At 36.4% G+C, this 144,179-nt stretch overlaps 1 protein-coding gene across 2 annotated transcripts; it reads right to left on the reverse strand.

Moving 5' to 3' along the window:
- Nucleotides 1-18,379: 18,379 nt before the first annotated feature.
- Nucleotides 18,380-100,689, reverse strand: LOC149541206 (peroxisomal membrane protein 11-5-like). Of its 2 annotated transcripts, none has more exons than XM_089802214.1 (8): nt 100,385-100,689; nt 66,202-66,411; nt 65,568-65,642; nt 65,376-65,450; nt 19,298-19,378; nt 19,093-19,182; nt 18,759-18,932; nt 18,380-18,633 (listed from the first exon to the last, which is right to left on the reverse strand). In XM_089802214.1, the coding sequence occupies exons 2-8, from the start codon at nt 66,391-66,393 to the stop codon at nt 18,598-18,600; spliced, it is 723 nt and encodes a 240-aa protein (XP_089658340.1). In that variant the 5' UTR covers nt 66,394-66,411; nt 100,385-100,689; the 3' UTR covers nt 18,380-18,597. The 2 variants fall into 2 exon arrangements, with proteins under 2 accessions (XP_089658340.1, XP_089658341.1); XM_089802215.1 differs by having other exon boundaries at nt 66,202-66,441.
- Between the last annotated feature and the right edge of the window lie 43,490 nt (nt 100,690-144,179).

Raw genomic sequence — 144,179 nt, forward strand, 5'->3', positions numbered from 1 at the left:
ACAATACTTGAATCATAGATAGTGGAGCATCTCAGCACATCACCGGCTTTAAAGACAAATTTGAAACCTTCTCTAAACAAGCCTCAGAAAAAGGTACCATTTGAGATAACTCTACTTATCCTATTAGAGGAATTGGTTCCTATTCATTACAACTAAAATCAGGAATTACACTACAACTCAAAAATATTTTATATGTGCCAGGAATCGAGAGAAACGTAGTCTTTATTTTTGGTCTTGCTAATCAAGGATTCATAATTACATTTCAAAAAGACAAAGTTATATCTTGACCCAAGAACTCTAATATTAAGAAATCCATTTCCATTGGTTTATAGATGGAAGTCTTTATAAACTTCGTGATAATAAGAATCTAAACCTAACTCTTAGTCATGAAACTTCAAATTCCACTGAAATTTGGCATAGAAGGCTAGTTCACCTTCACCATCGAGCATTATCATTTATAGGAAAAATTGTAAAAGGTTTACCTAATCTAAAATATGATCATTTAAGTATTTGCAAAGGATGTGCTTTAGATAAGAATACTAAGCAATCCTTCCCTAAAAGTGATCATAAATCCAAATCCATTCTTGAACTAATTCACACAGATCTTTGTGGTCCTATGTCAATACCCTCACTTAATGGGTACCTCTACTATATAATTTTTATTGATGATTATTCTAGAAGAACTTGGATCTATTTTCTGAAATAAAAGGAATCAACTGAAGTCTTATCCAAATTCAAAGAATTCAAAACCTTAGTTGAAAACCAATCAGGACAAAAGATTAAAACCCTAAGATCAAATAATGGGGGTGAATACATATCTGATATTTTTAAGAACTTCTGCATTACTATTGGGATTAAGAGGGAGTTTTTTGTACCTTATAATCCTCAACAGAATGGAACTTTTGAATGGAAAATAGGTCTATAGTCAAATCAGATAGAGCAATGTTGCACAATCAAAATCTTCATTATTCATTTTGGGTTGAAGCATCTAACACAACAGTCTACATTCAAAATCGATGCCCACACTCAGTATTAGAGAACATCACTCTAGAGGAAATATTCACAGGCATTAAACCTAACCTAAGCCACCTAAGAATATTTGGATGTCCAATTTATATCCAAATACCAAAATAGAAAAGAACAAAATTAGAACCTTCCAGAAAGAAGGGAATATTTATTGGATATAGTGAAACCATGAAAGGATATAGGATCTTCATTCCAAGTCAAAGCACAATTGAAATTAGAAAAGATGTGAAATTTGAAGGAGACACAGCTTTTAAAATTTCCAAAAACATTGATGAATCTATTACAGAATCTATTTCTGAAGAAGATCAACCTATGGAAATTGAGAGGGAGAATGATTCTAAACCTTCATCTATGTCTAATCATAGAGATTTTGAAAACATTAATAATATTAAAAAGAGACCTCTTTGGGCTAGAAAAATGATAGAAGAAAATCAGGTTAAACTAGATGAAGTAATTCAAGAAAGCAAAAGGACTAGAAATCAATCATGTTATTTTGCATTGTTAACTAAACTTATAAAATTAGAACCTTCTAATGTTGAAGAAGCACTTTCAAATAAGTCTTGGAAAGAAGAAATGATTGAAGAATATAACTCTATATTAAAAAATGATGTATGGGATGTTGTACCAAGGCCAAAAAATAAATCAGTCATTTTTTCCAAATGGTTGTTCAAAATTAAACATGCATTTGATGGCAGCATTGAAAAATAAAAAGCCATATTTTTAGCTCGAGGGTTCTCTTAGAAAGAAGGTATTGATTATGAAGAGACATTTGCTCCAGTTGCCAGGTATACTTCAATCAAAACCATCTTAGCAATTGCAACATCCAAAGGATGGAAGGTACATCAGATGGATGTCAAAATAGTGTTTCTCAATGATAAGATTGAAGAAGTCTATATTGAAAAACTAGAAGGACTCAATACTTATGAAAACAAAAATCATGTTTGTAAATTAAAGAAAGTACTTTATGGACTCAAATAGGCTCCCAGAGCTTGGTATGAAAGAATAGACAACCACCTATTGAAGTTAGGATATTCCAAAAGTGAAGCTGATCCTAATTTATATTTCAAAACTTATGGTGATGATATGATTATCCTTGTATTATATGTTGATGATTTGATAATAACAAGTGAGGAACATCTCATAAATAAATGCAAACAAGAGCTCACAACAAAATTTGAAATGAAAGACTTAGGGCTACTTCACTACTTTCTAGGATTAGAAGTTTGACAACAAGACAACTGCATTATTCTGAATTAGGGAAAATATATAATTGACATTTTAACAAAATTTGGAGTGATGGCATGTAAATCAGCAGCTACTCCTATGGAAGTAAATCTACACAAATTGAAAGATGATATGAAAAAATATGAACCTGCAGATCCTACTTACTACAAACATATTATTGGATCCCTAATGTATTTGGTGAATACTCATCCTAATATATGCTATGCTACTCATGCCTTGAGTTAGTTTATGTGTGCACCAAAGAAGATACATTTACATGCAGCTAAATAAATTTTGAGATACCTAAAGGGCACTATTGGAATGGGAATCAAATATGATAAAGTCAACATTGAACTTATTGGATATTCAAATTCTGATTGAGCTAGTAGCTCTATTGAACGAGAGAGTACTTCAGGATATTTCTTTAGTATAGGATCTGAGATGGTTTCTTGGTCCAATCGAAAACAAACTTTAGTTGCATTAAGTTCCACCGAAGCTGAATACATTGCATCTTCCTTGGGTGCTAGAGAAGTAGTATGGCTACGGAACTTGTTATCAGACTTATTTAAAAGACCTTTGAAGCCCACTGTAATTTATTATGATGATCAAAGTTGCATTAAACTTTCATCAAATCTAGTATTTCACAATCACTCCAAACATATTAAAATTTTGTTTCATTACATTAGAGACATGGTGAATCGAGGATTCATTCAACTAGAATATATATTTACAAATGAGAAAATGGTTGATATCTTTACCAAGCCTCTTGCTAAAGTGAAGTTGAAATACTTCAGAGAAAAACTTGGTATGATTAATTTGTAATATTGAAATTTAAACTAAATTTTTAATTCATGTGAGTTTATGCTTCTATTTTGATTACTTAGTAGCATCTGATATATAATGAAACGTGAAAATATTTCATGGACATATTTATTCAAAAGGAAATTATTTACAAGGTGACGATCTTGTAAATAATAGACCTGGTATCATGGACATCTCTAGACATTGCTTAAGTGCAAGTAGAGATCATGAACATCAAATTTTTCATGGACATCTCTATACATTGCTTCAAGCAATTAGAGATCATGAAATATCATGTTATTACTATGGACATCTCTAGACATTACTTCAGGTAATTAGAGATCATAGATAATAAATTTAGGTTACCATCATGGACATCTCTAGACATTGCTTAAGTGCAAGTAGAGATCATGGGTAAAAAAAATTCATGGACATCTCTAGACACTGCCTAAGTGCAATTAGAGATCATGAAATTTTATCGCTATTGACATTTGTAGACATTGCTTAAGTGCAAGTAGAGATCATAGGAAATATTTTATTTTGCTTCAAATAACTAAGAGATTCTAATATACATTGTGTTGATAACATAATGATTTTTTTATTTGATTTCATTGATTACTTGCAGCACTCTAATGATGTATTACCTCTCCCTTTCTAAAGAGGAAGTGTTGATGTTTTAGCATCAGTAGAAGTAAAACATTGTTTATCTGATATACTAATATGTGCTTATAGATGAATTGTTACTACTGATTATCATACCTACATATATGTAATATATATATACTTATGTATATGTGGCTATGAATGTGTATTGTATGATCAATAGTAGTTAACTAATCTACTGTTATCAGGTTCCATATTGTTATCGGTAAATATGTTATTATCGGGCCTCATGCTATTATCGAGCTTCTTGCCTAAGCACCTTATGATTTGTTTTGTTTTAACTAAGACATGCCTCCAAAGAGGCATGACACTACGTGATCAAAGGCCACATAGAGTCACGACTCTTCAGAGTCATGGCTTTCCATATTGTATATATGTGTCGTACAAATCACAGAGAATGGACATCTATAATTGGCATCTCCAAAACCTATGACTTGTCAAATTACATTGTTTACTATAATATAGTTTGTAGAATAAATCATATTCATCTGTCTCTTCTATTCATCCATGATCTGAAGACAGGAAGAAGGCTGATCGTGAGCAACCTGCAGAGCACTGGTGTAGAACACATATTCAGCATAACAATTATTCAAGTAAGAACATTCTCTGTTATCATTATCATTGTAACTGTTTTGTCTATCAAAGATTCATAGTTTTAACAGTTGTAACCTTTAATAAATAATTAACTCTTCACACGTAGAAAATTCACTCGTTTGTCACCCTTTCCAATCATCATTAAATGAGTGCCACTTCACCTTTTTTGGATAGTGCTTAGCAATGATTTGTCACCACATGCCTATTGATGGTTCTCTTTATTTTTAAGGACAATGAACTCTAAACCATGAAATAAGAGTTTGAAAGTTCAATTTCATCTACTAGAATATCTTGGAATGAGATGCTCAAAGGAATAACATATTGTATCTTTTAATTCCCCTAGCAAACTGTGAACTCTAAACTTGAACCATAAAATAGAAGGTTTGAAGTTCAACTTTGATAGAGAGTGTCCACATGCTTAACTGTTAAACGAGAGTTTCACACTCTACATTTAATGAAGACTCAAAAGATATGCAATCATAAACTTTGAATATAGTGGTTCATTGGTTCAACTTTGATGTTAAGGATTAACATAACTGCATTAGGAAAAAGACCAATGAGCTAAACATGATGCATAGACAATGTTGAACATTGAACTTTGAACCCTTGAGGTTCATGTCCAAGGTTCGATGGCTTGAAGGGATGAACTTAAAATTTTAAAAAAACTCAAATTTTGAAAACAAAACCATGGGTAACATATATAATTTATTCATTATATATTTGTTTATTATTTTTTCCATTACATCAATTGTTTTGTGCTTTACAACTTCTATTATTCCAACTCTCCCTCTTTTTATCTTTCTCGAGTTAGCAACTTTATTTATTTTCATTGTGACTTTTTTATGCTTATCCTAATAATTGATCACGAAGTGTAGCTCGAAACATTGATGCAAAAAATAAAATAAATAAGGATAAAATAACAACACTATCATATCTAGGAATTCTTAATGGTGCTTATAACCTAATGTGTCGATGATAAGAAATGAATTTATATTTTGGAAGCATAATTTTGATACATTTATGTTAATTACTTTATGATCATTTGTTCTTGTATGTTTTGTTGATTTATATTTTTATGTTGTCTTTCTACTTTCTTTTTTAATCAAGTATTGAGCGGAAAAGAAAAAAGTTAATAGAGAAAATTTTGATTTTCATCTAGGAAAATATATTATGATATTTTCTTGTTGTTATCCAATTAGGGATTTGAGAATCAGAAGATAATAATATATTTTTAGTTGCATTGTAAAAATGGTTATTTGAAAGGAATGTTATATTTCTCACGTACAAATAATTAGTTTAAATTTCTTAAATATAATAAGTGCTATTCAATTATAATTGTATCTTCTAAATCATATTGACCACTCTTTGATATAATTGAGATTGATTACAAGGTTGTCCTGATTCAATGTCAACTATCATTTTGTAGAGAAGTCTCTTAGGATTTATTATCAATGTATTTTTCATAGGTAATGTTTGGTAAATGATAAACCAAGACTTGAATAATAGATTCTTCTAGAGAACAATATATTATTTTCTTATTGCTAGATGTCAAATAGCTCTGAGGTAGTGATTATTGATCATTTTTAATACAAGAAGAAATGTGGCCTTAAGTGTTCCATTAGAACAAAAACTATGAAATAGAACTTAAAATTGTGGATTAGTTATTTTAATGGTTCATGGGTTTGCAAAATAAAATTAAGATATGTATAGTTTAATTTTTTGAAAATATATTCTAGTAATATAAAATTACAATAGAGTGCAAATTTATTTCAAATGTTAACTATAAAAAATTATATAAATTACCTCATGTCCTCATATTGTTCAATTTTCCTATGTATTTTTATTGAAATTGTGTGGTTTGAAAATGTGAAGCATGGATATAAAGCCTAAGTTCATCACATAAACACACACTACATAATAGAGAGGAGGAATTCAAGGGGATAAGTCCTTTCACTCCCAATTCCAAAGAGATAGATCTAGAAAGATTAGTGCTACTCAAACAAGAAAGGAGCACTAATGTGAACTAGGTATAGGAAGAAGGGCAAAGATAACCAAATCCTTGAAAACCTTGGATGAGATAATAAGATAGAGTTAGATATAAGTAAAAATATTGAAAGGAAAAGGAAGGTAGAAGACACACCTCCTAAACTTGATTTTATGCTTGTTGTACTGATCAAAATGGATGAGTATCATCATATCTAGGCTTAAGAATGTGCCACAAACAAAATCCAAAAGTCATTCGACAGTCTATCAATGGTAAATTGAATCATCAAGCTCGATCCTATCACTATTGGATCATCAGGGTCGATCTAATGGACCTTGATGGAATGAGTGTGATATTGATTCTAATTCCATAGTGTTTTGTAACCTATTCATCAATATGATATTCGCAACCTACAATAAAGAAGGGTTTTTGTTGTTGATAGGGGGTTTTCCTTGGTCAATCCCTACTTCAGGAATTAACCTTGAATTGAAATAATTTAAATAGTATAGAATGTATAGTACATGTACAAATTCACCATACAATAGTAGGATCTCTTGAATCGAATGCAATTTTCTTACTTCACCAATTGATTTGGACCAAGAAGATGAAGATGGATGGACGTGGAATATGCAAAAAAGGATCTTGAAGAAGATGTTTCTAGATAAATTCCTTCAATGGATTGAATACTTTAATCCTTGATCTTCAATGGAGGAATTGTTTGCAAGATGATTGAAGGCTTGAAGACTTGAAAACTTGAATGCTTGATAGATAGAGTGCTTGAACTTGTGAGTGCTTGATCATAGAACTCTTAGATATAAGAGAAATAGATAAAATAGAAGGGCTTATAAAGGGTTTAGATTTGACTAGCTTCAACAAGCCAAACTTCCTAGAAATTAACACCCTAAAGTTATCCATACACGTGACCTAAATAGAGAAACCAAAATAGGGCCCAACTAGGGATGTACTACATCCCTAATTGGCCCATCATGGGCACACTACACCCTTGATTGGTCAAGGGCTCATTATGTCCTTGACAATTAGGGCTTAGAACCTCTAAGATCCCTCTAGGATCCCAAAATAGGTCCTAGATCCTATAACTTTGGCACAAAGTTCAAGGTGTAGTTATTTTAGTGTGAAGAGCATATTCTGAGTGACAAAATGAAGGGAAGGGAGGACCTAGGAGAATATATCCTACCTCTAGATTAACGCCTTAAAAATAAGATCTTTAAAGAGCATCTATTAGATTTCACTCCAATTCTACCTAGGAGAAAGGATGGAAAAGGAAAGAAAGAAGATGAAGCACAAAGAGATTGATGATCTCTCATTAAATAGGTGCTAAACCTTCATTAAATTGGAAAGCTTCCAATTTAAGACGATATAGAAATGTATAAAGAAAGTTATATTTTACATCAAGTCATTTCACAATGTTTTTAAAGAGCATTGTTGGATATTAATAACAACAAACTTTTCCTTGCACTATAGAAAATGGTTCACAAAATTTTGGATGAATACATACCTATTTTGTAGACATGGAACTTATGTGATTTTTTTCATTAAGTTTTATTCAATGAGAATTGATATTTTTTTCTACCACACTAAAAAAGTCCTTATTCAACTTAGAATCACTAAATCAACTCATGTCAACTTAGAAGCATCAATGAAAGTACAAGACTTACCACTTGCAATTCCAACACTAAATGTCACTTTTCCAATTTAAACATGTATCATCATCTTGAGAACATTGTAGTCTTTCCATTAGAACATGGCCTCATTAACATTCTATTGAAGAATACATTAGAAGCAAAAGGTTTTAAAATACAAAAAAGTAAAGACTTAAAACATAGTTTCATTAATAGGGGGCTCTAGGAGTTCACTTCTTTTGAACTTTACGCAAGAACTCTACTCAATAATGGGAGGGATGATCTTACAAGGTTTGGACCCCTCTTGTGAAGTTCTCCATGCTCTTCAAACTTTCCTTCTAAATCTTCCCAAGCAAATCAATCAAAACCACCCTTTTACTAAGGTTTCTTAATGTGTTTTCTCAACACCTCCAAAAATGTAGACATGACTCAATCAAGAGTGTATTAACTCTAAACAACCCATTGCACACTTTACTTAACTCAACTTGATAGTTTCTTGAACTCAACGTTTATTGCAAAATCAAGCAAAACATACTAGTAGGACTAAGAACCAATTAGGCCTCTATTTTTAGTTTTTGAAGCTTTACTCAAAGTTCGATCAAATAAACCCTAAAAAAATGTTCATCTCAGATATCCTTTTGGGAGACCTCATGGATTTTCTAGGTCTTACATTTACAACCTATGTATAATGCCCTAGTTGAGTTTTGGGCCTATTTTGCTTGTACAAGGTGAAGCATTGAGGTTTCTTGCAATAAGGTGGAAACAATGATTCAATAGAAAGTCTCAAATAGACACATAGTTTCTCCTAAATGATGCCAAAATTTTCCAATCATTTATTTTCTCAAACCAATCTAGTCCTACAAATTAGACGGGCACATTGTCTACTCGCCTAGGGCTTGAGTGCAAAAATCACCAAAGCGGCTTCTCTGCAAACTCCCAACATACGTATCCCCTACTTTATTGTGGTCAATGTTCATTAGGTTTCCATGGTGAAATTACAAGTTTGGGGCAATTTGTATTGAAACCATGGAACTGCTAGAGATTATGTAGTTACAGTCTGAATTTTATTGAATACACCAAAACTTTAAAATAAATAAAACTATTGTACATAAATGAAGGTCCAATATAAATATAATTGACAAGAATAACCATAACCTCTATTCAATATATTAACTACAAGTTTCTTGAGTTGCAAGAAAAACTATATGAGAATTATAAAATGTGTCACTTAGTTCAATATTGCAAATTGTGAAAAATAGCTTCCAACCTCTATCCAATCAATCTAGGAGCCCTATATATGATTCCTAGTTGTGTTTTAATTGATAGGAACCCTACATAACTAATTTTCATCGAAATTTAAAAAGTTGCAATTTCTTGCATAATGTAACATTTGTAAAGTTGCAAAGTTGCATCCAACTTCTAGACATCTTGCCACATTTCACTTCCATTTAGTCTAGAATAATGTATGATGACCTCTTGACTCTTCTGAACACCTAATTGACTCATTCTACCCTTTCCAAATCCATATAGGCTAAATGCATATTTGAACAACAATGACAACTTTTAGGTCCCGACTGACCAAATCACAAAAAAAATTACCATAATCGACTCAAACATACTAATGGGCTTATCATCCACCCTTATTACATCCATAATCCCATTCAAGGGATTTCAAACCAAAATTGAGGGTTCCAACACTAAACCCTAGGTGCCCCTACACCATTCTCCCAAAGTGAAAAGAGCTCAAGTCATAGGAGGTGATGAGAGTGAATGATCAATAGCTAAACTTTTGAAGTCATACTCTTTGACCCATGTAGCTTTTGCAAATGGTAAACCTTTCCATTTTATCAAATGTTCCATGTAGACTTGGTGTTTGGTCTTCTTAGCAACTCTATAACCCTATATCCTTTTAGCCTTTAGTGGAATTTGATTAGGTACTTGGTGCAACTCAAGCACAATGTCTTCAACAATAGGTATCACTATACCATCCACTAGAGGACCCTTATAGGGTATCAAATCTTTTGTGTTGAAGATTGGGGACAAAGATATGCTTGTGAGCATGTCTAACTTATATGCATTATTGCCATACTTTTTAAAAATTCTTCAAGGGCCAATTCTTATCATTTTTAATTTACTATGGGGTTCCTTAGGTAATATTTCTATGTTCATTACAAGGTCTCCAAATTGGAACTAGATACCCTTCTTTTTCATGTCCACCCTATCTTTGATCTTTTGAGTATTTTCAATCAATGTTTGCTTAACTTGTTCATGGACTTATTGCATAACAAGTGCAAATTCCTCTACATATCCACTTCTTTTTTCTAAACCTATGAGATCTATGAGCTCCATTACGCCCTTGGGATGCATTCTATATACCACTTCAAATGGGATCTTGTCTTTGTTCATATTCATTGTGTCATTATAGGCAAGCTCTTCTTGATGAATCACTTGATCCAATGATTGTCCATACTCTTTTTTTAGGCATCTTAGAAGGTTTCCTAGGGTTATGTTTACCACATCAGTTTGCCCATCTATTTGAGGATGGTATGCAAACCCAAAAGACAAGTTAGTTCCTAAACTTTTCCATAAGGTTTTCCAAAGATGTCCAACAAATGTGGAGTCCATGTCTAATACTATGCTAAGAGGTAAATCATGAATTCTTAGGCCTCCTTGAAGAATAGGTTGGCAATCAGAGAGGCATCATTTATTACTTTGCATGGGATGAAATGGGTCATTTTACTAAACCTATTTTCCACAACATAAATACTATCACATCCATTTTTTGGTTTTAGTAAAGCTAGCTACAACACCCATGCTGACACATTCTTGTGACCTATTAGGAATGGGTAAGTGTAGATAAAGCCCTACATTTGTAGATTTCCCCTTCTTTTTTAGCAAATGGTGCAACTGTCAACATATCTTTTGATATCACTTTGCATCCTAGGCCAACAATAGTATCTTTGCACTATCTCCAAATTTTTATTGAGACCAAACTGTGCCCCCAAACTACCATTGTGATTTTCTCGAATCAAGTTCTCTCTCGCAGACCCTCTATGTACATATAATTGTCCACCTCTATATAGTAAGTCATTCTACAATGTATGATATGAATAGTCACTACAAAAATTATTCTCAAAAGCTTCACTATACCTTGTATTCCTTAGAAAACTCTTCATCCTTATATGATTCCTTGAAGTTGTCAACCCCAATGCTCTTCACTAGATTTCTTGGGTAGTCAATACCCTACTACTTAAGGCATCAACAACCTTATTGGTCTGCCCCTTTGTATGCTTGATACTAAAGGTATACGTCTGCAAGTACTCCACCCATTTCGTGTGTCTATGATTAAGCTCATCTTGTGAATTGACAAAGCTAAGTGTGTAGTTCTCTATGTAGACTACAAAATCCTTGGGTGATAGATAGTGGCTCCATTTTCTTAGGGATTGCACTAAGGCACATAATTCTAATTCATATGATGGATACCTCCTTTTTGTATCATTGAGATTTTCACTAAAGAAATATATTGGTTTGCCTATGTGGCTTAGGACTACTCCTACTACAACATTGCTAGCATCACACTCTATTGTAAATAATTTGTCAAAGCTTGGGAAAACTAATATTGGTTAGGTGGCTACCTTATGCTTCAATGTTTCAAAATCTTTATTAGAAGCCTCTGTCCACTAATTTTTTGTCTTCATGCCCACTATTGTTGTCCAAAATATCTCACTAAAATTCCTAATGAACTTTCTATAGAATTGAGCCAATCCATGAAAGCTTCTTACCTCACTTATAGACTTGGGAAGGGGCTAGTTCAAGATTGCCTCTACCTTATAAGGATCCATCTTCAAGTTACCTTTGGAAACACAAAACTAAGGTACATAGCTCCTACTTCATAAACTCACACTTATCAAGGTTAATTATTATTTTTTCCTTGTGCAACTTTCTGAATACAATCTCCAAGTGCCTAAGCTGATCCTTTTTAGTCTTGCTAAAAGTCAATATATCATCTGAGTATACTAAATCCTTTAGGAACTCATTCATGAACCTCATAGTACTATGAGCATTTGTCATCCCAAATGACATGACAAGGCATTCATAAAGTCCCTATGTGGTTTTGAATGTTGTTTTCCACTCATCTCCCTCAATCCAAATTTGATGGTAGCCACTTTTGATATCAATCTTGGTAAAGTATTGTGCACCTCTTAAGAAGTCCATAAGGTCTTTCATCCTAGGTATTGGAAACTTGTATTGGATAGTTATCTTATTAATTTCCCTTGAATCAGTATATAACCTCCATGTACCCCTCTTCTTGGGTGGTAAGACTATGGGAACTACACAAGGACTTGTGTTTTTTTTCCTAATCAATCCACTATCTAATAATTATTGCACTTGCCTAGCCACTTCTTCATTTTGTTGCAGTTTCTTCTTATATGTTTCTTTATTTGGCAAGGAATCCCCTAGTATGAAATCAATTTCATGACTAATCTCTCTCTGTAGTGGCAAAGTACTTGGTGCTCCATCATTTATTATGTCATTTAACTTGTTTAACAAAGTGCTTATTTATGTAGGGATCCATGTTTTCTTCTTATCTCCCTTCTCTTCCTTGGGTTTCAAAACTAGGGCAAGTCCTACCCAATCCCCTTTCTTTAAGTTGTTCATGAACTCTCTCTTCTACTAGTAATACACTAGGACCGTAGGTTTCACTTCCTCTACATCTTGGAAAGACTGAATCTTATATGTGACACCATCTTTTTAAAAAGAGTATGAATTCTTTTCCCTATCATGAAGTGCCTTTATGTTAAATTGCCAAGGTCTACCCAAGAGTAGATGGCAAGCATCCATGGGTAACACATCGCAAAGAACCTTGTCCTTATATCCCCCTGTGGTAACTCAACCCATTCTTGTTCATTAACTAACACATGTTAGCCTTTATTTAACCAAGGCATCTAGTATGGGTTATTGTGAGGCATTCTACTTGATTTCAACTTCTTAAATGCTTCCTTGAATATTTATTATCAATAGAACGAGAGTCTATAACTACTTTACATTCCTTGCATGCTATTTTGCAGTTGATTATGAATAAGGACCTTCTTTGGGTTGCCTCATCCTTAATTAGTCCTTTAAGAAGTATCCTCCTCACCAATCTTGTTCTCTAGAAAATCCAACTTTTCTTTAAGCAACCTATTCTCTTCTTGTTCTTACACCTTCTTGGAAAGCTTTGCATTGGTCACTCTACTAGTTTCACCAACTTATTTTGCAATTGATATGAAACTTTATATTTGCCGAAATCTTTAGGCTCAGATACCACTATGATAGGGCTCTAGAAGTCTGGTTTTTTTTAATCTACTCAATAATGTGAGGGATAGTCTTACAAGGTTTGGACTCCTCTTGTGAAGTTATCCATGGTTTACAAACTCTCCTCCTAAAGCCTCCCAAGAAAATCAATCAAAACCGCCCTTTTATCAAGGTTTGCTCGATGTGTTGACTCAACACCTCCAAAATTGCAGGCATGACTCAACTTGATAGTTTGTTGAATGCAAAATCAAGAGAAACAGACCTAGTAGGAATGAACCCCAATTAGACCTTTTTTTTCAGTTTTTGAAGCTTTACTCAAAGCTTTTCCAAATGATACCTAAAACAAATGTTTGTCTTGGATACCCCTAAGGCTTCAGTGCAAAAATCACCAAAGTGACTTCCTTGAAAACTCCCAACTACAACATATTGTAAATACCCCCTACTTTCTTTTCCACAATGGTTTTTAGGTTTCTATGGTGAAATTCCAAGTCAGAGGCAATTTTGTATTCAAACCCTAGAACTGCTAAAGATTGTACAGTTACGGTCTTAATTTTGTTGAATGCACCAAAACTTTAAAACAAAGAAAACTACTATACAAAAATGAAGGTCTAATGAAAATCTAACTAAAAACAATCATTATAACCTCTAGTCAATCCATTAACTACAAGTTTCTCGAGTTGCATGAAAAACTGAGTAAGAAATGCAAAGCCTGCCACTTAGTTCAATATTGCAAACTGTGAAAACTTACTTCCAACCTCTGTCCAATTGATCTAGGAGCCTTACATATGCTTCCTACTCATGTTCCAACTAAAAGAAAGCCTCCATAACTGATTTTGCACTGAGATGCAAAAAGTTGTACTTTCTTGCACAATGCAACATTGATAAAGTTGCAATGTTGTAATGCAACTTTTGCAATGTTGCAATGTAACTTTTGCAAGTTGCATGCAACTTCTAGACATCTTGCCACATTTCACTTCCATTGGGTCCAAAATGGTATCTAGTGAGCTCTTGACTCTTCCTAACACCTAATTGGCCCAATCTACCCTTGTTAACTCCATGTAGGGTATATGCACATTTGAACAACACTAACAACTTTTAGGTCCTAATTGACCAAATCACAACAAAATGTCACCATACTTGACTCAAACATACTAATGGGCTTATTATCTACCCTCATTGCATCCATAATCCTATTCAAGGGTTTCCAAACCAAAAGTGAGGGTTCCAACACTAAACCTTACGTGATCATGCATCGTTCACTAATGCTTCGTCAACAATATATTGAAAATGTGTTCTCTTAGTGTCAATAATAATTACAGCTATGTATCTAATTACATAGTTATTTTCACTTGTGAAGAATTACTTCAGTTTGGTACTTGATATGAATTTATAATCTCAGTGTACATAAGATACGGTTCAATTGTACTTGGATGCATTAAAATTAATATACAACCATAACCAATCCTGCCATAAATAATTCTAGAAGTAATTTCAAATTTTGTAATGCAAATAGTTATTTCTAGCATTATCTTTGATGCACAAGGTCACTAGTTTTATTAGTAGTGATAGTTATCTTAATATTATCATTAATACATTAGTAAAGAATGTCACTATCTTTGTTTGCATTCATAACTATTGGCTTGTCACATCAGTCATACAACTTCATTGGTGCATGTACAAGTTTTGTTTAAGTTTCCATGGTACACCTTATGCCCTTTGTCAACACTCAAGTTTGAAGCATTACACTTTTCTAGATTTTTTAGGACTAACTTCCCCTAATTCCTTAGTTTTTGGTTCAAATTAACAATCTCTTCCAAAGTTACTCTAGAGGGTTGATTTGCAGCATGAGTGCTACTTTTATGTCCTCATTTTTATTTAGAGTTGATATCTTAGGCTTGGTTTCTAAGATCTTCATTGCCGCCTCAACACCATAATTCTTGGGAGAGGAATTTCACCTTCCTCTCGAGAGCCTTGGTAGTTAACTCTTTCCTTCTCATTCAATTCTTTCTGCACCCTAGGGACAAGTAATGTTATTATCTCCAAAAGAACACCAAAGAGAGTAAAGTCCTCCAACTCACTAGAAGTTTGTTCCTTTTGCACTTATTCCCCAAAGCTTGATGGGGAAGAGCACCTTCCCTCAATTTAGGTTCATTGGGAGCTGGAACTTTGCAATCCATAATAACATGACCTTGTTTAGAGCATCTCTGGAAGTTGAGGATAGCATTTCCAATGACTAAGGCTTGGGTCAACTCCCCCTTTTAGACTTTTGTGTAATAAATATGGAAGGGACTTATTAATAACCACATTGACGTAGAAGAGAGCAAACATTAACCTTTGTTTTCCCATTGTGATTGCATCTGCAGTAACATATTGGCTAAAGGAGTTACCAACCTAGTGGAAGATCTTTTCATCACAAAATTCAAATGGGAGGCCAAGCATCCGAACCCAAAAATGGATCCATTATGTTGATTGTTCAACATATGTGGAAGCCCCTGTGGTGATTCGGCAGGCAACAAGTGCGCTAGGCATAGACAAGACAGAAATCAATCTTCTATTTTCTTTTTATTCTCAGAGATTCTGAAAACAAGTGCACTATGCATAGACAAGACAGAAATCAATATTCTATTTTCTTTGCATTCTCAGAGATTCTGAAATATGCAATGTATGTGTATGTTGTTGAAGTATTGAACCGTTGGTTGGATCCTTGTGTCTAGGAGGGAAAAAGGGTGAGTTTGTTGGAAACCAGTGCTTCCTCTGCATCAGACAATTTGGCACAAATTTTGTGATCAGACCTTGAAGACGATGTGACACATTCATTTATGATTTCAAAGTAACAAGAGTTCAATAAATGTATAAACAGTCATTTATTCCATTCTTGGAACATTTTATAAACATTTTTGTATATAAAGAAAAATTACAAATAAGGTTTCATCAAAATTTCGACAAAAATTAGTCATCGACTTTCCGAACAAATATTGTACATACAATGAGCTTTTTCATCGCAGGTAAATTATTCTCGTCAGAGGTCTGACAGACATGTGCCTTAGAATTCCTACAAAGGCAGCGACATTTTGATGTCTTTTATTTTTTATGAAACTTTCATCAGACAACGACGGAAGCAACGTAAAGCTTCCCAATGTTTCGTCGAATCTCAAACATCATTGCAAACATCATTCGTCAGAAATGCACCAAAATGTGTTAGTGGATGTGCCGCCTCCTTCGGCTCTCACCGCGCTCTTTACTACGATTGTTTTCTCCTTACTACAATTCTTTTCTCCATAGCTTCGGTGGATCTGTTGACATCAATTCTCTCTATTGTCCTCTTCTCACAAGGCAATGAAACGTTGTGTCAATAGCCTTGGTAGGCGGCACATCAACCGTCCACCACGGGACACATCGCAGGAACCTTCTCCTGTGTCGCTTCCCTTCGGATGTGAGTTTCAATCGATGCTTGCAATATGTTTTGCAAAGTCTATCAGCATTACTCTTTCACCTTCAAACAACTCTTCGAACATGTCTTCATCTTCTTGATTACCACTCGTACCCTCGTATCATTCAGCGGTTGGTCCATTATTTTACTCTCGCCATGTCTAGATTCTTATAAGCAACGGAACCAAAATGTTTGCCCCATAGGACAAAGTTTATGACATACGATAATGGAAGCAAATGTAATAGAACAAATATAATATAGAGAACTCATATCTGCATTTCCATTAATCTCAGCAATGTTTTACAATGTATCAGAACAACACTAACAATTCTTCTCTTTCACCCCGACCACCATAATATGAAGGTATATAAATGTGTCGAGGAGGTGCGGGTGTCAGCCATCATCATCTGTCGCCCAACTACCTAGCCCTCGACAATAATAACAAACATTAATTGCACTGGTTCCTGACAACAACATAGGTATACATCAACCTTGAACCCGGCTCTTCTACCACACTAATGTTTTTATAAAACACTTCAATAATTATCATGATTTATGATAATGTTTTGTCATTGCTTGCATAATTTGACTTTGATTTTGACAAATACCTCTCACTAAATATTTGGAAAATGCTATGAAAAAGATTAGATTGTATAGGTTCGGCAAGAATTACATGTTTTGCACGTTTTCAACAACCTTCATCACATTAATCTCCGTTATTCCTTCTATAAACAGTGTAATTGAGGTACTTTATTATGTACAACAATTGTATCTTTCACGAAAATCAAACTTCATCTGTACTTCAATTAATCATAATTCTGTTATGGCAGCTCCCTAGCAAGCCGTTTTCACATATTTAAGATTGCTGTCGAAACATACATGCAATTAACAAAGAGCCATTTTATACATGCCATCATGTAATTCTTGTGAAGCATCTGATATGATAGACCACCACGAACCCTTTTTCTGGTAAGTACAATAATCCTTTTATACTAAACTATATTTCTCTCCATCTTCCCTCCCATGCCTCTCACGCTCACAGAGAAAATAAAATGCCCAACTTGAATTAATACATATCCACTTCCACCACTTTATGAATGCATTTCCAAAATTTGTTATATACATGACTTACCTCACGGTCCTATTACCATCCCAACATTGAACATCCATGAAGAACATTTCATTTGGGTTGTGCAAAGATAATGCCAATGGAAATTCCCTGTAATTTCCAATTTCCTAGCCTTTAACTAACAATAAAAACTAGGCATTAATACCAAGTAAAAGCCTTATATTCAACATATTTCTCATGAAATGTATGGATAAATCAGCCTGTATTTCCATGGGACAGACAAGATTCTTCAACTTCCGAGACATGTCAAGATTTCTTATGAACAGAGTAGGCTATTTTTCTCATCTCAGAACTGCCCTTATAAAGTAATTCAATGGTGGAAGGACAAAGATGCTCTTCAAAATCAGCCATTTATTCTGCATTAAAGAATTCACATAGGAATTGAGTTCTAGAATAAGATAAAACATCATTAATGAAGCCAATAAGTGAGGATGTCTTTCAATTTTGATGCATTGCGTTGCTTTATATTCTTTGGTGAAAAGCTACATATAAAAAGGATGGCTAAGAGATACTGAAACGTAGACAATTCCTAATCATGCACTGATTAGTTAAATAAGAAAACAAATCCATGGTGGTTACATTGACAATCCATAGCACAGAAAAAAACTCAATGTCATTTTATTACATAAGAACTAGTAAATTTTTATGTCATTTTATTACATAAGAACTTGTACATTTTTAGCGTAGGTTTATAAAACCAATTAGCTATGTCTCAATTAGCCATTCAATACATTAACCCAAACAGCCCGCCTACAGTCTATCAAACTATGACAAATTCCCCCAAATCCATGATTCCTCACAGTACTTTCTTTTAGGTCGTCTTTGCCTTTGCTGGTGAAGGCAGTAACTGCAAAAGAAAAGCCAGCTATCAGATAACTGAGCAGCACGAAATGCAACTGTCTATAATGTTCATGAGACTTACAAAAATAGCCAAACATCTTTCCAATATAATAATGTTGTAGGACTCACTACCTGATAGCAAGAGATGAGAGAAGAAATAAATCCAAAGCCTCCTGTTACACGTGGTGTGACTTTCTTGGGTGCCAACTGAAGCAGACCAATTGCAACAATTATATCTATAGAAGCTTTTGCCAGACTTAACTTCCTGGCATTTGACTGCTTCAGCTGTAAAAGACGCTCTTCTTCCTGCATACCAACGGACCATAGAGTAAAATACATATTGAATTTACTTCTCTCACATGCCACCATTTATTTCTCAACTAACTTAAATTACTGATCAAACAAGAAGAGAATCTAGATGTGTTATCTTCAACATTTCTTCAGAATAATTGTTTTAAATGCTTACCAGTTTAGTTTCTTCACCAGTATTTTTTGCTTTCTTTAGCTCTTTCTCCAGCTTTCTTATAGCTACATTCAGACGACTAATCTCTGAAGTCTGGTAAACTCTTGACAAACCAGAATTTAAATCAAATCACTTACTTCCAAATAGATTTATAAGAATAGAAAGAAATGATGGAAGAATCCAAAGCTTAGTACTTGAAATAACCAACCTCTACCAATGTAGTACAAACATTTGCACCAAAGAAACAATAGAAAGCAACCTTTGAAATCAAATCAGTTCGCTCCTTGTTCTGGAAAGGAAAAAAGGTAACATTAGGACTGAAACATGGGAAAAAAATAATCTATACTAACTATCAATTATGTGTAATAAATTTTGTAGGTAGGCATATCAAAAATCATACGTGCTGCCTCTTCCAACTAAGACAATTTTGGGGAGACATTAAATTGTACTTGATGATATCAGTAATACAGGATATTACATATGCATGAGACATTGATGATTGGCTCAAAGGTGTAATTTAGACACAAACAAAAACAATACCATTTACATGGTTGACATTCCATCCCTATCCAGGTACAATTAATCCTCATTTTCTTTTTTCCTTTTCTGAATATGCAAACATATACACACTTGACTAAAGGGTTTTGCCCCTAGATAGAATCATTTTTCAAATCAAATGATAATTACTTTTCTGTGTTATGGTAAATCGATGTTGCATAGTTATATAAAACAAAGGAGACAAAGGCAATGTTTCTAAAACAAACAATCTTGAACTGAAGACAAAAAAGGCAGCTTCATAAACTAACCAAGATGACCATAAAAAAAAACATTACAATATTTTAATAGCCTCCCTTAATGGCCATCGTCTTACCAACCCTACAGAAGACAATTTGCAGGTCTTTTGGTCACAAATGCATAGAAGGCTACCTCCTTCTCTTCAAACATTCTGCAAAATAAGAACACTTCTGAGACCCTCCCTCATTCTGCAAAACTTCTAGAAATGACCAAGATACCCAAAAGCTTGTCAACCTAAATGTAGGGAAACAAAGGTATCACTCCCTATAGCCAGAGATACCAAGATCAACTTCTCAAACTGAAACCACAAAAAAAATCATCAACCCCTTGTGCAAACCGTTGCCCTAGCAACTCTAGGTGTGACCCAGAGCAGCTGCAAGATACTATGATTCGCCAAATACTTTTGCAAATAAGTACTATGATTCAAAATAGACTGAAAGAAGCCACAATTTGTGAAAAAACCGCAAGAGCTTCAAATGATATATTTGTTTTTGGGGGAAATATCAAAAGACCCTAAGACTAGCAACACCAATCATGACACACTTTTGCATACGTTCAAACCCTAGGTTCGGAAAAACCAATTGTCATTACAAAATGACCTCTGGAAAGGTGTTGATCTAGATGAAAATTAAACATGGGTGTTGCCACAAATTGCAGAAAATGCATCGCATCAAAACCTAAGTTACCGATGTGTCTAGGAATAGGGAGGATGCGGATGCGGATGCATTCTGGTGCATGGATGCGGTAGGGTGTGCGAGAGATCCTACCAAGAATCACACCTTTCTCCTGCAGATGCGCACGGGGTGCTTGGGAGAGCATCAGTTGAGCATCCGAGCGCATCCTATGAGCATCCGGATGATTTGAGCGGCCAATCACTTGAGTGACTTATTAAAACATGTGTTTAATAGGTTTTTTTATTATATTTTTTCTCCTATTTGCCTCACAACCCTAAAACAGCCCTAAAAGAGGCCATTCATTGCCCATTCTTCCCATTTTGTTTGCAGCTGGGCTCTCTTCTCATTTGGTCTCCATTGTGGCCTTTTGAAAGCAAGGTCATTAGTTTTGAAGAGGATCATTCGTAGGGTGTCTATTGAGCTTCCACAAAGGACGATTAATCATCTAAGGTAAGCATTTGATCCATTTCATGAGCTTTTTTAGTGACTTTTTTAAGATCTTCATGAATTTTTCAAGTTTTGGAAGAATTTTTTCAAGATTTCTCTTCTTTTTTTGAAGAAATGAAGGAGTGTAGGCATCTTTTTTTAGTATTTTTGTATTGTGTATTTGCACTTGTATGTTTCATGTTCATAGTTTTTTAAAACATTTCTAAGTTATTTTTTTCTATTTTCTTATTAGATTCATAGTTTTTATTGTGCAATAATGACCATTACTTGTAGTCAAAGTTCAGCAGTAGGGCAAGTTGAACGAAGTGATAACTTCAATATTGATGTGGCATCTCCATTATGGAGACACACCACAAGATCATCAAAGGTTTCTAGGGGTGGGTCATACATTTAGAAATGCAATATATGTCATAGTAAACCATTCAACAACTCATATTCTTGGGTCAAAGCTCATTTTATGGGCCATTTTGGTAAAGGAATAGCATTGTGCAAGGGAAGTAAAGATGGAAAAAAGGTTGAGTGATGTACAGTTAGCTGGATTCATAAAAGAACAAGAGGTTGCTGATTGTTTAGTGAGCAAATCAAAAAAGAGTTCGTACAAATCTTCATCTACAAAGAGCAAAATGAATGTGCCCACCGATCATGTTGCATCCTCTAAACATCCATTCTTGGAAGTGGGAGAGGAGGTTGATGAAGTAGAAGTTATTACCCGCAAAAAAGGTCCGTTGGATAAAGCATTCAAAATGGAGGCAAGAGAGATTGTTGATGAAGCAATTGCACGCCAATGGTCTTCCTTTCAATTTGGTAAGATCGCCATATTGGAAGGAAATGGTTGAAGCCATCCTTAGAGCACCAGTTGATTACATTAGCCCCGAGTTTGAAAAGGTGCGTACTACTCTTTTGCAAAAAGAAAATATTTCTATAGACAAAGCTCTTCAACCAATTATGACATCTTGGAAAACTTCCGGCATAACTATTTTGTCTAATGGATGGAAAGACACAAGAAATCGACCATTGACAATGTTTTTGAGGGCTATTGATTGTGAAGGACAAGTTAAGGATTCACAATTCATTTCTAGAATTCCCATTGAGGCAATAGAAATGGAGGGTAGTGAGAATGTCATCCAGGTGGTTACAGATAATGCCATGAATTGTAGGGGTGCAGGTGCTTTGGTTGAGTCTAGATACGACCATATTTTTTGGACAACATGCACTGTACACTCTTTCAACTTGGTCATGCAACAAATTGGCACCCAAATAGATTAGGTGAAGCAAATATATCAAGAGGGAGAGGAGATACAAATGTTTGTGACAAACCACCACATGTCGCAATCTATATTCAGGTCATTCTCAAAGTTGGAGTTGTTGAAGGTAGATTTAAAATTGTAATTACTTAGTTTCATTTATTTATTTATTTTGAATAAGTTTTAAATTCATGTTCAATTATCAAATTATTTCTTGTTTATAACTTTGTTTTATATTTGATGTCATGTTGTCAACTTGCTTATAGGTTGCTGAGACTAGATTTGCATCTCATACTGTTGTTCTAAAACGATTCCTGAATGTGCGATCAGTATTGGGCCAAATGGCTATTTGTAACCAATGGGATATATGGAAGGCTTCGAATTCAGAGAGAGCCTTGAAGGTCAAGGGTAAGATCTTGGATGAGCATTGGTGGGCTCATGTGCAATTTGTATTGGATTTCACTGAGCCTATCATGACTATGTTGCACTTTGCTGATACAAATGTACCTTGCTTGGGGAATGTGTACAATGGCATGGACACCATGGTAGAAAAGGTAGAGCTTTCCATATAAGCACATGAGACTAACCCCACAAAATGTGAAGCCTTGTACAAAAATGTGGAGAATATCATTCATCATCGTTGGGAGAGGATGACTACCCCATTGCACCTCCTTGCATGTGCCTTAACTCCAAGGTACTATATCCAGGAAATACTTGCTATGCTGGATAGAATTGCACCGTATACAGATGAAGAAGTTGTTATTGGGTGCTACACTGCATTTGCAAGACTCTTCCCAGATGGTGAAATGCACAAAAAGGTGACGCTAGAATTTGACTTATTTGCTTCAAGATCAAAACTTACTCCATATGCAATAAAGGACCAAAATGACATATAGGAGATATCACATGGTGGTACATGTATGGTCAACCATTCAAGCATCTACAACCTCTTGCAATCAAGATCCTCTCACAAGTAAGTTTTCATTTATTTGTTTATTTAGCAATTGTATTCTACACTTTAATGTTTAACATTCTCTAATTTGTTTTTCATTTGCATGTTTCATTTTAAATTTTTATGAACACTATTCAAGTTGCAAGTTCTTCTGCTGCTGAACGGAATTGGAGTACATACTCCTATATCCATTCAGTGAAGCGCAACCGGTTGGGCTCAAAAAAAGATGAGGACTTGGTTTATAAACATACCAACTTGCATGTTTTGTCACGTAAGGAGGATGGATACAAGGAAGGGTCAACCAAGCTTTGGGATGTAGCCCTTGAATGTGCAAACTTGGATGCAACACTTTAGGATCTTACTATGATGACAAATGATGATGTTGATAATATCATAGCACGTGCATCTAGCACAATTGGAAACATGCATGGTTCAAATGAACTTGCAAGTGTTGTAATAGAAGAAGATGATGAGAATGTGGATTTTTTTGAGAATCCTTATGATTCTGATTCACTGAATGTGATTTGTGAATCTTGGGCCTTAACTCTTGATTGATCAACATTGAACCATGAACTATGTTTTGATTTTGTAATTCAAATTGCATTGGAATCTTGACCTTGAGTAATTTACTAATTAGACATTACTATTATTTCAATTTGATTATGATAATGATTCAATGAATAGTTTATTTTTGTATATTTCTTGTATTTCTTTGCATACATAAATTATAGTTGACAACATTACACACACACACACACACACACACACACACACACATATATAATGTCCCCATTTTCGTTAGTATCAGAGTTTCAAGGATTAGCCTATTATTGTGATCCTCGTAGGCTAATTATTGTGGGTAGAGGGTCTTCTGAGGCAGTGGCTTGGCTTGAGAGAGTCTTCTCCATAATTTAGTAAGCTACAGGTTGGTCTTCGTTTGGCTCAAATTGGACTTCATTTGAGCTTAGTTTTGTGTACTTACTATTTGTGGTAAGTTGGTGTTGATTGAGATGGACCTTTTCTATTTCTGGAAAGTGCATTTGGTCACATGGAAAAATAATAGGTATGACTCTTATTTCAGACAGCATATTTAAATGATGAGTATTTTGGGAGTTATTATACTTTTAGCGGCCAAATTATTATTAAATAATTAAATGGCTTATTATAAAGTTATAATTTAACTTTATAATTTCACTTAAGTTGAAGGATGAGTTATCATTGGAAAGAGTCATTTATTAATTAGTTAAGCCAAGTCAAGTGAAAGAATCTAAGGGAAGCTTCTAATTAATGTTGTGTGATAAAGCTTCTTGAGTGAAGTTACATTTTGGCAACAAAAGAGAATCTGGAGGTTATAAATACAAGCACATTTGTTGAGAAAAACATGCTAGGATATTTTATTTGCTTTTGATGCCTTTGTGGCTTTTTTTGAGTTCTGATACTTTGTGGCCCTTGCTGAAGTATAAGGATTGAGTCTGAGAAGTTCTTGGCAATTGTGCTGAAGTATACAATTGGCCAACATCTCCTATTGTATTTGTTGTAGCTAAGGAGAATAATCTTGATTATTATATACTTATTGAAGCATCTGGCTAAGGGTTTGGAGTTTTAGAATTGAGCATTGATCCTACAGCTGAGGTATTGTGGATCAATTTCTTAAGGTTTGCATCTTCCATTTTCGTCATTACTGTTATGTGGAAGAAAGTGTGTGAAATTCTTAGATGTAATTTGATTCAATGCTGATATAAATTGAATTGAGAGATAAATATGGAGTAGTTCAGTTTTTTTTAAGTTAAATGGCAGGGTAAATCAAATGCAAATCTATCATTGCCATTGAATTGAGCTTGGTCATCATCAGTGTTGTTCAAAAATGGCCTAATCTTGGTGAATGTGATTTAGTCAGCCTTGGAGTTCTTCTCAGTTGCATTGGCATTGTATGCTAAATGTTATGACGTAATGTCAAAAGTCAGAAATATTAGTGTTTGTTAGAGCTATAGCTAGGCAAGGTTATATATATATATATGCACCCAAACGCATCCAAAATCCCAAAGAACAAAAATATGTGCATCCACACATCAGCACCCCACACCTGCATCAACATTAGAAACATCGGTAACTTAGATCAAAACCAAGAAAGGAAGCTCACGGCAAATATGACGTTCTAAACAAATGGAATGAACCCCATAGGCTCTACGAACTGAGTGAAAATGGTACCAGGAGAAGGGTTTTTTACCTAAATAGAACTCAAAATCTCCCAAACGCACGACCACAGGACAAAAATACCACAAACCTAGAATGATGAGTGAGTTGCAGACAAGACACGATCTCAAAAGAGAGAGGTTGAGGCCAGCATGCAAAGGAGAAAACCCTTGATTTGGGAATCGCACACGCTGGAAGATAGGACTGATGCAGGACTGAAAACAGAGATCCCACAGAAATCAAAAATCCCAGATGAAAAATACTTCAAGTCTGCAAACAAAATTAGGTTTAAGATTTCTCAAATTTCAGAAAACCAAAAGCCCGTGGATTTTTTATTAAAAACTTCACCAAAAACAAGAGGACATGAATTTTATTTTAAAAAACTTGCCAAATTCTAAAATACCCCATACATTGGCTCTAATACTATGTTATGGTAAATCAATATTGTATTGTTATACTAAACAGAGGAGAGAAGGCTCTTTAGATAGATTTACAAAGACAATGTTTCCAAAGTAAATAATCATGAATTGAAAACAGAAAAGAAAACTTCCTACGCTAACAAAGATAAACATTAAAAGTTTACAGCCATAGTAGCACTACAGAAAAGTGAAATAGTATTGCTTTGTCAGGATTTAAATAATGTTAAGATGAATTCAATATAATTTACTAAAAACTTTGACTACTAACATTAAATATGAACAATTTGCATCATAAAAGATGGGTTGTGCAGATTGACTTGCCACTGAATACACACTTGATTCCCAAAAAATGATGTTAAAAATGGACTCCTAAAACAACAAAGAGAAAAACTGTTGGAAGATATTACATCTTTAATTATAAGGTTAGTGGAGTTTTAAATTAATAAATAATTAGCTCAGAAGTTGCACTCAAATAGTTTGGTTGACATTTTATAAGCCATTGAATTGTAATGTGAATTCATCCATTAATATCCCGGTCAGATTTATTCATTAAATATTTCAGTTTTAAGTCTTCCACAAATGGTTTGATCACATTTAATCTATATTGGCTCTATTTTTTCAATTTTTGTACTAAAGCCATTTAATCTCTGTGCTGTGGTAGCATTGTGCCATCAAGATTTGCAGTGAAGAAATTGTATGAGGTGTAATCACAAGCCGAAGTCTGGAAAGACATTCAAATATGCAATGGAAGAGTACAGCTTTTGGTAGTAGAATGTGAAAGGAGAGAAGAAAATAAATACCATCGTTATTTGTTGCAATGTTAAAGTCTGGTATTTAAATCACTTTCCAAATAGGTATTCAAATCATGTTTAAACCCTCTGTTCAAACACAGTTTGGTGAAGTTTTTTCACTACACACTTTGAAGAAGAATGCTGTGTGAATAATTGTGATTTAGAGAAAAGCATAAGAGAGGCAAGTTGATAGGATATGCCACATAGATTCACTAGAAAGCAAGTTGTTTTCATCTTTCAATATTTAACATTCCCATTTTATTTCTTGCCGACACCATCTGTTTATTACGATTATAGAAAGGTTCTATTATTACTTAATGGTTATCTATTGTCAATATTAGAATGTTTCTAATATTAGTTACTCTGCAGTTATATGTTAGTTTCTTTATCTTTCTTTTAGCTAGAATAAAATGTTTCTATTCTAGAAAGGTTCTATTATTAGTTAATGGTTATCTATTGTCAATATTAGAATGTTTCTAATATTAGTTAGTCTGTAGTTATATGTTAGCTTCTTTATCTTTCTTTTAGCTAGAATAAAATGTTTCTATTATTTACAATCGTTTTATTCTTTTGTATATATTGACCTCTCGGTCTCTGTTAATATCAAGCAAATATTTACCAATTACTTCATAATATGGTATCAAAGCCACTTCTTTAATTTTTTTCGAAAATTATAATTTTTTTTTGAAATTATCAAACCCTAATTTCAAAATTATTTTTCGGAAATATTTGCATTGAACTAGGGTTTATCTGAGAATATTGACCATCAATATTCATGTTTTTTTTGGGCCATTTTTTAAAAAACGTGATTGTTTTTTGGGCATTTCTGTCCTTTTTTTTGCACATGTAGGGCTGCGAGCGACACCAACGGTTTCTTAAAATCCTCAATAACAGATTCGCACCTAGAAACTGTTTTTCGCTGCATATTCACTATTGATTTCAAGCTTTTTTTTCAGCCCATGACATTTCTATTTGAAACCCTAATTTTGGGGCTTGAATTTTTTTCTGATCACAAGTTCTTGACGGGTTTTTAGAGAGCTCAACTAGGTTGTCGTCAACTTTTTCTAGGTGCCTTAATTTTTCAGCCAGCGGATCCGTAAACCAATAACATATTCTTTCTAGGTTTTTTGAGCTCTTCTAGGTACCCCTTCAATTTTTTTGGGTCTTCCATTTTTTTGCCTCAAAGTACATGCCTTCACAGATTTTCACGCTTTTTCATTGAAAAACGTGCTATGGCATCTCTAACTAATACTTTGCTCCAAAGCAATTCAAAATTCAATGGTTGGAATTATGGCACTTGCAAGCAAAGCATAATAGAAATTTTTGAATATCAAAATATTGATCAAATTGTTCTACAGCGCCCGACTGCCCCTGGTACTGATCAGGATACATAGGATCTGAATAATTAGGAGGCGGTGGAATTCTCAAATTATCCGTAGCTAATGATCAGCTCTCTCAAATTCCATCCAACAAGACAGCTACCAAGATATGGGCACATCTCAAGAATCTACATGAGACTTCTGAAAAAAGAAGAGCTTTCTTTTTTAAGAACACTCTATTTTCTGTTATCATGGATGAGAGAACATTGCTTCACGCTCACCTGAATAGGATTTAGGAAATCCATGATCAGTTGCTTGCCATTGGTCGCAAGATGGAGGAAGAGGACATTGTAGTCCTATGAGCATTTTATCGAGACTCTCAACATCACTTTTTTTGGTGTTAATCTGAAATTCATAGATCTCTGCACACTCCTGCTTCAACAAGATCGATGGATACAACAGTTCAGTAGCAATTCCAGCTCCACTTCCACAAAGCAAGTCTTTGCTACTAGCTTTCAAAAGGATAAAGGCAAGTTTCAACAGTCTTAGCAAAAATCCTCTGCTCCAGATTCAGAAGGCTCTTGAAACAAGAACATTCAATGCAACTATTGCCACAAGTTTGGTCACATGAATGTTGAATGTCGAAAATGCTTAGCTGCCCAATCTAAGCAATCAAGTGCGCAACCCAAAGAGAATAGTGCAAATCACGCTAAGCAAACAAAATCTTCCTTTTACGCCTTCATGGCTAAAAGACCTGCATATCATGTGAAGTTGTTTGCCTGGTACATTGATTCAATTGCCTCTCGTCATTTCACCTACGACAAAGACTGGTTCACTGACTACCAACCTTGTTCAGATTCTTTTATTGTTGGTGGTAGAGAAGAGTATATCGTTGTTGGCAAAGGCAACATTCAAATTCAGTCTGCTGGGAGGAATCTCGTTTTCCTCAATGTGTACTACATTCTAGGGATGGAACTACATCTTCTCTCAATCAATCAGTTGTTGCAACATTCTCCAGAGTTGGATGTCACCTTTAGTTCACATTAGTGTATTATCATTGATAAGGCGACTCGGTCTACTGTTGCAGTAGGTCTCGAGGATCATGGTCTTTTCCAACTTACTAATTCTAGTAATTCTCAGGACTTAGCTATGGCTGCTCGTTGGTCTTCTGTTAGCACACTTTGGCATCAACAATATGGGCACTTAAATGTGCATTATCTCTCTAAGCTTGCTCCGGAAGTGCTTGTCCTCGGTTTGCCAAAGATTTAGACTCAGCAACATGGAGTTTGTGATGCATGTCAGGTTGGGAAGCAACATTGCACACCTTTCACCAGTGGCAATTTACGACGAGCTTCTCAGGTACTTCAACGTGTTCATGCTGACATTTGCGGCCCTATGGCCACTCCTACTATTCTTGGGTCCAAGTATTTTTTTGTTTGTTGATGATTCAGTAGAAAAATGCAGGTATATTTTCTTTGAAGGAAATCAGATGCATTTCCCATCTTCCAGAAGTTTAAACCTTTGGATGAAAGAGTGGAAAATCTATTATTACTCTTAGGTCAAACAATGGGGGGGGGGGGGATTTTGTTCTAATAAATTCTCTAGCTTCTTGGATACTCATGGCATCAAACGCCAGTTAACCACACCCCACACACCACAACAGAACAATGTAGTTGAACATCAAAACAAAAAAAAATCACTGGGATGGTTCGTTCCATGCTTGAACAAAAACATGTTCCAAAGAAGTTCCGGGGGGAAGTAGTTAAAACTACAGTTTATTTTTTGAACCAGTCACCCATAGTAGCAGTCAAAGGTAAGACTCCGGAAGAGGCCTGGTCCGGTCGCAAGCCCAAAAACAAACAACTGAAAGTTTTTGGCTCCCTCGCTTTTGTTTGGATCCCTGATGTGTCACACACCAAGTTGGATGCCAAAAGTCGGAAAATCATGCTTGTTGGATACAATAATCTTCACAAATCTTACCGCTTAATCGACACTGAGACATCTTGTCTCCTATACAGTGATGATGTAGTCTTAGATGAGTAGCGAGGACCATTCAAGCTTGTTTCTCCTACTCCTAATCCAACAGACCAGCCTATTAAGGCTCATGATTTGGGAGTTAGGCTTCCATTAGGTCCACCTTACGAGAGGGCTCCAGTAGCTCCTGCAGCTCTAGTTATACTAGTGATCCCTGTACAGACACCTCAAGCTAGGATCACCTAGATTTATAAATGCTTCACCTAAGTTTGATCCAGATTCTTCAAACGAGGAACCTAATCATAGAGCATCTCTTGATACTAATGTTGGTCATTCTCCTCTCCGGCCTTAGTGGTGGGCTAAAACACTTGTTGATCTTCGTGATGATGAGCTCATTGATGGGAGAACTGCTAAGAAAAAGAGAAAACCTAAAGAGTTTGTTAACTTTGCTCTCATAGTCAACATCTACAATGTGTTTGAACCTCAAACATATTCCGAAGCTAAATGAATTCCAAAGTGGGAATAGGCCATGACATCTGAACACCAGAGCCTACTGAAGAATAACAACTGGGTTCTTTCTGATCTTCCACCAGAGAAGAAACCCACTGGTTGCAAATTGGTTTAAAAATCAAATACAAATCTAATGGTACTTTGGATAAGTACAAAGCTCGTTTAGTTGCAAAGGGCTTTTTTCAGCGTCACGACATTGATTATGAGATCTTTGCTCCTATTGCAAAGATGAGCACAATCAGATTAGTCCTAGCCATGGCCGCACAGTTTGGCTGAAAGTTCCATCAGATGGATGTCAATAGTGTTTTTTTGAATAGTGATCTCCACAAAAAGGTCTACATGGCGCAACCTCTTGGTTTCAAGGTTGTTGGTAAAGACCATTAGGTTCCCAGATTGGTGAAAGCTCTCTATGGCTTGAAGCAAGCCCTTAGGGCATGGTACATGAAAATTTATAAGTACCTCAGTGACCAAGGCTTCCAGAGGAGTTCTTTAGACTCAAATTTGTACATCAAGACTACTGACAGTGACATCATCCTTCTGGTTATTTATGTGGATGATTTGATCATCACTGACAGTTCGGCACCTTTGACTTAGGAAATCAAACAGAGTTTATGCCAATCTTTTGATATGAGTGACCTTGGGCTCATGCACTATTGCCTAGGTGTTGAGGTTTGGCAACAGTCTTCTGGTATATTCATCTCTTAGTCCAAATATGTCAAGGCTTTGTTAGACAAATTCCATATGCAGGAGCGCAAGCCTGCATCTACACCCATGTAGAAAGGTCTCAAGTTATCATTGAAGTCTAATTCTCCTCTCGTTGATGATACTACATACAGGCAACTAGTAGGCAGTCTCATCTACCTCTTTGCTACTAGGTCTAATATCAACTTCGCAATCAACTACATCTCATGTTTTATGACAGCTCCTAAGGCTGATTATTGGATGGCAGCAAAGCGTGTGCTTCGTTATGTGAAGGGCACTACAAATTTTGGACTTCTTTACACTCGAAGTTCTAATCCTAGACTCAGTGAGTTCACAGTTTCAGATTGGGTAGGCTCTGTTAATGATAAAATGTCAACTTTTGGATGTGTTCAATTGGGGATCCGATGTCGTCACATGGACAACTAGGAAGCCACAGGCAATTTCTCCCTCCTCTACAAAGGCCGAATACAGAGGGACAGTCAAGGCAAGTTGTGAAGTTGTTTGGCTTTGTCAAATGCCTGGGGATATGCAAATGTCACCAGTAGGACTGACCACTTTGTTTGTTGATAATGAAGACGTTATCAAATTAGCATAGAATCTAGTCTTCCATGAATGAACCAAGCATGTGGATGTTCATTGTCGCTACATACAACAGCTGGTTGAAGACAAGACAATAGACTTGCAGTATGTTCCTACGACGGATCAGACTGCAAACATTCTCACCAAGCCTCTTGGTCCTGATAAGTTTGTTAAATTCAAAGGACAGCTCAGTGTTGTGGATAGATTAACCATTAAGAGAGGGTATTACGATAATAGATAAGCTTCTATTATTAGTTACTGGTTATCTATTTGTAATCTATTGTAAATATTAGAATGTTTCTAATATTAATTAGTTTGTAAATATTTGTTAGCTTTCTTTTAGTTAGAATATAATGTTTCTATCCTTTACAATCATTTCCTACGGAAACATCGTTTTATTCTTTTGTATATATTGACCTCTCGATCTTTGTTAATATCAAGCAAATATTTATCAATTACTTTGTAATATTGTTGAATATTGGCATCAAGTTTGGAGAACTTCTAAGGAAAGTGATTCTGAAAGGAGTTGAGGGTGTTTATAAAATGCAATGTAACTTGTGTATGTTTTATCATAGGCAAGAAATTTGTTATCAACTCTTAGTGTTCATTCTTGCATTCCACTTCATCATGATATATTACTATTGCAGCAGTTATTTGAGCTTATGATTATTTATCATGCCATGCAGTAGTTATTAAGTCTTTTTTGAATCTTTCTTTTGAGACCAAGTAGAATTGCATTATGAATACCATTGAAAGGAGCTAAAGGTTAAAGTGGGATGAATAGTTTTGATATAGACGAGATATATGTAGTAGAGGTTTTTCAAGGGCAGTGTTAAAGGATGAAAACTGAAATTTCACAAGGGTAAACAAGTATGCTGTTAAACAATTTATGAGTTTTTTTAAACTACTGTAAGTTGGTTTCAACAAGGTGTAAAAAGAGGATTTTGCACTCAAGGCTTATGTAGGAGTTCCTCATCCATATGATAAGACAAAGTGAATGATCATCTCAAATACATTAAAGCCTTATATTGTAACATCTACATTATTGGTTAAATCCGACATACCTATTTTAATGTTACCTTATGCTATGCTTGGCCTCCTAGGGCATACCAGATAAGGCCTACCAAGATTCGCATGCAATGTCAAATGGACAGCACATAAAGAAGATCATATTAGAGGTCGGAGGCATGGCAAGCAGGAAGGAAGATACTTGTTGTCACAAGCTAGCTTCTTGCTCAAGGATGATTCATTGCATGAGAAGTGCCTTCGCTATTTGTGCCCCTTCAAGGAGCAAGGGAGGGAGCTAGGCTTTTCTTTTTTGGTGTACTTCATTTATCTAAATTGCTTGAGGTTTTGTACAACTAACAAGGGATTTTTCCCACAACAGTGACTCTTGGATGAATTGTTCTCTCTGGTGCACCATTGAGGAGGTATAGATTAAATGTGGACTTTTAGAGAAAAGTTGTTCTCATTGTGCAAGGAAGATGTAAACACTTATGTTCTCTCATCTTGTGCAGAGGTTAGCAAGTTCTACAGTCAGGAGACTTGCTGATGGAGTCAATCTGGTGTTTCCTGGGTGGGCAAGAAGGATTGTTTGAGGCACTTCATCAATGTCTCCAGAGGGTTGTTGTGATCAACTCTCAACTCTTAAAGTGTTCAAGCAAAGTGCGTACAGGCATACCTGAGCTGAATTGACAGGCCCAAGGCAAGACCTTGGACAAATCTAGGGAAAACCCTAGATTTGTCTAATCGAGGACGAAGGGGCAAAAAGTATCATTTTTGAATTGAAGAAAAGACCCTGGCTAACATAAATTCTCAGTCTCAAACGAGGATGAAGGGCATGATGTTTCTACATAGCACTTGCATGTGCAGCCAGTGGGAGTGCCACTACCACTTGTGGTTCTAATCATGGTAGCATCACATTCCATTTATTTGTGATTGATCCCAGTGATCACCACTCCCTCATTTGTTGTGTCATTTCCTTAACTTTTCAAATAGTAGTTTTGAGCTTACTTTGCATGTATACCTTTTATTTTTTGTTTAGGGTTCAAGGCCAGAGTACTTTTTTCATAGTGAAAAAATAGGTCCAGAGCAATGAATATAAAAACAGACTCAATATATTTACATAGTTACACCACCTTGGAGGACGGGGGGACGACGGAACAGGCGAACAAGTTTCTGGGACGGGGGGACAGAGGGGCCTTAATTTGGGGATGGTGGGGGGACAATGGGGGGACGGTGGCGAGGGATAGGAGGGGCTGTGTATATATATACATATGTTACTTTAAGTGGTAGTTATGAAAAGATGTATTGCAATATAAGATATAAAGATGTAAAAGAGTAAATACTTGAACATTGGATGGAATTGGAACATCGAACATTGAACAGAAATAGTTAAATCAGCAAATAATCAACATTGGGACGTCCCCCACCTCAACGGAGGTGGCAGAATTTGGTGGCGCTGTTGGGATGGGGGGACAGAGTCCCCAAGTCCCCGATGCATCCAAGTCTCTAGGACGTGGCGCAAAAAGGGGGGGACACGTTTCGTGTGTTACTATGTATATTTATCAATAGCCTTCTCATTCTGTAAATGAAACCATCCATTACCTTAGGATGCCTGAAAAGATTAATTAGAAGAATTGGCATTGTTAGTGAATATGAAATCAATCACTGCTGCATGTTAATGATGTATATGGTTACAAGTTTTATTTGAAAAAGTCAGTGCTAATGATAACATCCCAAGGAAGTGCGAGTTAAGCTTATAAATCTTTTATGATCGTCACTACAACCAAGAACTTTGTTCAAATTCCTTGAAAGAACTTTTTGCAAATATGCCCTACCCATCTATGGCTACAAATGATGAAAAGAGTTAATATGAAATGGCTAATTAAAACCACAGTAGCACAATCTCAAATTTATACAGCCAATATATACATCAACACAGGTAACAACTCTTAATGAAATGAAGTAATAGGATGCACAGAAAAACTTATAATGTCTTCAGCCTTGATAGAGGTACTTCTGTCTGGTTTGTATGCCACTACACAACATGCACAAGCCAAGTTCAAAGACCCCAAACAATCTGAAAATTTCAGCAATTGACAGAAAAGGTACATTCATGTCAACTACTTAAACTTAAGAACAAATTAATGGGTTTTTTTTTCCGGAATGGAAATTTATGAGTCTCACTAAGTCCCCATATGACTTGGCAACTAAGAGAATGTTACTTGAGAACATGTCAACAAAAAGAGTTAGTGGGGTCAAATAATAGACAATCACAGTTCATTTAGTGATGTCGTGAACTCAATCCTGAACCCAATAAAAGCTTAGGACATTGCTCAACATGATTCTATATATATTGTTACGAATTGTCACTTTCATACCAAGAGATTGGATTTGCATCTAAGATTTCTATTTTGTAGTTTCCACTTTTTTAATGTTTTCTGAAAGCCTGCAAATATAGCTCAAACAAGTATCTGAACCAATTTACACACACTTACAAATATTTGGTTCCTTAGAAGCAATAGACTTAAGAGAAACAACTCAGAAATTACTACTAGAAGCCAACCAGTGGTAGACCAAGATTCATCAGTTAAAATTCCATATTAAACATCATTTCGGGGATTTGATACTGTCCCCAAGTTTATTAAGTGGATTAATTAAATTTACTAATTAAGTTGTCCAAAATTAATGTTGTTACTTCAGGATGACTTTGATTGATTACATGAATTATAAAATAAAGTGAAAATAATAAAATAAGTCACCTTATTAAAGTTGGCCTAACCTTCTAGTTGTTTCCCAGAACTCTTTATGGAGAGGTTTGCTCGGTGAAGTAAGGCATCGTCAAAAAGTTGGATTTCATTATTACTTTTGCCAGAGACTTGGGAGCTGAAGGAAGCTCACAGTTTCAGTGGAGGCTACTCACCCTAATCTGCTGTTGGAAATATCAGTTCTGATATTTCACACTGTGCTTAAAAAGAATTCCAATTTTGTTAAGTCTCTAGAAGAGGCAAAATTGCAAAGGTTGACTATTTTATACCTGCCACAAAATTTAATATTAGCCATAATTGTATGCTAGAATAGGTTGGCTTAACTTCTAGTTCTGAGAAATAATATAATTTATTATCCTGTGTTGGCCACTCCTTCAATAGCGGCACTTTATTACGTCAATGCAAGATTTTTAATTATTTGGACCAGTGATAATATAGGAGAGTTGTGATTATATTATGAACTATGGGGTATATTTGGCATGACGAAAGTAAAATAAAGGTAGCATTGCCATTGGAAATTAAGGAGAGTAAATATGTTTGAATCGGTTATTTTATTTGGCTTGTTACCATCATGAGCTGAAGCTTGACTGAGGATGCACAGAATGTTTTAGTGTGGGACTCTACTCCAACTTAGGACTCTTAATTAATAAATTGGAGTTATCAGCTATAATCCTATTTCACATGGAGAGGCTTGAAGGTTCCCAGTATGTGAGCATATATTTGCTCGAGGTAAATAGCATTATCAATCACTCAAGTTGAACAATATGGTGAATGCCTTTAATTTGGCATTGGAATAAAAACAAACATACTGAGGCAAATCAACTGATATATTGTGCACTTTCTCATAGGGATTTTGATTTTAATTTTAATACATAGTTTATGCCAGCACCATCAAGTATCACCATTGCCTGTCATAGCATTTCATCAGTCCAAGGAAGATAAACATTCCAATATCAAAGAACTTTATGAAATGATCGCATAAACCAAATGTATCCGAATCCTCCATCACTGCCATTGTTGGAACTTTCCCTATCATGCAGCCCTTTTGCAACGTGTCTACACAAGACACAAAGTTTCACTCATTGATATTTTGGCCGACAGTTTGATATCTAATATGATGTAGTCAAAATGTTTACTGTACTGGATAAAGAAATCAACCGATACAGATAATAGATAAGAACAGCAGAACTCTTTGTATTATTCCCATATGCCAAAGACATTATATTATGCTTATGATGATGATTACAATGATCTCGAAGGGTGTATAAATACTTTCCTAAGAACCTTCCCGAAGGGGTCCATCGGCTACATAACAAGAACCTTCCCGAAGGGACCCGTCGGCTACATAACAAGAACCTTCTCGAAGGGACCCATCGGCTGATACACAATTTCTACCGACGACATACATCCTATCAGCTACACAATATTTACCTACCACATCATCCCCCCAAAAAGAAAAAGTCGTCGCCGAACGACAATTACAAAACATCTGAGACAATTAACAAACAAAATACATTAACTGACTAACTACAACAAGATAAATCTACTTCTGTCACATCACTCACGCTCATCCCATGCCTGCACCAAATTGGTCTTCAAACCACGTTGCATCTGTAGCCTCTGCTAACACAATAGTATCTCCTTAGCTGACCTTGATAGCCACCCGTGTCGCTTTCTCTGTTTCCAACTCCTGGGTACCCTAAGCCAAGTGTCACTGTACTGCCTCCAACTGGATGATCAGCTCCTCCCGAGCTCTCTATGCATCCACCAAGATAGCTTCACATCCAACACCTGCTCCAAGTGTGATGGGAACACGACCCAAGAACAGAATGGACACAACAGAAAAAGGAAAATTGTATTAACTGAAAAATAAGCTAGTACATTCAGTACAGAGAAAATAAACTTCAAAACATGCCCTAAGGGCTTACAATAGCATAAATGTGGAGATAATTTCTCCTTTCAGTACCTCTGCTCAAACTCCACTCCGAACTGCCTTTTACAATGCCAGGAATCTCCTTAAATAGACCCCGGAGGGTTAAGGACTAGGAATACATTCTAGAAAGTGCTAGTAGGCATCCACCGACCAAATAGAAGGCTCCAGAAGCTGCGTTAGAAGTCAGCGCAAATCTAGAAGAATCCAGAAACGGTAATCGAACTTCCGGGAGGCATAACTTTTGAACCATAACTCCGATTGACGAACCGTTTACATTTCTGGAAAGCTCTCGAAGCGCTCTATAGCCCTATGGACCAGCTTCGCTCGTCCCCCATTTTTCGGCCCTTTTCGAGGTCATTTAATGCCCCTAACTTGACTTTGAAGCATTCTTACGAGGTCTCCAAAAATCGAAAAACTGCAATAACTTTCAAACCGTGGGGCCTTTTGACCGGATTCTTTTTTTGGAATGTTCTAAATCACAATTACATTCATCTGGCCAATTCACACCTTCTAGTTTACCAAAATGATGGCCCAATTACATGCTCCTATTTTTTCGGGATTTTCTAGCACACTGATAGTGGAACTGTGAGAGTTGGAACCTTTATTTGACCCAAATGGGTGTCCAAAAATGAAAACACATGAAATAGAAACTAAGTCTAAGTACATTTTTTTCGGTGACACAGGATTGCCCTTATACCTCTAGATGCTCCTGCATCAAACACCCAGGGTAGATTGAAAAGTGACCCTGTCACTTTATGAATGGTAGAGGAAATCCCAAATGGGAAACCTCAGCTGCTGAAATCCAAGTTGAGTCCTCGATCGGTCGTCCTTTCCATTTGACCAAATACTCTTCATACTGCCTGTTTCTGGTACTCCTACCCACACAATGATCTAGAATGTCTTCTATCTCCTCCTTCTTAGAAGCAGGAATTGGACATGGCTCTAACACCAGCTCCTCATCTGCACCATCATCATGATACTCTGTTAAATTTGCAATGTTGAAAATAGGAGAAATGTGAATACCATCTGGCAGCTCCACCTCATATGCATTTCCTGAGTCATGTTTCTTCAGAATTTTGCAGGGGCCAAATTTCTTCATTTTCAGCTTGTTGTAAGTACCGGCTGGAGATCTTTCTTTTCGTAAGTGCACCATGAGTAGATCCCCTACTTGGAATTCCTTATGTCTTCTCCTTTGATCAGCCCTAGCTTTATACTCTTGATTCATCTTGGTAATGTGTGCCTGAACCTCCTCATGTAGACGCTTGATATGTTCAGCAAATTCTTCCGCTTCAGCACTTGTCCTCCCCCCTTGCTCTATCTTCCTCAATTCTGGTGCAGTCCTTGGGCTATTCCCATATACAATTTGGAATGGTGATTTTCTAGTACTCCTATTTATAGAGTTATTGTAAGCAAACTCTGCTTGTGGTAGAATTAAATCCCATCTCTTGGGTTTATCCCCAACTAAACATCTCAGCAAATTGCCCAAACTTCTGTTTACCACTTTTGTTTGGCCGTCAATTTGTGGGTGATGTGTGGAACTGAATTTCAAGTCTGTTCTCAACTTTTTCCACAATGTCCTCCAGAAATACCCCACAAATTTAGTATCTCTGTCAGAAACTATACTCCTTGGAAGTCCATGTAGTCTTACCACCTCTTTGAAAAACAAGTCTGCAATATGGACAGCATCATGAGTTTTGTGGCATGGAATGAAATGTGCCATTTTGGAAAACCTATCAACCACCACGAATACTGAGTCATTACCCCTTTGTGTCCTTGGCAATCCAAGAACAAAATCCATACTTATGTCCTCCCATGGCCTTGATGGAACAGGCAATGGCTGATATAGGCCAGTATTGTGACTAAACCCCTTGGCAACTTGACAAACCTGGCAACTCTGTACAAACTTCTTCACATCCTGTGAAATTTGAGGCCAAAAATAATGTTCTCTAAGAATGGCAATGGTCTTATCTCGACTAAAATGTCCTGCCATCCCTCCACTGTATTTCTCCTTAATCAAATTTTCCCTCATGGAACTCCTTGGAATGCACAATTGACTACCCTTGAACAACATGCCATCCTGAATCAAATAGTCTAACCACTTGGTTCTATCTACAGCAACAAGTTCTTTACAAGCTTTCCATGCTTCAGCAAAATCAGAATCCTCGGGGTACAAATTCTTGAGTTCATCAAACCCAACTACTTCAACCTGCATTATTGTAAGCAACAATTGTCTCCTACTTAGTGCATCTGCAACCCTGTTAGATTTTCCACTTCTGTGCTTCAACACAAATGTATAACTCTAAAGAATTCTACCCACTTCATATGCCTCTGATTCAATTTACCTTGGCTATTTAGGTACTGTAATGCCTGATGATCAGTATACAAAACAAATTCCTTTGGCAATAAATAATGCCTCCATTTCTTTAAGGCCTGAACTATTGCATAGAATTCTTGATCATAAACAGAATACTTCTTCTTTGCATCATTCAATTTTTCACTAAAATATGCAATAGGCTTACCTTCTTGGCTTAATACAGCCCCAATAGCGCTGCCACTGGCATCACAATCCACCTGGAAAACCTTTCTAAAATCTGGAAGTGCCAACACAGGTTGTTTTGTTACCTTCTTCTTTAGCAATTCAAAACTTCTCGCAGCTGCTGCAGTCCATTTGAACTCTTTTCTATCCCCTCTTATTGTATCAGTTACGGGTGCACATATGCCACTGAAATTCTTAATAAACTTCTTGTAAAAACTAACAAGACCATGAAATGATCTTACCTCAGTAGCAGACCTTGGAGTAGGCCATTCCAAGATGGCTTTTACCTTCTCTGGATCCATTTTGAGACCTTCGGGTGATATAACAAACCCCAAATAGACTAACTACCTTTTTGCAAAGATACACTTCTTCAGATTAATTAACAGTTTCTCGTCCCTTAGCCTTTCAAGGACACTACAAATATGCAGTAAATATTCTTCCAAAGTCTTGCTGAAAATTAAAATATCATCCAAATAGACAATAACAAATTTTTCCAAGAACTTCTTAAGTACCTCATTCATGAGCCGCATGAAGGTGCTTGGGGCGTTCGTCAATCCAAAGGGCATGACTAACCACTCATAAAGACCCTCCTTGGTCTTGAAGGCTGTTTTCCACTCATCTCCTTCTCGAATCCGTATCTGATGATAGCCACTCTTGAGATCTATCTTTGTGAAGTACTGAGCTCCACTCAAGCAGTCCATAAGATCATCCATCCTTGGCAAAGGAAACCGGTACTTGATGGTTATCCTATTTATAGCTCGAGAATCTGTACACATCCTCCACTCTCCATCCTTCTTTGGTGCGAGTACTGCAGGTACTGCACATGGACTCAGGCTCTCTCGAATCAAGCCCTTCCTCAACAGCTCCTGAACTTGTCTATTTAGCTCCTCTGTTTCAGTACGAGTCATCCTGTGAGCAGCCTTGTTAGGCAAACTAGCTCCTGGAATTAGATCTATCTGATGACTGATTTGCCTTACTGGTGGCAATCCATCTGGAACATTATCAGAGATAATATCTCCAAACTCCCCTAGTAAATCTGAAACTTCAAGTGGTATTTCACTACTACCTTCTTTATCTTTCCTAAGAATCAAAGCATAGCACATATGCTGATGTTTCATGCCATCTAAAAACTTCCTTTCATCAACAAGACTGTTAGAAGTTGTAATCTTTCCTTGGTGTGTTTATAAACCAAGATTAGATCTCCTTTCTTTATTGTTGTAATATATTAGGATATAAGCCAAGGTATCCTAATATATTTCTTTTTTGTCCTTTTTCCACTACATCTTATTTTGTCATCTAGTGGAATATGTGAGGATAAATATGTATTGTAATTTCTAATTTTAGATTATTCCTCCTTAAGAGGAATCTCACACGTGGCCTCACACACATATGAATGGTGGCATTCATAGACATGGGAGTTACATTCTAACTCCTCTCTATCATCTCTATTTAAGAGATGACCCTCTTCTCTCATTTAACAATGAGGTTTCTTCCTCTTCTCAATTATTGTATGAGCATTGCTCTTTATCTCTCTCTCTCTCTCTTCTTAGGCTTTTCATGCCTCATTCATAATGTCACAAGGGGTTTTCTTTGTTTTCCCCTTTCCAAATATCTTGTCTCATGGTGTTGGAGCTTGAAGCTTTCTATCTCCTATTTTATGGTAATATCTTTTCATGCATTTACTCACTTAGATTTTTTCCTGGTATTGCTTATTTACAGATTTCTCTTTCCATTTCTAACATGGTATCAGAGCCATTTAATCTTTGTTTTGAGTGTTGCATGAAGGTACGATTCGAAGGAGACTCTTCAGAGAGATTTCACTAATTTCTTCTTTAATCTTCTTAAGTTGGAAGAGATTAATTTTTTTTGGATTTGGCTGGTTTACTGCCAAACCCGATTAACTTCTGTTTGCTCTAATTTGTGCAAGTTAATTCTTATTTTCTATGAGTTTTCATCTAACCCCCTTTGGAAAGCTTGCCGCCAAAGGATTTTCCTTATTAGAAACTCTTTGCTCTTTTGATATCTGTCTTGCCTATCCTCCCTTCTTTTTTTTTGTATGAGGATGGCATTTGTCGTTGCAGAATTTTTTAAAATTTCTCATGGCTTCTTAGATTGCCATGTTCTCCAACCGAAGCTTTTCGTTATCCTGCATGAGTAGAGAGTTTTTCATGTCGCTCGTGCTGAGATTTCATCTGGGTTCTCTAATTCTAGAATCAGAATGTAATCTAGCAGGGGGCAAGACCCATTTGCTTACTCAAAAGCTGCCTTTGCTTCTCATCTAGACGATGGCACTCTTTGAAAAGCGCTTCCATCTCCTAAATCTGCTAAGGAGTATGTTTGTGGTAACGCTTCCTTTTGGGATGGTTGTTATCTTCCTGTTCTTCACCTAATCCATTCCCTTCCATGTTATCTCTGCCAGATTTGCTCTATTATTCTTCATCTTTCTGCCTCCCAAGCAGAGACTCTCCACCGCTGCTCCCAACTTGTCTCCTTTCCCTTCCAAGCTGCTTGTCAACGTCAAAGAGAGCTTGGGTGTGGAGTTATACATATTCATGTTCATGTTCATATTACTCCTATATCGTATCCGAAGAGAAGCCATGCAACTCCAACAATGTGCCCAACAGTGAGATCAAAGTGTTCGGCACAAATTAATTTGACTATGGTAGTTTGTGATTTGATTAAAGTGAAGACTATCGTATACACAAATGTAAATTACTTAAACTTGGGATTGTGTGAAATGCTCATTCTAAGCTCATGGTCTAAAGTAATTCTCTTCCCTGCGATACGCTTTTTCTGAATTCGGTCCAATAGTTTTTGTTAGAGTTTTAACAAAGATCTGCATCCCACTAATTTGAACTGTTTTGGTTGTCCTTTTGTGGCCCAATTTGCCATCTCGCATTCTTACTCTGCTGTAGACATCTCTTGCCACACTGGAAGATTCTCTGATAAGGTAGGCAAACTGTTTGACATAATAGCTCAGAGAAACCCAGTAGAGGGTACTCAACTTCCGTATCACTGTGCAAATGAGTATGTAATTGATCGCACCTTCATGATACAAGTGCTGATTAGTCTTTTTCATCTGGGCACGGGCCACCGGGATCTAACGTTGCGGACGGAAACAGATTTGGCGACCCTGTGTCCCGCTTCCGACCTCAACTCCAATTTGTTGGCATCATTTGCAGGGTGTGTTTGGCCTGTTTCGAGATGAAGGCACTGCACCCACAAGCTACTTCCCATCGTTAGGGTAGCTGATGTGGCTCCCATAGGTCTGTTTCTCCATCCTCTTACTTTACCTATTACACAAGGCTTCGCATTTCCCGATATCTTCTGACTTCTGGGAAGTCTGATTTCTTGCCCTGGGATCAAACTCCTCATTCTCAACCACAAGGTTACGAATTTCTATTGCAGAGATGGTTATTCCAGCTTATCGTGCATTTCTAGGTCGGTTTCAACATTACCTATTTTTTCCTTGTCGTTGAGACAATCTCTGCGTGCTTCTGAAACTGTCATAATGTCTTTTAGGCTTGAAGAAATGCCTGCAACTCAAGCCCAAGGTCGGCTGTGTTTTTCTCAAGCATCTGCCGCTGCGGTTGAATTAAAATCTCATTACCTATCTAGATTGCATTGCCTCACATTTGAGTTTTTTAAATCATATAAGTTTTCTCTATATTTAGATTCAGATTGTAACATTTTCTTGTCTTTTCATGCAAGTTTCTTTTTCAAAGACATGCAAGATTCTTTTTCTATTTTTGAGCTCTTGACAAAGGCATCATTTGCTTTTATTATTGCCTTTTGTCAACCTATTTTTGGCATGTAATCATTCATTGTCAGACAAGTGCCATATTTTACTTTAAATCTCTCTTACTCCTTTACGTGATTTTAAGTAAAAAAGGAGAAGTTAAGGATTTTTTGAGAAGTAAATATCCTCATTTATAATAATTCAGGAGGATTCTTGTTTTAATGGTGGGTCCATCCTTTATACCTTCACAAAATGAATTAAGTACTCATGTTTACCCTCAATGGAGTTTTATACCTAATATCTATATTTAGTTGATCTTCCTTAAATCATTTTACTTAATCGGATTATGAGTAATCTTACACATTTGCCTTCATTTTGATATTTTGATGTGCCCATAGTTGCACTTTTATGCTTCTATAGCATCATTCTATGCCCATGTTGGCACTTTATGGTTTTATACCATTGATATACATGATTTATATGATATTTGTTTTGAGTTGCATAGGGAGCTTAATATTTTTTCAAGGTTAACTATGTAGGTCCCCTCAGTATAACTGATACATAGTTGCCTTATCTGGCCCATGGAGTATTCCTCCATCCTATATTGGTATGCACTCATTTTATATGGAGTTTCCCTCCATTTGATCCTATCTGTTCCATTTTGATAGGATAATATTTTTATGGAGTTTCCCTCCATGTTGTTCCATTTTTGTTCCTCAATGAAGAGGATGTTATTATTGGAGTTTCCCCTCCAAATTCAGATAATTTGATCCAATTTATGTTGTTATATCCTCATAATCCATTCTTTTGATTATCTTAACAAATCATGATAATTCTACTTTGATCAGCATGTCTCTCTTTTTACTTTATTTTCATATATTAATGTGATAATGATCTGCATACCTTATTGCTTAGATCATGAGTCATGCATGTTATGGATTGATCACCCATTAACTTGCAGTGGGATGATTCATTAAGTGGACTGTCTATATCCACATGATTGATGCAATGTTGATGCACGTATCATTAGTTGGCCTTGTCTGTGGTCATTTGTGCATTAGTATAATATACTTTTCATGAGAGTATTGATCAAGCTTTTTACTCAATTTGTCCTTGTTGACAATCTTTGAGCATATACTTTATCTTGATATCAGGTTATCTCCATTGTTTTGTGGTAACATGTTTTACTCATTGTTTCTCTATGAGAGTTTTATTATCCTTATTCAAAAGGATTTCGAATTTGCATATATGATGGCATTCTACTTGTGGATATTTGTCTTGTTGTTCTTTTTTTTCAGGTGATCCATCAAGGAACCTTCTCAAGATGTGTCTATGCTTCCACTTGATCACATTCAAAGGACTCATGTACTTCTCTTGGATCTACAAATGTTCCATATGGCTTGAAGACAATCAAATTACTTCATATTGAAGATTAAGTTGCAGATTTTTGTAAATTATGGGTTTAATACCCTTTGATGTAATTACCCCAAGTAAAGATTAAAGGGGGGTGTTAGAAGTTGTAATCTTTCCTTGGTGTGTTTATAAACCAAGATTAGATCTCCTTTCTTTATTGTTGTAATATATTAGGATATAAGCCAAGGTATCCTAATATATTTCTTTTTTGTCCTTTTTCCACTACATCTTATTTTGTCATCTAGTGGAATATGTGAGGATAAATATGTATTGTAATTTCTAATTTTAGATTATTCCTCCTTAAGAGGAATCTCACACTTGGTCTCACACACATATGAATGGTGGCATTCATAGACATGGGAGTTACATTCTAACTCCTCTCTCTCATCTCTATTTAAGAGATGACCCTCTTCTCTCATTTAACAATGAGGTTTCTTCCTCTTCTCAATTATTGTATGAGCATTGCCCTTTATCTCTCTCTCTCTCTTCTTAGGCTTTTCATGCCTCATTCATAATGTCACAAGGGGTTTTCTTTGCTTTCCCCTTTCCAAATATCTTGTCTCATGGTGTTGGAGCTTGAAGCTTTCTATCTCCTATTTTATGGTAATATCTTTTCATGCATTTACTCACTTAGATTCTTTCCTGGTATTGCTTATTTACAGATTTCTCTTTCCATTTCTAACAAAGACAAATCCTAGCACTGCTACATACCTTTTCACCTTCCTTTTTCATGAGCTTCAATTTGTGGCGAACTCCATCCTTTGTCAGAGAGTATGTGTTTGCATGTCTATCAAACTGCCATGGTCTACCCAACAATAGATGGCAAACATCCATCGGAATAACATCACAAAGAACTTCATCATGGTAACTCCCAATTTTGAATTTTACTAAACATTGTTCACTTACCAGGACCTTATGATCATCTTTTACCCAAGCAATCCGATAGGGCTGGGGATGTTTCTCCCTCTTGAGCTTCAACTTAGAGACCATCTCTTCTGATACCAAGTTATCAGTGCTACCACCATCAATGATCACGTCACAACATTTATCCTCACACTTACATCTGGTACGAAACAAACTCCTCCGTTGTCCTGGTTCAATCTCACCACTTAATTGGACTCTTTCATTTACCAAGGTCTCTCCTCTTTCTGCATCCTCTGAATGTGATGATTGTGCATCTTCATCCACATGAGCAACCCTAGCTTGGCCCTCAACTCTCCTATCTATCCTTCCTTGTCGTTGAGGGCATTCAAAGGCATGATGACCTTCTTCATTGCAATGGAAACAGGTACCACGGAATCCTCCTCTTCCTTGTCCACGTCCTCTACCTCTTCCTCTCTGATTTCCAAAGTCTTGATCATGGGAGCGGTTGAAACCCTCATTCCTCTGGTTCCTGCTAGTACCCACATCTTCATTTTTCTTTTGGGTTTCATTGCGGCCTCTAGATGATCTACCGCTTCCCCTTCTTCCTTGACCGTGCCCTCTTTGTCTTCCTTCAAACCTTTTATTCAGCTTCTCTTCAACTCGTAGGGCAAACTGGTATGCCTATTCAACGCTGGTCATTCTTACCAAACTTAATTCCTCCTGGATGCTAGGTCGCAACCCACTGATATAACGAGCAACCTTCTCCTTATTTGCTTCTGCATGCCCCGCCCTAATCAAGAGTCGGTGAAATTCCTCTGTATATTCTTGGACTGATCTTCCTGCTTGCTTTAACCCATGCATCTTCTTAAACAAATCAAGCTCGTAGTCCACAGGAATGAACTGCTTTTTCAATTTGTCCACCATGCGATCCCATCTTGTGATCTTCTCCTTTCCTCTTCTGTTTCTTTCCAATTGAACCTCTTGCCACCAGATTTTGGCATGGCCTTTCAATTTGGCCTTTGCAAACTTAACCCTATCTGGGTCCCTGATATCCTCATACTCAAAGTATTCTTCCAGTTCATTGATCCAATCGATCAACTCATCTGGTTTCAGATTTCCTGAAAATACACCCACTTCAATTGTGGGTCTTTTCCCAAACTTAGTAATGGCCCTAAAAAGCCTTTCCTCTGCATGATTCAGAACTTCCCCGTCAAATTCCCCTTCTGGTCCCATTTCTTCTTCTTCATTGTCATCCTCACTGTCGTCACCTGCGACAACATTTGCTCCTCTACGGAGCTCCTCTTGCAATGCCTGTACCTGCCTTTGGAGGGCTCTAACCTCCTCAGGATTAATAGCTCTGGCCCTTCCGCCATGCTCTCTTCGTGGAGGCATCTTCTAACTCGAACCCACAACCACACAGTCCTGGTGCAAACTGCCTCACAGTCGGCGCTCTGTCTACACACTCAGGAAAACCGGCTCTGATACCACTTGATGGGAACACGACCCAAGAATAGAATGGACACAACAGAAAAAGGGAAATTGTATTAACTGAAAAATAAGCTAGTACATTCAGTACAGAGAAAATAAACTTCAAAACATGCCCTAAGGGTTTACAATAGCATAAATGTGGAGATAATTTCTCCTTTCAGTACCTCCTCTCAAACTCCACTCAGAACTGCCTTTTACAATGCCAGGAATCTCCTTAAATAGACCCCGGAGGGTTAAGGACTAGGAATACATTCTAGAAGGTGCTAGTAGGCATCCACCGACCAAATAGAAAGCTCCAAAAGCTGCGTTAGAAGTCGGCGCAAATCTAGAAGAATCCAGAAACGGTAACCGAACTTCCGAGAGGCATAACTTTTGAACCGTAACTCCAATTGACGAACCGTTTACATTTTCGGAAAGCTCTCGAAGCGCTCTATAGCCCTATGGACCAACTTCGCTCGTCCCCCATTTTTCGGCCCTTTTCGAGGTCATTTAATGCCCCTAACTTGACTTTGAAGCATTCTTAGGAGGTCTCCAAAACCCGAAAAACTGCAATAACTTTCAAACCGTGGGGCCTTTTGACCGAATTCTTTTTTTGGAATGTTCTAAATCACAATTACATTCATCTGGCCAATTCACACCTTCTAGTTTACCAAAATGATGGCCCAATTACATTCTCCTATTTTTTCGGGATTTTCTAGCACACTGATAGTGGAATTGTGAGAGTTGGAACCTTTATTTGACCCAAATGGGTGTCCAAAAATGAAAACACATGAAACAGAAACTAAGTACATTTTTTTGGGTGACACAGGATTGCCCTTATACCTCTGGATGCTCCTGCATCAAAGTGCCTCTGGTACACAGAAACTCCATCCTTGCAGCAACTCTAGGTCTCATCAACTAGTCACACTTCCCACAACTGATAATCGCAATGACTGGGGGTCTAGGGGGCATCACCCCTAGTGGGGTCGAGGGGCAGTGGCCCCACGGGGTTGGCACGCTCGCGATATAGGGCGGGGTCGAGGGGCAATGCCCCTCGCCACCAAGACCAATCAGCACTCCGAAACCCACAGAAAACTACATGGAACACACTATTTTTGTGATTTTCTGCTGATCCCACACTATTTCTGGCAACTGTTGATGTTTTCCCTTCCCTTAGGCATCGTCCGTGATGTATTTTGAAGTGTTTCAATCTATTGTCGATTTTTTTTTTTTTTAGAAAATCTCCTACTAACCTTCTTTTGTATCTTGTCAAGGGCGAATTATCACAATAAACTTCCTTCCCATCAAAGAATTCCAATCGGTTGAAGAGCCCCCGACGATTTCCAGACGAATGAAACATACAGGAACCTGGCACTTGCCATGCGGTGACCTTCAGTAGAAATTCATACAGTGCTTGAAAAGGAGTCGTACGGTGCTTGAATAAACAGGTAATACTGTACGAACAATATAAAATTTTGGAAGACAAATCCAAATGGTGCCTAAAAAAAACCTCCAAATGCATACAAACTGTATGGCGATGATCAAGTACTTTATTCACCAAATCCGTACGGCAAATTGGATTCTATAAATCCTTATGGCAAACTGGGAACTTAAACTTCTAAATCCGTACTAAAGCACATAGGCAACTTATCTTTCAAAATCTATATTGCAACTATTTTAACCTTTCAGAATCCGTACGACAACAATATCCATTAATTCTTCATAATCCGTACATTTTCAAGCATATAACTAAAATCTCACAATCCGTATGCCAAGTTCTATGTTGGAAATCCGTAGAGTAAATTCTATTCAACAAATCCGTACATTGACAAACTTAAAACAAATCCGTACGGTGGCAACATGCAGTGTCCTTCAAAATCCGTACAGTAGAAACCTCAATAACCTCCAACCCAAATCCGTACGGCAAATCCATATGCAGTTACATGCAAGAGCCGTACTGCAAAATCCAGATGCCAGAATGGGGAACCCGTACATCAACTAGGATTTAATCTGCAACTTTCAAATCTGTACTACAAGCTTTGTTAAAGAAATCCGTACACCAGGTCTGGAAAGCAAATCTGTACGCCGATATGGCCAACACCTCCTTACTACAATCCATACTGAAAATCCATATGATGGGCAAACTTGTTTACAACTCCGTATAGTGCATCCCTCTTTAATTGTTCGTATGGTACTATGCAATTTCTTATGTTGAACTCTGCCGTACGGTGAACAGAGTTTTAATAAAGCCGTATGGTGACTTTCCTTTTTTTTCCCTTTTTTTTTATCAACTCTATCCTTACTTATCTTACATATGTACAATATTTACATATATACAGTATTTACAGTCGTTCTTTTCTCAGTTGTTCGTCCACAGAGGTGCGTTATTTCTTTCATGGTAGACATTCAACTTCGACCTATTCACTGCGTCGGCCAGTTCTTTTCTATCTAGCATCCATAGTTTTATTGCTCCGTTATCACCCACTACCCAAATCTAGTACAGCCCGAGCCATTTCACTTGAAACTTGCCTAGTTTGATCTCGTTCTGTCCGTCATACGTCAACACCAACTGTTCCGATAGGAACTTGTTCAATTTCAAGTGTCTATCATGCCATGCTTTGCGCCTGTTCTGTGTCACCTCCGTTGCCCCTTGTGCTTGCAATCGTCACTCATCAAGTTTATTTAAAGTACATGATCTCTCCATCCGATTTTCCATATCACCCAGTTTGTTCTCGAAACTCGATACCATGGACTCTGTCAGCTGCCCCTTCTTGCCATCAATAACACCTCCACTCCGTATTGTTGCAACTTTTATTAAACCCTTCCACTTTGTTTCCTGTGCAGACCATATGATGTGTCTTCCATGCTGCCAACACCTTTCTGTTATATCTGTGGTTCAATGTAACATTTTCTTTTTGCACAGTCGTACGGTGGGATATTTTATTTTTCTGGGTTCGTACTATATGTTCTTTCCCTCAACTTCAGCCGTAACCGCCTATCCTTTCTTCGCTTCTCTGTATTCCTTCGGACATTCATTTTCCTCTTCTTTCTCACCTTCGTACACCCTTAACATATTACAGCTCGGAAAGAGTTCGTAGTCCTCTATCTGCCAGTGGTAAAGACCGTTGACAAAATCCAAATCGTCATCTGCTTCCAACTGCAAGACTCCCTCCTTATCTAGTTCCATACGCTACCTCCCTTCATCCTCTCCTTCGGAATCTGATGACAGAGCTTTTTCCCCTACCATTGCGTGTGCAGATCAATAATGAATTTCCTCCCTTTGCTTTCCAATGTTAATGTATTTTTCTTCCAGTCATGCTTGGCCTTCGCTTGCACGAGCCATCCACGGCCTAGAATAGCATCGTACCCTCTCCTCTTCAACGGGATGACGACGAAGTCAAGCAGGAACGGTTGTGTTCCAATTGTCACGGGTTGCGCTGTCAGGACTCCCAATGGTTTCATTTTGTGCTGGTCCACTATTAGCAACTGGAATGTAGGTGGCCACAATGCCAGCTGCCCTAACCTCTTCCAGGTATCCTTTGGTAACACATTGACACCGGACCCTTCATCCATAATCGTCTCTGTCAGAACAGTCCCCAGAGTCCCCATCTCGACGATTGTCGGATGCTGTCCGGATGAGAGGGCTAACAACATTGGGTCCGCTGCACTTGCTCTGCTTTCCTTCTCCCTTCGGTCCGCTGTACTTGCTCTGCTTTCCTTCTCCCTTCGGTCCGCTGTACTTGCTCCACTTTCCTGCTCCCTTCTTTGTTCTCTTGGTAGTTTAGTAGCTGGAGCGATGTTTGTGAGTGCCGAACGGAGTTGAGGCATAGTAAGCAGAAGCTCATTTATTTTGATAGGTACCTTGGTTTGTAATATTTGTCGTACAGTGTTTTGTTTTGCGCAGTTCCGTGCAGAGGTACCAGTAGTGTCCTTCAGGTGTGCTTTCTCTGCCTGCGCTGCTTTCTTGATCTCTGCCCACGCTTCCTCCAGTCTGTTTTTTTCTTCCATCGGGTCAAGGTACACTTTCGCTTGCTTCCATGTGATGGCCAAAACCTCCTCTTCGCCCATCCCGACAGTGATCAAATTAACTCCCGACTTTGGGCACTTAATATCTTCATTATCATTGGGTCCGCACCATCTACATAACAATTTCGGTGTGTTTGCCATTGTAGAGTCTCGGGAGAAGTGGCCCCACAAATTGCATGCGCGGCATTGAACTATCGGCCGACCATTCGCATCGTACTGAATTCGGCTCCTGCTGTCATTATTGTTGTTGCTATTGTTGTTGTTTTGTCCTCGCTGATTATTTCTGTATCCTCCCGACGTGGCAACCTCCGTACTGGTGTTCCCACTCCCTCCTGACACGAAAGCCTCTTGTGTCAGGAACACTTGCTGATGACCTCGTGTTTTCAGATTGAACGGGCATTCCTTTGTGGAATGTCCCATGATCTAGCAAATCTCGCAAAATTAGTCCTTCAAACACAATCCCTTTGTATGACCTTTCTTGCACTCGGTGCAACATAGCTCATTTCCCTTGGTCTCCTTCTGCATCTTCTTGAATTCTTTCATCATCCGAATCATATCCTTTTGTAGGGCGCGGACCTTCTTGCTGTACTTTTTGTCATCACTGCTCTCCTCTTCTAAAGATGCGTTGTCATCTGAATCATACGAACTACTCTTCTTCTTCGTCTTCTGCTCACTTTCCAAGTTCATTGCTCGGTTGCACGCTTCAGTGTATGACGATGGCAGTTTGATCTTCATCTTCTTCCGCAACTTCGGGTGCAGGCCTTCAATGAACCATCTTTTTTGCAGTCCATTAGCCAGCTTATTCTCCATTTTATTTATCAAATCTTTTAATTTCCTTGCGTAGACTCGGACCGTTTCATTTTTCCCTTGTTTTGTATTGTATATCTCCTCTACAATTTCGTTGTCGTCGTGCAACAGTTGAAATTCGGTAGTAAACTCCTTAAGGTTGTCCCAAGTGGTTAATTTCTGGGGATTTGTATCGGTGAACCAATCAATTGCAACACCACGTAGGGTGGCTGGAAACTACCGGACCCACTCGTTTGTATCTGTTATGTCATTTGCCCTCCAAATTGTTTCGCATGTTTTACAATGACGGATCGGATCGGCTACTCCATCACCATCGAATTTTGGCAACTTTTCCTTTGGTCTTGCCATTACTATTCGAAGTTGAGGGTTTTGTTGTGTACCTGCGTTGTTTTGCACTCTCGCGCTGTTTTGGACTCTCGCATTGTTCTGTACACCTACGCTACTCCCAACAGTCGTGCTATTTGGTGAAGGGTTTTTGTCAACTGAAGCTGTCCGTTTTGAAAGTATATCTCGAACGAAGAGTTCACTCCACGCTTGTGCTCCCTCGGCACTCCGAGCCGTGCGAGTCAATCGCCTTCCGTTTGGATTCTTTTCCCTCAGCGTATGCAAGTTCAGAAACTCCTCCCTTGCTTCTTCCACCAAATCCAGCCGCTGTCAAGTCTCCTCCAACAATTCTTCAGTGCTACGATGTCCGTTGGTAATTTGTTGAAACCTCCATGTTCGGCCTATTGTGCCAAAATTAAATTTTCTTGCGTTGTGCGTAATTCATCATTTTCCTTAGCTTATTCTTATTCTTGTTGAGCTGATTCGGTATTTAGTCTTCATCCGTACGCCTTCATACCAGGTCCATCAGGCAACGGCACCAAATGTTTACCATACTGGGTAAAGAAATCAACGCATACAGATAATAGATAAGAACAGCAGAACTCCTTGTATTATTTGTTACAAGATTCAAGAAAAGTTGGCAGATTAACGGATTTCCGGATGATTGATTGATTAACAGAGGAGAAACAGGTTGACAGTGCAGAGGTTGAATGATCTTGTCTTTGTTTATTACAACCTTCGTCTTAGGATTAGACAGATTTTGGGCGCTGACTCCTCTCCGATCATTCTAGAGGAGATTGATCCAGAATCAGAGTGGCTCACAGAGACCGTGGACCCAGTCTTCACTGAGGAAGACCGCGCGTGGGTTGACCAGGTGGATGTAGAGGCTGAGGTTGTGGCTAAGGCAGAGGAGGCAGCAAGAGCACGTTCAGGCATTGGTAGACGCACACACGCACGCACAGACGCAGGCCCTAGCGACGTTATTCATGAGCCCATTGCCCATGTAGGGGACATGGCTCGGCGGTCCTCTAGGACCTACCTTACACGCCTTTCTCATAGGCAAACTGGATACTCAGAGGCTGAGGTTGAGGCTGCAACAGAGCTAGAGGATGATGATGAGGATGATGAGGCTTGAGCTGGAGCCTTGTTTTTATATTTTGTTTACACTGTATAGATATTGATAGTGATACTGAATCACTGATAGACATGTTTCAAACTTTCATGGATCTTCATCTTAGATTTATACATACATTTATGATTTGATGTCTTATAGATCTTCATGATTTCATCTTACTGATTCTATGATTTGAATCATTATGATCATTTGATTTTTATTTACTTCAGCTAGCATACAATTTACATTTTAGTACATAATGATAACATAGTTACGTATGTGATGGATTTTATGTTTCATGTTTATGTATGTTAGATTCTATTTGATGATGTTATAGTGTTTTTAAGTTATATTCAATAAAGGGTGCATGAAATAAGTCTTAAATTGTTAAAATCTTTACATTTAAAGGGTTTTTTCAAATTTGCCGATTCATCGCCGATTCACCGGCGATTCACCCCCGATTCACGATTTGATTCAGCCGTGCCGATTCCGATTCACGTTACTATGATGAAAACTGTGAAAATCTGTGAAGGCGAGTTCTTCGAGGCAAAAATACGGAAGACCCAAAAGAATCAAAGAATGACCCAGAAGAGAGCTCGAAAAACCTAGAAGGAATCTACTATCATTTTTTGGATCTGCTGGCTTGAAAATTGAGGCACAAAAATCGAGGCACCTAGAAAAAACGGACGACAACCCGGTTGAGCTCTCGAAAAACCCACCAAGAATTTGCAAACAAAATATTTTTTCGACCCCAAAAATTAGGGTTTCGAAAAAAATGGCCCTAGCTGAAAAAAGCTTGAAAAAACTTCAGATTTCTTGATAAAAAATGGCAGATTTTTCTTCAAGGATCGATGTGCATGGACGAATGGGGCTAGAGTGTGCTGAACAAACACAAGCAAACCCGAGTTCGGGAATTTCTCTAGGCCGAAAACCCTAAGCGGGTTTTAGAGAAATTCAACAGAAAAAATTTTAAAAAAATTTAAACAAATAATTTCACGAAGAAATTATAAATTTTTTCGAAAAAATTTAAGTAATAGCTCTGATACCATGTTACAAGATTCAAGAAAAGTTGGCAGATTAACGGATTTCCGGATGATTGATTGATTAACAAAGGAACAAATGTGTTCCTTATAAAGAATTACAAGGACGTTGTTTCTAAAAGAAACAACGTAGACTGAAGACCGAATTAGAAACAAAACTAGAGACAGGATAGGAAACATTCCTATCTGGACTGAAGAAAAAAGAGACGGGATAGGAAACATTCCTATTTAGACTGAAAGACGGACTACAGACAAGTAGTTGACTATTATAGAAAGTATAAGATATTATCTTAATATTATTCCCATATGCCAGAGACATTATATTATGCTTATGATGATGATTACAATGATCCCGAAGGGTGTATAAATACTTTCCTAAGAACCTTCTCGAAAGGGTCCGTCGGCTACATAACAAGAACCGTCCCAAAGGGACCCGTCGGCTGATACACAATTTCTACCGATGACATATCCTATCGGCTACACAATATTTACCTACAACAATACAAGTCAGAGGTATTGTAAGGTTACTGTTTGTCTCACAAACATATGAACTTGGACTGATTTGGGATCTGAAGTATTCCCTTTTAGCATGAAAGCCATAGCTGTCTTGGAGTTTATGATCTCAAATATTCGTTCCTGGACATGATCAAGATGAATGTGGGTCTACAAACAAAGGCATGCATTCCTTTCTCTTGGAGTTGCTACTAGGTCAATGACTGGTTTAATTGCTGCAGAAATATCTTGCTGATTGATTTCTCCTTCACTCAGGAAGTGTGACTGGAAAGGCATTCTGTTGGTTAATCAAAAGTCTAAACATTCTCCTGAGCATAGTATTCTAATAGAAATTGACTCTATACCTTGGTGGAAGAAGCAATTCTCTAAGCACTTTCTTTTGCCTCTACTGAAAGATTACCATCAATACTCCCTTACCTACCCTACTAAGTTTGTGTAAAGTTTCTGCGGACTGATATAATGCCTTTCTCTACTTGCTGAAGATGATCTTGTATATATCAGACCTGTATAAGAAGTGTTATCTGGAGTATAATAATTATTCTGCAAAATGTTTTATACTTGCTAGAAATCGGATAGGGCAGTAATGCTAAAGGAGCAGACCATATAATTTTTGTGTGTCCTTTATCCATATTATTAACCCTTATTTATAAGGCAATCAAAAGGCATGTCCTTAGAAAGGACATGACTCTTACCAAGTCGGCCCTCTATAAACTCTCATTATCTTGCCAAGATCGGCGTCTAAAGGAGATTATGATTAGTTAGTAAATGTACTAACTATACTATGCCAAATAGAACATAAAAAGTGCCCCATTAAAGACGCCGATTAGGTCATATAAATAATGTATTTAAGAGACCGATCCTTTCTAAGGATCTCCATACTTTACTAGATCTGATGATCTGTAATTCAGACCAGTTATGATTATCAAAGTTATATGGAATTAACACTCTCAACTTGATAATCATACTAAGAGATAAAATATCTAGCACCATAAATTAAGATGAATAAGCATAGATTGATACTCTATATCTATTTGAATGCTCTAAGCACGTGGTATCATTGAACAAATGATACTATGTCATATTACTATACTTGTGATATGACTTATCACTTATACTAGTGATAGCAATATTGCATGGAATGCAACATACAGGATAAAATCCGAAGAATGATTAAATTCTTCCTTTATCCAAGTTGTGACTCGTAAGTACTGGCCTATATCACAATATGATCCTAAGTTAAAATCTACCAAGTCACAGTATAAAATCCGGAGAATGATTAAATTCTTTCTTTATCCAAATTGTGACTCATAGGCATAGAAATCTCTATATCACAATGATTAAATTCTTCCTTTATCCAAATTGTGACTCATAGGCATAGAAATCTCTATATCACAATGTGATCTTGAACTCATCCAGATCTGACAGCAGTTCTCTACTATTCAGTACATTATCTAAGAGATCGTCATCTCTCATAATATCTTTTTATACAAGTGTTCATTATCTCAGAGATCGTCACCTCTTAAATAATGAATACAAATGGTGGAGCCCATAACAGTCAATAGCCTGACAATAACAATTTTAACTCAAAATTATTTCATTAATAATTAAATAATACAAATGTATTACAATTCAACCATACCAAGTCTAAATGTATTACAATTCAACCATACCAAGTCTTTTCCTAAACTGATATATCTTCACGAGAGAGAGAGGTTTGATAAGAATATCTGTTGTCTGATATACAGTGCAAATGTATTCTAATTTTACAATATTCCTATCTACCATATCTCTTACATAATGGTAAGGAATTTCAATATGCTTGGACCTGTCATGAAAAACTGGGTTCACAGAAAGCTTGATGGAACTCTGATTATCACAATGAATAATAGTAGGATTCATGGGTTGACCAAATAATCCCACAAATAACTTTCTAAGCCAAATTGCCTCCCAAGAGGCCATTGTTGCGGCAATGTATTCATCTTTTGTGGAACTCTGTGCTATTGATCCCTACTTTCTGCATATCTAAGATATCATCGTTGAGCCTAAACTGAAACAACATCCTGAAGTGTTTTTCCTATCAATAACACTTCCAGCCCAATCTGAGTCTGTGTACCCATGTAAGTCCAAGTCAACTTTCTCATACTTGAGCCCAAAGTTAAGAGTGCCTTGTAAGTATCTCATGATGTGTTTGACTGCAACTAGGTGAATCTCCTTTGGTTCACACATAAACTGACTTAAAGCATTAACAGCATAGCAAATATCAGGTCTTGTGTTTACCAAGTACATAAGAGACCCAATCATCTGTCTGTAAAGAGTAGAATCTATGGAGGGTGATTTCACTGCTGCTTCCTTAAGTTTATGTAGATTAATATCCATAAGAGAAGACATAGGTCTGCAGTTCCACATTCCAAATCTCTTCAAGACGTCTAATGTGTACTTTCCTTGATTAAGTATGATGTTGTCAAAGTTTTGCCATACTTCCAGTCCTAGGAAGTAATGAAGGAGTCCTAAATCTTTCATTTCAAATTCTTTGATTAGATCTTTCTTGCATTGATCTATAAGATAATCATCACTTTTTATTAGCAAATCATCAACATATAGTATCAAAATTATCATATCATCTTTATCCTTTTTATAATAGAGATTTGGATCAGCTTCATTCTTGGAGAATCCTAAACTGAAGAGATACTTATCAATTCTTCCATACCAAGCCCTTGGAGCCTGTTTATGCCCATAGAGAGCTTTCTTGAGCCTGCAAACAAAGACTTTAAGGTTATGAGTTTCAAATCCTTCAGGTTGTTCCAAATATACCTCTACTGTAATTTTTCCATTCAGAAATGTTGTTTTCAAATCAATTTAATGTACTTTACATCCCTTTGATGCTGCAATAGCTAGGACTGCCCTTACAGAGGTGTATTTGGCAACTGGAGCAAAGGTTTCTTCATAATCAATTCCCTTCTTCTGAGAGAATCCCCTGGCTACAAGTCTAGCTTGATATTTTTCAATGCTATCGTTAGCAACATGCTTAATTTTAAATATCCACTTAGAAGAAACAACAGATTTTCCTTCAGGCCTTGGAACAATTTCCCAAACATCATTCTCAATAATGGATTGGTATTCTTTCGTCATAACATCCTTCCAAGCTATATGTTTAATAGCATCTGAAACATTGGTTGGTTTTGATTTAGATAAATCACTCATGTTTGTTGCATAACTAGAAAATCTTTTGGGTCTCTTGCTTTCTCTGAAGGTTCCAGATGGTGCAGCGAAGTCTTGTGCTTCCTCTACAATCTTAATAGCCCAAAATGGTCTTTTCGTAGGATTTTGAGTTTCCTCAAGATTAAGATTTTGAATTTCATCTTCAATTTCTTCAATGTTCTCCCTCTGGAACTCAGATTCATGGTTTTCTTCAGAACTAGGTATATGTGTAGGATCTTCAGAACTAAGGGTTCTTTTGAATGCTAAATCTTCTTCAAATTTGTAATGTCCCCATTGATTGCTAGCATCTAAATTTCAAGGATTAGCCTAATATTGGATCCTCGTAGACTAATGAGGATGGTTAGAGGATCTTTTGAGGACTGATTCATCTCCAACATTTAGCAATTTATGGTTATGGCCTTCATTCGATGTCTTTTGGACTCCATTTGCCATACTTATAGTAAGTCAGGGGTAATAGAGATGGACCCTTTCTATTTTTAGAAAGTGTATTTGGTCACATGGGGAATTATGAGGAGAAATTCCTATTTTAGACAGCATGGCAATCAAACAAGTATTTCAAGAGATATTAAAGTTCAAGTGACTCAAGTGATTTATTTAAATATTTTAATGCTATAAAGTCAGTTAAGTGACTAAAAGACAAAATTGGCTTTTAATCCCACATTGCCTAGTTGTTTGTGTCTTCCCTCATATTGAGGTTATAAAAGCGTGGAGCTACATTGGGATTAACACCACAAATGTATGTTATCCTAAAATCCTAAAGGTTGCTTAAATGTGACTAGATATTTCCTAAAGACGAAACCCCTTAAGGAAAATAGTGAGGCTGGATGCAAACCTAGTTCTCACACTGCACTTTCAGAACTAAGAGTTGAATTGATGCATTGATTTATAGGAAGTTGAAGCTCCACATCTGGTAGAAGAATAGATGATTGAAATCTGCAAAGTGATTTGGTGCAAGAGCACCTATTCATTGGATGTCTTGCGGATAAATTCATATTTTACATTGTCTCTAATATGGTTTCAATATTACGTAAGGTCCTAAACACCATTTGGAGTTCATTCAAATTATTTTGTAAGGCTATAAAAGCCATTAAAATCATAGACCTACAAGGTCCTAAAAAATGTCAAGTATGGTAAAACCACTCAAATGTATAAAAATAGAGTGGAAATAGTTTAATTGGAGTCTTACATTCATATTTATAATATTTTAAAGGTTTAGGGAAAGTTTTAAGTCATTTGGATAACAATTGTAAAAGTTGTTCAAAAGTTGCCAAAATTGTAATGACAACTTTTACAACTCGGTGACAACTTTTCAAAAGTTGGTTTAAAGAAGTTAACGGGCAGTTATAGGTTAGTTGGAGAGTTTAATGTGCTTCCAAATTATATATTTTTGGTCTTCAAATATGAAATTGTAAGTGGGAGTAAGTTGAAGAAGTTGGCGGAAGGATTTGGAATGGAAGAAAACTTATTTTGATGTTGTATATTTAAGTTTTCTGGTTATTTTTCCGTCCAATTTCACAAATGTTTCGGTGGATGCGAACTCATTGTAAATGGTACAAACCTAAAACTTATATTTTCAGAAAGGTATAGGAGTTAGCTTTGATTTGGTTTTGGTTTGGATTATTTTCATTACGTTTAGAAGAAGTTATGGCCGTTTTAGTGAACAGTTTTGAGGAAATTGCAATAACTTTTATGTCCTTTCTTGGATTTAACTATAACTTGGAAAAAATGTTGGTAACTCACTGTTATTGAGTCTCACAAAAAGGATTGGTTTCATTCTTTCATTTATGGAAGTTATTAATGATTGATTAAGGGTTTTAAGTTCCACCCTTGTTGAGAAATTTGTATTAATAGATGCAACATTATTGCATTCATTTCAATGGTTGAAAAAGATTATAAATGTGAATCCATACCTAAGAATTGAGTGCGATAATGTATCTGAAGTATTTGGATTTATTTTATGTACCCATTACTTGGTGCTTTCTTTGTAATCCAAGCCTAATTAGGCCTATTAGGTCTATGAACATAGTAAGGATTAAGGAGTGTTGGAGTAGAGTTGATTCTATAACTTTGAAATTTTGTGGAAGGCCCATAAAGCACACTTTTGTTGTGCTCTCTGCATCATGATTGGGCACATGCAAGTTATTATCTAGCAGATTTCAATGCGTTGGACGACAAACAAGGTTGGTAGTCATTTCCGTAGCAGAAGAGGAGTCCCTGATGTAAGTATCATTACCATTGTTGCAGTTAAGTCTTATTAGTGTTGTCCTAGCATCAAACAATAGCTAGACGACAGCCTAGAATCTCTTCATAGTGAACATAGCCCGTGAATACCTTCACTCTAGCAGTGACAGACATGAGTTAACAGCATGAGTTGTACGCAGGGACTAGACATGATTGCAAGACGTCTAAGTATCTCCACAGTGGTTCACGGACAGTTACACGAAACTCCACTCCTCCAATCAACGACAGTCTGCAACCTCCTACAGAACATAGGCTATAAAGGCAAATGATAACAGTGAGACCATGTCAAGCAGGCTGGGAATGATCATAGGAGACCCTTTGGTGTCCTAACAACGTCTTCCTAAAGCAGAAACATAAGTATCACTTTTCCCAACAACACGAGTTTGTTTACCGTACAAGTAAAGAAGTCAACACATTCAGAAAATAATAGCAGAATAGCAGAATTATATTCGCAATAGTAGATGAATCATGCTTTACAATGATCCCAGACGGGATATAAATACTACTGCCGAACCTTCCCGAAGGAGTCCGTCGGCTACAATTATTCTATCCGTTACAAACTATTTACCGCCGGACCGTCGGCTACAGAATACCGAAACACCGCCGGACCGTCGGCTACAGAAACATCGCCGGACCGTCGGCTATAGAATACAAAATACCGCCGGAACCATCCAGTCGGCTAACAGAGTTCTCTCTCTCTTCAAGCAGCACGAGTGTCCCCTCACCAGCAAACGACATCATTTAATTGTTTAAGTACAGATTACCAATTATCTGCTATTATACCAGGTTCCATTATCACTTGTTATGTCTGTAAATTTGTGTTAGTAATGCAAACATAAGTTAGTATATTGGAATACATTCAATGATTACTCTTCCATGATTCAAATTAGATAAAATGTTGTATGAGATCTGTTGTAGAGGAGAATAATATAAATTCAGTACTGTTATTTCCTGAGTTTTCATATTGTTTGGCAAATCACTTTAGTCATATTACTATATTTCCTTCAGCCGAACTGTCTTACAACAGTATCCAAGCTTAAGTCTCGGGTTACGTACCAACTATTTGGCAAAATTCCTATAGCCCAAACTTGAATTCTTGATCAAAATAAGCAAGGATCATTACAAAATTATACATCCCTACTAAGTTCAATTTTTTTCTGACCAAGTATAAAAAACTCTATATGCCTTAGATGTAACACTATACCCGACAAAAATACCTTTCATCCCAAAGGGTTCTAACTTAGTTCTCTTTTCCTTTGGAACATGTATGTATATTGGGCACCCAAATATCCTAAGATGGCTTATATTTGGTTTAACTTTAGAAAAGACTTCTTCAAGAGTTTTATCTCTAAGATGGGAGTGAGGACTTTTGTTTTGAATATGGATAGTAGTACAAGAGGCTTCTGCCCAAAGATAATATTCTACATTTTGATCAAATATCATAGCTCTTGTTGCTTCTATAGTTGTTTTATTCTTCCTTTCTGCTAGCCTATTTTGTTGTGGGTTATAAGGAACAGTATACTCCCTCTTTATTCCTGCTTCTTTACAAAAATCTTTAAACAAGTCTGAAGTATACTGCCCTCTATTATCAATCCTAAGAGTTTTAATTTTGTATACTGATAAGTTTTCAGTTAAGATTTTGAATTTTTTAAATCTCTTAAAGATTTCTTCTGATTCTTTACATTTTAAAAAGTAAATCCATGTTTTCCTAGAGAAATCCTCTATAAAAAGTATATAGTACCAGAATCCTCCAAGAGAAGGAACAGACATAGGTCCACATAAATCTGAGTGGACTAATTCCAAAACATTGTTAGTTTTTCTAGTGCTATCATGAAATGGACTTTTGGTGTTCTTACCCAGAGCACATCCTTTGCATACGCTTGAATGATCTTTATTCAACTTAGGTAAACCAATAACCATCTTCTCCATAGTTGATAAGGCTTTTAAGTTTAGATGTCCTAACCTTCTATGCCACATTTCGTTTATCTCAGCAGCTTCATGAATTAAGGCTTGAATAGGTTCTATGTTTAATTCATACAAGTATCCCTTTCTTTGACCAATCAAATTTGATTTCTTAAATGAAGGGTTCTTAGACCAAGTCATCACTTTACCCTCCATGAATGCAACATTATGTCCATCATCTTCAAATGTTGTAATAGAGATTAGATTCCTCTATATTCTTGGTACACAGAGTACTCTTTTGAGATGGAGAGAAAGTCCTGACTTTAATTTCAAGGTGCAGTTCCCAATTCCTTTGACTGAATGATTGGAATTATCACCTATGGTAACTACGCCATTAATTTCTTCTGATATTGAGTCTAGTACTTCTTTGTATCTTGTAATGTGTCAAGATGATCCACTATCAATTACCCATGATGTGTTTAATACTTCATTTGATAGTGCAGAACACAATACACATTTCTCAGAATCATAGTTTTCTTCTTTCCTACTAACGTTTGTATAATTTACTTGTTGCTTTGTATTCTCATGGCAATTAGATCTATAGTGCCAAAAAAATTCACATTTGAAGCATTTTATTTTAGATAAATCTTTCTTAAGTTTGTCATTTCTTTTATTACCCTTTTTTTTGAAGTGTTTCTTCTTACCTTTATAGATACTTGTGTTGAGAACATGAAGTTCTTCATCTTCAGTTTTCAATTTTCCTCCTTTCTTAAGTTTCCTAGATTCTTCTTGAAGCAATCTCCTTTAAGTCTATTAAAGCCTAACAGATTGTCTCTGGCACTTACTCCTTGAGAGAATGTTTCCCATGAAACTGGTAACCCATCTATAGCTATAAGTGTTAGCTCTTTATCTTCAATTATGGTCCCTATACTTGCAAGTTCATCTCTTAGACTAGCCACCCTTAGGAAGTATGAATTCATAGATTCTCATTTCTTTATCTGTATATGATTTAGTTGCCTTTTTAGTGCAAGGGTTCTAGTTGCATTGTTAACCTCATATGCATTTAATAATGCACTCATCATATTAAATGTTATCTGATGTTTCATTAGCATAGGTACTATTTCATTTTTAACTCCATTTAATATGATTTGCATGGCTTTCCTATTTCCTTTAATCCAGATAGTTTTATGAGAATCAGCATTAGGTCGCTTGGATTCTTTATCAACAAACTGTATTACATCATTGTCTTCAAGAATCATCATAATTTTGAATTTCCAAGCAACGAAGTGTTCTTTTCCATCAAAACTATCTTCGGGTCTGATTGTGCTAGCCATTGAAGGTAGGAGGAGTTGCTAGATATTTTAAATCTGATTGTCAATTTGCAGAGCCTAAGTTCGACTACTACAGCTCTGATACCATGTAAAGTTTCTGCAAATTCTGAACAACCAGACTAATATAATGCCTTTCTCTACTTGCTCAAGATGATCTTGAATATATCAGACCTGTAAAAGAATTGTTATCTGGAGTATAATAATTATTCTGCAAAATGTTTTATACTTGCTAGAGATCGGATAGGGCAGTAATGCTAAAGAAGCAAACCATATAATTTTCGTGTGTCCTATATCCACATTATTACTTATTTATAAGGCAATCAAGAGGCATGTCCTTAGAAAGGATATGACTCTTACTAAGTCGGCCCTCTATAAACTCTCATTATCTTGCCAAGATCGGCGTTTAAAGGAGATTATGATTAGATAGTAAATGTACTAACTATACTATGCAAAATAGAACATAAAAAGTGCCCCATTAAAGACACCGATTAGGTCATATAAATAATGTATTTAAGAGACCGATCCTTTCTAAGGATCTCCATACTTTACTAGATCTAATGATCTGTAATTCAGATCAGTCATGATTATCAGAGTTATATGGAATTAACACTCCCTCTTAACTTGATAATCATACTGAGAGATAAAATATGTAGCACTATAAATTAAGATGAATAAGCATAGATTGATACTCTATATCTATCTGAATGTTCTAAGCACATGGTATCATTGCCTTGGATTTAAAAGGGTCGTCCTACCCCTTCCTTTACGAGATCAGCGTAAACTTTGTGTGTACTCATTCTACTCCCACCAATAAAGCCTTTAGACATCAGTTGGAACAGGACAAAATCATGATTGAGTGAGAAAAGGAATTAGCCAGCTTTTAATTTTTTCGGGGTTTTCCATTCAGCATGAAGACCTTCATCTTGGTCAGTTATGGTTGATCTCACTGTGATTTATGGTGTTGGACTTGAAATCTCTTATTGTTGATTATTTTTATTTTAGGTAGTCAATGTCAGATGAACCCACATCATGCATAGGAATAAACATGGATGTGCCAAAAGCACTAAACATTCACTGTTAGGATCAACGATTGAACAGGCTGCCCGCTTTACTTTCATAGTAAATTCCAGTTGTGGACTACCACTCTTGAATGGAATAAGAAGAAAAGACAGAAGCTTAGTACAGGGCCCTGACAATTCCAGCAGAAAAATTATCCTTGAGACACAACTAAATCAAACAAGTCCATAATTTGTGATACATTCCTATAGGGCATGTTTCACTGACCTCATCCATCAATATGATATGGTGTTCCAAATGCTCAAAACTGAAAGAAACATCCTCAAACTATCATGTTAAAAACCATCTAGTGCTGATAATAGCTGATAAAAGTAATTATTCATTAATAGTTGAAACCACCAAGCGATGCTACTTTCTGAATAATCACATACCTTGTAGATGCCAGTCCTTCCAGCCCAAACAATTTGATCCAAGAACAAAAAGGTTCCCAACAAAGCATTTTTTGACTGCAGATAGAAACACATTAAAATGTTTAGACTGCTCACAATTCACAGACTCCTGATTTTCTGCAGAAAAACTGCAAACCAAACCCAGCAAAAGATCATTGGCACATAATTGCATACCTTCCCGAGAAGTATAATAGGAAGAGGAGTTGATTTTGGAGATGGAGAAAGAAGAGCATGCAATTCATTGACATACTACAAGAATGGAATAGTGTTAATTCATCTTCTGAAAATCAAATCTTGATAACATATAGAGGAAAAACAAAAATGATTGGCATGATTAAAGATAACACAAATACTCTTAAAGGATGCACACTACATAAGCTATATGATTAAATTCTCTAAAATATAAATATGTCCTCAATGATATAGATGAAGAAAGCATATGTTCTACACATTAATGACTGAATCAAGTCACTCTCCATGCTTACAAAGTAGGTGACTTGGATCAACAGAATGCAATCTAAAAGCATTGCTAGTGGCAATAATATGGCACTTCTGCATGTACAAAATAATGCAGGGAAATTACATCTATATTTAATTGCAGAATCCTCCTTTAGTGTCAAATCCATTATCCAATGAGAAAAAGACACCCAAATACATCCATTTTTGTTAATGCCTAACAATATTGTATAAGACAAAGCAAGCATTTTTGTGAAATGCAATGATCACATAATGTAAGGGAAAGATGATAAATGGTTCAAAGGAAGGAGCACTCCTTCCTTGACCTTGATGCAAATGTTTTGAAATTCACCTTCAAAAGTCGAAAAACTTTCCTTGCCAGGCTTGTTGTTTTGTCAACATTTTGTGCAGGACCAGGCTCACCGTTGCTGATAAACTTAGAACCATATTGAATAGCCCTACAAATCTTGTCTCTTGCTTCAGCTTTGTTCAAATACAACACTAGCAATGCTAGTTCTGCTCTGGTTGTATCAAGAGTAGTCATGGTCGTTTTGTTTAAGACCTAAATCGCAGTTGCACACCAAAATGTGACCTAGAGAAGAAATGCACAACAATAACTTAATATAAGTTTGTTTAACAGTTAACTCCTAAAAGTCAATATTTAAATGCATATATACCTATTTAAAAGGATAAGTGACCTTGTATCGTATAAGGACAAGACATGGGTATATTTTTTCTCTAAAACAAAAGCATAGTTTGAGAATATAAAAAACATAGTTGAGAATATAGAAAACATATATTTATAGAGCTAACCTATAGGTCACGAACACGACAATGGATAAGACAACATGCTAACTACTCAAGTTACAAGAGAGGAAGGATAACAACGGGGAAAGGTAGAACTGTTTGGATCTTAGCATCTTAAATACTAAATAGAATAACTAATATAAAATTGCAAAAAATACAAAGATGGGAAAAAAGAACTACAAGAATCTCAACACAAACAGAATTGTCAATACTACTAGAAAATGCATGTCTACGTAGCATATTGAAAAAGGAGCATACATGAAATCTAAATTCTTATGTCTAGAGGCACAAGCCCACAACAATAATATCAACCAACAATAGATAATTGTATTAGCGAGCAAGTCAGCACAAAATCTTAAAAACAGACAGAAAATGAAATATAACACAATCAAATAAGTGATATCAAATAGTATCAATCCCATGGCCATCCAAACTCATCCAAGGCTCTCATCAAATTATTTCACTTCCAAGGTGTTCATCTAAAGCTGAAGTACAAGACATTGTGGTACGGAAATGCAAATCACATACCATCTATACTTTAGAGGTGGCAATTCTCTTAACATCCACCACCAAACATCAGCCATGGTTACAAAAGAGACAATATAATAAATATACCAAGTTCGGTATTTATGCAGTGCAATGCTGATGATAAATACAAGGCCAGAAAATAATAGAGTGCATTGATCCTATTTGTCCTTTATTAATATTACCTGAGAACAACAAATCAATGACATTTAAATTAAATAAAGAAGGTTCAGGGTATCAAAATTGTTAAAAAATTCACTATGCAATATATATGACTATTTCACTATTGTAATACACCAATCAACAGGAAAAAAGATGTTGCCTCCAATTAGCATTTTGTACAAAATGCCACCTCTGTTAACAAAAAAATCAATCCCCCTACACTGCTCATGTCAGCATATCGTTTGTCATAAATAAAGGATACTTTCTTTAAAGTCTACCATATGCAATATGGGGGGATAAATGTAGGAGCCAAACCAGAGGTCCCAAAGTGGTCAAGAAACTTTGCTAGCATTAGACTTGGAGAATCAGTTAAAAAGAACCGTCTAACTAGAGATATGCATACCAGTGCCTTAATCTTATCAATTTCTTTCTCGAAAAGGCATATTGATACTGAATCATATATTTGAGACAGGAAACTCACTGTTCCAACATCTCCCATCTCTAATCAAGTAATGGCTTTTGAGCTCTGTGAAACACAAACAAGTGGATATGGATACCTAGCACTTCGACATAAATCATAAAGCATTCATGACTAGTGACATTTGTAAATATAACTTGTGACTAGTGCTATCTGTAAATATGACTCGTGACTATTGTCATTTGTAAATATGAAACAATCTTGAAATCTCTGTCAGAAAGGATGCAGATCAAACATCTGGAGAACCATTCATTACAATAGATGATCTTAGAAATTTAAGTCTGCACCATCTGCATTAAAAATCACACTTGAAGTAACGAGCTCAAATCTATAACTTTCATTAAAAGAAAACAATGATTCTCACAATTGCATCAAGTAGTTGTTTGGATACTTTCGAAATGAAGCTTAGGACAGATTAATTTTGATGGGGACACAACCCAAGAACAGAATGGACACAACAGAAAAGGGAAATTATATTAACTGAAAAAATAAGCTAGTACAAATAGTACAGAGAAAATAAACTTCAGAACATGCACTAAGGGCTTACAATAGCATAAATCTAGAGAATATTACTCCTTTTAGCACCTCCTCTCAAACTCCACTCCGAACTGCCTTTTACAATGCCAGAAATCTCCTTAAATAGACCTCGGAGGGTTAAGGACTAGGAGTACATTCTAGAAAGTGCTAGTAGGCATCCACCAACGAAATAGAAGGTTCCGAAAGCTGCGTTAGAAGTCGGTGCAAATCTAGAAGAATCCAGAAATGGTAACCGAACTTCCGGGAGGCATAACTTTTGAACCGTAGCTCCGATTGACGAACCGGAAAGCTCTCGAAGCGCTCTATAGCCCTATGGACAAGCTTCGCTCGTCCCCCATTTTTTGACCCTTTTTGAGGTCATTTAATGCCCCAAACCTGACTTTGAAGCATTCTTAGGAGGTCTCCAAAACCCGAAAAACTGCAATAACTTTCAAACCGTGGGGCCTATTGACCTGATTCTTTTTCTGGAATGCTCTAAATCATGATTACATTCATCTGGCCAATTCACACCTTCTAGTTTACCGAAATGATGGCCCAAATACATGCTCCTATTTTTTTGGGATTTTCAAACGCACTGATAGTTGAACTATGAGAGTTGGAACCTTTATTTGAGCCAAATGGGTATCCAAAAATGTAAAGACATGAAACAGAAACTAAGTCTAAGTACATTTTTTTGGGTGACACAGGATTGCCCTTATACCTCTGGATGCTCCTGCATCAAATTTTCACCTACAAATGAAAAATAGTAAAGCATTCTCTTTGCATAGTAAAGGTTGCAAACAAAATTACTTAAAAGAAGGGCCATCGGTTAGCATAACCAAAGAAGTAGATAATGGGAAGCGTTAACTTGTCAGCTCTCAATATTTCCTAGGTGAATAACAAACAAAAGAAGACAGCTTCTACAAACAAAATAACAGTAATCAGAATAATTTTTTTATGTTCATGTCATACCATTTCATATGGCATGCTCGCCGAACTTTAAAGAAATGTTCAATGATGTGATATATGTCAGCCCTTCATTTGTTCAACCAAAAAAACATCAGCTATGCACCACCCTCCTTGATAGAGAATATTTCAAGGTAAGCATGTTGAAGGAAGATATGAGACAATCTTGGATAAAGTATGGATGTTCCATCATCTGGATAGGTGAACTGATATCAAAATCGGCCACTCATCAACATTATTCTCACAAGTTCAATTGGCTTTTATTTTCCTAGAGTTATTGATTGTTCAGGAAAGGCAAGGATGTAACCTTCCAATTTCTAATTTTGAAAGATAACATAAAAGAGTTTGAAGCCTCTAATTTTTTTACAACTAGTGACCAATTCAGTCTGTGTGTAAGTTGAATGTGATAGTTTGATTGCACCACAAAAGCTATGCAAGGTGAAATCACATGTCCACTAAAGATGGATCACCCTACAAAGTACAAAAGTCCATCCATTATAAGTGGCTACAATAATAACATGACAAATCTACATAAAGAGGAAATGCTCTACCAGCTCCTATGCAATTCCCTAAGTAAGCTTAAGTAAACTGTAATTAGGAGCTAAGTGACAAACAACCAAGGTAAAAGGGAGAAAATCACATGAACTAAAATTCTCCTCCAAAAGAGAAAAAAACAAACAAATCATGATGCATTAAGGACTCAGGAGTCCAGGAACCCTCAACGGCTGCATACATCATGTATATACAATCAACTATCCCCATATGTAATGTCCCCTTTCTAAAATAAGAATTAATAATGTATTGAAATACAAATAAATAAGTAAATAATAAAATATAATTATGATAACAATATAAAGAATTAATAATAATAAAATTAAATATAAAAATAATAAGAAAGACAAAAGTAAAAAATATATAATATAATATTAAGATAAATTATTAATATTATAATATATCATTAATATAATAATATTAATAAACTTGCCGGATTGACATGGCTTAAGCATTGATACATTATTTTTAATAATGATAACCATCGATCCTTGCAAGTTAAACTCCTTGCCTACTAAATTAGGGAAATCTGGTTCGTCTTGGATAAATGCCATCAGAACTCTACGTTATCTCTGGAGACAAAACAGATGTGTCCTTTTGGAAATGGTCGGATATGTAGATAAATTCCTTTTTCCTCCATGGACCAGATAAAATGCAAGAAAGAATAAGAAAAATATCACAGAGAGTCCCAGATATCTGAGGAGTAAGTATTTTATACACCAACTCATCAAAGACTTTAAAATTACATCGGGGTAAAGGTCCATGTATTCTAGATTGAGCTTTCAACTTCATCTCCTGTTATTCATAGACAGCAATCATCCAGTCATCAATCCATATAAACCCAGTAAGCAATCAGAATCAAACAATCAGCAATCAGAAATCATTCCTACATGGATTTTCAGTCCATATTGCTGTCAGGTCGTCTCTTTCCGCTAAAGACAAGATCATCAGGGGAAAAGATCATCAAACCCAAACAGGCACACTAACGAAGGAGGATTGATGGGTTGGGATCACATACTAACTTCAGCGGAAGAACAATTTGAGCATATCTTTTGCCAGAAGAAGTCCAGATCATCATCGTGGAAGTCAACTTACCTGTTTATCCCCTTGCGGCAATCAAGCAACTAAATTAGAGTGTGTCAGGAACACCACTAGGTTAGACCCAGTAATATTGCCCAGTCTTCTTGAGGATCTACTTGATGCACATTGCACATCCCTCATCTGATCTTGGACAGTAAGCACAGTATTTGACATTCTAGCTCAATTCAGATAAACTGTCATATACTGGACACTATTCTTAGATACTTGTAACTGTGATATGCCCAGCTTCATCAGGCAGTAAAGGTCAATCTTCCGTATCAGGCTTCAGATTTGTAGCAACACATCACAAATCAGAAGCCTTACAAGGTATCATTGGTTAGAGGCAATTCAAAATCAGTCATCACAGATCCCCATGCATGGTGAGTTGTCAAACCTGGACATTCTGAAATAAACCATTCTTCAAACAGAGCAAAGCTATATCCACTAACGCAGAGATACACCATGAGGAGACTCGGTAATATTTTATACTGTCCCACTATTAGAAACATTGGTGATGTTCCCTGAATTCTGAAATATACATTGTCTATCACTGTGTTTCTTTGTATTTACAGTGCATGATGCAATACAAGCTTTTCCGTATTTTGGGGACGTTACAAGTGGTGTCAGCGAAAGTTCCTGCCAGCCTGAGGGGAACAAGAAAAATATATACTAGATTCAATTCCTCCGACCAGCAGTAAACAGAGAGGAAGGTGAGTTAAAGGAGTTTTAGGATATAAGAGAGCAAAGATAGAAATTGATTTGGAGAGCCACAGAAGACAGAGATATCAATAGGAAGAACACAATATGAATTGAAGAATAAACAAATAACGGTCATTATTATAATCTGCAACCTTTGATCTGAGTATCTCTAAATGTATACACAGCATGGGAGAAAAAGTCTCCTCATATGATTTCTTACCTATCACTGGAAATTACAGTAATAGATCTTATCATTGCAGCCAAAAAATATCAAGGAAAAGAGAACCTGATAACTATAACGAATTGGGATAGTGGATCGAATAGAAAGGGAAGAGAAAAAGTATGGGCAGCAGTCATAAGAAATGATAAAGAACAACTGTATTGATCAACAATATTGGATAGCTAAGTCCTGCAGCGGACTGGACCATTCTACATCATACAAAGGCAAGGGATAAGACCTGTGGTGGAATGGACCATGCTACATCATGTAAAGGCAAGGAATAAGACCTGCAACGGAATGGGCATGAATTACATTGTACAAAGGCAAGGGATAAGTCTTGAGGTGGAATGGGCCACACTACATCATACAAAAGCAAGGGATAAATCTTGAGGTGGAATGGGCCATGCTACAACATACAAAGGCAAGGGTCCTGTAGTGGAATGGGCATGAACTACATCATACAAAGTCACTAGATAAGGCCTACAGTGGAATGAACTATGCTACACCATACCAAGGCACTAGATAAGGCCTGCAGTGGAATGGGCATGGGTTACATCACCCAAAGAAACTATTTCTGCAGAGTAGTCACGCCAAGAGATGTATCTTGTCCTGTGGATTGATTACTTTAAGAGATGGTTCTAGTCCCGGTTGGATTCCTACCTCTTGTGGACCAACTAAACTATGTATACATATATTTCTGTCTACTCTAAGCTCGCATGTGTATGTTTTTTGTCTGCATATATTCATGTGTCTACTCTGTCTATGCTTCGTGTCTTTATGCATTAATGTGTATACTCTGTGTATGCTTTGTGTCTTCATCCATCCAAGTGTATACTTTATTTCCATTTTGTTTGATTATTGTTTGACTTTATAGTTTACAATCTTAGAAGTCTAGAATATGAGAGTAAACTAGAATAATCAAAAGATGTGAATCAATCCGCAATCAATTTCACATCAAAGCTATTGGATTCAAAATTGTAGCATGAGACAAAGCACAAACATTAAAAAATTCATACAAAACTTGACATTGCTTGAGGACAAGCAATTTTGAAGAAGGGTGGACTGTAATGTCCCCTTTCCATAAAGAATTAATAATAATTAAATTAACTATAAAAATGATGGTAAATAAACAAGTAAAAATAATGTAATATAATATAATATAATGATATATTAATATAATAAAAAATCTTTGCATAATAATATTAATATACTTACTGAATTGATATGGCTGTTCTAATAATAATGACCATCAATCCTTACAAGTTAATCTCCTTGTCAACTAAATTAGGGACATCTGGTTTGTCTTAGATAAATGTCGTCAGTATGGAGAGACATGATATCTGGAGACAAAACAGATGTGTCTACTAGGGATGGCAGGATATATAGATGCATTCCCTTCTCTACCATGGACCAGAAAGACTGGAGAAAGAACAAGAAAAATATCAAAGAAAGTTGCAGATATTTGAGGCATCGACCACCCTTAATAAGTACTTTGTACACCAACTCAGCAAAGACTTAAAAATTACATCAAAGGAGAAAACATGTATTCTGTATTAAGGTTTCAATGAGATCATATGTTATTCATAAATGGAAATCATCCAATCATCAATCCATGCCAAGCATCATTCCTACATAGATTTTCCGTTCAAGCATCATTCCTACATAGATTTTCAGTTCATACTGTTGTCAGATCATCTCTTTCCTCTAAAGACAAGATCATCAGAGGAAAAGATCATCAAACCCAAACAGGCAAGCTAATGAAGGAGGATTAATGGGTTGCGATCACATACAAGCTTTAGTGGAAGAACAATTCGAGAATATCTCGTGCCAGAAGAATTCCAGATCATCATTGTGGAAGTCAACATGCCTGATTATCCGTTATGGCGATCAAGAAACTAAATTCGAGTGTGTCAGGAACACCACTAAGTTACACCCAGTAATATTGCCCAGTCTTATTCAGGGTCTACTTGCTACACATCGCACATCACTGATCTGATCTTGCATGGCAAGCACAGTATTTGACATTCTAGCTCGATTCAGATAAACGCTCATGTACTGGATGTTATTCTTTGATACTTGTAACTCTGATATACCAATCTTCATCAGGCAGTAAAGGTCAATCTCCCTTATCAAATTTCAGACTTGTAGCAACACATCACATCGGAAGACTTGCAAGGTATCATTGGTTAGAGGCAACTCAATTCAGTCATTGCAGATCCCCATACCTGGCGAGTTGTCATACCTGGACATTTTGAAATAAAGTTTAAACCATTCTTCAGACAGGGCTATATCCATCTTTGTGATTCCCTATGCAGAGATACATCGTAAGAAGACCCAGTGATATTTTATATTGTCCTGCTGTTATGAACATTGGTGATGTTCTCTAAATTCTGAAATATACATTGTCTGTCACTGTGTTTCTTTGTATTTATTGTGCCTAATGCATTGCAAAAAATTTCCATATTTTGGGGACATTACACCATAGGAAGGAAAGGAGAAAAAATAACACCCCATAATGAAAAATGTTCTACAAAAATGGTGTCTGCTTAAAGGCAAAACATAGTCCGATGACCACAAACAACATTTCTACCCTAGGAAGAAGATAAACCAAGTACAAGTGCAGGAATGGTTCCCATTTTGGAGTGGAATCAAGAAGTGGAACCCGAATAAAGGATGATGATGACATCTCTGAAATTTGCTTGTATGTTGTCATCTCCTTGGATGATGAAGATGCTACAAACCAATCAGGAACATACCCAATCATAGTAGAAGGTAACAAACAAGGAACCAATGGAAACGGATTTTGAAAAAGCTCCAAAGACAAAGATGAAGTGATGACATTGGTGCCACAACTATCATAAAAAAGGAGAGATGCCTCTGAAAACTAAATGGGAGTGTAAAAGCTTGAAGAAGCCATTACATAATGATGCAGCAAGAATCTGAGGGTATTCCAACTGGAGGTAATCTGGATCCCTGCAAATAACCACACAGCGGAAACACAACAACAATGCAACATCTTATCCCAATTCTCAAGACTTTATTCAGAAAATAACTGTTTACATGCAATATGCCCGGCTGTAAGGCCTTTTGGGCTAGGGCCAAATACAATAGCAATTACAAAACAAACAGTTCTGCAAGATCCCTCAAGATCCAACTCAATCCTAATCCCAACTAGTCCATATCCACACTCTAGTAGAAAACCCCAATGAAATCTCAACTTGTGCTCACAAGCCCACTAAGCATTCTTCTGGTTTACCAAGCCTCGGTTACTAGCCCTTCTCAAAATTTGCTCCTACACTTCATCCTCTTCTCCAAGCTGGATGACTCCACAATATGACTTAAGACTCCACAAAACACCCCTACTTATACCCAACTAAGGCACAAGTTGGCCTAGCCCATTACAAATTAAAAAGAACCCTTACATTAAATGTCCATGCAAGCCACAAGTCGGCTGCAACACAAATTAAATACTTATACAAAAATTAGATGCCAAAAGTCAGCTCATAGACAACTTGGGCACCACAGAGACCAAGACTAAACCGAGTGTTAGAAACCACCACCGAGCATCAGCATTCCACCAAGCATAACCAAACTCCATCATTGACCGAGCCAACTCAGGCAACACCACTATCGAGTCACAGTGCAAACCGAGCCACATATATGTCGAGTGCCACCTTCACGGACCAAGTCCCTTCACTAACCCAACAACTTGGGCAACACTACTGTCGAGCTCCCAGTGTAAACCGAGCTTACGATATCTGTCGAGTGCCCCAAGCATTGATGAACGCCTTCATTAACTGAGTCACTCGATTAACACAGCAACCTTGAACAACTCAATATCAATCGAGTACCACCTCTTTATTGATCGAGCTTACGGTATCTGTCGAGTGCCCCAAGCATCAATGAATGCCTTCATTAACTGAGTCACTCGATTAACACAACAACCTTGAACAACTTGACCGAGTACCACCTCTTTACTGACCAAGTCCTCCAACTCCAAAGCCAGAATACCCCAACATGCAAAATTTAAAGCCAAACAAGGATGCTTCTACATTAGACTACCCAGGTTCGAAAAGATGTTCTTAATAGCTGGAAGAACATCTTTTGGGATTCAGCACATAAATCCCAAATTGGTTCTTCACATACAAATCCTCAAAGTCCTCAACTTGTACACTCTTTCCCTTGATCTTCTGCTTTTTCACATCCATCCTCGGTGTTCCACGGGTCTGCCTTCCACATTCATCACTATCCCTCTCAAAATCCTTCAGCTCAACTCGGTTGCCAATACTCAAGTTCCTCCTACCGAGTTCTTCATTCTACAAAGGGATCAGGGAATGTTTCCTGCCACCTTTCACAATTGTAATCACATTCTTGACACAATCATGCACAGCCCTACAATCATACTACCAAGGTATACCAAGCAACAAATGACAATTGTTCATGTCCACAATATCACACAACACTTGATCCTTATACTACTCAATCTGGAAATCAAAAAGGCATTGCTCCCTCACTTCCAAAGCATGCTCACCCTACAACTAGCCAATCCTATAAGGACGTCTTACTCTCTTCAAACCAAGTTTCTGAACCATCTCTTCGGCAACAAGGTTATTTGTACTACCACCATCCACAATCACCTTGCAGACTTTACCACCAGACTTCCAACAAGTCTTGAACAAATTAGTCCTCTGACAAGATTCCAGTTTCCTCTGACCAATCAATACTCACCAAACTAGCAAACTCTCTCCTTGCTCCTGTTCACTAGTAGGGTTTTCAGCCTCATTCACAATAGCAGTTCTTCTATCACCAGCCTTAGGACATTCATAAAATCTATGTCCTTCTTCTCCACATTTGTAGCAAATACCTTTAAACTCACCTCTACCTGTCCTTCTCTTCTGATCAACAGGTTTTGGTTCATCTTTAGCACTCGATTTAGCTTTTATCGAGCTATCCTGCTTCTCCTTCCCTCTAGAATTGCCTTAATTTTTCAACTTATCTTCTGCCTTTAAGGCAAACTGATCAACATCCTCAACCGAATCAATCTTCAACATGTCAACCTCATCTTGGATATTGAATCTCAAACCATTAATGTACCGAGCTACCTTCTCCTTTGACAATTCTCTATGCCCAGACCAAATAGTCAACTTGTAGAAGTCCTCGGTATAATCTTTCACAAACATATCTTTCTGTTTCAAATTCCGCAACCTCTTGAACAACTCAAGTTCATAATCAATAGCAATGAACTTAGCCTTCAACTTCCATCTAGTGATCTTCATTTCACCTTCCTCCTCTCTGTCTCTTTGCAGTTCCTTCCACCAAAGAGAAAAATGTCCTTTTAGCTTAGTTTGTGCCAACCTTACTTTGAGTGGATCCTATATATCCTCAAGCTAAAAGTAGTCTTCCAATTCACCAATCCAATCAATCAGGTCTTTAGGATTCAAAGTACCCAAGAAATTAGAAACCTCCATCTTATGCTTCAACTTTAGCTGAGATCTAGGCCTAGCAAACTAACCAGCCCTATTTCCCATAGGTCTCTCCACATAATTGGTTATGTCCTCACCACTTGATCTAGCAACTTCAAAGTCTTCAGCAACCTCCTCATAACCATCTTTAGTACTCACATGTCAAGGTACGCCACCTATAGCACTTATGATCTCAGCAATCATGTCACTCTTGATCAACACCATCTCAGATCTGAATTCCGTTTTAATCTTCTCTTAGATCCTTTCTTGCACAGCATGACTAAGATCATAAATCGCCCTAGGGTCCAGTCTTCTTGGAGGCATCTTCCAAGATCCTTTGCAAACCCAAGGCAATAAATCCACAAATCCAGAAGATCAATCAACTCCACAAGATCAACCTTCAATTCCAACCTTCACCCAACTCCTAGTGCAAACTGCCTCAACTTCAATGCTCGGTCTACACACTCAGGAACAACTGAGCTCTGATTCCACCTGATGTAGCAAGATTTCGCGGGTACCTCAACTGGAGGTAATCTGGATCCCTACAAATAAACACACAGAAACACAACAACAATGCAAGATCTGATCTCAATTCTCAAGATTTTATTCAAAAAATAACTATTTACATGCAATATGCCCGGTTGTAAGGCCTTTCGGGTTAGGGCCAAATACAATAGCAATTACAAAACAAATAGTTTTGCAAGATCCCTCAAGATCCAACTCAATCCTAATTCCAAATCCACACTTTGGTAGAAAACCCCAAGGAAATCTCAACTTGTGCCTGCAAGACAACCAAGCAATCTCCTGGTTTACCAAGCCTCAACTACTAGCCCTTCTCAAAATTTGCTCCTACACTTCATATTCTTCTCCAAGCTGGATGACTATTCAATATGACTTAAGACTACACAAAACACCCCTACTTATACCCAACTAAGCCACAAGTTGGCCTAGCCCATTACAAATTAAAATAAACCCTTATATTAAATGCCCATGCAAGCCACAAGTTGGCTGCAACACAAATTAAATACCTATACACAAATTAAATGCCAAAAATTAAATGCCAAAAGTCGGTTCACAGACAACTCGGGCACCACATAGACCAAGACCAAACCAAGTGTCAAAAACCACCACCGAGCATAAGCATTCCACCAAGTATAACCGAGCTCCATCATTGATCGATCCAACTCAGGCAACACTACTACCGAGTCCTAGTGCAAATCGAGCCACAATATAAGCCAAGTGCCACCTTCACAGACCGAGTCCCTTCGCTGATCGAGCAACTCAGTCAACACTACTGTCAAGCTCTCAGTGTAAACCAAGCTTACAGTATATGTCGAGTGCCCCAAGCATTGTTGAATGCCTTCATTAACCAACTCACCCGATTAACACAGCAACCATGAACAACTTAGTATCGACCGAGTACCACCTCCTTACTAACCAAGTCCTCCAACTCCAAAGCTAGAATACCCCACGATGCACGATTTCCAGCCAACTAAGGATGTTCCTACACCATAAGCATGATAAAATTGAACTGTGAGATGCAACAAACCAAATGAAGGAGACTCATGAATTTCAATCTCTAAAGACAATGTAGAAGAAACTTCAACTATGATGAAATTGTCATCAAAGAGAAGAGAAAACCCCTCAAATGTGTCTCCCAAATCTGAAATGTGAGACTCCACAAACAATGAACCAATGTCTGTCAAATAGGGATTTTGTTTAGGAAGACAAATAGTTATCTCTTGCAATAACTTAGTGGAATCACTAACAAAAGATGAATGTGTGATCTCAACTCGAGAAGTATGAGTTACAAGTGGAGTCTCTAGATCATCATATTTCTCAGGCGTTTTGTCATATTCAATCTCCTCTAAGGTATCATCCACAAAAGAAATATTGTCAACATCATCAAGCGGAAGGAGGCAGTCTAAAGCAATATCATCTAGGAATGGTGGAACATGTGGATCTCCAAAATGCTCCCAAATATTGGTCCAAATTGTACACGGGCATTGAATGCCTCTAAACTTAGGGTAGATGCCATGAAAGAGACACGAACTGATGTTGAAACCAATCAAACCTATGATATAATCACTCTTATTTCCCCAATTTGGACGATTTTGACTATCAAGAGGGTTAGAACCTTTCGAGCACAATGGTAGGGCCCAATTTGACCCAGAGTGCTCCAAAATTGGAGATCGCGCCTGCAACTAATATACAACCTCCACCTTCAAACAGTTGTAGATATGGCCTCTAGGGTTGGGTTTGAGGGTAACAAAAAGCGATTTTGACCAAAAACAACCTTCTAAATCCAACGGATTAACGGTGAACTCAAATCTAACCCAATAAGCTCCAATTTTGCTCCACAACCCAAAGCCACAAAAACAAAAACCCTACAATACACCAAAATACTTTCCAATAGCAAACCAACGGCACTCTATGGGCTTTGATGCCATCTAAGCTTTGGCTATGGAGATAGCCGCCAAGATCTAGAGGCAATAGAAAGCACACTAGCAAGAGAGAATGAACATGACAAGATAAATTGTATTCCTATCAATAATGCCATACAAGGAATCAATTGCTATAGAATATTACATAGGAGATCCCTTAGTTATATAGCAAAGGTGAGTACAAAGGAGTGAATGATACGATGACAAGTGTCATTATTACATGATAACCAACAAGAAAAGATACTACAATAAGACCAAAAAAATGTGGATCACCCACGTAAGGTAGAGTCACATGTTCACTAAAGATGGATCACTCTCCAAAGTAGAAAAATCCATCCATCATAACTGTATATGATAATAAGATGAAAAGTCCACACAAAGTAAAAAAAGCTCCAACTACTCCTATGCAATTTCCTAAGTAAAATTAAAGTGTAATTAGGACCTAGGTGACACATAACCAAGGTAAAATGCCTTAACTATATCAATAATGCAAATATGTCAGTTCCTTCATGAGCCTATAGTGCAAGTGATTAGATATGCTAAGACTAACTCTCCTAGCCTTGGAGAGATTTATGAGGGCCAAGCAAGCAAGAAATTCATAGCACAGACCTTCTTTGGCATTATAAGAAGAGTATCTTAGGCCAATTGCTACACAATGGTAGAACACTATAAGTACCTTACTTCATATGTAAGTCATTGCTCTCAATCCCAAATAGTATGCAGCAAGGCTTGAGAGAGTGCATCCATGTCATAATGAAGAGTTAAAGAAGGCTTCATTAAGGCCCTTGAGAAAATGTATATTGAAGAAGGATGTGCTTTACTTCCCACATAGTGCTCGCATTTGTCAATCTCCGTGGTCCAACCTTTAGCAAATTGGAGGTGAGATCAGATAGAGCTACACTAGCTCAAACCAACTCTATTAGATGGTAGACACAGCATGGCAAGGACACACTATGGAAACCATTGCTCTCAATCCCAAATTGTATGCAGCAAGGCTTGAGAGAGTGCATCCATGTTATAATGAAGAGTTGAAGAAGGCTTCATTAAGGCTCTTGAGAAAATGTTTATTGAAGAAGGATGTGCTTTACTTCCCACATTGTGCTCACATTTGTCAATCTCCATGGTCCAACCTTGAGCAAATTGGAGGTGAGATTGGATACAGCTACACTAGCTTAGACCAACTCTATTAGATGGTAGACACAGCATGGCAAGGATACATTGAATTTGAGTTCAGTTATCATTTGCCTTCTTTCACAAGTTGCCAAGTCCTCTACTATGAAAAAGGAATTGGTCCATAAATAGTTTCATTTGTTAAGAGGAACAACCTTACTTCTAGACAATCATAAAAGTTGGTGGTTGTACACAGTGTTTTACAACTACAAGATCAACGGAAACCTACGTACTGTCAAACTCAAGCCTTATGTTGGGATGTTGATCCCAAAGATGCTATACATATCGATGAAGAGGAGACACAACTAAGTGATTGGTTAGGGTTACAAGGCAACCCATTATTCAAGCAACCTCTCAAACTCAAACTCTAATTTTGATTCAAACCACTCATTGCACTTATTGATTAGGGACAAACATATATTTTCTATGTTTTTGTCATTTATAGTTGAAACATAGAGCCTTTCGGCATTTTGTTATAATTTTTATATGATATGTATGCACATTTGAATTTTCTTGATTTGTTTGTCAATTCTTATGTGAAATCTCAATTCAAGTTTAATGGTATGTATTAAGCTTCTACAATGTCTATGATGAATGCTTTATTAATTTTGTGATATCAATAATTGAAATTCTCTGTATCTCAAAAAAAAAAATCCCTATTATTTAATGGTCATCCCTTCTTGTCATCCCCTGAAAGATGGCCAAAGGTACCCACACCTAAAACCCATCTAATCCCTTGTCATCCTTGTCCCCAAAAATTTGGGGAAGCATATATTATACTTCATTGTTATAAAGCCAATTTCCAATATTTGGCATCCCCTTTGGATTGAGATCAAACCTTCAACATGTGATGTGTTCATCTCTTTTCAGGACATTTTTCACATGTGCTCAATATTATTCTTGAACACATCCCAATGCATGTTCTTGTCAATAATGATCATCTCAGTCAAATGGTTGATGGAAAAACCAATCAACTAGTTTGCTAACTCCTTATAACAATGTTGTATGGAATAAAAATCAAGTCTGCCTATCCTTGGTCATTTATTTCTAGAAAATTTATTAGTTTTTAGTAGGAGATTCTTTAATTTTGTATTACATTTACAATTATCATAAAGTTGCCTTCTATCCAAATGTCGTAATGTGTTCATGTTGGACTAACCAACAACATTCCCCTTCGGGATTTGTGACATGGTTTAACAGCTTCCTATGTTCTATAAGTCTAGTGGTGATATTCGACATTGACAGGTCGATCTTTTGATGTAACGACAACCCTAGCTTATAACAAGTGGCATCAAAGCTTGGTCAGAGATTCAAATTTCCTCAGGTAATGTTTAGGGGGGGATTGTTGGACTAATCCAAGGTTCCCCTTTAGAATCTGTGACATGGCTTAACCGCCTCCTATGTTCTATGTCTAGTGGTTGTATAAGGCATTGACAAGCCAATCTTTTAATGTAAGGCCAAAATCAGATGCAAGATATTTAAAGGACTAATCAGATATTGAGATATCAATACAATCAATTTTGGTATTGCATCAAATACTCATTGTATAGATTAACTATCATTATTGAGCAGTGAGCTCCCATTATAATTCAACTCGTAACAGGGTTGAGACCTCTAATAAGGTCTAGTCCTCTCACAAGGACTAATGTACTAAATGTATGTAATAACTCCTAATATGATCAAAACTCCTAACAAAGAACTTTCAGGTTGTGGGTACCATCCTTGCCAAGGTTTTCCCTTAGCCAGGGTTTTCTCGAAAACAAATCATGGTGTTATGAGTTTCTCATTGTTATGTACTTTACTTTTCAAATTGTTATTTGTGGATGCATATGGTTAAATTTCAAAATATATAGTTAGTGTAGAAATGTTGCAATATTGATTCAACCCCCCTAGTATTGCCTATTTCTAACAATTATTATCAAAGCTTGGTCACAGGTTTGAATCTCCTCAGCTAACACTGAGGGGAGGATTGTTTGATGAAGGTACGCTCTGATACCACTTGATGAAGGGCCACACCACCCTTACCAACTCATAACAAAGAATGCAACAATATGGAGGCAAGAGAGATAAAATGCTTCCCAAGAAATTTTATTATACTTGAAAACCCTTACAACACCCACAAGATGATATCATAGGTATGACTTCTTCAAAAAGAAGTTTACAAATTCTTCAACGTAAGAGAAATCCCAAATAAGAGTCTTCACACCAAGAGCTTCACTAAGAACTTCTACTTGAAGAGCTACACCTTTAGAGCTTTCCCACCTTGAAGTCTTCACACCTTCAAGCTTGATTAGAAATGCTCATATGCATTGCTTAAATAGGCACTTACCAATTTATCCACAACCTTCTAGAATTCTACCTACACAATATCCACAACCTTCTACAATATCCACAACTTTCTAGAATTCCACTTAAATACAACTAAGCACCACCACGTGGCCCAATTAGAAAATTACATTTCCTTTATGGATCACAACAAATATTAAATGCATGATTTAAGGAACTTTCCAAAAGCTTCTAAGATTCACCTACACACCTCAATTAATAGAATGACAACTATTTTTCTTATTTTTCTATTTGTGCCACCTATGCACCTTGAAAATAGAAATTTCTCTTTTCTCCCCTTTTTCCATTTTCTATTTTTTTAATTATTTCTCCTCTAATTTTCGTTACTTTCTCTCTCCTCCAAATTTTTTTTTTTGTTTTTTTTTTTTTTTAATTTTACATTCAACATGCCACCCCCTTTATTTTGGAAGCAAGATGCTCCTGCATCATTGTTGGACTAACTGCCAACGTTCCCCTTCAGGATTCATGACATGGTTTAACTGTCTCCTATGTTCTATAAGTCTAGTGGTTGTATCGGGCATTGACAAGTCGATATTTTGATGTAACGACAACCCTAGCTTGTTTACATTCACAAAACCTTTAGCCTAGCAAATGTCTCTACAATTTGATTACATAATATGCATCAAGTAGCAAATTTTTTAAAAGCATTGCCATTAAGTTTCTATATTCATTTTGGGTAATGCATCCCACCACAAAGGCCCAAGGTTACCTCACAAAGCTCTATCGAATTTCATGTTGAGCAAACTACATAAGAGGGAAGGCATTTGATTCTTGTGTTATCAACCTTCTTTGCAATTAATTTTGCATTCCCTTGTGGGGGAGATTTAATTAATTTATGTTTTCTCACACATTTTTCATCACATTTTGTTGAAGAATTGGTTTTATTCTTGACATGGCAGCTTCACTCATAGATTTTTTAATTTTCTTTAAGGTTTTCCCCATTAAAAGAGCATATTTTGAGAAGGTTCTTCAAATCCTCTCCTTCAAAATGGATCATACCATTAAAATACTTTTTATCTATATGCTCTTAAAACACCATTTATTCCTGATCCTCAACCAACTTTTGAATCATTCGCTCGTGTTGTTTGGAAGGCACCTAACCAACTTAATTCTCCACAAATTCAATTCTAGAGTTAGTTAGCAAAGGTACAATTTAAAAAGAGATGATTTGTTGTTTCTTTTGTTTTGCTAAAAATGAGGCACCACAAAGGGCACTTTATGCCAATGGTTTTTAGTATATCTCTTATCAAAATATCCTTATTAATTGCATGAATGCCCTTGCTCTCAACAAGAAAAAACTTCTTGTAGATATATTGATCAATCAAGGTCTATGTCAAGCTACGAGAAAAATTCTACATTTAACTCTTAGTAAATAGTTACTCAATTTTGGCAACAATACATTTGGTTCAATCGTCCTTTTCACTGATGAAGAGTTCCCTTGTCTTGTGTTCCTCTTTTCGCTCATTCCTTTGGATATTTGAAAGTTGTGGCTGACCCATGTTTTTCCACCATTATTCTCCCCAAGCTTGATTACCATATTTTTAAATGTAATTGCATGATTTTTATTCCCAAGCCTTGGTGAGAATCTCCTTGCTACCTACAAGCTCTTGGTTTTTTGCTAAAGGATGATATCCACTCCATGAATTATCACAAAATTTAAAAAAATTCCCAAGTGAAATGATTTGTTATTAGCAATTTGCATTGTAGCATGAGATTTTGTATGTGCAAAACCCTAGAGTGGGTTGGTTATTGTGAGGATTCATATAGAATTTTTTGTAAAATTTGGCTTCATTTAGGAGGGTGGGCTGTCATAGAAACTCTATATTAAAGTTTCCCTAGGAGCAACGTTTTCATTATCAATAGTTTACAAATCCTTACCCCAAAATGTCCATCCAACCAATGGATTTCCTTTTGTCATCAAATCCTTGTCACTAAAAAGAAAATTACACTTTTCAAACATTTGTTAGTGTCCTGTAAAGCGTATGCATGACATCATGTATATTAGGATGGCCAAAATGATCGCCTTAATTGTTTTGTGGTGCTTCTCGCGAGGGTAAGGCATTTTCCTTTCCATTATTTTTCTTTAGGATTCCAATGTATATTCCTACCCAGAAGTTAGTATGGTACCATCAACAAATTAATCACCTCCATCCCCCCAATAGACCCACTACTGACTTATCTTCCCAACAGCTCAGCCCAAATGACAAAAAGGGAGAGAAAGGATCTTCCTGTAAGATGTCCCTTGTAGATTCAACGAAGCAAATTGAGCTACCACTGACCAAGACAAAATATTTAAGGCTCAAGCTTCGTTCCTACCAATTTTGTTGAAACCAAACTTGTTAGAAATTAGTAACATGAATCTTCAACAAGCTCAATTGTATGCTTTACTTAGACTCAATTTTTAATCTAGAAGAGACTATGGAGCATATGGTTTCATGGGCCATGACTATTCCATCAAAATGATCAATCTCTCCAAGGTGAAATGATTATGTTCCTCCACTATCATCATAGGACGTGATAACTTAAGCTTGTCTGTGATTAATTTGAAGATGATTTTGCTCGTGGTATTGCAAAATAGATAGGATTAAAGCCTCCAATCACTACCATGTTTAATTTTTTGGGTAATGTAATTTTGGTTGAATCCAATTCCAATGTAATCTTTCTAGATTTTATTGAATCCTCTACAACCTTCCATATGCCTTACTCAACAATAATCTGACACTTGTGGAAGAAAGTTGTCGGGAAACCATCGAGGCCCAAATACCTACCCAATAGGACTTGAGGAAAACCAATTCACCTACTCCTCTATCATGGGGCCATCAAAATGTTGTATTGTCATCTAATATTAGATGAGGTATGTGTTAAAGTAACTAAGATCGTTTCTTCAAATGTATAATCATGGCCATTGTGATTGATGATCTCCAAATGCAGATTTGGATCTCATATATATGAGAGAAAGAGACATGTCTCTTCAAGAGACATGAAGAGACATGTCTCTATAGTTGATCACCATTTAGTTAATAAATATGTATAACTCACCTTTGAACATATATATAATATTAATATATTAACCATACATGTAATATAATATTATATCATTATATTATTATATAATAATATATAATGCATAATATATATTATATATTATATTACATATAGAATATATATATTATATATATAGGATACTTATCTTAAGGATAATTTATCATCAATGAGGGAGCTCTGATAAAATTAATCCAGCAAAGGCTACAACAAAGTCATGTCCCGTAGAGACGTGTGGTGGTGAAACAATTACATTCAAGAACTTCATAAAACAATAGTCTCTTATGATCATAAGAGCCCAATTAGTTAAGTAATTTATGAATACATAGGTGTCTATACACACACACACACACACACTTATCAATAATATGAGACATAAAACAATGTTCATATAAACCATGAATACAAATACTCAATGTAATGAGTCTATCACTTTGACTAACGCTATACTTCAACACTCCCTCTTAGCAAGGGAGAAGTGACAAAAAACATTTTATGAGATATTAGTATCAAGGATATCTATACACAACATATTCTCTGATTTAACACTCTGAAATAGTGACTTGTCAAATAACTACAATCACAATGTTATAAACACTATCATAACATATATTATGATCTCTAATTATCCGAAACAATATCTAGAGTAATCATAATGCATTCATTATCAATGATCTCTATTTGTCCAAAACAATATCTAGAAACTTCATGATAACCGGCTTATCATTTGTAAGATCGTCATCTTACAAAGATTACCTTCTATCTATTCGTTATCATGGTGTCTGACAAAATTTGGCCCAAAGAACCATGATAACAGGTCTACCATTTATAAGATCGTCATCTTATAATGGTTACCTTTTGTTTATATATGTCAATGAAAGATCGTCACCTTTCATTACATATCATATGTGAAATAGTAACCACCATTAACCTAGTCATAGGGTGGTACAAAGGGTTTTCAACTCATATTTCTCTCTCATAGAGGAAAGCGCATTATAAAGAATTTCTCTTAGAACTTCTCCTCATAGAGAAGATATCATCCACAAAGGATCGCATCTCAAAATTTCTCCCTCAAAACATCAATCTGGGGAAGTCAGGTCCTCTTGTTACTTGCTCAGAAACTCTCTTTACCCAAGGACGCCTGTCGAACTCATCACTCCCTCATAATATAAGTAGTAGGCACATCGCAGTCACCCACATGTATTTCTAGACTCCCTCTAAGTATAAATTTTCTAAGCTCCTACATTGCCTTTGAAGAAGTGTCATACTCACTCTTAATGTAGAAGAATCTCATAATCTCAATCATCATACTCCCTCTTAATGTAGACAAATCTCATAATCTCAATCATCAAAGATGAGAGTCTTATTTTATCCATCTTGATCATCAGGGTCTTTGGAGTTACTATCATTAGGTTGAGTCTGCCCAATATCTGGTAGCATGTGTAAAGTACCAACTTTCTTTTCCTCTAAGAACATTCTCAGACATAAAGGAAAAGATAACGGCAAATAACCCTTATAGTGTATAGAATTACAAATAAGAGAGAGACTACAAATTACATAAATGCAAAAGATAAGAATACTTATCTGCACATGAGGATTCAGAAATTGTCTTCTTAGATTATTTGAGAATAGAACATCTCCCTTTAATGAAGGTTCAAGTGGGAATGTAATATTGACTATTATTCCCCCCACAATATAGCATTCCCACTCATTCTTATATTGTTTTGTATCAAATATGATAACTTCTTTCTAAGTTCCAACTTCCTCTTTTAATCCATTGAAAATCCAAACATTCATTTAGCTTAATAATAGAAGAAAATATGTCCTTCCATTTTCTTAAACTCATACATGATTCTTAATCTCCCTCTTTTTCTTGCAAGTACATACTTAGAGAAAAGATCAAGGTAGATAACTCTTGGTTGTATAAATAAGAATGTCAACATGAATGTTAGCAATTTAACTCATGTCCATTACTAACATGATTATAATCTCTTTATTTTGATAATAGAATTAAGATAACACAATACTTAATTTCTATATATATGACTTTCCCTTAGATAACATGTTCTCCTATAAATTCAATTATATTTAAATTTAATTTCATTTATATTTCAATAACAATATTAGTACATCACATTAATACTAATAACTTATATTATTTAATGTATTTATACATAATAAAACATAATATAAATTATAAAATATCATTAAGATATTCTCTTTATGGATTCTAATTTATATAAAGAATAGACAATTTTAATACTCAATGATAATAATTACATATCTCATATACATTAAATCATAAAACAAAATGCCTAATACTATTCTAGACATTTTCTTGAATTTTAGACAATTCATTCTACTATTCAATATTTAAACATACTTATACTATGATTCATAACATCAAGTAAATAACATTCCTTGGAAAAAAAAATATATTATTCTCATGAATTTTCATATAAATAATAATAATATATCTCATACTCTTACCTCCACTTACCTTCGTGGTGGGGCCCCTTTTAATGCCTTGGCGAAGTGCTCAGACCCGTTGATAATAATAAGGAATGCACTATTTACATGTTTCTCAAACTTTATTTTCCGCAGTGATGATGTTTGAGTCCTTTAATTTCTATCTTTATTCAAACTATATTCATCAAATATCATTGTTTCTCTATGCTATTGTGAATCTATTTTGAATTACTATTTATCATCTGCCTCAAATGGATATCCATGTGTCTTGTCTTAATATCCTCCTTTAGTGTTAGGAAATCTTGCTTATGAGTGTATCTCAGCCGAGTATAAATTAACTGTTGGTTAGGTGTATGTAGTGCCCATAGCTCTCTATCGTTGATGTTGCATTTAGCTCTCGCTTGCGAGGACCTTTGTCTAAATAACCAATCTTCAACATGTTTTCTACCACATATCGTTGAAGATGTTGAGGATGCTATATGTCATGTGTGGTCAACAATTCACACCACAAGAGAAACTCATGGCACCAACTGTCTACACCAAGGATGGTGACCGGGTGGGAGAAATAGGAGAGGAGAGGAAAGGCCCCTGCAGAATACTAGTGAACAATTTGTGCAAGAGTCAAGATGACGTTTGAACAGACTTGAGCTGAGGGTAGCACGCTAATGGGCTAGAACCAGGAGACCGAGTGGTCATAAAAATGATTTCCCCAACCACAGAAGCCCTAATCCTATCTGCAGACTACGCAGAGGGATTTACGGAAGCATGCATGGAGAAGTCGCTTCTTCTCAACCATATGCGCTCAACCTCCATTAGGTATTTCAATCTATTCTCTCACACAGATGAATGAACCTCTCTCATACATTTTGTAGATAACCCGCATTACCAACGCATCTCCATGAATTAATAATGATATTATCTGCTAGTGAAGGATTTAATACCAGTTGCCAATTTTTATATATGATTCTGCTTTATATGTGTCTTCATCTCTACTTATTTGTCACTTCCAATGAGGATGTAATGCCTGCGCCAATCAATCTAACACTTCTCCTTTCATTGGAATTTTATTTGTGTTTTGGCTTGCTGCGTACGTATCTTGTTGTCACTTTTGAACACTAGTATGTGGTTTGTGGTCCATGCCACTCTTATCCTTATTTCCCTATCAATCTCTAACCTTCAATCTATGTTTGAACTTCTCTGCCTTACTATCAATGTATTTATAGAACTAACCACTGTGACGTGTATAAGAAATCTGAATTGTGTTTTGCTCTAGCGTTATGTGTATTTGGGAACTTTAATGTCATTTGTGTACATTCAGGGCATCACATTGTCTTATTACCGTTGACTTGAAAAACTCTTGTATAAATGAATTTTATTGTTTCCATGACCAACATCATTGAATCTTCAGCAATATACAGTAACTGTTGAAGCATTGACCAAGGTATAACATGGCCAACGATATACACATTCAATATGCAAAATATTATATTACAATTGATCTTTGATACATTTGCAGTTGTCTCTAATACCATGTTAAAGTAACTAAGATCGTTTTTGCAAATGTATAATCATGGCCATCGTGATTGATAATCTCCAAATGCAGATTTGGATCTCATAAATATGAGAGGAGGAATGTAACATCCAGTTTTCCCAGGTCTAAATTAACATCTAACATACTCAAAGAATACAGTTATTACTTCATTTCATAGGAAGACAATTATATCATTCATGTTCATGTGAATAAGATTTATCGTTAAAAATCAAATAGACAAAATTTCTTAACTAAAACTTGAATTACCATCAAATGAAATTACTACAGAAATTAAAAACCACATACCTCGGAAAACTGAGATCAAATCAAACTAGGGATGCTTCACTGCATCAATTAGGGCATCATTTTCCATCGGTTCATTTAGGGCTTCTAGTACCGCTAGATCACTTAGGGCTTCCGCTACCATGGATTCAATTAGGGCTTCCAATACCACTGATTCAAATAGGGCTTCCAATACCACGAATTCAATTTAAGGCTTTTGATACCACTGTATCAATTAGGGTTCCAATCCTCTCTCAAATCAATTAGGGCTTTAGATTCCTTTCACTCTGATTACTTAACTGTGACAGTAGCTCAAGATTAGAACATATACTTATATTTGATATTCATATAAATGAAAAACAATCCATAAAATCTATCTCTTGCATCTAGGTGAAATGATGAAATAACTCAATTATTCTTACCTTCTTACATATTAACCATAAAAGTGATAATACCTATTTCTAGCAACCAATTGAATGTATGACTTATCTTTGTCCGATGCACATCCGGTAACTTATGGAGAGGTGTAACATTATCAAGGGCTTAACCACCCAACTTCGGACCAAATCTTATCCCCACACGATCTCTAACGAGAAAGGCCCTCCCTACCTGGAATAGACAGGGGTCCTCTTGCCATCCACTGGGCATCCTGATATTTAACACACCGTATGACTTGACAGCAAGAGATTACAACAACAGGGTCATGCATGAGCTATTAATAGTTCATTATTCAAATTTGATTTCTTGATTTTGGTTTGCAGGTTAAATCTACACCTCTTCACCTTTCTTTGGCCTCTCTGCCAGGTGAATTCCTTGGTGTTCCTCATGATTTTGATTTGATTACACACCTCTTCATCATTATTATGGCTTCATTGCCAGGGGATTTCCTCGATGTCAATATATTCTAATCTCATGCCTGGTAATATGTTAAAGCTTTGCAAACTTATGGATTCATTCCAATAATCATGATTACCTCAATTTTAATGAGTTGTTTAATTGGTGTGAACTCAGGAATCATTTTATTAATTGAAAATCATAAAAACTTCACATTTCAGCAGATAGCTTAATGGATTCTCTATAAATTCGATCTTAACCAACTGAGGAAAACATGTCGAATCAGATTGAGAAAGTTGAAATAAATAATGGATGGAAAATACATATGCATAAATATTGTTTTATACTACTCAATTGAAACCCTGTCCTTTAGATCCAGAATTGAATATTCTCGTGAATAATCAAGTGTAAAAACAAGAACAAGACATTGGAAAATCTAAAGCAGGCAGTCGTATAACTTCAGCAACCAATGCAATTTATCAATCATAAGATCTACATCATTGCTTGTTGTTATTTAACTCAACAACATCTGAATTATTGTTTACAATTATTGTCTATAACAACAGTATACGGATCATTTCTCTATGGTTCTCAGAACAAAGCAATCATTTAATCTTGAATCATCAAAACCTTAAATCAGTAAAGTGAACCACAAAATCAAACCCAGAATTCAAGTATTCTCACGGATATTCAAATTTAAATCAAAGAACAAGATATCTGATTGTTATTAAACTGACTATGGTTGGGAGTTATGTATCCGTCTACACTTCTTATTATTTCTCTACTCAGAATATTCGACAACATCAAGATATTAAAGGTAAAAAAAATTTACAAGGTGTTGATAACATTCAGAAAGAAAAAGAATGGAAGCTGGCTAAGAACAAGGAATCACGTGACCTTTTTTCAAGCTCAGGTTTCTCCTTTTGCCGGCCAGTATTATTAAATTCCGTAGTATATTGCCCTTCTTCCGAATTTCTATCTCTGTTGGATTTAGAGGAACTCAGAGGAAAATGAACCGGATTACAAAGCTAGAAAGGATTTATTCTGAAAAAGTTATTCTCAAGGCTCGATAACAAACGTAGCAGATTTTGGGAGGAGAGTAGTGAAAACGCAAGGAAGAAGGGAGATAATAAATTTTGGAAAGAAAAAATGTAATCAAGAAGAATAGCTAGGTGAAAGAAATATATAACCCTTGACTTCTCTCATGGCTGCTGTATATGGAACGAATCATGACTTCTTGGCTCCCATCGGTTTCAAAGATAAAAAGCCTTTCGAATACATCATAAATTCAAATTTAAAGATAAGAAAATAAAAAGGTCTTAAAAAACTCTTTGACTTCCGTCATTTCAAGATTATAAACCATTCGATTTCCAAATGTTTTAAAACAAAGAAAGTTTAAATGGTTGGAAGATAAAGTTGGAAGATTAAAAGACAATTCGAATTGCCAAATATTAAATTGATTTTCATGCCAAGTGTTAATCGGTTAAAAGCAAGAATATTAAGACGGAAAAATAAAGTTGGAAGATTATAATTCAAATGTTATTATATTTTGAATATTAAAACATCACTTTATTAAATTATATACCAAGTCATTTTTTTATATTATAAGCTCGTATATAAATAATTATCAAAATAGTATGATGAAAGATAAATTAAAATCTTACGAGATATGTTTTATATTTTAACTCAATTATCTTATTTAAATTAATTATTAAATAACTCATGCGGGCCCCGCAGATGTATTCTGTTCCAAGTCGCTAGGTCCTCTACCCATCTGCCTAGTGATGGTGGTGCTCTGCCTAATTCTTTTCTGACAATGCTTCCACCCCTTTGACATGCATCCTGCAAGGAATTTCTTCGTAATTAAATTATAAATTATTTAATCATAAATAATCATAACAGTTAGCCTTCATTTCAATTCCATGAATTCGTGATTAATGCTCAACTAACATGTCATCTTCACTTGAAATCATAACAACTATCTTACCATTTCACCAAATTATAACAAATTAAACTACCAACTGACTTCATGCGAACCTCAACGGCTATATTTCAAGCTAGGTCAAAAATTGGGATGTAACATACCATTCCCCTTGTGGTTCATCGTCCTCGATGAACTTGAAATTGCAACAAACATTATAAAGGAGTATTTTTAAATTGGAATGTAACGTACCATTCCCCTTGTGGTTCATCGTCCTCGATGATCTCTACAAATTAGACACTAAAAGAATATTCCAAATACAAGATATATATACAACATTATGATATCATCTCTTTTCTCAATTGGGTCAGAATCAAATCACAATCAAAACTCAAAATCCATTTTTACTTTAAAGATACTTGCATGGTAACATAAAATTAAACACGTACTCACTTGAGTTCTCTTTACCTTACTTGTGGTTTTCTTAGCATCACTTGAGATGATTCTATTTCATGTTCCTATCATACTCATGTAGGCACTCACCATATCATTAGTTTGATTCCATATTGGTATCTTCATTTAAGAGAATTTTCAGGGTTCAATGACTGAAGGTAAATTAAGTATTCAAAATTGAAATTCTTCAACTAGCAAGTTCTTGATCTTAATTTAAATCACTTATACATACCATTTGGCATAAGGCACTTATTAATGGGTAGATCGTCCTGGTAAATTTACAGATCACCAGAAAAAGATTATTAGATCCATGTTTTCCAATTTATGTAACCTCGGCCTCTTTGCCCATCCTATCACAATAGCATTTCTTTGTAACAATCATTTCATGATAGAATATACACTATCTCCAAAGCAATATACAACAGCTCAATATGTAGAGTCAACATTGCATATGTATTATACATGTATAGCAATGTGTCAAGAGTAAAAACATGATATACTATGCAAGATCATCATACATCAAATCAAGATCCTAAGCATCTGAAACAATTCATAAGATTCTCATCGTTCATTTGTAAATACTTGAAAATTCATCTTTTCCATTTCTGTGATTTAGGCTTCCATGCCTATCTTGTCAAAGTTTACATCTGTAAACAAGCACTAATAGTTCCAATTATGCAAGTGTGTTTACTCCTTACTGGAGCACATAATGATCTTGTCATTTAACCAACATCAGAAAGGATCATGGTTCACATTTTTGTTTTCATTTAGTTCAAGTTCAAATAGGTAACAATTTATTTCTGTCCTTAATTGCATAAAGAATTATTTAGCCATCATGATGGATTTTGATCAAAATATTTATCAGGATTATAAAAATTGTGTTTGCATTGTGCAAGCCTTGGCATCGAGACCCATTTTAATCTTCTCATTCTCTACAAAGAATGGCCCTCCCTCCCGGGATAAGCCATGTGTATCATTTTGGTCCTGCCATCTGAGTATTTAGGTGGGTTGAAGTCTCAACAGTTATTCACCAAAATAACTGAAGTGTCTGGACAATCAACAAAGATCACTTGTTCGGCAAATCAGCCTAATTCCACCCTGGCCAAGGATTTCAAAATTTGGCTCAACAAACCCGATCTCCACTGCTCAACTTGCCAATCCTTTTTATCTTTTTAATTAGGTTTTGTCTTTATGATATTATAGTTTATACATTTGTCCATTTTATATCATCTCGGCCTTCCTAGCTATTCTGAAAAAATTTCCAGTGTGTTTTTCCAATTTTGATTGCAATATCCAGTTATGCAAAAATAAATCTTTTTCAATATTGCATTTTTCAGTTTTTCAAAAACAGTCTTGGACCCAAGGTTTCAGTGTTGAACCCAGCACTCTAATACCATATGTAACATCCGGTTTTCCCAGGTCTAAATTAACATCTAACATACTCAAAGAATACAATTATTAATTTGTTTCATAGGAAGACAGTTATATCATTCATGTTCATGTGAATAAGATTTATCGTTAAAAATCAAATAGACAATTTCTTATACTAAAACTTGAATTACCATCAAATGAAATTACTACAGAAATTGAAAACCACATACCTCAAAAAACTGAGATCGAATCAAACTAGGGATGCTTTACTGTATCAATTAGGGCATCATTTTCCATCGGTTCATTTAGGGCTTCTAGTACCGCTATATCACTTAGGGCTTCCACTACCACGGATTCAATTAGGGCTTCCGATACCACTGATTCAAATAGGGCTTCCGATACCACTGATTCAAATAGGGCTTCCAATATTACGGATTCAATTTAGGGTTTATGATACCACTATATCAATTAGGGTTCCAATCATCTCTCAATCAATTAGGGCTTCAGATTCCTTTCCTTCCGATTACTTAACTGTGACAGTAACTCAAGATTAGAACATATACTTATATTCGATGTTCATATAAATGAAAAACAATCCATAAAATCTATCTCTTGTATCTAGGTGAAATGATGAAATAACTCAATTATTCTTACCTTCTTACATATTAATAAAAGTGATAATACCTGTTTCCGGCAACCAATTGAATGTATGACTTATCTTTATCCGATGCACATCCGGTAACTTATGGAGAGGTGTAACATTGTCAGGTGCTTAACCACCCAACCTCGAACCAAATTTTATCCCCATACGATCTCTAACGAGAAAGGCCCTCCGTACCCGGAATAGACAGGGGTCATCTTGCCATCCATTGGGCATACTGATATTTAACACACCATATGACTTGACAGCAAGAGATTACAACAACAGGGTCATGCATGAGCTATTAATAGTTCATTATTCAAATTTGATTTCTTGATTTTGGTTTGCAGGTTAAATCTACACCTCTTCACCTTTCTTTGGCATCTCTACCAGGTGAATTCCTTGGTGTTCCTCATGATTTTGATTTGGTTACACACCTCTTCATCATTACTATAACTTCATTGCCAGGTGATTTCCTCGGTGTCAATTTATTCTAATCTCATGCTTGGTAATATGTTAAAGCTTTGCAAACTTATGGATTCATTCCAATAATCATGATTACCTCAATTTTAATGAGTTGTTTAATTGGTGTGAACTCAAGACTCATTTTATTAATTGAAAATCATAAACACTTCACATTTCAGCAGATAGCTTAATGAATTGTCTCTATAAATTCGGTCTTAACCAACTGAGGAGAACATGTCGAATAAGATTGAGAAAGTAGAAATAAATAATGGATGGAAAATACATATGCATAAATATTGTTTTATACTACTCAATTGAAACCTTGTCCTTTAAATCCAAAATTGAATATTCTCGTGAATAATCAAGTGTAAAAACAAGAACAAGACATTGGAAAATCTAAAGCAGGCAGTCGTATAACTTCAGCAACCATTGCAATTTATCAATCATAAGATCTACATCATTGCTTGTTGTTATTTAACTTAAAAACAATATCTGTATTATTGTTTGCAATTATTGTATATAACAACAGTATACGGATCATTTCTCTATGGTTCTAAGAACAAAGCAATCATTTCATCTTGAATCATCAAAACCTTAAATTAGTAAAGCAAACCACACAATGAAACCCCGGAATTCAAGTATTCTCATGGATATTCAAATTTAAATCAAAGAACAAGATATCTAATTGTCATAAAACTAACTATGGCTAGGAGTCATGTATCTGTCTACACTTCTTATTCATTTCTCTGCTCAGAATATTCGACAGCATCAAGATATTAATGGTGAATAATTTTACAAGGTGTTGATAATATTCAAAAAGAAAAAGAATGGAAGCCAGCTGAGAACAAGGAATCATGTGACCTATTTTCAAGCTCGAGTTTCTCCTTTTGCTGGACAATATTATTAAATTCCGTAGTATATTGCCCTTCTTCCGAATTTTTATTTCTGTTGGACTTAGAGGAACTTAGAGGAAAATGAACCGGATTACAAAGCTAGAAAGGATTTATTCTGAAAACGTTATTCTCAAGGCTCGGTAACAAACATAACAGATTTTGGGAGGAGTAGTGAAAACGCGATAATAAATTTTGGAAAGAAAAAACATAATCAAGAAGAATAGCCAGGTCAAAGAAATATATAACCCCTGACTCCTCTCATGGCTTCCGTATAAGGAACGAATCGTGACTTCTTCGCTCCCGTCAGTTTCAAAGATAAAAAGCCTTTCGAATACATCATAAATTCAAATTTAAAGACAAGAAAATAAAAAGGTCTTAAAAGACTCTTTGACTTCCATTGTTTCAAGATTATAAACCATTCGATTTCCAAATGTTTTAAAACAAAGAAAGTTTAACTGGTTGGAAGATAAAGTTGGAAGATTAAAAGACAATTCAAATTGCCAAATATTAAATTGATTTTCATGCCAAGTGTTAATCGATTAAAAGCAAGAATATTAAAATGGAAAAATAAAGTTGGAAGATTATAATTTGAATATTATAATTCAAATGTTATTATATTTTGAATATTAAAACATCACTTTATTAAATTATAATGGTACCAAGTCATTTTTTTATATTATAAGCGCGTATATAAATAATTATCAAAATAGTATGATGAAAGATAAATTAAAATCCTTTGAGATATGTTTTATATTTTAACTCAATTATCTTATTTAAATTAATTATTAAATAACTCATGCGGGCCTCGCAGATGTATTATGTTCCAAGTCACTAGGTCCTCTACCCATCTATCTAGTGATGGTGATGCTCTGCCTAATTCTTTTCTGACAATGCTTCCACCCCTTCGACATGCTTCCTGCAAGGAATTTCTCCGTCATTAAATTATAAATTATTTAATCATAAATAATCATAACAGTTAACCTTCATCTCAATTCCATGAATTCGTGATTAATGATCAACTAACATGTCATCTTCACTTGAAATCATAACGACTAACTATCTTACCATTTCACCAGATTATAACAAATTAAACTACCAATTGACTTCATGCGAACCTCAACGGCTATATTTCAAGCTAGGTCAAAAATTGGGATGTAATAGGAGACATGTCTCTATAGTTAATCACCATTTAGTTAATAAATAACTATAACTCACCTTTAAACATATATATAATATTAATATATTAACCATATATGTAATATAATATTATATTATTATATAGTAATATATAATGCATAATATATATTATATATAAGATACTTAAGGATAATTTATCATCAATGAGATGGCTCTGATAAAATTAATCCGACAGAGGCTACAACAAAATCGTCCCGTAGAGATGTGCTGGTGAAACAATTACATTCAAGAACTTCATAACACAATAGTCTCTTCTAATCATAAGAGCCCGATTAATTAAGTAATTTATGAATACATAGACAAATATATATATATATATATATATATATATATATATATATATATATGCACTTATCAATAATATGAGACATAAAACAATGTTCATATAAACCATGAATACAAATACTCAATGTAACGAGTATATCACTTTGACTGATGCTATATTTCAACAGTATGTACTCAAGGAGGCCCTCCTAGTTCTATAAATCTGATGTAGCAAGCATGTAAAGGATCTCTTCAAAGAATTCAATAGCCTCCAATCAAATATCCTCTCGATACAATAATGGGCTTCCATCCCTTACGTTATGGAGTAAATTTTGTTTTGAGATTGGAATTACCAAGTATTTAAGTAACCTGCTTCTAGCCAACATTTTCCCTAAACAGCTTTTATGGAGTATTTTATTTTTTGAGACTGGAAGTATTTAGAATTTAAGCATCGTGCATCTAGCCAAAATTCCATGAACCTGAATTTCCAATATATTTTATCTTCGATTAGTAGTTTTTCCTATTATACTAATTGTTTTGTCTTTGAGATGTCCTTGAATCCTAATACACACCTTAAATAATTAATTTTTGAACTATGATCTCCATTTATTTTGTTACCTTACTTATACACACCTTAAATCATTAATTTTTGAACTAAGATCTCCATTTCATTTTTAACGTTTTCTTTTTCTACAAAGATCAGTGAAACACTGGCTCGCATTTTAGTTTATATATTTTCAACCTTTTCTTTTCTTTTTTACCATATCTTTGGCTGATTTAAGGACATTTCAGATCATTTGCAAACCTACTATGGACAATGTCTGGGGGTTTGTAGCTGCTATTGCATACATTATTGCCGATTACACTGGCTAACCTAAATAAAAATCAGAACTGAGGTTTTACGTTGGTGTTTGCATGTCTATTGCTACAATTCTATTTCTCCAACAATTCATTACTCAATTCGATTTTCATATATGCTTAATTTTAATGCATAGGGGTTTCATGTAAACAGTGGTGAATGACAGTATCACTGTCCATAAAAACTTATTGGTTTGCAACAGCTGTAACATGCTGGGGACATTTGTGCACAGAGAATTAATTCAAGGCTTCAAAGGTCATTACTTTATAGTCAAATTTGTATTGTGCTCCAAGGAGAAAAGAATTTCAGATTAATAAACAAGATGAAAATTTTGCACTGTAAGAAAAAACACAAGTAAATAGATCGTAAAGTAGAAATTCTACAAAAATGAAGCAACCCATGATTTTATTTTATTTCAAATAGTCTGAATACAGTGGGCAACCCATTTAAGGTTACCCAAATGAACAGTTTACGCTGTCGGAATAAACAAATGGATAGATAGATAGATAGCAAAGTATATGAAGTCGCCCTTGTTGATGAAAGTTGCATTCGCAGGGTGATTACAGAGAATGCTAATGCAGAAGTGTGCAGACAGCACGCGGAACAGAATGCAAGAAAAATTAAGAGTAAACAGGATAAGATATAAATAAACTATGACCTTTTCGCTGGCCTTTTACATTAAAATTTGAAAGTAAAAAATCAAAGCTTACGAAGAGTTTTGTCAACTTGCTTTAGAAGGGAATTTTACAAAATGGAAAAGCGAACATATCTTCTGTTTCAAAGTCATTCACGCGATTAAAAGAAATTTAAACAAAGTCAAACAGTACCTATTATCTAGAGCAAAATTAAAGCAAAAAAAAGTTTAGGGGAAAAACAATAATAATCACCCAACACAATCGCTGCGTTTAAAGATCCTCGAACAGGATCGACGAAAACCGCTTTTCTGTTTCCGCTTCTCTGTTTATGCAAACCTACTTTTGCTTTTCTTCAACGTTTATTCCTAATACATATTATTAAAATTTAACGAAATTGAATGACGATTATTTTGAAGAGAGTACGAATACAGATCTCCAAAAACGGCGAGAAATTTTTATTACGCGGTGCCTTTGGATGGTGTTTCTGAAAAAACCGGTTTTCTAGATATACTCCAGAAAGCCGGATGGAGACCTGGAATCTGTTGTATCGTTTGTTTAATTATTGCACCATGTTGACGAGGTTTATATTTCGACGGTATCGAGCTGACCTTCCTACGTGTCCGTCCCCAAAAAGAACATTTTAATGTCTTCAAGACTATAGATAGTCTATCCTATTTCAAGATTGGAAATAAGTTTTAGGCCCGTTTGCTGGAATTAATCTGGAATAGGGAAACGGGAACAGGAAAATTGGAATAAATCTATTGCAATTTTGATCCAATGCAAGAATAAATCTAATTTCAAAAAATATCTGAAATTCGATTTATTCTCATTTTGGGCCAAAATTGGAATAGATTTATTCCAATTTTCCTGTTCCCCTTTCCCTATTCCAGGGTAATTCCAGCAAACAGACAGGCCCTATACTATCTATTGGGGAGAATGTATCTATTTTAATTTTTATTACTTTCTTTCGTGGCATTAACTACCGTGGTGACACTTTTCTTGGGAATTAAGACTAAGCACTTTGTTGAGGCAATGGTCGCCCTCCACATTACCAAATTGGCTAAGGATAATAGGGTCTCTACTGATTGGACGGAGATTCAATGAACATAGTCAATTGTCTAAATGGTTCTTCTAGTCCCTCTTGGACTATTATAACATCATTAGGGAAACTATTGAAATCCTTAAGTCTGTAGACAAATATCACATAACTCATGTTTATAGTGAATCAAATTTATGGGACGATGAGGTGTGATCAAAGGATGACATGGCAGGGAAATGAGAACTTACCTAAGGACATCATATCATGCATTGATCGTGACATTATAAATGGGAAGGAAGGAATTATTAATAGGAATGGAGGTACTTAGAGGTGACGGTTTGTTGATTATGAGATACGGGAAGGAGAGAAAAGATGGCATTTGTAATTATTTATTCATTCTCTCACATGTTTTTTGGGTGTTTTTGAGAGCCATAGTTTATCATTGTGATCAGTATCTACATGTTACTATGAGTTTCTTCTACTATTGCTCTTTATTTCATAAGTACCAAAATAAGATCATGGGGGCCAGTGCAAGAGACGTGAACATTCAAATTGTGAAAAATGGAGATGGTGCATGAAGTTTTGGGAGATTCTAGAGGGGTGGCTTGACTACTTACATGGGGAGACTCCATGGTGAAAATCTGCAAGTTACTCAATTATACCTTATGAAGTGGAACGAGGGCACGTTGAATGTTGGTGGTCAGAGTATCACCATCACTGAGTAGCTCATTTCCAAAGTGACTACTATTCCAATTGTAGGCAAGAAATTCTATAAAGACCGCAAACTCTCATATGCCACTACTAAGGAGTTTCTCAAAGAACCAAGTGAGAGTGAGGCCCTTATTAAGTAAGAAGGTAAAAACTATTTTCAGCCCAATTGTATCAAGAAGCTATGGTGTTTTGTCTTGTGTGCTATTATTTACTATGTTACTTTGGATGGGAGATTTTTAAGGGTTTGTTCACACCATTTTGCCTTACTAAACCATTTCAAGCATGGCATTAAGATATACATTATGGTTTACCTTTACTTGTCAATGAATGCCAATATCAATGGTTTGAGGGAGAAAATGCTTACCAACCCTCCCCTCCATGATGGCCTAATGTTGCTCATTTATGAGCACATTAAAACTCATTATGTAGGGAAATTTATTGAGGTGAAGGGTGTAGAGGAAGATGAGGAGGAGGTTTCAGAGGAATCTTAGGGTTTCTCTAAAACTGAAGATAGTGAGGGTATACACTCGAAGGATGAGGAGGTGGCACCAAAAAGCAAAGGCAAGGGCAAGGCGTCTACCTTCAAGGCTTCTATGAAGGCTAATCTGAAGTCTCCTAAGAAAAATATTCAATTCTCTTTGAGTAAGAAGCCGACTAAGAAAATTGTGGATTTTGATGAGGACTACTTCAAGGAGGATGAAGATATGGAAATCGATATTGAGGATGGTGGTTCTAGTAGGAGAGAGCAAGGGAAGGGGATGGATACGAAACAAAAGAAGAGGAACCCAAACATGAAGCATGGTAGTACCCCTGTGACCAAAAAACAAGTCAAAGTTGTTATTTTATCAAATGAGTATGAGGAAGGGGGTGATGATATGGATATTGAAATTGAAGAAGAGGGCACCAAAAAAAACATTAAGTCATTAAGGAAGAAGAAGAAAGTTGGGAAAGGAGATGTTGGAGTCGGCAAGGGCTTAGAGTCCCCTTTGAATCTCATTAAGGATTAGCATGGGGAGGACTCTCCTGTTGAGGGGTTGGATTAGGATGTTGTTACCACCCAAGCAACTCAACCCAAGGTTTCTGTTGAGGTCCAAGGGTAGGAGAATGGCATGGAAAAACATGAATATGAACTTGGTGAGGCAGTATTGTTAGGGAGAAAATTGACCTTATAGTTGGAGAGGTGGAGCCAAGAAAATTGGACCTCCGGGAATTTATCGATCCCTCAATGATTATACTTGGTGATTATTGTATACAAAAAATGTGGCACACTTATATAAACCCTTATACTTCATAATACCCATAGAAGAGAGCATCTCAAGAGGCAGCTTATAGCTCTCTATCTATGACATACAAAGGTGCAAAATAGAAGTATGATGGCTCTCAAATGAACCAAGCTATGCAACCCTTGCAAAGTGCACCATAGAACGAGAGATTCAAATATGAAAGCAAGAGTGTTAGCATCCAAGAATCATAATGCAAGCTAAATGAAAGATGCAAATGCAAACTAAGCTAACAAGGATTAGAGTATTACAAAGCCTTCCTACTTAGACTATGTGATCTATTCTAAAGTATAAAATAAATCTAAACTAAAAATGTCATAATACAACTATGAAGAAGCCAAAATGGGTATGAAAATATGAAGATGTGAATCCTCCAAGTCCTCAAAATATCCAAAAGCACCAAGAAATCATGCAGCATAACATTAGTATAAAGCATGAAGTTCTTGAGAGTGAGGAGAGAGCCCTATCTTTTAACAAAAAAAGGAGGGTTGAGATTAAAATGCAAGAGAGGCTTAATCATGGGTGGAAGATGCATCTTGAGTGATCCATGTCCACAAGCATCTCACCTAATCAAGATTGACAGTTGAATTCAAAAAGGTGAGAGATGTGCAGAGGAGAATGAAGATTCCACCCACCTTGGAAAGTGTGCACCTCATGTGAGACAAAAAGCTTTTCTTTTATTTTTAAAATAGGAATAATGCTTTATGTGTACACACTTTAGGATAAGTGGGAAGCGGGGACTTTTTGTTTGATAAAAAGGGACAAGTTCTTTTTATTAAATACAAGACTTGTGATAAAGTGGTCAAACCACAGGTTATAATTGAATAAATAGATTTTTAAGGATTTGATCAAAGATAAGCAATAGACAAATTAAGAAAAATTACTAGAAAGGGGGCTTATAGTCTAGATGTTCTTTTGTTATTGATTATATTTTCCCCTCTTTGACTAATGTATGATCGATTATGGAACACATTATGTCAAAGAATGAAGAATCAAACAAATGGCAGATATATAGATCTAACTTCAAAGAATGAAGTATAGAGAGATAGAAAATCCTAAATGCATAGTCAGATAGTAGCATATATGAACACTAGGAAAGAGCAATAGACAATACCAATGTCTGAGACAAGCATTAATATGTCAAGTCAAGTAGCCAAAGAAAGTAGATGAATCAAGATCAAATGGAAAGGTCAAGCATATGCTCCTCAGAGAATAATTAGCCACAGTAGAAAAGAAATTTGCAACAATGATAGAATATTCCTGCCCCCTCAAGATTGACATCGAAATGAGATAGAGGAGATGCATAAATGAGTTGGATTAAGATCAAATCAAGGTCCATGATGACATATATGGGATTAAGATCAAAGCGTGACCACCAAGTAATGAACATATGCCCTAGTTTGATGAAGTTTGACCAAGGAAGATAAAGCATAAGCATTAGGTCAAAGTAAGTAGAAGTGTGAAATGAAATGAAATGGGATGAATAAGAAGAGTAAAAGAGAGTAGAAATGATGAAGGAATGAAGAAATGATGAATGCCCTAGCAAGATTTAGCCTCAAAAAGTTAACTTACTACATAGAAGAAGGAAGAATTTTAAAATGCAATTTTGACCATCAAGATGAACCCATATTTAAATTTTGATCTTGAACATGAATCGAAGACGTTGAAATTAGGTAGGGAAATAATTTTCACACAAATCCAAGAGTTCAAAAATTAGGTCAAAATGGGTCAAAAGCAACCCAAAAAGAGTAGATAGTTGTGATGTTAAGATTAACCCTTTGTGTCAACAAGAAAAGTAGACAGAGTGATGAGATGAAAAGGTCAACAGGAGATGAAGACATGATCAAGAAGAATCAATAGGATGAACACAGTTGATCGACACGTCCACAAAATATGATTAAAACTCTCTCAACATTCAAATGCAAGTTAAGCTAGAATGAACCCTAGAATGCAAGCTAGTATGTAAAGGTACAATTGCAAGGGTTATATAAGTAGGTCCTAGTTTTTATCATTGAGCCTTATTAAGGACATCGAAAGATCATACAATCATCACTGGTCTAACTATAAGGATATGAATATCATCTATATCGGATAGGAGTGTGGAAACCCAACTTATGCATCAAAGACATATAGGTCAAGATGATGGTGCAATTAAATTTCCTAGGTTTAGTGTAGGCATATTATGCTTGCATCAAGACACAAAATGTTGAGATGGCCATAAGCATGCATTTGCAAAAAATAGGTAAAGATGATACATTGTAGATCCTAAGTGTCAAGTGGGACAAGCAAGAAGCTCAAGACACCTAAGATCAACAAGATATACCCACAAGAAGAAAGCAAAAGAAAATATGTCTCATACCTCCAATCTCCTCGTTCATGACATCCTTGAGAGACTATTAAGGAGGGAAGACTTAGAAAAGAAATCATCATAAACAACACACAAAATATAATAAGTCAACAAGTCTTAGCCGATGTTTTAGCATTTAAGTAAATGTGTGGCATTCACATGATTGTCTCCTTAAGACTCGTGTCTGCCAATGAGAAGTATCATGACATCCTAGACTATAGCTAAAGTATCTGATAAGTGTTGAGGAACACTCAATGTCAAGGGAAGTGTTGAAAAACATTGTTGAGCGAGCTACCAAAGAAACACCAATGCAACAAGGAGACCCTGACAAGCTATACAGTTTGTGCCCCCTAGACCTAGATGAGAGTTAGATCCAAGCTAGACGAGGCAAAAAAAATGTGAAGTGAATGATTCACGAGTGTAGAGCAAAAAGCTGATAGACATAAGTGCAAGGGTCTAAAGTAGCTCCCATTTCTAGGTTTTCACAACTTGGCAAGATTTTTTATTTTTTATTTTTAAATTGTACCTTTTTAGGATCATATGTTATGTACAAGTGTTGAGCAGAAAAAGCACTAAGCATAGAACTTCTTGAGGTGTGATTGTTAAAAATAGATAATACTGAGAGGGGGGTGAATCAATAATCTATAAACTTTTGCCCACAGCTGGATATTATTAATTACTTTGCAACATGCATAAGAAAGTAAACCAATAATGTTAAACAATAAATATAACCATACATAGAGAGAACTCATAACACCATTATTTGTTAATTAGGGAAACCTTGGCCAAGGGAAAACCCCAATGGGCATAGTACCCACAAAATGATCCACTAAACAAAAGAATTTGGTTAAGGATTTTAACCCTAATATGAGTCTATCAAATACATATAGTATCTCGATTCCTTGTTAGAGGACTAGGCCTTGTTAAAATCCTCAACCCTATTAGGAGTTGCTTCAACCCTGTTAGGAGTTGGTAGAAAAATTACAATGTATGCAAGAAGAGACCACTGCCCTAACACGCAATATACAATAAGTTTCTTCGCAAGAATAGATATACATACAATACCATCTCACTACTACACTTTGTGAATCCTCTAATCATACACCAGATCTCGTATCATACAAAGCTCACATATCACATAAACTTCCTTCACAATAGTTCGCATCACAAGCTGCGCAAGATATGATCTTTACTTATACTTTGCAAATTATCAAAACTCTTGATCAATTGGCCTTGAAGCTTCCACATGCTTGGCTAATTATTAAAATATATTGGGGTTAACATCTAGGTGTAGGACTAGAAAATGGGCTAATGTCCAACATACTATGAGCAAATCACAAAATCACTAAACATATATTGACACCCTCTAGTCTACCATGAAAGCCAAATTAATATAAAGGAAGCAACACAAGGTTAGAAACCCCATCTTTCATTTGTAGTGCTCATGTCCTTCTTTCTTCTCCATATGATGTAGCTCCAAATTGCCTATAGTGCACACAATGTTGAAGCAAAAGTTTATGATAGGGATGTTGCTACGAGAATGCTAGAAGATGTGATTTTAGTGTGAGAGATGGAGTGAAAATACTAAAGAGCTAAGGACCAGAAATGAGAGAAAGAATGCTCATTTTTGTTGGAAATTTGATTGAAAAGGTCATTGTAAGAAGAAGATTGAAGATCAAAGAGGGAGATTGTTGCAAAGAAGGAAGTTGGTTGATGTTTTCGATCATTGTTTTGTCATTGATGTCAAACCTATTATTTGATGGAATGGCAATTTCTTATAAGATCCAAGTATTATCACTTAGTTGATTGATGAAGAGAATTTAAGCAACAAGATGTAACAAGAACACCTAAGGGAAAGGTTGAGTTATGGTTTTGTAATAAAGTACAAGGATCAGTTAAGACAATGGTAAAATGATGTATTGATAGTATACTGGAAGATACAAATGTTGGCCACACTTAGAAACCTAAGAAGAATAAGTTGTAACAAGGTTGACTGCAAAGCTTAACTAAGTTCATTAGTGAGTGTTGAACAAGCTAGTTAGAGCCGAGCAAATGCAAAATTTAGTGTGTGCCAAGTAAACTTCAAGTGTCGAGTAAAGTTCAAGTGTTGAGTGATACAGAAGGAGCCGAGCAAACAAAAAATTTAGTGGATGCCAAGTGAATCCATAGTAGGTGCCAAGCATTGGTAAAATGTAGTTGATGTCGAGTAACACAGTGTGTGTTGAGCACCAGAATTTCAATAATGTCGAGCTGCTGCATTATTTGAAAGGTCAAAGATTTGCCAAATCTGAGCTGACAGAGTTGTTACCTTGAATTTTGTGAACTAGCTGGAGGATAAGGATGATGAGCTGGAGGCACAGAATTCTATGTAAACCATTTTTGAGTGAATTCAAGAGGATTCTTCAAGATGTTTTTAGAAGAAACAAGATGTGGGTTAGATTCAACGAATCCTACCTAATCCATTTGAACCAAAATTAAAGGAGGGAAGAATCGAGTGGGAAAGAGAATTCTAGACTTCTATTTAAGGAGTCACAAACCAAGAAGCAAGAGTTGCTAGATTGCCAAATTACGAAGTGGTTGAAGGGTGCCAAGGAGAAGACATCCAGGAGAAGGAAGAACAGAGCATAGAGACTTTGTTTCAATAAGTGGTCAGAAAGAGAGGATTGCACCGGTACATTGAGTATGGAGACTCAAGGAGACAAAGCTTGAGACGAGGACAAGCTATCATAGCTGAAGAGGCTAAAACCCAGGCAAAGTGTTACGAGTTGAAGAGTGATCTGAGACTTGCAAGATAAGTTGTACACTATAATTAGGTCAAAACCCCCTTGTTGTTACTCTCTAGCAATTGTATCAGTTAGGGTAAAAGAAAATCCTATGGACTTAGGTTGGTTTAATAGCCATTTGTAAATCCTTTAATAGGGTGGCATTCCAAGTGAATGTTCTAAAGTCCTCTGACCAGGCCCACTTCTAATAGGGTGGTTAAATCATTTAACCAGGTCACATTTAATAGTGTGTTATAGCCTTTCACAGGGCATCACTTCAGAAGAGTGAGAATTGAGTAGCATGTTACTAGTGGTTTTTCCCAAATTGGGTTTCCACATAAATCACTGTGTTATGTGTTGATTCTTCATGTGTTATGTTGGCATGTTGATTTACAGTAACTTGTTAAGTAGGAAAGTATTAAGCTTGGATGAATGAACAGTTTTATGGGCTTGCTACACGTAGTGAAAAAGTTTGAATTGGACATTCAGACCTTGAATAACTGATTCACCCCCCCTCTCAGTTATTCTAAAGCATTTCTAACAATTTTATAATCAATGTGGAAGATGAGAGCATTGGAATTGTCACCTTAGATATGCGACCTCGCAAGAGATTTCCTTGAGAATCTATGACACATGTGACACAAGATGTCAAGTGTAGGATTATATGACGCTTGAAAGTCAAACTTGGCTAAAGATGGAAGAGGATCTATGATGCGTCATATGACACCTCAAACCCACTTAAAGCCAAGAATCTATGACAATGGAAGCCAAATATGGATGTGTGTAAGAGAATAAGAATATATGGAGCATGACATATCTTAGCCAAGTGTCAATGGAGAATCCATGAGGTGTCACACCCATGTGTCATGATGATGTCAATATTTTGTGGCATATTTGAATTAAAAATCCCTTATTCCACACAAATAGAAATTAGTGAAAAATGGAATTAATGGTGGAAAATATGACTCAGGAAATTGAGAATTTCCATGGTTTATGAATAATAGATCAATTAATTAATAAAATTAATTAATTGAGAAGGTTAGTTAAGAAGAATAATTAGTAACGCAAGATGACATATGATTGGAATTGACATAGGCTCAAATTATGGGTTATTTAATCCTATAGAGAAAGTTAGTAGATGATTGGCCAAACTGACTAAATAAGTGTGACAGTATCCTTTGATGGAATGTGATGATAATGGAGATTGACTAGGATGATGATCGATAGACCAAAGCCATGGTCAAATTGATTGATTGATTGAAATTGATAACATGCCAAGGACACATGGCATGAATTAAAGACACATGACATTTAATTGACATTGTAAATGCTACAAGATCGAAATTGATTGATAGGGTTGATCATAATAACATGAACAAACACTATCAATGTTATTTTATGGTTGACAAGGCCATGCTCTGACACTGAGAGACTTGACAATGTCAAAGATTAGATGATGTGAATGATGGTTTGACCTAGCACTGAGAGCCATGACATTACTAAGGTCAGATTGATAAGATTTGATAGATTGATAGGTTTCCAAGGCACTGAAAGCCACAAGAATGCATAGGATTGGACAAACGATGACTAGGATTGGACAAACGATGATAGATTTGGGATTTTTGACATGTTTCAAGTTGGTTATGGTTGATTTCGGGTGATTCTGAGTTGATTTGGGGTGATTCCAAGTTGATTTGATATGGTTTCTGATGATGTTGAAATGGTTCCAAAATGATGTGCAATTGATGTGAAAGAGGATATGAGTGATGACAGACACTATTGAGATACAATTAGGCTGGCCAAAAGATTAGAGTTAGTGGAATGAGAAAATGGGATAAATTAGAATAAAAAGTGATGTCGATTGAGGGGCCCAAGAGTATTTTCAAAGGTTACCACTCAAGATAGTGACCAAATAACAAAAATGATAGCTCAATTTTTTCACAAAAAATATACAAATCCAATGCAACTTATGGTTCATAAATTGGAGTTGAAACGCAAAAGTTATGGCCTCTAGAGTGCAACATAGGGGTTATGGGAGCAGTTTCAAGCATCTTATTGCCCCAAGTGTGCCCAATACGCACCCAAGTGTGCCCAATGCACACTTGGTAAGCCCAAGTGTGCTATGACTCTACCAACTGTGCCCATGGTGCACTTGGGAAGCCCAAGTGTGCTCTGAAAGTGCAGATTGCACCCCAAAAGGCTCTAGGGACCAAAATCAGCCTAACTGGACTCAAAATGACCTGAAACTTTGTGTGCATGTCCAAAATGATAGAAAGAGGTCATAACATGGATAAAATTAGTCAAAAATGGTCACATTTGGTCAACTTGGTCAAATAAAGGTCAGACTAAGGCTGGACTAGGTGGAAAGCCCTAGAAGGTTAACAGACAATGTAGGATGATGCAGGAATGTAGGAATGCAAGATGAAGATGATTTGGTATATTGGAACACATGATCATGGTGATGAATGAAGATAAGAATGAAAGAAGACCAAAGAGATGAGATGAGGACTAGTGAGAATGAGGTGAAGACTTTTCTTTCAAAAAGTACACTATATGTCAAATGGAGCTTCATTTTGATCAAACCATAGACGCAAACCATTTTTTAGCATCTACATTTTGCCTCTCTTTGATACAATGTGATTTAGAGCATTATGTCAAAGAACACTGATGAGAAGGCCATAACAACATGACCTAATAGGAATGATGTATATGGGTGCCCCCTCAAGAAATTTATTGAGATATGCATATGGTAGGTCAATTTATCAACAATGAGATGACAAAGTCATAGCAATTCACAGATCACAAATCAAAGCTAAAATATGAAAGTTATGAGGTCCAGACTACAGAATGGGGGTCAATGGGATCAATGAGGCCACCATAGACAACAGAGAGATCATCCTTGAGGCCACAAGGCTAGGAATAACATAGGTCACAGGTTGACACAGCTACGCTCATGGATATGTGACAAGGTAGTGGATGAAGAAGATAGAAGATAAAGGAGATGAGATGAGGAATAGTTAGTATGATGGGAAGACTTTTGCTTTTGTAAAGTGTGCTACATGTCAAATAGAACTTTATTTTGATATGGCAAAATGGAATGCAATGCATCATGACATAAAGGGCCAGAGCATCATGGCATAAAGGCCAGAGCACAAATGCAAACCTTTTGCGTAAACAAGCACGATGCAGACAAAAAATGACCTTTTCCTTCCTAAGGCATTTATACATACTCCAGACTCTCAAAGGTACATTGTAACAGACAAAAAAAAAGACCATGAACCATCCCAACTACTCTCATAGATTAGTTTATATCATCAAGTAGAATAGGAACATGATCGAAGGAAAAACAAAGCAAAAATAAATCACTCACTAAACAACGTAAGCCAACAGCTATTCTTGTTCATTATTACTTGTTTGTTTGTTTTTTTTGTTTTTTTTGTGTTTTAAGTCTTCAGATAGTGTTTGATAGGTTGATCATGTGATAATTTTGTTTGTTGATTCAGTTGATATGTTCATAGTGACATGTTAAATTGATTGTTAGTTCACATTGTTCAAATAGTGTGATTGTCATGGAAGTGCAGTGCTTTGAGTTTCGGTCCACAAAGTGCAAGTGTATATGCAAAAGGGAGTGATTATGTACAAGGTTTATTACAACTTTTTGATGGGTTTTGTGATTTTTAGGGTTTTTGGGGATATTTGATGTTTTTGTGTGACTAGTTTCTTTAGGACATCTTATGATTTTAGGATTACTTGAGGATGTTTTATGATTTTTAGTGATTTATTTAGGACATTTTATGCTTTTTAGTGATTTGTTCAGGACATTTTATGATTTTTATGGATTTTTTCAGGTCATATAATGATTTTTAGTGCTTTTTTCAAGACATTTTATGATTTTTACTGCTTTTTTCAGAATATTTTATGTTTTTAAAAAAAATTTCACGATCATATTTGAATTTTAAGGATTTTTTTTAGGATTGTATTTGAATTTTTAGGATTTTTTCATGATCGTAAAAGCATATACAAGTGTTAGCTCCAATCTGCTATGCGATAAGTCCAACGGATTAAAAGTACTTAGGGATATGTCCCCAGTTCAAGTTCAAACACATGCACCATGTGGGTAATATGCCCTCAGACAAGACGCAGACTATGTACAAAGGTCGAAGACAGAGTATGTACAGACTAGTGATGCTTTAGGTAAGATAACAATGGACATTAACCAGTTTGTGGGCCATGATCAAGGACTAGGGTTGTCTTGCAATATGAAGGATATGATCAAGGAATGACAAAAGGGGAAAAACTAGATGAAATCCCAATAGATGGAGGAGCAACAATTGATTGCACATGGCACTTGTTTACCAGGTTTTTACTTTTGGACAAAAATTTTCTCTTGACTCAAATTTTTGTGCCAAGATGCATGTTTGCCAGGTTTTCATCAAGGCATCCATTTTTTCATGACTTTTTTTTCCACTTTTTTCTCTTCTTTTTTCATGAATTTTTGCTAGTTTTAAAATATTTTTTCAGGACTTTTAGACAAAATCAAGTGTAGTACTTGCGAAGATGCATGTTGTTGATGGACATAGGCAGTGGTTCACCCTCTGGAGTCGCAAGTTGATATGCTCCAGACCCAAATGATGTAGTAACTACATAAGGTCCTTCCTAATTTGGTTCAAATTTTCCTTGTTTTTCTCTATGTTGTTGAGTCTTGTAGTTCATCTTCATGACCAGATCATCGATCTCAAAATGATGACCTTTGACTTTCTTGTTATAGCTTCATTTGAGTCAGTTTTGGTAGGCTTGGAGATGTGTTAAGGCAGCTTGTCTTCGTTCACCAAGAATTTCCAGTTCATGGAGTCTAGATATACGGTAGTTTTCATCATCAACAACAGCTTGTAGGGATACTCTCAATGATGGAATTTCAACTTCAATGGGAAGTATGGCCTCAGTGTCATAGACAAGAGATTATGGTGTTGCACTAGTGGGAACATGCACACTTGTTTGGTAGGCCCAAAGCGATGGATCTAGTTGTAGGTGCCAGTCTCGACCAAAATCATTGATAGTCTTTTGGAGAATTTTAACAATGGTCTTATCAGATGCTTCTTCTTGGCCATTGCCCTGTGGATGGTAAATACTAGAATATCTGTGGTATATGTTGTACTTCTCGTAGAGCTTTTCCACATCTTTGTTTTGAAATGAACTGCCATGGTCAGTAATAATAGCCAAGGGTACTCCATACCAACATATGATGTAGTTTAGAATAAACCTTGAAATTTGCTTTCCAATGGTGAAGGTCAGAGGGATAGCTTCAACCCACTTGGTAAAATATTCTGTTGTTGTGATGGTGAACTTATGACCATCAAAGGAAGGAGGAGAAATAGCTTCAATAAGATCAAATCCCCATTGTGAAAAGGGCCATGGAGATATGACTGGTTGCAATTCTTGTGCTGGTTCATGGATCAGATTGCTATGTATCTGACACTTATGTCATGTTTTGGAAAAATCATGGGCATCTTATTCCATGGTTGGCCAATAGTATCCAGCTCTAATAAGTTTCATGGCTAGACTTAGACCATTGAAATGACCTCTGCATATACCTTCGTGAACCTCGTGTAAGGCAATTTCAGCTTCTTGCGAGTCAAGGCATCTGAGAAGGGTTTGATCAAAGGATCTCTTGTAAAGGGTGTCATTGATGATGACATATCTAGTGGCTTGACAAATAAAGGCTCGATGTTCATTTTTAGATAAATTTGGTGGTAGGATTTAGGCATGTAGGTAATCATAAATGTCTTGCTACTAGGGAGAATTGGGACCAACAAGTTCACACACAAACTCAGATTGAGGGAGCTCAAATGTTGGAATCAAAAGTTGCTCCACAAGGAATTCACAATGTTCCACATTTTGAGGCATATCAATCATAGAAGCGATGATAGCCATAGCATTAGCTTGCTTGTTGTGTATTCTTGGTAGCTGACGAAAAGAGATAGTGTCAAATTTAGACTTAAGAAAGTCTACCATCTACTTGTAAGGCATTAAGTTATTACCTTTGGTTTCACAGTCATCATTGAATTGGTGGATAACTAACTGGGAATCACCAAAAACTTGTAAATGTTGAATGTTCCATTGGATAGCTATCTTGAGTCCTGTGATCATTGCCTCATATTTCGCTATGTTGTTTGTACAATGGAATGCTATCCTATATGACATGGGGATTATTCTTCTTGGGGAGTGATAAACATAATGCTAGCTCCTAAACCATTTCTTGTATGTGATCCATCAAAGTAAAGCTTCCATTCGTTAGCTATATCCATGTTAAATATGGCTTCATCCGGAAAGTTTATCAACATGGGATGATCTATCATAGGTGCTTCTGCTAACTGATTTGCTATCACTTGCCCTTTGATTGCCTTTCTATCTATATATTCTATGTTAAATTCACTAAGGATCATGACCCATTTGGCTAAGCATCCTGTGAGAGCAACCCTATTTAGGAGATACTTTAGTGGGTCAATTTTAGAGACAAGCATTGTTTTATGAAGGAGCATGTAATGTCTTAGCTTTTGGGCTACAAAGAAAACAACAAGGCAAGCTTGTTCAATGAGTGAATAATTGAGTTCATACCCCACAAGTGTTCTGCTGATGTAGTATATGGCTTGCTCTCTTCCTTATTCATCATTTTGTGCTAAGAGCACTCCTAAGGCTGTATTGTAGCATAGATGTATAGAATGAATGGTTTGCTTGAAATAGAAGCCATTAAAACTGGTGCTGTAGAAGATAATCTTTGATTTGTTGGAAAGATTCTTGACACTGTTTGTTCCATTGAAAGGATACTCCCTTACGTAATAGGTGTTGAAAGGAGTGACACTTATCTGCTAGTTGGGCAATGAATTTGCGGATAGACTGTAATCTTCCTTGTAGTCCTCTTAATGTTTTTAGATTTGTTGGAGGAGGCATGTCAAGTATTGCCTTTACTTTCTCGGGATCTACTTCAATGCCTCATTGAGAAACAATGTATCCTAGAAGCTTTCTAGAAACAACCCCAAATACACACTTTTTTGGATTTAGATGGAGCTTATAGCTTTCCATTTTGTTGAATATCTGATCCAGGATGCCCAAATGATCTTTTCTTTTATAGGATTTGCAAAGTAAGTCATCGACATAGTCTTCCATGAGGATGTGCATGAAATAATGGAAGCTGGTAGTCATTCTTCTTTGATATGTTGCCCTAGCATTTTAAAGACCAAACGTCATAATATTCCAGCAATATGTTCCCTAAGGGCATGTAAAAGTTGTTTTGTGTTGATCATCAAGAGCTCTTCTTATCTGATTGTAGCCGGAAAAACCATCCATTAGTGATAACATCTCATATCTAGTTGTCATGTCTATAATGATATCTATATTTGGTAAAGGGAAATCAACTTAGGGACATGCCTTCTTAAGATCACAAAAGTTAGTGCATATTCAAACGCCCCCAGAGTGTTTGCTTACTGGTACTAGATTAGATATCCACTCTGCATAATCAATGGATCTTATGAAGTTGATATCCAATAATTTTTTTAATTCAGTTTTGACAAGGAGGGTAACTTGAGGATGCATTTTTCTCAACTTTTGCTTTACTAGTTTAGGATCTAATCCGAGCATGTCAACATAAGACCAGGTGAAGTTGATTTTCCTCTCTAGAAATAATATGACAAATACATCTATTTCCCTTGGTGATAATGAGGCTACAAAATGTATGACCTTGGGGTTGTTGGGGGTTTCAAGATTTATCTCTTCTGTCATTTCCACAAGTAATGTTGATCTTTCCTTCAATGGGGGTGTGTCTAATCTTCCATCCTTGGATGCCTCAGAGAGGTTTTCACCCTCAGACACGTCCTTTATTTTTACTTTTTCCTGGTCTAATGGTGCCTTTTGGTTTTCACCAAGAGATGTCTTTTTTTGCTATTTTCTCAATTTTGTGACTGGAAGATGGAGTTGACTCCCCAAAATATGCCATGATGTTTATATCAATGAAGAATCTAGACTTGTGATCACCTTGTGGTAAATCTTCACGGAGCTCAAAGAATTATACAATGGCGTCATCATTTTCAAATTGGTCAAATGTTGGTGGTACTTGTTGGTCCTAATCAATAAGCTCAAGGAAAACTAGGGAAATGCCATCATCGGTGTTGAATAAGTTTTGGTCAAAGGCATATATATGGATATTTGCTTCAGTGATATCATCAAGATCATGCTCAGAAGTAGGAGGGCTTGGATCCCAAAATGTTTCGATTCAAGGTGAAGAATTGGTTTGAGTGATAGGTGGGTTTACATGTTTATCTTCCAAAGGTAGGCTATTAGGGTCAACAAACATATGATCAAGACCGAGGGAGGTATCAGGATCATCAATGTTGGATACAGATTGGGTGGGTTTGGGTTGGTTGTTCTCAGATGCCTTATTATCATTTGAAGCATTCACATCCTTAGATCAGGATGGCTCAGTATTAGGAAGACCCAAAACAAATGGTTTGAATCCAAGTCCCAAGCTACAGAGTCATCTTGATGTAGTGATGGGCTAAACAAAGCCCTGCTTTTAAGGTCCTAGGCCACTACATCTGTCATATCCCTTTTTCTGCACGATGGTGAATCTAGGTCCATACTTGTCAGGGGATATAGGAGTAAGTTCTTATTCTACTTTAGCCTTTTCAATCCATGTAGAAGTGTTTTCGTAGACATGTTCTTCATGTAGTCCACCTCCACTAGTGAAAGCCACAAAAGGTTTCTTTTGAAATGTGAACTTAGGCTTGTGCTGTATAAGCTAAGGTTTACCATATGACTTGGGAGATAAAGGAAGTTTCCCAATGTGAAAGGCATGTAACATGGAGTACTCACCACAACCTTAGTCTTTGATTTTGAGCTTTCCTTTGAATGCGGGTGTGAGTGTGGAAGGATCAACATACTTGGAGGACTCGAGTGGATTTGTTGCATGGTTTGTTGGGACCTGGTGTGCAGTGGTTCCTCTAAGATTGTTGCAAAATTGGAAGGGATCTGGATCACTAGGGATGGTGACCTCTATATTGTTATAGGAAAATTTTAAGCAATGGTGATATGTAGAGGGCACTGCTTTCATAGCATGGATCCATGGGCAGCCTAGTATCATGTTGTAGTTCATTTCTATATCTAGGACCTAGAATAAAGTGTTCACCATCATCATAGGCTTTGATTGTGATTCTTCGAGAGGGATTGACATCGTCCTTAAAATAACCCAAACCCTTGACTACTTTAAGTGTACAAATATTCAGCCCTACTCCTCCATCTATCAAGACACATCTAACTTTAACATTGTGGACAAAGACTTCAAGGTGAAGGGGATCATTATGGTTTGGTTTGTCTTTACGAATATCCTGAGGGGCAAAGGTGATATGTTGTGATGCAGAAAGGTTCCCCACCATGGCTTCAAACTAGGTAACATCAATGTTATCTAGGACAACTAACTCTTTAAGGGCTTGATCTAAGATCTTCTAATGTTGGGGAGATGCACGCAGGAGGTACAAGATGGATATTTGCATAGGAGTCTTGCAGAGCTGTTCAACAAGGCTATAATTAGATGAAGTAGGAGCAGCAAGTCTACTAGGGGGTGCAGGTCTAGTAGAAGCAGTAGGTCTAGATGGAGCTCCAGGTAGGGTGATCTTGGAATGACATGTAGTGATAGCGCAATAAGGGTCTTCATCCTTTAAGGTGAATGTGGATATGTCTGAATCAGACTCATTGAAATAGTTGATGGTGTAGTCATAAATGGTGTGTGTGTAATTCACATTAGCTTGTGAATTTGAGTTTGAACTAGAGGGTTTCTCTTTGTCATGATTACCCAAAGGATCTTTAAAAATAATGTGATCAGAATTGGATGCTAGCAGTGATGGATCAACTGTGATTACACCATCATCAATAGGGTCTTGTATTGCATACTTTATTTGAAAACATGATGAGGTCTTATGTCCTTTTGTGCAGTGGTAATCACAAATTTTTTTGTCATCCCACCAAGAATCTTTAGTTAGTGGCTCATCTTTGATTGGGGGTAACTACATGAAGTTATTCCTGAGTAATTGTTGAAGTGCAGTTTCAAGAGGTATCCCCAATGGTGTGAATTTTTTGTCCTTGGCTCTAGGATGTCTCCAAGATCCATCCTATGTGGGAGTCTCAGTTTTCTATTATGGAGGTGGTGTTTGATTGGGAGTTTATGGATTCGTAGGGTTTGCACCTTTCAAAGTTAGTTGACGTTGTATTGTGCTAATCGTACATGCATTCACAATGCCATCATTAGTCACATTCTTGTTTTTGGAGAAATTTTTTGTCTTGTCATTAGACGAGTTGGTGTTTGTGTTTTCCTTGTTCATCTTGAGGATTCTCTTACAGATAAGAACATCTTCAATGCTAGCCCCTTTTTTCATCAGTTTAGAAATGGTACTTGGACTTTTGATTTTGAGTTCATACATTAAGTTGAGGACTAAGTTTTTAATGCACAAGTTAATTTGTTGTTCTTTAGGAATTTCGAGAGAGCATTAACTGACTAAGCTTCTCCAATGTAGTAAGAATGTGGTTCTCCCGTCTTTTGTTTAGTTGAGCACAAATAAAAAAGTGTCACCTTATTTGTAATGTTAAAGTCAAAGTGCAAGATGAACTTGTCTACTAGCTTTGACCAAGATTTGATAGTACCGAGAGGTTTGGAGTACCATTCAAGTGCAGGCCCACCTAGAGAATGAGGGAAAAATCTCATGAGGTAGGTGGGATCATCACTGAGTTTGGTACAAGAGGCACAAAATTCTTGGATGTGATCAACGAGGTTACCTTTTCCTCGGTATTTTTTGAATCTTGGAGCCTCAAAATGTTTTGGGAATGGAGGCATATATAGACTTTTATCAAATGGATTAGGACGTAGGTCCCTTTCTGTATATAGAGCCTATTTCTTTTAGACTCCCAATGCCTTGACTTGTTTGGAAATTTGTTGGAATTGTTGCAATAGCTCTTTATTAGGGTTTTGCACAATAGCCTTCCCTTCAAGTCTTTTGTGTCTATGAGTAGACCATTTGTTGTGGCGAGAACTATGTTTACTTGGTTCTGATATTTCTATGTTTGATGAATCTGGTGATGTGTCACTAGGTGGTGAAGGTATGTTAGCACCTCAAACACAGAAGGGTCCATGTTGTGATACATGTTGGGGTACTTGTTGTGGTATCGACTGTGATTCTTCTATCATGTGTTGCTATTGTGCCATTTGTTGCGGTTGTTGTTGGGATACCTCTGTTGGTTGCATGTGAGACCATGTATGTGACTGTTGTTGTAGAGGTATTTGTTGAGATTGTTGTGGCACGTGTTGTTGTTGTAACAAATGTTGCTAGTATGCAATTTGTTGCTCAAGGTGTCTTTGGTATTCCAACTATTGTTTGAGTTTCTCTTGTTGTTTAGCAAACATGGCTTGTTGTTGTTGGAATTGTTGTTGATAGATTGCATGGAAGTCAAGTGGGTTTACATTGGATTGAGTGTTAGGGATGTTGGATGCTTGCACCACCTGAGGTTGTTGTTTTTGTGGTTGATATTGCTATTGATATGTTGAATGTGTGTTGGAAACATTAAGTCCTTGGACTATTTTAGGTTGATGTTGTTGGGGTAGTTGGTTATGTCCTTGAGAATTGATCACCATGTTGGTATTGTTGTTTTGGCACCTTTGTGTGTTAGAGGTTTCTCCTTGGGACATCATATTGACTTGGCAATGAGGTGTGTTCCTTTTGGGAATAAGTGTAATGTCAATAAGACTTTTCCTTTGTATTTCAATAGGGACGGTTGCAATTGACATTTCACATAGTGTACTTATGGGAGGCTCCATAACATTTGACATCATAACATTTGGTAGGGTTAGGAGCAAAGGTGCACTTTGTTGATTTTCCTCCAAAGGAGGTATGTTTGGCATCCCTGGAGCACAAGTCCCTTTAGGCACGTCTTGTTGTTGCATCATGTGATTGAGATCAAGTCTTAACATCCTTTTGGGATACTTAGGAAGAGTCTTGTTTCCATTCATTGGTTGTGGTTCATCGAACAAGGGATTAATGTTGACGTGTTCAAATGTACTTTGGAGGATTTTGATGGTTGATTCTTGATGGGACCTTATAGGTGCCATTATTGTGTTCGAAAACTCCAAAGGTTGTTTTCCCTTATCTAAGTCCAAATTGATCATGGGTTGTATGTTTTTTTTGTGTTGGTTTGATGTTTGGACTTAGGCCCCTCTATGTTTGGGTTAAATTTGACAATTTCCTGGGCTGCCAAAAGTTTGAAGTTCTCGTAGAAATTTTTGTTTTGACATGCCCTAGCCATTTCTTCATCAGTGATGCCATAATCAATGTCAAAGTCATCACTTAGGTGTATCAATACCTTGTTGTGTGTTTGATGTATTAGAGTTTAAGGTACTTGTGTTGGGTTTGCTAAATTCAAAGGAATGCATTTGTTTATCCTTAGGTGCGGTTGGTACACTTCCACCTCTGGGTGGTATCGGCACGAATATCGATTCAAATTTAGGACTCCATTGAACCATCCCATGTGTAGGGGAAGTGTTTGAAGGAAACCTCATAGTAGGTGCATTGGTTAGGGTTTGTTGCATCGTCTCTTGATTATGGTGATCTTGTGGATACATGTTTAAGGGGTCTACAAGTAACGATTACGATGCCTTGATTTGGTCTTTATCAAAGGTTTGTTGGACTTTCTTGCTCTTTTTTTGTCTTTGATGAGGTTTTGGTTTTGTTGGCACCTCAAAAAACAAAGGTTGATAAAGTTCTTTGGGTCTCTGAGCTGATTGTGTCCTAGTGAGTGCTGGCATTATACCTAAGGATGCAGATGTAGTGGAGGAAAACCTAAATGGACTTTCTACCTCCCAAGTGCGCACCTAAACTACCAACTATGCTCAGACAGTACCGAGTGCACCCTTGGTGCACTTGGGGACCTGAAGATAAGCAGTTGGTAAGTGTAAGGTATGCAAGTGGTAAAAATAGGTGTTGGGGTGCCTAAAATGTAGAAAATGAATGATATGAGTGATTTTGAGTGTTTTCTAGGGTTTTGGGGTGCTATAAGGCTATGGAAGTGCAAATTAAGGTTCTAGAACCTAGAATGAAACCCTTAATTACAAAGTGTGCCCTGAAACTACCAACTACTCACCTGAAGTGTGTAGTTGGTAAAACAGGGGTGCAGTTGATAAAATAGGTCAAAACTTGATAATTAGGATGTGGGTATGTAAGATATGAGTGTTTTTTGGATTTTTAAGTGTTTAGGGATGTTATGCAACCTAGGAAAATGCCAAATGAACTAGGGTTTTGATATGAAAGATGAAAATGTCCTAAGAAAACTATGCAAATGCAAACATGAATGATGTTTTGGGATTTGACTAAAAGAGGTGAAAATGACTCTATGGTATGCAAAATGATGATTAGGGTCAAGTTTGGGACTAGGTAGTGATGCTAGAGATTGGTTTATGCAAGGTGGACTATGTAAGGGATGGTGTTCTAGGGTTGATAATGATGTTTGGAATATGCAAAATGAGGGTAAGTGATCAAGAAGACAAGTTGGTTGGTAGACAAGTTGGTAGGGTTTGATAATGGAGATGATGTTAGGGATTTGAACAATGCAAAATGAGGGTGGTATACCACTAGGGTAAGTCAAAATGATGTCTAGGGATACTAGGAATAGATACTAGGAATATGATGACGCTAATGATAAGGGTATATGGAAGGTTTTGAACTTAGGCGAAATCTTTAGAAAGTATTTTGTCTAGGAGTTTAACCTTGTGAAAATGAACTTTGGATCTTGACCAAAAAGTGATAAAAGACAAAAAGATCAAATTGATAAAGATGACAAGGTCAAATGTATCAAGATATAGATAGAGTTTTACCAAAGAAAATGATAACAAAAGACAAAAGAACTAGTCAAGATCCATCATCCATCAACACTAGGAGACACCCTAGGACTCATACTTTGTTCAGATTTATGACTAAGTTCAAAGGTTTTGGGGTTCAAAATGACATTTAGGGGGCTCAAAATGCTGGTTATGCTGGTTAGATATGCAATATGGAAATGTACTAAGATGCAAAATGAGATTTTGGGTGCAAGATGTCATTTTGGGTGAGATGTAGAATGAGGACCTAAAATGGCATCTAAATGTAGTTTTAGGGTCCAAAAACGTAGTTTAGAGGCCCAAAATGGTCATATAGGTGCCCAACTATGTTCTGACAGCACCAAGTGTGCTCCAATAGTACCAACTGCACCTATGGTGCAGTTGGGGCCAGTTTGGGTGCAGTTGGTAGTTTCATGGCACCGTTGGGAGACTGGGTTGAATGGTTGCTAATTCTGAGCTGGGTGGTTGTCAAGTTGCTATGCCAAAAAGCTAGGATGCTAGGGATGATGTTTTGATGTTCCAATAGTACCAATTGCACCTATGGTGTAGTTGGGGCCAGTTTGGGTGTAGTTGGTAGTTTCATGGCACAGTTGGGAGACTGGGTTGAATGGTTGCTAATTCTGAGCTGGGTGGTTGTCAAGTTGCTATGCCAGAAAGCTAGGATGCTAGGGATGATGTTCTGATGAATTAGGAGATGCATAATGAAGGTTATAACCTAAGGAATGATGTCTTAATTGAAGGCAATGAAGACTAGGAGGTGCAGAATGCAGATCAGGGCATGCTAATGCAATGGGACCTATCCAGGTACCTAAGGACACCTTTAAAGTCTCATAATGTTGCTTGGAAGCCTAAACTAGGCTCTCAAACCTCCAAGTGTGCTCAAATAGTACCAACTATGTATATGGTGCAGTTGGGGCCAGTTTTGGTGCAGTTGGTAGTTTTAAGGTGTAGTTGGTAAACTAGGCTAAAACTAAGGAAATTTTAAGTACTAGGATTTCCAAATTGATGTCACAGTGAGCTAAACAACAAAGGATAGTGTTAAGACTAGGATAGAGGTGCAAAATGAAGATTAAGACACCCGAAATGATGGTTGAAGTGTGCAAGATGAAGGTTGGATATGCAAAGTGTAGATTTTGAGGTGGAAATGCAAAGGATGTAGGCTAAACCCTAATGAATGCAATATGAAAGATGAGGGATACTAAGTAAGGAATAAAATATGCAAGATGAAGCCTATATGATGCAAGTATGAGGCTCAAACTAGGGTGAATGCAAGTGGGTTCTATGCAAGGATGAAAACTATGTTATGCCACGTTTAGGATTACAAGTTGCCATGTTTTCCAAGTTTTGAATGTATTGGACCAAAGTTTGCAAAGTTTTGACCAAGGTTGTAACATTTTGATAGTGTTTGATGTTATCCAAGGTGTAAATTTAAAAATTGGATTTTAACTTGATCAGCATTTTACACACACGCAAGACACATTAAGATAAGTATAGTTGTTGTTAAAAGTGAACAGTCACACCACAACCTAGGCTTTAGGACTGCACCCACTAAATTCCTACTTGAACCAAAGTTCATCCATGCTTATCCAGAGTGGACAACCTAGGATCTTGGAACCACAGGCACCCCCTTACACTGCACTCACTTCTCGAGGCTACGAAGATCCGATTCCCAAGGGGCATGACTTCCCAAGGGATTTTTGTCTCTACTAAGGACCGCGAGAATGTAGGATGTCTTCACGAGCATGGGTGACCCCTTGAGCCAGTGGATAGAAAGGATTTTGGCCACTAAAACACATATTTTAGTAAGGGTATTCCATTCGGCAAGTGAATGATAAACTTCCTCAGAAGGTCTCATAGCCCTGAGAACTGGGGTTTGACGCACCACAAGGGTACTGGAGGAGAGCTATCACTCAACAATACCACTGACATGACTTTCACCATAATCAAGTTTTATATAGTGGTTGGAACATTGACCTAGCTTTTGGCCTGTTACCACTCTGAAGTCATCCCTTAGCATACCCAATATCGGGTATCTTGGTCCAAGGCAAGCTTCCTATAGAAGTCACACGGATTTCTCTTACACCCAAGATCCATGAATGGTGAGGGAAGAAGATACATCCATGTAGCCCCTAGGGTTTTAAACACTGCAAACACACCAAGCAAAAAATAAAAAGTGCATTTTATGCACCAAACAAAGTGTTATCTAATCTAGGAAATCCACACACATAGTTTTGAAAAACACATAAGGTCTTCAACAACGTCGTACAAGTAAGCATTAGTAGTTTTTAAGGACTATGTCTTCATCCAACGATCACCACACACTGGAAACAGACCGTCAGTAACACAAAAACATCTACTCTAGGTCCTAGAAGCAAACATGAACCCTAAATGTAGATTCTAATTGAAACATGTGCTTTCTATGAACCAAGTGTGCTCTAATAGATCAGATTGCACCCTGGAAGGCCAGAATGGCTCAGAATGCCCCCAAGTACACTCAAAAAGTGCTAACTATGCCCATGCTACACTTGGGGCCTAGAAGGGTGCAATTGATAGTTTTTGGGTGCAGTTGGGAGGTTAGTTGCAGACTATGGGGAATTGAGCCCTAAAAAATACCCAAAAACTAGATTTTTGAACTCTACCCTCCCAAGTGCACTTAGACAATGTAGACTATGCCCATGGTGCAATTGGGGCCTAGAAGCATGTAGTTGGTCATTTCTAAGTGCAGTTGGCAAGCTAGGAACAACAAACAGGGGTTATGGTGGCCCCTAGACTCCTAAAATTGCCTCCTAGGGGTCCTAAGTGTGTCCTGACAGAACATAGTGCACCGTACGACAACAAGCTATCAAAATGCATGAAACAAGAGCATACAACCATATTACTAGGCCCCCTAATTAGACTCGGTGTGATAAAGGAGAGAGAATAAGCCTTATACCCCTCTAAGTGAGCTCCTTCCTTCCTTGCATCTGCAAGCACAAACACAAGAAACCCAAGTTAGTTAAGCATGTTCACATCAGGTTCACCAAATGTAGGACCAGAAAATGGGCTAATGTCCAACATACTATGAGCAAATCACAAACTCAATAAACATATATTGACACCCTCTAGTCTACCATGAAAGCCAAATAAACAAAAAAGGAAGCAACACAAGGTTAGAAACCCCCCCTTTCATTTGTAGCTCCCATGTCCTTCTTTCTTCTCCATACAATGTAGCTCCAAAATGCCTATAGTGCACACAATATTGAAGAAAAATCCTAAGATGGTAATAATGCTATGAGAATACTAGAAGATGTGATTTTAGCGTGAGAGATAGAGCAAAAGACTAAAAACTAGGGGCCGAAAATGAGAGAAAGAATGGTCATTTTATAATCAACATAGAAGATGAGAGCATTGGAATTGTCACCTTAGATATGTGACTTGGCAAGAGATTCCTTGGAGAATCCATGATGCATATGACACAAGATGCCAAATGTAGGATTGTATGATGCTTGGTAGTCAAACTTGGCTAAAGATGGAAGAGGATCTATGACACGTCATATGACACCTCAAACCCACTTAAAGCTAAGAATCTATGACAATGGAAGCCAAAGATAGGCATGTGTAAGAGAATAAGAATATATCAATTATGACATATCTTATCCAAAAATAAATAGAGAATCCACAATGTGGCATGCCAATGTGTCACAGTGATGTCAATATTATGTGGAATATTTGAATTAAAAATCCATTATTCGACACAAATGGAAATTAGTAAAAAATGAAATTAATGGTGGGAAATATGACTTAGGAAATTGAGAATTTCCATGGTTTATGAATGATGAACCAATTAATTAATAAAATTAATTAATTGAGAAAGTTAGTTGGAAGAATAATTAGTAAAATGACATAGGATTAAATTATGGGTTATTTAATCCTATAGAGAAAATTAGTAGATGATTGGCCAATTTAATTAAATAAGTGTCACAGTATCCTTTGATGAAATGTGACAATGATGGAGATTGACTAGGACGATGATGAATAGACCAAAGCCATGGTCAAATTGATTGATGGATTGAAATGATAACATGCCAAGGACACATGACATGAACTAAAGATATGCAACATTTAACTGACATTGTAAAATGCTACAGGATCGAGATTGGTTGATAGGGTTGATCATAATAATATTGACGGACGCAGTCAATATTATTAAAATGGTTTGATGATGCCATGATCTGAAACTGATGGACTCGACAATGTCCATGGTCGAATGACAAGAATGACGATTTGACCTAGCACTAAGAGCCATGACAGTACTAAGGTCAAACTGATAAGATTTGATAGATTGATAGGTTTCCAAGGCACTAAAAGCCACAACAATGCCTAGGATTGGATAGATGATGATTGATTTAAGGTATCTGACATGTTTTAGGTTGATTAGGACTGATTCTAGGTGATTCTATGTTGATTTGGGGTGATTCTAAGAGTATTTGATATGATTTTGTTGGTTTGATATGATTGTGAGTTGATTTGATATGATTTCCGATGATGTTGAAATGGTTCCAAAATGATGTACAATTGATGTGAAAGAGGATATGAATGATGATAGACATTGTTGAGATACAATCAAGTTGGCCAACAGATCAAAGTTAGTGGAATGAGAAAATGGGATGAATTAGTATGAAAAGTGATGAAACCATAGATGTGAACCATTTTTGAGCGTCTACACTAGGATGTTGACCCATCATAGTTAAGTAATTATTTTGTCACCAAAATAATTCCTTAAGCCATAAAATTCATTTTACTGACGTGCTTTGTTCTGCTCTGTCAATCACCTGACTGTTAATTCCTCTGTAATTATCATCGTATTGTCTATACAGATCTGTGCATTGACATACGTCATCATGACACTATCAACTATTAGTCCTGAACTGCACATGTGCTAATTTGTACTCTATCATCCATACATAATAAATTTATATCTATGTTGTTGCAAACTGTCCAATACTTAGATAGTTTTTTGTCTCTTATTACATATTGAAATACCACAATATATATGTTGCCATAAATGACAACACTCAATCATCTTCCTAGCCATATTTCTAACAATCTCCCCTTTTGGAATTAATGGCAACATTTGGGAAAATTTGCTAAGTCCCAAAATAATGTCATACAAAAACAACAATAAATACAAAAAGATACTACTCAAAACTGGTCTTTAAAACTTGAGAATTTTATTCATGTCTTTATGGATGATTACATTGCATATCTCTACTTTTAAAATGATTTCCTATATACATAGCTAAGCTCCCCCTTACATGTATATACATTCTTGTACAATTTTCCTTTAAATTCTTCCCCCACTTTGACATCAATGAAAAAGGTGTCCAAAATTATACAGCCAAAACAAAATTGTTTTACCTTACTCTGTTCTAACTTGGGATTCTTGATATGCAGTCTGCAAAGCCAAGTTTCAACTTCTCAAGTTCCTTCTTCTAGTTCTCTTTTACTGTATCATATATATAGATAAGTGCACATAATGCATATGATGCAACTTCTGCTGTGCTCAAATTTGTGTAGGCAAATTTGTCATAGGATGCCTATGTTGCAAGGCACTCCTCCAATTGCCTCTGCAAAATGCTAACTTTAGGGGATAAATATTCTCTAAGGATAGAGAATATCTTGATTACCTTCTTCTTTTCAAATTTAATACCTCTGATAGCATTGTGAAATAACTCCATTTTTGCTTCAATTTCCTCAATGGTCACATTTGGTTGTTGTAATTTGATAGTGAGTTCTTGAAGCTCACTCATTTTGTCTTTGATCAGGTTATCAAACTCTGATAAGTAATTGTAAGACATTACACACTTTCCATACAATTTATTTCCTTTATCTATGCTCTTCCTCAGCTCCTTTATGCAAAATTCAGAGTCTGCAAGTCATTTCTGACATTTGTGCATACTGTGTCAAACAAAGATGCATCATGCTTAGTTTGAGTTTGCATTGAAGCAATATCAGACAAAATGGTGAACTCTGCATCAAAAGATCTTATCACTTCTTTAGCCTTCTTCGGAATACCAGGTTTTACAACAGTGGTATGTACTATCCTTTGCATCTTATCTAGAACTTCTGCCAAAGTTATCTCTAAAGTCTTAATAGACTTGTTCTTCTCCAACAATTTTCTCAAAGAAGTCATCAACCCCTTTTGATCATCATCCTCATCAAATACTACAAGCAATGTTATTGTTGCGGCAACTATTGCAATAGGTGTAAATACGTGAAGTTCAATAATTTTTTTCTTTTCTTCTTTCCTCTCTTTCTCCTTCTTTTCTTATTTCATTCTTTATTCCTCCTTTCTCTTGTTTTCTTTCCTATTATTTTCCTCTTAATCACTCTTCTTCTTTTCAACATTTATATTCTCGTCTTACTCATCATCCTCTTCATCTGAGCTAGAATAGGCAGTAAAATTTCCAACAATGGTGCTCCCATACTCTGTAAAATAATTTTCTTTATCATCTATTGTTATATGAGTACTATCCACTTGTATGGATTCAATCCCAATAACTATATATGTGAAGGTGAGTCAATTTTATGAGTTTCCTCAACCTCTTCTTCAAAATTAGTAGTTGTAATAGCCTCAGCATACTATTGGTTAAAATTTTGTCTTCCTTGATATATATGTTTATACCTTAACTCTTTGACTACCTAATGGCTTATGGAAAACAAAGAATCTAACAATAGAATGGGTTAGTGTAGTAATCTATCAAAGACCCCTGAATTGAAAGGTACAACTCCCTTATGAATGCAAGATATGTAATGAACTTGTCTTTTGGGCTTTGGGGGTATGCTCTTAACTAGAGAGCAAAAGAGGCAAAACCAAGTTGCTCAATACTTTAAACAACCTAGGAAAAGAAGGAGGATTAACTCACAAAATGCAATCTACTTGGAGTAACAATGTAGAGAAATGGAAACATGCACAACTAACTACAACAACAAGAAGAAAGAAAGAGATGGTGAAAATAATAATTCATGGATTACACAATTTAGCCAATGTTTTGACAATACTTGGATTGTTTATCCTTGAACTACTTTACACACCAGTTTCCAGCTTCCTTATGTAATGAACTAAACTAAACACATAGACCACTATAACAACAAAGAAGACATAAGACATACTTATGTTGAAGATAGTAAGGCATACAATCTATTGAACGAAGGAAATAAAGCCAAGTTCATTCACATTCATTCAACTCTCAACATTAACACATTCATTCCATATACTCAACTTTAAACTAAATAAACAACAAAACTTAAAATAAACTCAAAGTTACACACAATAATCCCAACTATAGGGGTTTTCCTAAAGTAAATTTTGTTGATCTTATTAACTTCAATAAAGATTACATTTATAGGAATGATTGCTTCATAGAGCATCTTTGAATAGAAAGACTAAAATTAAGACAAGCTTGAATCATTGTCCATTACAAAGGTTAGCAAAATGCCAAGAGTGGCTAAAATTAGAAAAGAGAAGAACAAGAATGAAAGATGTTTAGAAAAGCATCAAAACATCATGTCTTCTTAGAAGTAACTAATTAAGCTCTATAAGATTTCATGGCTTCAATTACTTTATCCAGTTCTTCAACACCTGGAATGAGAATATTGTTGGCTCAGATCTTCCACTAGTCATGCATTTTTGTTAGTTCATCAATTCTAGCTAGCCTTGATTGGAACTTTTCCATTTCTCTCCTTATGACTGCATTCATTGCTAAGAGTTTTTGGATCTTGGACACTTGGAAGTTGAGGGGTTCATCGACTTCATTGACAAATGCTAGGAACTTGGACTTCATTATCTCAATGTCTACAAGCTTTCCATTAGTAGACATGAAGGACTCTATGTGCAAGATCTTCAAATATTTAAACAACTTTTCAATGATCTTTTGCACTATCTTCAAGATCTTCAAATATTTAAACAATTTTTCAAAGCTCTTCAAATAGCAAGCATTATCCATGACAAGCTTCATTGGCACTCGAAACCTTATCAAGATGTTCTCTTTAATGAATTTACAAACTACCTCGAAAGTAGTCTTCTTAGTTGGCTTGGTCTCCACCCATTTAGTGAAGTAGTTTGTAGCAGTGATGACATATAAATGACCATTAGATGAGGGTGAATTGATTGGTCCAATGAAATCAATTCCCCACTGCTGAAAGAGACCTTCAATTGCAACTGGCTTTAAAGGCAGAGCAACTAATTGAGGTTTGATAGAGAACATCTTACACTTGTCACACTTGGCCACCCACTTATAGACATCCTTGAACATGCCAGGCCAATAATACCATTTCCTAAAAATCTTGTTATATGTTGTGATTGTTGATGAAAAATGACCACCACAAGCCTCATTATGGAAACTATGAAGCAACCTCTCTTATTGAGGTTTATCCACACATCTCAATAAGGTTCCATATATTCCTCTTTCATATAGTTGGTCATCATATATGACATACTTAGCTAATTTGATTTTGAGGTCTCATTTCTGCTTGTATGTCAGTCCATCAGGGAAATCTTGATAAGTTAGAAAGGAGACAATGTTTGAGAACTAGGGATCTTGGAGATTGACCATTAGTGCCCTTCAAGATTCATCTTCTTAGCTTAGGTCCCGATTTTCTACAATTATCTTGCACAAGCCATTTCCTCTCACCAATTTGGTTGGCTTCAAGTCTATGTCATACTTTTTAACCTTAGCTATCCATGCACCTCTAGTGTTGCAACGTATCTCTTGTTGAGTCAATATGCTTTTGACAACTAAATTTGGTACAAACACAACATAATGAGAGTGTAGTACATAGAATCTAAAAATTTTGAGAGCTCTTAACACTGCATACACATTCTTTTCCATTTGAGAATATCTTAGCTCATGCTCTTCAAGTGGGTTACTCATGAGAGCAATTGGTACTTGGATTCCTTCCTTGTTCTCTTTCATGAGTATTGTAGATAGCATATGAGCTTAGGCATAGCAATATTGTATGAATTCCTTGGTGTAATCTAGATGTACCAGCATGGGCGCTTTGACTATGCCATTCTTAATTTGATCAAAAGCCACTCTTCTAGACTTGTTCCATTTGAAACTTTGACTTCCTTTCATCATATCAACAATGCACTCGGTGATTTCAAAAAATTCAGGGACTAAGCATCTCAGAAAGTTGACCTATTTGAAAAATGATTTGACTCTAGATTTGCTTCTTGGCAAATTCAACTGTTAGATGGCTCTAAGGCATTCTAGGTCAATTCTAATGCCTTCTTGAGAGACTATGTGACCTAATATTTTACCATCTGTAACAAAAAAGACTAATTTCTTGGGATTGAGTGAAATCCCATGCTCCCTACATCTTTTCAACACCTTCTCCAAGTCTCTCAAATGATTTTCTCTTTTCTTGGAGAAGATTGTTAAGTCATCCAAGTAGATAACGATGATATTATCCTTTAGGTTAGTGAAGGAAGAATTCATAGCCCTTTGAAAGGTGCCACCAATATTGATGAGCCCAAAGAGCATTTTATTATATGCAAACATTCCCCAAGGAGTAGTGATCACAATCTTGAACTAGTCTTCCAGGTTTACCCCAATTTGATTGAAACCCAAAAATCCATCTAACATGGACATCATTTCGGAGCCAACAATAGTTTTCATTAGATGATCCATGTTAGGCAAGGTGTAATTGTCCTTTAGGGATGCTAATTCAAATTCTTGAAATCCATGCATATTTTGATCTCCCCACTCTTTTTCCAGAGTGGGACAATGTTAGCTATCTACATTGAATGATGTATGGGGTAGATAATTCTGGCTTCTAGCATCATGTGAACTTCCCTAATGATGGCATTTGAGACCATAGGGTTGTAGTTACACTACTTTTTCCTAAAGAGAGTAGCCTCAGGCTTGAGGGAATTTTGTGCTTGAACTCACCATTCCTAAAGGTCTTTAGGTCCTCATATTCCCAAGAGAACACATCCTGGTATTCTATTAATAAACCTTTTTCTTTTTCCCTTTCCTCTTTTGAGCAACTACTACCAATATTGACCATTTTAGGCTTATACTTGGTGTTAATATTCATCCCTTCATATTCTCTAGAAGTTCCACCTTTCCTCCCTCTTCCCTTCAAATAAATGCATTATGCTTATTAAAAAAAATCAAGGGAAATAAGGTGATGAGGGATCTTGTTAACTTTGAGTTGTTCAGCTCCAAGCTCCAACTCCTCCTTGGTGTCAAGGGAGAAATCATTGCAGATATTTTCACTCCCTTCAAAGTACTGGTCACTAAAAGGTTCAGATCCTTGAAGGAAAGATTGGATTTTCTTATCATCATTGAACACTTTCTAGGTTTCAACATTGTTAGGAACGTTAGGCCTAAACAAGATTTCAAACTTGCATTGATTATCTGTGAAATCTAGATGAACACAACTAACAAGTCTGCCCTAGCATTTTGGTCCCTTGGAAAAACTTGTATTGAGAAGGTGTCTAGATGCTCAATCTCATCGTAGACCCTATTTCTATAGTTCTTGAGTCTAGCATTATCTACAATATACTGAGCTAAAACTTGCTTCACTATAAGCTTTGCATCTCCTTGAGCTCTTAAGATCTTGGCTCCACTCTACTTTGTAGTAGTGATACCCAACAATAAGGCCTCATACTCTATTGTGTTGTTGGTGTTTTTGAATTGCAACTTGGAGACAAGCTGAGTTACATCTCCACTTGGGGATACAAGCACCACACTAGCTCTGGACCCAACAATTGTGCAACTGCCATCAAACTCTGAGGTCCAAATCCTCAGATTATAAGGAGTATTTGGTTGTTCTTTTGAATAATCTAAGTTAGAGACTGTCATGTAATTCTTGAACTCCATTTCTTGATATAGGATTTGCACCTTAGGATCATCAGACTTTAAAACTGTGAATTTAGCCTTTTCCTCGGGTTCTAGCTTGATTTTCTTATTCCCCACAAGAATAATGGCATGATACCAACCTATCTTGATTTTTCCTCCCATGTCTTTGGCAAAGCTTCTACTCAAAAGAATCTCGTAGCTGGTAGGAATATTTACTACAAGGATAGTCAATTTCATTCTCTTTGCAGGGTGGGTAGCCAATGCTACTTGTGCATCTTTCACTTGACCTATTAGAGGGACCTACTTTGTATCCATGGAATAGCAACATCCAAAGGTTTTTGTAAGGATCAAACCAGGGGCATGAGAAATTAAAGAGGGCATGATGTTATCAGAGGCACCATAATCAATAATGTAATTACTAAGCTTATTGCCATTTAGGTATAAGGACACATAGAATGGATCTGACTTTTGACTAGGGGAGATAGCCAAAATTGATGCTTCTTCTTCCTTGCAGAGCATAGGCAAAATAGGTTTCTCATCAGCTAGTGGGACACTATCCAACTAAGGTTGATCATTGCTAATGGTAGAGTTGACATTAGGCTGGGTTTTGACATTAGCATCACTTTTACAATAATCTACCAACTTTTGTAATTTAGTAGGATGAGTTTTGAGATACTCAAGGGGAGACAATTGTATACGAGAATCCTTACAATATTGTATAATATCAAATGAGGAATGAGGCTTACCACTTGGTTCAAACTTTGATTGCTCTTTCCTCTAGGATGAGGAAGTAGATGCTCTAGTGTAGTTGGTGAAGGGGTAGTGGTTGTGTTTTGGGAAGGAAAAAATTTCACTGGATTCTTCTCTCTCTAACTTCTCATAGCCACAATCATCTAAATTCCATCGAAGGTGGCGAAGTAGCCACCTCCAACTTCTGAATCTAATTCATGCTCCAAAAAGAATGTTCCAAAGTCACCATGGGGAGCATAATTATCTTTACTTTTAGGGTACTTGATGGTTAGCTCATTAGAAGTAGTGAGTTGCTTATCTTTGTTCATTTTCAGGCAAGAATGACCATCATGATCTACTCATAGATGAAAAATTCACATGTTTTGCTTCTTGGGAGGTGCTTCAATAGCAAGGTTCTGCTTAGCAGATGGCAATTGCAATGGTCTACCTTCGTGTTGCCTTCGAGAAATGTCATGATATGGTTGTTGGAGTGAAGAGTTAGGTTTTCCCATTTGTCTCTTCATAGTAATCATTTCATTGGAGAGCTTCTAAAGCATTGCTTCGATATTTTTAGTTACACTAGGAACAGAGCTTGTAGATGGTCCACTATGAATCTCTCTTTTCCATTTTATGGCCGCTATCAGATCATCTTCCAACTCAATTGCCAGGGTTTGAGCAACCAACAAATTAACCACATGTGCACGTATGACCTAAAAGCTTATGTCAGGGGGAATGGAGCTAATGAAGAACATCTTTTGGTTATCAATAGTAGGCATGCTTGTAGCAGGGATCCTATTGAATTTAGCAATAAAATCTCTCATAGCAACACTTGGCTCCTTCTTGATTTGGGTAAGTTAAATCAAGAGAGTATGCTCATCCTCTATACTATTATAACATGCTTCAAATTAGGCCTGCATGTAATGCCTCGCTTGGAGATCCTTGGAACATGGATTCAATAAAAGCCAAGATATTTTTTTTACAAGTATGAATGCACATGTCAACATTATACAGGGATCACAAAGATCACAATAGAAGACTTAACCACAATCCTAGCAACCAACGAATTTCCAAATGCCACTACTGAAGTATCACACACCAACTCAAGATTTAAAACCAAAGACGACATCAAAACTCAAAATCTTCAATCTATTGAATCATGGAACCACTAGCATTTCTAAAGGGTACTCGAAAGTCCAAATTGCATTCTCTAAAAAATAGCGAAGAGCCCCCCAATTTTTGTGTGAGAGAATAACAACTGACAGTCTTGCTTGAGTAAGTACCTCTTCATGTGAGAAAGTAAACTAAGCCACACAAGGGAACAACATATTGCATGAGGAAATTCTTGGCCCAGTAGCCAAAACACCCAAACTGGTGTGGGGTTTCACATGAGGATTCACCAAGATGTGTGAGGAAACCTAGCACACCACCTGAACATTTTCATTCTCACGCAAGAAAGTGCAAGTTCGTAGGAGGATGGAAATAAACAAGCCACAAAACACAAATGTAAAAACGTAGGAAATAAGTTTCCTCTACACTAGGGAGCATTGGATCCACGTAAATCAAGGAACGAACACTCGAGTGCATAAAAAACAAGATGCCATGAAACAGGAAAGAGAAACATCTATCCATCTAAACCATAGCAAATAAAAGGGTATACTAAAAGCAACATGGTAGTGTATAGAAATAACATCGCAATAATTGAACAACCAAACTAGGTGCACAATTCCTTCCAACCATAATAGCATCATAAGACCATTGTGGGCCCTAGCCATCACTCACGTTTAACATCCCAAGCTACTAATCAGATCATCGATACTATCATATAAGGATGTCACTACTAAAACATGCTACAACATAAGCTTAAGGAAATCTAACATGCTAGAAGTAAAGCATAAGATAATCCTACAAATTAAACTTCATCTATCATATGCTAAACATCATAAGAATAGGAAATCTAACATGCTAAACCAATAAGCAATATATACACCAATGAAATCTAATCATATGCTAAACATCATAATAGAGGAATGCATCAAATAAACTAACATCATCAAAACATGATATCTAAGCATTCTAATGAAAGCATAAATCACAAAAAAGCATACACTAGAACTCGAAGTATCAAGTGAAAACATCCAAAAACGATCGCAGAAGGGTAAAAGACCATCTTTGTAAACCAGTCGCTAGCAGTGGTATGGGTAGCTACACCTCCCAACCATGTGGAACCCGTAGGTCCACTCCCTCTATGTTGATGGAGATAATGATCCAACCAAAAACATGCACATAAAGAAAACATACATGGCTAACTCTCATGCTAGATAGAATGATGACTAAAACCAAGACATAGACAATGCATAAATTATAGGTCCTAGTCAGACACTCAATGGGCTACTAAGTAGGGCCTGACATCATGAAGAGTTGCTTGGCATCAACAAGCCCAATCCAATTTTGGTAGCATTAACTTCCCAATGAAAGACACACAATCCAGGTAGTAGACTCCCCAATGAAAGGTGCACAATCTGCACTTTTTAATTATGTTAAGTTTTATTACCAATCACACATTATATTTAGTTATCACTTATATAAAACTTCCTCTGCCAACTAGGAAATAGTAAACTAGACTACAAGCTAGAAGCCCCTCCATGTGCTACCCTACCCTACCTATGCTCATCCAATGATGAGTGCCTATAGGCATGCATATTCCCAACCCAACCCCAATGATCATAACTTTTGGCAAGTCCACGAAAGATCGAGCCTCACAAGTCACCTAAATAATGTACTTGCACGTACTCATGTGTGGCACACCACCATCACGAATATCATAACACAAGGACTAGATGAGAACAAAATGCAAAATATCACTTAATCAAAAACAACTTAGGAGGATAGATTTTACATGAATTCTAAGGAACAATAAAACCATACATCATGAAATCACTCAATTGGCCTTAATCTGAGAGTATGGATTCTACACAAATCCCAATGATGCAACAAGACCAAACATCATGAACTTACTCAACTGACCTCAATCCAGGAGTATGGATTCTACATGAATCCTAGTGTCCACGAAACCAAAACAAAAGTCCAAAAGAAACTATAACACTTGGTATAAAATCACTTAATCGAATAATAAGTCAAGAGTACGGATGTGACATGCATCCCAATACAACATAAAAAGTGAAACAATGGTCTGACTAACGTCCTATGGATAATCCAATTCCACGATCAACATCATGTCAAGAAAACCCAAGAAAACTGGGTGACACACAAACTGAGGTAAAAACCCCCAAAACTGAAAAACTTCGAAATCAAAACCCATTTGGTCTTTAGGCACAAAAATCTCAAAAATCAAATAAAATTGGATTTAGACATCGTATGGAAAAATGACCAGCATAACGATGCAAAACCCCAAACCCTCATCCCAAAAAAAAGGAAATGCTCATACCCACCCACCCAGGTAGAGCTAGCATACAGAAATAGAGGGGAACACTAGTTCTCAACCTCTTAACAAACGACTACCAAAAATAGAATCAGAAATGGAGTAGAAACAATAAAATAGGAGAGTCCTACCTCATAGCCAAAAGGGCAAAATGAGAATCTAAACCATAAAATAATAAGCCCACAGCAGTAGCCAAAAATTGCGACAATCAAGGTCTCCTTGAGCTGGATCCAATGAGACTAACCTTGCGACGATCCCATGCTCATAGCTCCCACAATGAAAAAAATAGTAAATCCTCATGAAGAGGATTTTTAGTTTTACTCTTAGACTTTCTAATTAAAAATTGAGAAGTGAGGAATTAAATCCCTTTTTGGATATTTACTCACTTTTCGAGTGAATAATCGATTAGGTCAATTAACCAACCAACGTAGTTAAACTTTGAATCGACCCAAATGAAAACAAGTTATTCCTAGTAATAGGAATTCATTTATGGAAAAGCTGCCAAAAATTAAATTCAATAAAATTAGAAGCTCGAAAACCCAAAAACACAGAAATTTCTTAACAACCTTTGCGACAATGTGAACCTCTAAATGCACAGAAACACACACTGGTCTAATCACATAATGCAAATGAGTTTAGATTTAATAATCACTGAAAGGTTTAATTAAACACTTAAAATAAGGATACATCGACCATATAGGGATGACATTGGAAAAATATGAATGGTTGAATCACTAACTCCATGTGTCACTGCCAGGGATATAAATCCTACACACTAAACAACAGGATCAAGTGCAATTGCATATAATAACATAGCCGAAGCAATAAATGTATTAAATGACTAATTTAACCATTTATTTAATTATACTGAAATAATCCATTTACATCACTCACATTCACATAAAGCATAACAATGCAAGAATGAAGTAAATGACCATAGCATTAAATCTATCACATAACATAATCAGAGATACGTCCAAATACCAGATAACCATATATTATCATAAAAAACATTGTCATCTCAAAATGGCATCATCATGCAATATGATCAACTAAAAAACATAGTAGTCTAACATCTATGATACTGAAATCGAAGTATAACATTTGACCCTCAAGTCATCTCAAATGTAAAACATAACATAAGTAACAAATATCTCTCAGATCAAAATATAACAAGGTAAATATCTGCAACACGTAACTAATGAATCCAACATGGACAATCCATTTCTAATTATTTAAGAATTTAATAATGGTTATATAAACAACATGAAAAGGCACTTAAAAACACATAACTGAACACAGTCATAAACATGACTAACCACTGCTACAGGAACCTAGTCCAGTGTAGCATAGTAATAGTACACAATGCAATCTCTGCACACATCTCAGGGTAATGACAAAATAACATCATGATACCACATCGATCATGGTAACCACTACCACAAACCTCAGTGAGCCATAAATCACATCATAATCTCATAAATCAGCCATAAGCATAATCAAAGCAACTAATACAGTAACATAAATCAAATCACCTCAATAGTGTAGACTACTCATGGTCACAATCATGATCCATCACAATGAAAAATCAATAAGGTTGCATCCATTAAGATGAATTAGATAAGTCAAATGGGAGAGGCACTATGCTACATCTCATCCAAGGTTGTGATACATCCTAGTCGAAGTTGTTGAAACTAGTTAGCTGCATTATCAACCAAGGTCTCCACAGACATCCTCATGTTGAGGACAAATGACATTGCATGTAGCAAAGAAATTCATGATGTGCTCATCAACAGAGATCTTTCCATCACCATCGAATTTTGGAAAATTCTTTCTAGAAGCTCTAGGAAGGTCATTGTTGATAGCAAGTCACAAAAGGCCAATGGTATTACCCCAGGGAACAACCATTGAGGTAGGGAGAATAACATGTATATGTTGAAAAGTGACAACATTCTAGGTAACTACTCCATGAAGAGTGAAGGCATTGCAAAGTGATGGGATTTGAGTGCAAAAAATAGGAGTTGAAGATGAATGGCTATGTATTCAAGCAATAGGGTGAAGAGATAAAAATAGAGTACCACAGATACCTTGATATACTAGATCCTGAAAACATGTTCTCCCTCTTCCTATAGGATCTTCCAATATACGAAAATCAATTTTTTACAATTCTTTAGACATAGGGTCGACTTTCCCTTTACCACGAGTGCTACAGGTATATGTAGAATCCAGAGTGAACTTTCTTAGCTCACAACAAGTGCACTTTCCTTAATTTTCTTTCTCGTAAAAATCCCTCCCAATATTCAACATTGGCTTCCTCTCTTTTGAGGGAAAAGCTTACTCTTCTATATTGGTCAAGGGACTTTTGACTTTTCCAAGCAACACCATTTCTCCTTAAGAGTTGTTATACATGACTAAACTTTTGGAGTGCCACAGAGATAATTTCTAAGTTTCTTAGTAAATCCATATACAGTCTTTCTTAAGAGAACTTAGGATGTATGAGTAAGTCCCAAGTAGAGTCACCAAAAACTGTTGGCTAACAAATTTTCTTTCTTGATATATTGGTTTATACCTTAACTCTTTGATTGCTCAGTGGCTTATGGAAAACAAAGAAGCTAACAACAAAATGGGTCAGTGTAGTAATCTATTAAAGACCCTTGAATTGAAAGGTACAACTCCCTTATGAATCCAAGATATGAAATGAATTTTTCTTTCGAGTTTTCAGGGTATGCTCTTAACTAGAGAGAAAAAGAGGCAAAACCAAGTTGCTCAATACTTTAAACAACCTAGGCAAAGAAGGGAGATTAACTCACAAAATGCAATCTACTCAGACTAACAATGTAGAGAAATGGAAACATGCATAACTAACTACAAGAAGAATAAGAAAGAAAGAGATGGTTAAAATAGTAATTCCTGTATTACATAGTTTAGCCAATATTTTGATAATACTAAGATTTTTTATCCCTCAACTACTTCACACACCAGTTTTTGACTTCCTTATGTAATGAACTAAAATAAACACATAGACCACTACAACAAGAGAGAAGACAAAATACATGCTTATGTTGAAGATAGTAAGACATACGATCTATCAAACGAAGGAAATAAAGTCAAGTTCATTCACATATATTCAACTCTCAACATTAACACATTCATTCCATATTCTCAACTTTAAACTAAATGAACAACAAAACTTAAAATGAACTCAAAGTTATACACAGTAGTCCTAGCTATAGGGATTTGTTCAAAGTAAATTTTGCCGATCTTATTAACTTTAATAAAGATTACATTTATAGGCCTTCTCAAAATGGCCAGTTACATTGAATGATTTCTTTACAGAGCATCTTTGAATAGAAAGACTAAAAATAGGACAAATTTGAATCATTTTTCGTTATAGAGATTAGAAAAATTCCAAGAGTAGCTAAAATTAGAAAAGAGAAGAAGAAGAATGATAGATGTCTGGAAAATCATTAGAACATTACGTCTTCTTAGAAGTAACTGATTAAGCTCTATAAGCTTTCATGGCTTTGATTACTTTATCTAGTTCTTCAACACCTGGAATGAGGATATTGTCAGCTCGGATCATCCAGTAGTCATGCATTTACGTTTGTTCATCCATTTTGGTCACCTTTGATTGGATCTTTTCCATTTCTCTCCTTATGATTGCATCCGCTGTTGAGAGTTCCTGGATCTTGGACACTTGGAAGTTGAGGGGGTCAACGAATTCATCGAAAAATGCCAAGAACTTGGACTTCATTATGTCAATGTCTATGAGCTTTCCATTAGTAGACATGAAGGACTCTGTGTGCAAGATCTTCAAATATTTAAACAACTTTTCAATGATCTTTTGCAGTATCTTCAAGATCTTCAAATATTTAAACAACTTTTTAAAGATCTTCAAATAGGAAGCATTATCCATGACAAGCTTCGTTGGCACTCGAAACCTTATCAAGATGTTCTCTTTAATGAATTTGTAGACTACCTCAGAAGTAGTCTTCCTAGTTGGCTTGGACTCCATCCATTTAGTGAAGTAGTCCATAGTAGTAATGACATACTAGCAGATGAGGGTGGACTGATTGGTCCAATGAAATCAGTTCCCCAATGTTGCAAGAGACCTTCAATTGTAATTGGATTTAAAGGTAGAGCAACTAATTGAGGCATGCTAGAGAACATCCTACACTTGTCACACTTGGCCATCCACTTATAAGCATCTTTGAACATGCTAGGCTAGTAATAACATTGCCTTAAAATCTTATTATATGTTGTGATTATGATTGTTGAGGGGGTCGACGACTTCATCAACAAATACCAGGAACTTGGACTTCATTCTCTCAATATCTACGAGCTTGTCATTAGTAGACATGAAGGACTCTATGTGCAAGATCTTCAAATATTAAAACAACATTTCAATGATCTTTTGCACTAGGTCATGCACATCCTTGAGTTCATTTGCATATCTCACAGAGCTTTCTATGACAAACTCCAAGGATAGCTTCTAGTGGAATAATGACTCTTTGCTAGTCTTTAGAATCCCATGAGCAATGGCCACATTAGTCTTCATGTCTATCACTTCCTATAGAAGGGCCAATTGCTTTGTCAGCTTGTCTGCTATCTTTTGTATGGTTGTTTGATGATCTAAAGCTGCCTCTTTGAGCTTGTGAGTGTCCAGTGCTAGGATTCCCAAGTGTTCAACTAATGTGTGACCTTGAGCCTTGATTTGATCTACCCATTCCTGACCTACCTTTCCCAAATTGTCTTTCTTGTTGTAGCATAAGGAGTAAGTTCTTTTTCTCCTTTGTATTTGGGTCAAATTGACTAGAAGAAGTACTTCTGATTATAGACTTTATGTAATCTACTAGCTCTCTATTTGAGGCTTTCAATATCTCCTTATCCACTCTAAGCTCTTCCAGCTTATACTCAATTTTCTCATTAGTTGACTTCGACATGTTCACCATGGAGTCATGAACTAGAATGCCAAGATCCAATGTCTTGATTTGGAAGTCATCCTTTGAGAGGTCATGGAATCTTCCTTCTTTCTAAGGCTTAGCAATCTCAACTAGCATGTGGCCAATCATTGAATCCATAGCTCGTGCAAAAATTGTCTTCTTCTTTGTTTTCTTTGATGCCTGGGAGGAGGTGACTTGTATGATCAAGCCCTTTGATATGGCTACATCCTCATATATCCTATTCTTCCTATCAATGGTCTATTCAAGCCAAAACTCTATAAAGAGCACATCGATAGCAGATTACAGTGTAGAGGGGTCGAACAACTTCCTCAAAATCAATGGAGTTGGCTTTCTTTGGGAGGCAAGAGGGAAGGCAACTACTTTGGTTATCGAAAGGGCTAGAGTATCCCCTTGCTGAGATGCCTCCTATTCTTGGCCATCCATGGGGTAAGTATCACCATCCAAATTGATGACTTGAATAGGGGAAGATGGCTTAGCCATTGATTTTTCTTGTTCCTTCCCCTTATCCTTGTCATCTTCCTTCTCTCTAGTCTTCCCAATGTTTGGAAGTGGGCCACCTCTGTAGGTAGGAGTGAATGACATGTTCTTTTCTGGAGGTTGGTCTCTACCTTGGCTAATAGACTATAATGGCCTTGTAGATGTTAACATAGTGGTTGTAGTAGTGGTTGCTGTGATTGATTGGGAGGCTCCAGCAGATACTCCACCAGTAGAACTGGTGCTTCCAGTCCTTTTCTTCCTTGCTTGGGTCCACTCTATCCATTTGTTTATTCTCTTGATTATCCCCTGAATGAGAACCTCCATTGTGTCAATGAATGGGTCTATAGAAGGGGTAGACAAAATTGTTGTGTTCTTGATCTTCTCATAAGATGTGGGGTGCATATAGGCTCCATCATCTACAAGGTTAAAGACATTAACATAATCATTATATAATTTTATTTCATCAATGGTTAGCCTTGACCAAAATCTATCTCAAGTTTGGTACTCATTAATACACCCAGACCAAAAATCTTCAATATCTGGGACATACCTGTAGGCATATCCCAACTTTAGATGACCCCTTACAAAACTAACTAAATCATATTGAGGTCTAAGCACCTCATAGTCTAATAACTTAATCTTTCTCTCAAAGCTCTTTACTAAATTTTGAGCATCTGATCTAGAGGCACATGAATACAGGCCTACCACTATAGGGAATGGAATCCCAAAAATCTTCTTTACATTTGAACACTGGATATTCACTTCCAGAATTTATTGACACAACTTGACTAGAACTGCCTTGTCCTTTGGATATCTGGGCAACCTCTTGGGAAATCTATCATAGGCTCCTATTTGCAAGTAGGAAAAACTCAAAAACTGGATGAATAAGCATCTGAACTGGCTTATAGCTGAAATTGCCTCTAGTGAGAATCTCCTCTCAAGGCATCCTTGCAATTCTCGACACAACCTCATTGTAAAAGTATCATTAACAACTATGTACTCCTTTGTAGCTATAGATGCGAGTAGAATTCATAGACCTTGGTGTGCTCATCATAATTTGGGATGCTTGGGAGACCATGCCATAAGTGGTGTGTTTCTAGAGCATAGATCAAATAAGAGGATAAGTAGAATTGCTTAAATCCTCTGGCACAATTCAACCATAAAGTGAGCTCATCATAGATGATTTGTTTGCAATTGATTTGCTTATTCTGGGCACAAATTACTTGTACTAGGAAAAAGTGGTGCTCGAAAAACTCCAAAATCTCCTCTTTTCATTTTAGTTTGAGGAGGAGTGCAAGGATATCCACAATCTCTCACTTTAGATTTGTCCCAAACAAAGTTTTCAACATTTTTCTTCTTCGAGCAGGCAGCCTAGAACCAGGTGCTCAACATATCTTCCTATCTAAGGGTTTTTTTTCATTGAACATGGATGCGAAGGACTTGAAATTGACATCACATTATTGCTCTTTCACATGAATGCTAAATGTTGATTGCATCAATACCTTGTTAATTGATATGAGAATGACTAATTAGGAAACAAAATTTG

This window comes from Cupressus sempervirens, chromosome 9 (assembly GCF_028749045.1).
Source record: "Cupressus sempervirens isolate cs-2001-9-10 chromosome 9, ASM2874904v1, whole genome shotgun sequence".
Classification (NCBI taxonomy): Eukaryota; Viridiplantae; Streptophyta; class Pinopsida; order Cupressales; family Cupressaceae; genus Cupressus; species Cupressus sempervirens.

Coding starts and splice junctions, on each gene's coding strand:
- LOC149541206 (XM_089802214.1), bottom strand. CDS start 66,393: ATGACTACTCTTGATACAACCAGAGCAGAACTAGCATTGCTAGTGTTG. Junction 18,933..19,092: donor CTGGTGAAGAAACTAAACTG/GTAAGCATTTAA, acceptor GTTGGTATGCAG/GAAGAAGAGCGTCTTTTACA. Junction 18,634..18,758: donor CTCTCATCTCTTGCTATCAG/GTAGTGAGTCCT, acceptor TTTCTTTTGCAG/TTACTGCCTTCACCAGCAAA.